The sequence below is a fragment of the Euleptes europaea genome, chromosome 2 (genome assembly GCF_029931775.1).
Source record: "Euleptes europaea isolate rEulEur1 chromosome 2, rEulEur1.hap1, whole genome shotgun sequence".
Classification (NCBI taxonomy): domain Eukaryota; kingdom Metazoa; phylum Chordata; class Lepidosauria; order Squamata; family Sphaerodactylidae; genus Euleptes; species Euleptes europaea.
In genome coordinates this window covers 115,477,423-115,621,601 of record NC_079313.1, presented here as the reverse complement: position 1 = coordinate 115,621,601, position 144,179 = coordinate 115,477,423, and the positions used below count along the sequence as shown (strand labels likewise).

At 45.6% G+C, this 144,179-nt stretch overlaps 2 protein-coding genes and 1 non-coding gene across 3 annotated transcripts; all 3 read right to left on the bottom strand.

Annotated features, from left to right (window-relative positions):
- Positions 1 to 33,238: 33,238 nt before the first annotated feature.
- On the bottom strand, positions 33,239 to 116,947 carry JPH2 (junctophilin 2). Its single transcript, XM_056844101.1, has 6 exons — positions 116,569 to 116,947; positions 95,834 to 96,614; positions 50,845 to 50,963; positions 43,843 to 44,726; positions 41,577 to 41,674; positions 33,239 to 33,345 (listed from the first exon to the last, which is right to left on the bottom strand). The coding sequence occupies exons 1-5, from the start codon at positions 116,945 to 116,947 to the stop codon at positions 41,594 to 41,596; spliced, it is 2,244 nt and encodes a 747-aa protein (XP_056700079.1). The 3' UTR covers positions 33,239 to 33,345; positions 41,577 to 41,593.
- An 8,075-nt stretch (positions 116,948 to 125,022) lies between these two features.
- On the bottom strand, positions 125,023 to 138,449 carry OSER1 (oxidative stress responsive serine rich 1). Its single transcript, XM_056844103.1, has 3 exons — positions 138,357 to 138,449; positions 127,422 to 127,532; positions 125,023 to 125,705 (listed from the first exon to the last, which is right to left on the bottom strand). Exons 1-3 carry the CDS (start codon positions 138,416 to 138,418, stop codon positions 125,027 to 125,029), a joined length of 852 nt encoding a protein of 283 aa, XP_056700081.1. The 5' UTR covers positions 138,419 to 138,449; the 3' UTR covers positions 125,023 to 125,026.
- Positions 137,009 to 137,080, bottom strand: TRNAA-GGC (transfer RNA alanine (anticodon GGC)). Its single transcript has one exon. It is a non-coding gene; the product is annotated as a tRNA-Ala (tRNA).
- Positions 138,450 to 144,179: the final 5,730 nt, after the last annotated feature.

The following is a 144,179-nucleotide window of genomic DNA, read 5'->3' as shown; positions in this document are numbered from 1 at the left end:
TTTCCCTTGCTGTCTTTGGTGGACCAGCAAGGCAGAAGGCGACCTGAAATCCTTGTCCCACTGTCTTAGGCATGTGGCTTCCCTTTGACAGGGCTCTTGCTGGATGTTCTGCTGATTTGAAAGCACATTTTAATTGCCTGTGCGACTTTAATATATGCTGAAGCAGCAGGCAAGGGGAGGGCTCAGGAAGCATCTTGCAAGGAGTGTGCTTCTTTATTTGACATGCACGTTTTCTTTTTCTGGTTTTTAATGGATGCGCTTGCTGATTAGCAAAACAGATGTCAATTTTTCCAGGCAGAAGGGCTTTGGCTTCAGTACAAAGCATGGGAAAAGCAGAGATCCTCAGAGAATAATTGCACGCAGCAAAAAAGGGTGGTTGATACCTGATTATTGACACATTTGAAATCTTGCCTCTACCATCCCACCAGTTTCTCCCAGAGTTAAACCACACAATCGGCAATGGTGTCACTGTAGATAGGACTATACCACTTCAGGCTTTCATGATTTGCATTATACAGCAATAGGCTTAGAACCCATTCTCTGACATTCTAAATTTGTATTTACAGGGAGTTTTATATGTGAGGAAACATTCACCCATCCCACATTTCCTCTACCACCAGTCATCCAAAGCGGTACAGTCCAGCAAGATATCATTAAGCACAGCTGAAGAAGTGGGATGATTTTATTTATTTATGCATTTATTTAATTCATTTATACCCCACTTTTCTCCCCACCGGCGACCCAAGATGGCTTAATTTTAATGGATAGTATCCGCTTTGAAAGGCATCCTCCCCTTTGGGTCATGGGGGTGGGGGGGTTGCTACAAAGGAACACTAAAGCATTGGCTTATTTAAGAAACAAATCCTTGAAAAGGGTCTAGGGTTGCCATATGACTGCTGGAACTCCAGTGGCCAGCGGGATAAATATTTTTTTTTAATCACCATTGACAATGGTATGATGTTACTTCCAGGAAAACCTCTGCCCTCCAACAACACAAAGGCAGGACTGCATCCACCTCTCAATGTCACCCCTAGTGACATCATACAAAATATAATATTCCACCGTCTGCTGGCACTTGTAGATCACAGAGGAATAAAGTCCACTGAGGAGGTTCTGTCCATGAATGCAGAATAGAAGTCTCCTCCTGGCAGAGCTGCCAACTCTGAGTTCAGAAATTCCTTGAGATTTCTGGGTGGAGTCTGGGGAGTGCAGAGTTTGGGGAGGGAGCTCAGCAGGGACATGATGCTATAGAGTCCACCCTCTGAAGCTGCCACTGTCTCCAGGGGAACTGATCCCTGTAAGTCTGAAGATCAGTTGTTATTCCAGGAGATCTTGATTCCCCACCTGGAGGATGGTAACACACACGAACCATCAAGGTCAGTACTGTCTACTCAGACTGGCAGCAGCTTTCCATGGTCTCAGGCAGAGGTCTTTCAAATCACATCCAATCTGGTCCTTTTAACTAATAATCTGCATGCAAAGCAGAGGGTCTTCTACTGAGCCAAGGCCACTCCTCCACACCCCTCCCTCCTGGGTCATCTGTGGGTTACTCCCAGTCTTCTGACCTTCAAGCGCTGTGTGCTCCTTCCTAGTGTGTTATGGCATGATGTGCTGGTCCCTAGGGCGTAAGCCACAGGCCAAGATCCAACGCTCTTGGACATGTTCTTGGAGGAGAGGGCTATTTATGGCTACTAGTAACAATGGCTACTAGTCATGATTCATACCTATTCTCTCCAGGATCAGAGCAGCATGCCTATTAGGTGCTTTGGAACACAGGCAGGATAATGCTGCTGCAGTCGTCTTGTTTGTGGGCTTCCTCAAGGCACCTGGTTGGCCACTGTGTGAACAGACTGCTGGACTTGATGGACCTTGGTCTGATCCAGCATGGCCTTTCTTATGTTCTTATGTTCTTAACTCTTTGGCTTTTGCCTTTCAGCTCATGCCAAAGACTCATTTGTTTTTAAAAATCTAGCAAGATTAAAAATCTAGGAGGCCCCTCCCTCTGCTGTTGGCAGCTGACGTTCAACTACAGTTGCAACAGCAGTGAAGGCAATATGATGAACTACGCTGGGGCATTTTTGCTGCTGACAGTTGATGCGTTTGGGATGCTGAACAGAATCTGGGTCCAGGAGTTGCTGAATTGCATCAATTAGGAAGATCCAAGGATACAGGCTTCAAACACAACTTCATACGCCCAAAGCAGAGTCGCTTGTCTGATGTTCATAGAAAATAAGGAAACAAAAGTTCCCCTACAGTGTGCTGCTCTTTGGGGAGCTTTTAAAAGCAACCACAGTGCAACACACAGAAAAGGAAAGGCAGAGAACGAAACCTAACACAATTTGAAGTGCCTGGAAACTTCTGATAAATAAGCAAAGCAAAGAGGTACATTCGTCACAAGCGGAGCACAGAATCTGATGAGCCTTCTCAAGGAACAATCACAGAGTGCTAAAATATTGCTCCCGGTTCTTACTGTCAAGGCTTTATTTAAACGCCTTCTGATTTGAGAGAACATTGTTGAAACCATTGCATGGGAAATGAGTCAAACTCCAGTGCTTTGAAAGCAGCCCTTTTGATTCCGATGAAAACTGTCTTCCATGTAAGGGGCCTTATGAACTGCTGCTTTAATGGGCCAGTACAGCATAAACCGATAGATTATCCCAGCACGTACATATTACAAAGGGCTTCTGCTTGAGCATGTTCTCAGAATAAATGAGAAGGTGCATCATTTGGTACATCCCCTTCTCAATATTTACTAGATTTGGGCAAACATACCTGGGGTACATTAGGGATCGGCCTCAGAATACAGAGATATTCCCCCAAAGCATTAGACGAAGAAGAAGAAGAGTTGGTTATTTATGCCAACTTTCTCTAAGGAGAAAGGAGGAGACTCTTTAAGGAGAATCAAGCCGTCTTACAATCTCCTTCCCATTCCTCTTCCTACAACAGACACCTTGGGAGATAGGTGGGGCTGAGAGAGTTCAAAGAGATCTGTGACTAGCCCAAGGTCAACCATCAGGCTTCCTGTGTACAAGTGGGGAAACCAACCCAGGTCACCAAATTAGAGTCTGCTACTCAAGTGGAGGAGTGGGGAATCATACCTGTTTCTCCAGATTAGAGTCCACCGCTCTTAACCACTACACCACTCTGGCTCCCAAGGGTTAGAGCCAACCACTTTTTCCCTTGGTGAAAAAAAGGAGAAGGGTCCCCTTTGGCCACCAAAAAGGATGTGCTGGGAACCCTGGGACCTGCAATAACACAAGCCATATGGGATGGGAGCTGTAGTGAGGAGGGGAATTGAATGAGATGGAGCAGAAAAGCTGGTTAAACCTCCTGCCCATTGAGAGGGAGGACCTGGCAACCCTAAGGACAGGCTGGGGGTGTCCATTTCCAGGATGATTCATGAGGTTGCCAGCTCTGGTTCTGGAAATATCTAGAAACTTGGGGGTGTGGAAACTGGGGAGGGCGATGTTGGGGAGGGGAGGGACCTCAGCAGGGTACAATGCTAGAGAGTCGACACTCCAAAGCAGCCATTTTCTCCAGGGGAACTGATAGAGGTCGTTTGGAGATCAGTTGTAATAGTGGGAGATCTCCAGGTACCACCTGGAGGTTGGCAACCCTAATGGTTCAGGATATGACCCAATAAGCATAAGGGACAGTTCAGAAAATGGTCCAGCCTTATAAGCCAGGCAAATACATACTCTAGATGGCAGATAAGGAAGATGGCGCCATCTTTAACAAGGTTGAGCCTTGTTCAGCCAGAACACCTGCTTCTGGGATTTTGGACTTTGGAGTTGTATCTAGACTTTGTACCCCAGTCTTTCCAGGTAACATCTGGATCAGAGAACTAAAGCCTGAATAAGTATTGTAGGTTTGATAGGGTAGCCTATTCTTGAAGGGGGGGGTAGATCCGCAGTTGCCGGGAGGTACACAGCCGCACCTCCTCCTCAGAGGCTTCCCAGCTGCCGCAAGGAAAATAAAGCAATTTAAAATGTTCCAAAAAGATAATGCCCCCATAGAAAGCAACTGGGCTATACCACCAAAAAGGTGGCATAGCAATGCTGCTACTTGAGGGGGCATTCCCAGGGCAAAAAGGGTTAAGCGGCTGAGCTGAGTAACATCAGTTCCGACCCTTGGAATGCCATCCCCACAATGGCGCGGGCTCCCACTTCCTGGATTTCTCTGCTGGTGTAAGCGCTAGCAGTGGAGCCCTGCACAGCAGCATGATGTCCCAGGCCCGGCGTAAATGCCCCCCATGCCAGTGTAAGTGTCCCTTACCCCAGGATAAGTGGGTCCTTACGCCGGTTCCTATGCCGATTCAGGGGGGCCCTTCAGGATCGCGCTCTTGGTCTTATTATTTTCTTCCCTGTTTTGCCCTGCTTCTATATTTGAATACTTTTGCACGTTTCTTTTAATAAACCTTATCAACCATTCTCCTGTGGTGTTATTTGCGTTTGGAGGCTTCAATCTAACCCAGTACCTTGGCCTATTTTGGCTACAGCTACCAAAGTAATTGTTTGTGGAACTCAATTTGCAAGTATCCTACCTTGCAGGGCTGACTTCCTGATTAACACCCGGTAGGGCTGGAGATGGTCTCTCAGCTGAGGGTTAGCTTAGAGGGGCTGGTGGTGGCATGTTACCCTGGGCAGTGACGATTCACTCCCAGTCCCCAGTATGGTGCATTTTGCTCTTAATCTGCATCCCAAAGCCTTCTTATAGGTAGGGTTACCAGCTCTGGGTTGGGAAATACCTGGTGATTTTTTGGGTGGAGCTTGAGGAGGGTGTGACTTGGGGAGGGGAGGGACTTCAGTGCGATAGAGTCCAATAGCGTGCGGGGACTGGATAAGTCTGATGACTGCAGTTGAGCAAGGTAAGTTGGACGGCCAAATGTGTAGGGTTGTCAGGTCAAGATGGGGAGATAACTGCAGATTTTGGGGGTGGAGCCTGAGGAGAGCAGGGTTTGGGGAGGGGAGGGAATTCAATGCCATAGAGCCCAATTGCCAAAGCAGCCATTGTCTCCAGGTGAACTGATCTCTATCGGCTGGAGATCAGTTGTAATAGTGGGAGATCTCCAACTACTACCTGGAGGTTTGGAAAACAGCACTGGAGAACAAGTGTACAAAATTAGCAAAATTCTTATTAAGTGCTTACACATCAATGACAACTTTAGCACCCTATCATTTCCTTCAGAATTGCGTCAATCCACTTTGTGTGTTTTAAAAAACCAGAAACATCCAATTCCTTTCTTCTCATAGATCATATTGGGCTGTTTCCTCAGTTTTTCTCCCTCTCACCTGTCTTGGTGCACTGACTTTGTTCTCTGTATTTCAACTAATAGTATCTCTGCCTCTTCAGCTCTGACAAACGGTTGTGTGTGCGCGCGCGTGTGTGTACAGTTTTTATTTCATTCTGATGTTTCATCCATGCCAGAATGGTACCTGTCTTTGCACTAATCAAGCAGCCATGCAAATCAGCTGGGTTTCTGCTATAACTGATCTGAAGACCTAATGTAGCATCCTTAACAGAAAGATTCTAGATTAGCCGAACAGGTGCTAGATGATTTATTCCCAGGATTTTTAAAAAGCTGAATTTACCAATTTGACCTATCAGGCTTGAATATGATTTCTTGATTTCAATAATAAACACCCACAAATTTAGTAACTAACAAGCCCCAAAACCAGCAATAAGCATAATGTGCAAAACTCAAAAACTCAAAAAGGTGTGCATTTAAGTTTTTGTTAAAAAATGTTTCAGTTGCAATTGGGAAACTTTACTGTGGGTGTAGCAGACAGAATCTTTTCTTAGCAAGGAACCATTTACTAACTGAAGAATCTCTCCAACGTCATTTAATATATATATGGACCCTCTTGCCGAGATTATCAGGTTTGGGGGTGGGTGCCATCACTATGCTGATGACACGCAGCTCTTCTTCCTGCTGGATACGCAGCCGGTGGCAGGGCTCTCACCACTATCCCTGTGCCTAGATGCGGTTGTCGAGTGGTTAAGGAGAAGCTGGCTAAAGCTGGGAAAGGCTGAGATGGTAGCTGGAGGGTCACTTCTGATACTCGATGGTGTCCAGCTGACAGCTGTAGATTTTGTAAAATGCCTGGGGGTGTGGTTGGAATATGCGCTGTCGTTGGACAAACAAGTGTTCATGGTAGTGTGGTCTAGGGCCTTGCCACCGGCGGGGGATGGAGGAGTAGGGTAGCCAGATCTCTCCTAGAGATTTGGGGATGGAGCCTGGGGAGGGGAGGGACTTCAGTGGGGTACAACGCCATAGAGTCCACCCTCCAAAGCATTCATTTTCTCCAGGGCAACTGATCTCTGTAGTCTGGAGATGAGCTGTAATTCTAGGAGATCCCTAAGTCCCACCTGGTGGCTGGCATCTCTAGCATGGTCACCATTTTTTCACCTATGCCAGACTCACCAACTGGCCCTCTATTTATCTGGGTCAGATCTTGCCACACTGATCCATGCAACGGTCTCCTCCAGATTGGACTACTGTAACTCACTTTACCTAGGGCGACCCTTGAAAAAGCTTCAGAAATTGCAAGTGGTTCAGAACGCAGCTGCTGACCAGAACGTCATGGTCAGTTCGTATTACCCTAATTTTATAGCAGCTGCACTGGCTACCGATTAAGTTCCAGACCTAATTCAAGGTGTTAGTGTTAACTTTTAATGCCCTTTACGGTCTGGGACCCTCATACTTACAAGTCCATCTCTCCCATTACAGCCCCCCACGCCCCCTTTGGTCATCCTCTTGGGGCCTTTTGCAGGCTCCCGGCCACAGGGTGGTTCAGTTAGCTGCTACCAGGGGAAGGGTCTCCTCTGTTATGGCCCCTACCCTGTAGAATGCATTCTCTGATGACACCCGACCCCTGCCAGACTTGCTTAGTTTCTGGAGGGCTTGCAGGGCCAATTTGTTCAGGTTGTTTGGAAGTTAACCAGATGTTTTGGGCTGGCTTGACAGTGGTATGGTGTGGAGTTATATATCTTTGTATCTTAATGTTTTATACATATACATTTTAAACATATCTGATTTTGTTGGTTTTTAACTTATCTATTATGTTGTTTAAGTGTTGTAAGTTGCCACGAGACCCTTTGGGTGAGCGACAACTTAAAAAATTGTGCAAGGCAGACTCTTTCCTGTGCAGTGTGGTCCCACAACCATGTACAATTTTGGATACAATAGATAACAAACCCAGATCTTTCAGAAATTTGAAATGTGGCCAAATTTTCAATACCAAATATGATGTTTGGGGAAAAAATTGCTTATCAAAAACTCTTAAAAACACCAATTTTCAAATCTAAAAATGGTTAAGGCAAACGTTAATTGTTAATTAACAAAAATGTTAGAATCTAAGATAGCCTTGGGCTGTCCAAATGCCCATTTCAATGTAATGACAGGGGAGCTAATTGAATTTTTTAGGAGGCAAATATGTTTCCTTCCCTACTGCTTCGGTCCCCTGGTAATACTTTGTTTCCAATCCTACCCCTGAGCGACAGGAGCAGATTTAATAACTGGGCGCTCCGAAATGCCATGGTAATGCTTATTGTCATTAAGCAAGCACAAGCAATAAATCAAACATGTGTCACTTTGAGAGACAAAGACCTTCCTTCATAAAGAGAACGGAAGGCATCCGCAAAAAAAAAGTTTGCAATTTTAATAGTCAGGCCATCTCTACCAGCTGACAGTTGCTAAGAAAGGAAGTAACATACAAGAGAGCTCCTTCTCTCCCCCCCCCATTTCTCTCTGCTCCCCCCACTGCCCCTCAACTAATTAATTCAGAGTGGCAATGGGGTGGGGGTTTATTATAGGTGAAGGGCTGTGCAGCTAATCAGAGGTGAAATCCTGCAGTGCGGACCCCCCACCCCTCCAATATCATATTAATGTAATTAGTCAATGGTTATTTGTTTATTTTGCAGTTCCTCTGGAAAGAACTTCTGGAGGGGTCCTTAATCAGCAGCCGCTTTAGCCTGAAGCTCAGCATGCTCAGAAGTGGCTCTTCAGCACTTCCCCCCCAGAAGGTCTTTCCTATGGGCTTTATAAACCGTATTTAAAACAAGGGCTTCCCAAACTTCCCTGTGGCAAACCAGTTTACATCTAAGAAAAACGTCTCTTCCTGCACACAACTTCCTCGAGTGGTGGGAAGTTTAAGGGGAAGCTTCTCTGGGGCACACTTCCTTTCAAAGAAATTGTGTGTGGGATACTTGGGGGTTGTGCAATATGCAGCTCCCAACAGGCATGCAGATGAGAAGCAAATTGGTCAACAGCATCTGTCCTAGGCTGCTTTCACGCTAGCAGTGCCATTCTAAGGACACATGCTAAGGACTACAGCTAGGGTTGCCAGGTCCCTCTTCGCCACCAGCAGAAGATTTTGGGGGGCGGAGCCTGAGGAGGGCGGGGATTAAGGAAGGGAGGGACTTCAATGCCATAGAATCCAATTACCAAAGCAGCCATTTTCTCCAGGTGAACTGATCTCGATCAGCTGGAGATCAGTTGTAACAGCAGGAGATCAGGAGATCTCCAGCTAATACCTGGAGGTTGGCAACCCTAATTACAGCCCACCTAATTGGCTTCTAGTTGTTTCTTTTCACTGCTCTGCATTGCACTTAATGGCTCTGCATTGCACTTAATATAGTGGGTGCTCTGTTCCATATACAAATCCAGCAGTGCCCATCCCTGTGAGCAAGGAAGTACTATTATTAGGGTTGCCAACCTCCAGGTATTAGCTGGAGATATCCTGCTATTACAGCTGATCTCCAGCCGATAGAGATCAGTTCACCTGGAGAAAATGGACTCTATGGCACTGAAGTCCCTCCCTTTCCAAACCCCGCCCTCCTCAGGCTCCACCCCTAAAATATCCTGCCGGTTGTGAAGAAAGATTTGGCAACCGTAACTATGATGGATACTCAGAAGTAAGTCCTACAGGGGTTTCTGCTTCTCCCTGCAATTCTCCTTTTTTTCTGGGTTTTTAAAGCCTTGTTTACTACTTCAGCTTCTCCTTGCCCCAGGCCAGCTGCCCATGGCGTTCCTGAGTCAATTTTCAGTTTTTGAACTGGGAGGAAGGAAGGAAAAGCTGGAACTTAAATACCGCTTTTCCTTTTGCAGAGAAAGCCACACTCTTTTCAACGCATTTTGTTACAAAATGACAATCATAAAAAGGGAGAGTAGAAAGGCTTCCTTTAGTCTTTCCACGGCAGACCGGAGTGGTTTCAAGTCGCCTCCAGAGCAGGTTTTTAGATAGAGATTAGTGCTGTTAGTGGCATTTGCAATTATACCAGCTGAGTTTTAGAGACAGATCCTTCCAGAGTGTTGCATGAGGGAAATAGGATGGAACTGACTTGAAAGCACGTTGGTTATATTCTAAGGCATTGTTCATTTTCAGGGCAATCGATGTGCATTAAAAATAATTTCTGCCCAGCTTAGACAGTCTGGATGCTTTCAGCCTTAAAATAGCCGAGTCCTCTAAAAACTTTTTTTTATTCTCCCTCTCCCATAATATTAGAATCAAGGGCACCCAGTGCAGTTGACATGCAGCATATTCGGGACAGACCAAAGAAAGAACATCTTCACTCCTAGAGTCACTAGCCTGCAGAATCCACTTCCACAGAATGTAGTGATGGCCTTAAAAAGGGAGTAGATGTATTTATGGAGGTTAAGGGTGTTTTATTTATGGAGGATAAGGTGTGTTTTTAATGACTGATCCTCAGTCATTAAAACACACCTCCATGTTCAGCAGCAGTAATACTGAATACTGTTGTTGGGGAGCAACAACAGGAGGTGTAGGCTTGTTGGCTTCTGGGGCAGGTGGGTCTCTGATTGGCCCTTGTGAAACTGGATGCATAGCTGGTCTTACGCTCTTTCTCTCATTTACAATTGTGACATGGTGTCAGAGTTGTAGAAGCTGAATTTGAAATCCACATTTGGAGATGAAGCTACAATAATAGCTTCATCCAGGTGCTAGGGGAACCTGGTAAATATTGTCACCCACTTAGGGGTGTGTGTGTGTTAGAGTTGCCAACCTCCAGGTACTAGCTGGAAATCTCCTGCTGTTACAACTGGTCTCCAGCCAATCGGGATCAGTTCGCCTAGAGAAAACGGCCGCTTTGGCAATTGGAATCTATGGCATAGAAGTCCCTCCCCTCCCCAAACCCCACCCTCTTCAGGTTCCACCCCAATAACCTCCAGCTGGTGGCAAAGAGGGACGTGGCAACTAGAGTTGCCAACCTCCAGGTTCTAGCTGGAGATCTCCTGCTATTACAACTGATTTCCAGCCAATAGAGATCAGTTTACCTGGAGAAAATGGCCACTTCGGCAATTGGACTATGACATTGAAGTCCCTCCCATCCCCAAACCCCACCCTCCTCAGGCTCCACCCCAAAATTCTCCAGGTATTTCCCAACCCGGAGCTGGCAACCCTAAGCCTGCATGAAGCTTTTAGCTGACATGTACGATAGCAGTTTGGGTTCTACCTAGCAGAAACGATGGCTGAAGATAAAAGTGAAAGCTGTCATCTATTTTCTTGGATGTTGGGCGGGGTGGGGGAGGCTTTAGAAGTTTGCAATAACTTCATGGTTTCTCAAGGTCAAAATACAAATCTCTGAGCAACACTGACCAAATAAGGAGGAGTCCTGCATGCCCCAAAATAACAAAATCTCTGTAAGGCATAGATTTTTTTTTGACATGCATGCTAAAGTTGACACAACTATACAGCGGTATGTCACAGAAGTGAAGAAACTCAGCAAGATCTGCCACTTTGAGGAAAGAAACCCTGATTAGAATTGTTTGCGGCATTGCAGGCTGCATATTACAAGATAATTTGTTTCCCGAAGTAGACTTCAGCCAAGACTCTCCAGCTCTGCAGGGCACCAGAAAAAGTGAAGGTACAGGCAACATCTAACCATAGGAGGAACGAACTAAACAAGAAGGAATCCTGCCAGAGAAAGTCAGTTCAAATGATGACATCCTCTGCTGCAAATTGAAGTGCAAAGACAGAAATGACTGTAGGAAGCATGAAATGTGGGTAGGTTTGCCAGGTCCCTCTTTGCCACCGGTGGGAGGTTTTTGGGGCGGAGCCTGAGGAGGGCGGGGTTTGGGGATGGGAGGGACCAGTGCCATAGAGTCCAATTGCCATAGAGTCCAATTGCCAAAGGGGAACTGATCTGTATTGCCTGGAGATCAGTTGTAATAGCAGGAGATCTGTAATAGCAGGAGATCTTTGGTCTGATTCAGCAGGGCTCTGGGGAGGGGCTGGGGCTCAGTGGTAGAGCATATGCTTGGCATGCAGAAAGTCCCAGGTTCAATCCCCAGCATCTCCAGTTAAAGGGACTAGGCAGGTAGGTGATGTGAAAGACTTCTACCTGAGACCCTGGAGAGCCGCTGCCAGTCTAAGTAGACAATACTGACTTTGGTGGACCAAGGGTCTGATTCAGTAGAAGGCAGCTTCATGTATTCATGTATCCTTACATTACATTCGTATTGCTCCTGCAGAACAACCACAAAATTCACATTTGAAAATCACAAATGTTGGATGCAGGAGCAAACGTAAAATTAAGAGTGTCTATGCACTCTTAGCGATTCAGTAGACGGTGCATGCTACACAGACAGTCACCAATAAAGCCAAACTCATACAGACTTGCCTATAAAAGTCAGTGGGGCATAGAAGAACTAGCCAGGATCCAAGCCGGGCTGAGGATGTGGAAGGCTCAGCAAGGAAACTGATGCCATCGGCTCTTTAAAAGAAGTGTTTATCTCAAGTTGACAGAGCTGGGGATTTGCTACACTTCTCCGACTCACTCAGAAATAGATCAGATTATTAGGACAGCTGCTTCCTAAACTCCCTTTCCAAAAGCCTCCTCCTCCGTTCAAGCCTGCAGGCTGCTTCAAATACTGAGCCCCTTATATAGGAATTGATTTGTCAGCTCTAGACATCTGGAAGGGCTCCACTTTATGTTTCAAGCATATATATATATATACACATACACACACATATACACAGAGAGACAGAGAGAAAGAAGGGAATGTTATATACTGGAAGGGAGTGTTTCACTTACAAATAGTGGCTAGGATTTCTTTGGAGCTGTAAAACTGTACTAGGCACAGAGGGGTCACCAAGGAGGTTTTCAATAATAATGATTTACGGCTTTAAGCCAGATAAAACACAAATAGTAAACGTTAACTTTATGTTCCGAATATAAAACAGCCAACTTGTGCATCCCAGTTATGGAGGAAAGTCTAAGATGTAGTATCTTCACTGCAGCTGCGCAGTGTTTTGCCACCTGAGATGTAATCAAAGGATTATCTCCCATCAGAAATTTATTAGACCATTCCCCCTCTCTACCAATGCTCGTTTTCTTTATCGGGTGTACAACGATGTTATTCCGAACTGTCGTGTAGAAGTTACATCTGAAAAGGACACATTCGGAAGTTTCCAGATCCCCCGACTTACAGGGGTAAAGTCTCTCTGCCCTGGGAATCTTAAATTTTCCCTCTAGCATTGCAGATGGTAAGGCTGAGCATCTAGCCAATGTGAAGGCCCTCCTATGGAGCTTTCATTTCTTGCTCGGTCTGGAGAACTAGGGGGGTTACCGCACAAGGGGGTTACCGCACTTTGTATTCCCAGCGATGTATTAAGAGTTTGAAAATGTTATAAAAAACATCGCTTTAAAAGGGTTTTGGGATACCACGGCTTATAAATGGTTGGAAGACGTCTTCACAGCTAAAGGGGCCAAACAAAGTGTGAACAGTATTTTTTATAACGTTTTCAAACTCTTAATACATTGCTGGGAATACAAGTGCGGTAACCCCCTAGGAAGCAAACCATCTGACGAATGGACCACAGTGTGCAATCATGTGGCTCAAACATCACTGTCTATGAACGTATTATTATTTATGCATTTAAAACATTAATTACCGTACAGAACTCAAGGTGGATTACAATGCAAATAAAATGAATTAAAAATACAGATAAAAGACCACATTTTAAAATCTCCATTACAACTGCCAAGAAATAAAAACTAAATTGTCAAATGCAGTCCTAAATAAAACTTCTTCTTAACAACAGTGTGTTTCTTAAAAACAATAAGTTTCTAGTCCCCAGGGTTTCTCTCTTGAAAGGTAAGCTCAGCGCTCCTCTGTTTTACACAGCTGCTGATATGGATTCTTGCTCCATTCATAGGTCTACATTCAGGTGTTGCATTTAACCCATATCAGCCCAAACATGAATGTTTTCTCCTTTCTTTTGTGGAGCACAATCAAGGAATCCTGGCTAGAAACCTACCCCAGGTATGCACAATGTACCCAGGTTGACTAGGATTCCTTCTTCTCTGTCTGCATACGTAAGGAAAGCTGAAGAGCTGAAGATATCTGAAGAAGTGAGCTATAGCTCATGAAAGCTCATACCCTGCCAGAAATTTTGTTAGTCTTTAAGGTGCTACTGGACTCTTGCTGTTTTCTAGTCCTATGAGGCAGTTCACAATTAAGCATGGTGTAGTGTTGACGGCACTTTACACACACACAGTGGTTAAGAGCGGTTGTTTGGAGTGTTGGACTCTGATCTGGAGAACAGGGTTTGATTCCCCACTCCTCCACATGAGCAGCAGACGCTAATCTGGTGAACTGGATTGGTTTCCCCACTCCTACCCATGAAGCCAGCTGGGTGACTTTGGGCTAGTCACACCTCTCTTAGAGCTCTCTCAGCCCCACCTACCTCACCGGTCTGTTGTGGGGAGGGGAAGGGAAGGTGATTGTAAAACGGTTTGATTCTTACTTAAGTGGTAGAGGAAGTTGGCATATAAAAACCAACTCTTCTTCCGCCTTCAGGTAGGAGAAGAGATAATGATGCCCAGGAATGAGCTGCAATGAACACATGAAGCTGCCTTGTTCTGAGTCAGACCACTGGTCCATCCCACTCAGTACCCTTTTATGCCCTGAATAGCAGTGGCTCTCCAGAGTCTGTCTGTCTGTCTCCCTCTCTCTCTCACACACACACACTGTTCTTTCTTTACTTCTGTGACTTGAGAATCTTTTAACTGGAGGTGCCAAGGATAGAACCTGGGACATTTACCACTAAGTCACTTTCTTCCATCCCATCTAAAACAAGTACCCCACTGCCCTTTTAAGGGTGCACCAGAGCGGAGCCAAGCATGACCATCCAAGAGTGCTTCTACTTTTAGGGCTCTTTCGCAGTTCTAAGGAATTGTTCTTCTACAGCCAATTAAAAGCTCAAAGGTGGGGCATCTGCTTTGCATGCAGAAGGTCCCAGGTTCAATCCCTGGCATTTCCAGTTAAAAGGACAAGGTGGTGTGAAAGACCTCCACTGGGGACCCTGGAGAGCTGCTGCCAGCCTGAGTAGACAACACTGACCTTGATGGACTGAGAGCATGCTTCAATAGAAGGCAGCTTCATGTGATCAAGAGCCAATCAATCACATTAGCTCCCATATACTTGTTTTACTGTTAACATCTTACTAGAGCTGCCAACTTGCCTGGAGAGAGAGAAAATGTCCTGTCCCTTTAATAAAGGCTTAATGGGCTGTTATGAATTGGGTGGTATTATTTACCTCCATGCCATGAAAAGCTTCAGCTACCCATTTCCTTATATTAAGTATGTGTTAAAGGGACAGGACATTTTTCTCCAGACCAGCTCCCTACTTTTGACCCAGATTTACTATGTGCAAATAGAAATTATAATGAACTTCTTTACAGGGTTGTTGTAAGAACAGATACTAAAACCGGGAAGCATTTGCATGCAACAGGTGGTGCGTGAATTATTAGCAATAGCAGTGTCTTGCGTTTCCCACTGGATTGTACTTTCTTTTGTAAAAGAAATAAAAATAATACCCTATGTTAAACAGGATCTAGATAAGCAATTTTTGAACAAAGTATAAATACAATTACCAACTCCCCGTAGCGGGGTTTGGGATTCTGGTCTGCAGGATTCTCAGCCCCCCTTCTGAGATGCTGAAGATGCTTCTTTTCTCATGGAACTGAATGTGCACAGCTCTCAAAAAGCCGATCCTTGTGATGAGCAGAGCTTTGTGGTCCAGCAGGATCCTGATGGTCCCTGAGAGGAGTTTAATTAAAGATGCAGAGATACTGATTACAATGGTCTAATTATGCAAAGCCAGCATTAATTAACAAAGCACTTGAGGAAGATGGAAGTTTTGATTTGTTGATTCTGGAAGGAAGAGTGGAACTGGGGCAATTCCACGTGAGCCTTTCTCCTTTGGTAGTGGCTTCAGTTGATTAGCTTATTAATGAGCAAACAGAAAATGTTTATCTCAGGGAGAAGCTAGATGAGGTACTCTCCCCCCCACCCACTGATCATTTTCCCACCCTCAGGTGGCTCCTGGCACCGCTGTTTGCATTGCTGGGGAAAATATACACGTAACATACAGACTGCCAGCGTAGTTCAGTGGTTAGAATGTCCAGCTAGGGACTAGTGAGACCTGAGTTCCGATTCCCACTCAGGTAACTTGCTGAGTGATTTTGGACCAGCATCTCTCTCTCTCCTATACTTGATCAAGATATACTTACTGCTCATTCCTGAGCCTTTCAGCAGCCAGGGAAAGGAAGACTTCTGTCAATATCCATTGCAATCTCACAGATGAATTGCCAGTACCCTATGTGGGAGGTAGGCATGGAGGGTGGCACCTCCCCTCCTGCACAGCAACCAGGCATGGGTGAAGCCGCACCCACCCTACTCTTCCCCCCCATGTGGCAGCAGTAAGGCAAGGCACAGAGGCAACACCTACTCTCCTCACCACAGCAAGGTAAGGCACTGAGGCAAGGAGAAAGAGGCCAGTGAGGCCAGCCCCTACAAGAGAGAGATGAAAGGAGCAGGATCCCCACTGGCTTTCCACTGGGGCTGGGGTTGCCTCCCAGGGCTGCCTCTTCTCACAGCAGACCCCAGTGCTCTGGGTGGGGGGAAACAGATGTTTGCCACCCCTCCAGCTCTGGTACCCTAGGCAATTTCTTATTTGCACCTAGTGGATGGGCCGGTCCTGTCTTGGTCCTAGGGCTGCCAACCTGCAGGTGGTGGCTGCAGATCTCCTGCTATTACAACTGATCACCAGCCAATAGAGATCATTTCACCTGGAGAAAATGGCTGCCTTGGCAATTGGACTCTATGGCATTGAAGTCCCTCCCTCTACAAACCCCACCCTCCTCAGGCTCCACCCCCAAAATCTCTAGGTATTTCCCAACCCGGAGCTGGCAACCCTATCTCCCGCTATTACAACGAATCTTCAGGCGACAGAGATCAGTTCACCTGGAGCAAACGGCCACTTTGGAAGGTGGACTCTGTGGCATTATATCCCATTGAAGCCCCTCACCTCCCCAGCCCTGCCCTCCTCTGGCTCCACCCCCAAAATCTCCAGGTATTTCCCAACCCAGAGCTGGCAATCCTAATTGGTCCAGTAGGTAGCCATTTGAGGTTGGGAAAATAGCAAAGCAAGACAGGCTTAATTCTTCCTTTCTCAGTACTGGGCCCACAGTCCAAATCAGGTCCCTCCCCCATGGCTGCTGTTGATCAGTACAGCTCCACAGATCTTTTCACAGCTGGTCTATTTGGCTCTCAAACAGTTGCCTTCCCATGTTTTCCCCATTTGGCTTCATTTCTGGCATTGACTGCTATACAGTACAACCCATGGAGGTATGAACTAACACAGTGCTGGGGTCACTTCTAGTGCAGAGAAGTGGTCAGCAGATACAGGGGAAACCACTTCATTCCAGTTGGGTTGCCAAGCTCCAGGTGGGGCCTGGAGATCTCCCAGGATTACAAATGATTTCCAAATTACAGTGGTTCAAGTACTTGAAGGGCTGTCATATGGAGGAGGGTGCCGAGTTGTTTTCTGTTGCTCAAGAAGGTCGGACCAGAACCAACGGGTTGAAATTAAATCAACAGAGTTTCCGTCTAGACATTAGGAAGAATTTTCTAACAGAGCAGTTCCTCAGTGGAACAGGCTTCCTCGGGAGGTGGTGAGCTCTCCTTCCCTGGAGGTTTTTAAGAAGAGGTTAGATCATGATGGCCATCTGTCAGCAATGCTGATTCTGTGACCGTAGGCAGATGATGAGAGGGAGGGCATCTTGGCCATCTTCTGGTCACTAGGGGTGTCGTGGGGGGAGGTAGTTGTGAATTTCCTGCACTGTGCAGGCGGTTGGACTTGATGGCCCTGGTGGTCCCTTCCAACTCTATGATTCTATGGTCAATTTATCTGGAGAAAATTGATTCTCTATGGCATTATACCCTGCTGAACTCCCTCCCTTCCCCAGGCTCCACCACCAAATCAGCAGGAATTTCCCAGTTTGGAGTTGGCAACTCTACCTTCCATCTGGGGTTGCCTGCTGCCTGGAGGGAAAAAATCCCGTTCCTTCAATAGATGCTTAATTGGATGTTATTTACCGCCATACCATGGAAAGCTTCACCTGTCCATTTCTACACATTATGCCTCTGTTAAAAGGGCAGAACATTTTTTTTCCACACTGTGGGCTACCCTAAACTGATGCAAGACTTTAAACCAGAAAAAAACACCCAGTTCCGGAACTTGTTAGAGTCATACAACTGTCCATGCATTCAGTAACTTTTAGTAGTAAGTACTGGGAATTCATCTGTGAGATTGTAATGGGTATTGACAGAACTCTTCCTGTAATGGGTTTGACTACTTTCCCCGCATAGAACATAAAGAAAAGTGCTTTATTTCAGTTGAAAAGATTCTTTGGTTTTTATTATGGAAAGTGTTTTGAGTGCATTGTGCTGCTGCTTTTCAAGGCTTCTTAGTCATTCTTAGGTTACCATTTTTTTTTTTTTGCAAGGGACTACTCTAGCAGTAGCTTTAACTACAGAAATAAAGGGGGTGAAACTTTTCCACTAATTTGGTGCCAAGCAAAGCTTCACTGGCTTAACAGCTGTATTCCAGGCTGCTGTTAAAAGTACTGGGGCAGGGCCGAGAGCTGGGGCTACCATTAGTAGGGTTGCCAGGTCCCTCTTCACCACCTGTGGGAGGTTTTGTGGGTGAAGCCTGAGGAGGATGGGGTTTGGGGAGGGGAGGGACTTCAATGCTATAGAGTCCAATTGCCAAAGCAGCTATTTCCTCCAGGTGAACTGATTTATGTCAGCTGGAGATCAGTTGTAATAGCAGAAGATCTACAGCTAGTACCTAGAGGTTGGCAACCCTAAACATCAGGCATTTAAAGAGGGATGGGGAAGAGATGGCAAGACTACTCTGGGTGGAGGATGAGGTTGCCAGGGTGGAAAATTCATGGAGATTTGGGGGTGGATCCTGGGGAGGCCAGGGTTTAATGCCATAGAGAGCCCCGCCTCCAAAGCAGGAAAACTGCCTCCAGGAAAACTGATCTCTGCAGTCTGAAGAACGGTTATAATTACCAGAGAACTCCATCCCCTCTTGGAAGATGGCACCCCTAGGGTAGGGTTGCCAACCTCCAGGTAGTAGCTGGAGACCTCCTGCTATTACAACTGATCTCCAGCCAATAGAGGTCAGTTCCCCTGGAGAAAATGGTCACTTTGGCAATTGGACTCTATGGCATTGAAGTCCCTCCCCTATCCAAACCCCGCCCTCCTCAGGCTCCGTCCCCAAAAATCTCCCATCGGTTGCAAAGAGGGACCTGGCAACCCTACATGTTCGGGGGAAGTTATTTCCCTGTTTACAAGGGCCCTTCCTCCCCCTGTGGCCCTCTTCTGAGCTTGTTTGGGCTCTCCTTTATTTTTTAAAAGCCATTCTCTGCAACTGCTGTGTGGCTGCAGAGAACCCTAGTTGGGTCTGCGGAACTGGGACCCAACTCTTTTACAAAAAACAAACTGTATTATTTGGCCATTTAATTGAACGCCTGGTTCTTGCTTGCAAAACCTTTGATGAATTAAGTGCCACTTCTCAAGTCCATCAAGGCACTGGATTCTTCTCATCTCCTTCTCTTGGTTCCAAAAAATTACACAACACAGTAACCAAACTGAAACCTGCAGCTTGAAATACACAAATGATAAAACGCCTGAAAATCATATTGAATCCCTCAACAACTAGCCTCTTCCTCTGCTACTAAGATTCATACACTGACTTTGCTCCTACTGGGTTAAATGTATTTAATGTATATAGAGATGCAATGTATTGAATCAGACCACTGGTCCATCAAGGTCAGTGTTGTCTACACAGACTGGCAGCAGCTCTCCAGGGTTTCAAGTAGCGGTCTTTCACATCACCTACAGCCTGATCCTTTTAGCTGGAGATGCTGAGGATTAAACTTAGGACCTTCTGCATTCCAAGCATATGCTCTACCACTGAGCCACGGCCCCTCCCCTAACCAGCCCTTCTTGAGTCTTCTACTGGCACTAGCTTTTGCCAAGCTAATTTAACTCCTGAATTGGGGGCAGAAAGCTTGATGAATACAGATTTCCTGACCAATGCTAGTTCATCAATTTCGCTCTAGAGTCTCCCTTTGAAGATGCATTGTGGAAGAATGGTGGAAAGTGAGTCTTGGTGGGAAAAAAATGGACATTATGGGCCATGGTTTGCCATAAGATTTGTACAATTGTGCAAATTTTTTAAAATAATTTTTTTATTTTCAAAACAGCTTCTAATCTAATTGGCAACAGTAACTACTCGGTTTAAAACTCTTAAATCATTGTACAACTCATGACACATAATCGTAATACAATTTACAGTTCTTTTGGAACTCTTCCATGGGTCTTTGGCTCACAAAATTCGTCAGCTCGGCCATCATTGCATATTCTGCCAGCTTATCTAACCAGTCTTACGATTGTGAGAACTTAATCCAAAAATAAAAGTCATGTAATATCTTTCATTAAGACCAACCAAAAGAATACAAAACAATATGCAAACTTTCAGGTTCTCTACAATGCTTGCACCAAAATCTGAAAGGGGATGGAGGGGAAAAAATACATCACAGGCTGTGATCTGAAGGCCTCAAAAAATTTATACATTATTCTGTTATTGGGATTGGTCCTAATTAAAAGTATGGCATGGGCTGGATTTTGTTTTTGTGGCCACCTGGGCAATCTATATTGTGAGAATGAAGTTTCTTGAGGCTTTGGGACAGGTTTATTTCTTTTATTTATTTGTTTGCTTCCTCTATCATCTGCCTTTCTCATTGCCACTCAGTGTGGATTATGGAATTATAAAAACAATGCAATAAAGACCAGGATAACACATACAATAAACAATGCAATAAAACTGGATCACACCATTGGAGAAAAACAAAATATAATGAATCCAATAAACAGGTTTTAATAATACATAAAAAACAACAACAGTGCTGTATTGGAGTAGGGTGGGGAGGAAGGGGGAGAAAAGCAAATAACCTACAGTTTTCACACACAACCCTGTTCCCAATATAAAAGTGCTTTCCAGCCAGTGAGCGAAGTTTATAGTGAAAATGATGCTCTTATGCTCACTTGGGCAGTCTTTCGAAAATAGGCTGTTCAGAGTCTGCCAGTGTAGAAAAAGAGAAGAGATTTGAATTCTTGTGGTGTAATGCATCATCAGCCTCTGACCCTCTGGAGGTCTGCACAATAAATCTGGGGTGGGGGGTTAAGAAAAATAAACCTCTGCTCTCATCCTTTTGTTGAATTGGCAAGAGAAGGGAGCATTCCTTTATGGTACCTATTTAAGGTTATTACTCAGACTTACTGCGAAACGATGGCGATTGTGTAGTTGGCAGATGCTTTCAAGATCTACGGGGAGCAGATTCTTTGCTCGGCTTTTGTCAGGACAGGTATGGCTTGAAAGGAAGATCTTGTCGGCGACCCCTACGCCTCCCCGAAAGAAAGTTCAAGCTGTTAAAGGAGCCAGAATGATTGAGAAGTAAAGCAATGTCTTTGTGCTCTCCTGCTTGGGGGAAGCAAAAGGCCATTTTCATCATAAGAAGGAAAATCTGAGCCTGCTCTCGGATGGGAAAAATGGTCTTTACTGGAAACTGCTTTTGTCTACTTCGCACAGCTCACTGTATGGCCTAAAGGATGCTAAAAGAATCCCCCAGATCCCAAGGTTACACTAACCACAATTAAATAGCAGGTTTCTTACCTTCATGGCTGGAAAAGTAAGCTGACAAATATCTTCATGGATATCCCATACTCAAATGTTGCTTAAGTCAACTTTGTAAAGGAATAGTTTCATATTTTTCTGTACTTGCTGCAGTTTCTAGCTCTATGCCAAGCATGCCAGAATGAAAGTTTGGCTTGATGTCCTAGATTTTTAGCTGCCAGGAGTTTTTACATGGGAGAACATTAAAACTGCGACCCCCCCATCCCCCGGCCACAGTCTGAAGTGAAACAGGCTATTCTACCACATCTTTCTGATGTATGTGTAGACCAAGTTTTAGATTGGGGCTAAATTAAGAGTGTTGGACTAGTAACTGGGAGACCCAGGATGGAATCCCCACCTGTGCCATGAAAACTTGCTGGGTGACCTTGGTAGGCCTGCCAACCTCCAGGTACTGAAAACAGGCAATGCTATACCAATGTAACAAAATTCATACATATAATATACAATATGCAAGTGTATAGATACATATACAGTAACATTCAATCCAAGGTAGAAGTCTTGAAAGAAGAAGGGGTGGAAAAGGGTTACGATCATTACAAGTCTCAACTCTTCCTCAGTCCTGTTCCTGTATATAAAAAATTCATTTTACATATTGACTACTAAGCCTAATGGTTATAAGGCAAGTTACACCTATATATAAAAAGTATATTCACAGTTAAGATACTAGTACAGAGGTGTTAGGTTTTGTTTGCTAACCTCCAGGTACTAGCAGGAAATCTCCTGCTATTACCACTGATCTCCAGCTGATAGAGGTCAGTTCACCTGGAGAAAATGGTGGGTACCAGTAGCAAGGAAGAAGTGGTCTTGATACAGCTATTTTCACACATGAGGCTTAAATCCATTTGGGCCAAACTCTGCTTGCAATGCAAATGTAAGGCATACCTTGCTTAGAGTGTATCTTTGATTTTTTTTTCCCCATCCACATTCTATCCAGCATTAGCCACTTTCACACGCGGTACAAAGAGTGTGGAATTCACAAATGGTCTTTCTAGTCTCAGCCTAAGTTGGATGTGCTGTTGTACATTGTAGCAGAGGCCAGATGAAGCATCTATTCCTTTGGGACCAGACTTTCAACATCTTCTTTGCACAACATATCTCAATGCAACACTACACTGGTGTGGTGTAGTGGACAGAGGCTTAGACTAGGATCCTGGGAGACTTGGGTTGGAATCCCTACTTCTACCATGGACGTTTGCTGGGTGACAAACTCTCAACCTGGCCTACCTCACAGGGTTGTTGTGAGAGAGAAGAGGAAGGGATAACGATGTTCCAAGCTGCTTTGAGTCCCAACTGGGGAGAAAAGCAGGATATAAATAAATAAATAAATAAATAAATAAATGCGTGAATCAATTGTACTAATAGTCAGGGAGGGATGGGGGATTAAAGAGGCCCAGGACACAAGCCATGCTGAGGAGCCCTTGTGGTGTAGTGAGCTAGCACTTCAGGGGCCACACAGCTCAGGCCTGGTGAGTGATGGCAATGACCGGCATGGCAATGACCGGCATGGTTCCTCCCACACTGCTGCCAGGCAATTTGGCACCAAATCATCATGGTCCCTGAAGGGTCTGAACCAAGAAGAAGAGTTGGGATTTTTATGCCCTTTCTCTACCTTTTAAGGAAAATCAAACCGGCTTACAATCTCCTTCCCTTCCCCTCCCCACAACAGACACCTTGTAAGGTAGGTGAGGCTGAGAGAATTCAAAGAGAGCTGTGACTAGCCCAAGGTCACCCATGTGGCTTCATGTGGAGGAGTGGGGAAACCAATCTGATTCTCCAGATTAGAGTCCACAGCTCTTAATCACTACACCACACTAGCTCTCAAGTGGTTCATGTGCAAAGCAGAGCTGTGTCTATGGCAGATCCAGGTCTCTTAATACACTCTCCATATTAATGCATCTCTGGCAATTGACAGATGCAACAAGAGGAGAGGGTTTTGAATGCCTGAAGTGTTCCTTTCTCTTCTGAGTTTTAAAAAACACACACATACACAGTCACCACAGGTGGAATGGTATACACTTGAGTTTGCTGGAGAAAATCTTGACAGTATATTAGTATGTAAAGTCAAAAATCCAGGAGGATAATTGCATTCTGCATACCATAAGCCTTGTTTACAGTTTCAGCCAAGGAAGCTATTTTCTGTTTCTAAAATTTTCCTAGCGACAGCTGTGCTGCAGTACAGCCGCATTGATCAATTGCTGTAACCCACTTTGGAGAAGGGGGCCCGATTGTCAGAGATGGGCAACGATCCCTGTGTGTGAATAAAGTGTGTCTGAAAAAGAAGTGCTTTCAGATGCTCAGGGAGAAAAGGATTACGACTAAGTTAGAGCCCATTTATGATCCGAGACGATGTTTTCAGCAGGTGGGATGTAGCTAGAGCATCTGATTTGCTAATCAGCCCCCGGGATGCTTTGAGATGTAAGGAGAGGAATGCAGGAGCGGTGTTTCATGCCTATGCTCACCCAGTTGATGGTTCATTCATTACCAGTGCAGAAAGGAGCCCGTCCTCTGGCAAATCAGATGCTCAGATCAATGCACAGAGTGCCTCTAGATCATCAAAAGTAAGTATTACATCTGACTTGCTTTTCCAGCTCACTTAATCCAACGAGATCAGAGAAGCCAAGCAGCAAAGACAGAAACAATAAAACATTAAAAAAATTCCCCATAAAAGCAAATGAAACACAGGGTTCTGATGAACTGAAGAAGGCAAGGTGCTCAAATATTCAGACAGAGCTTGTATTAGGCTCCCAATACCAGACTCCCTGGGGCAGCGAAGGCTAATTGGTTTGTATCAGAGAGGCCACCATTCATTCATAGATTCATGCCATTGAATGTATAGTAGTTTCGGATTCAGCTGGATTTTCCACAGCAAAGCATTTTCCCCATGGGGAATAGTATGCAGGCTGTCTTCAGTCCCAGGTGAGCTATGCAAATCCACAAAGACAGCCTTGTATCAAAGTGAAGGTCTTTTCTTGGAGAAAGCAGACTAGGGCAGTATTGGACATTGATTGAAACAGACAAGAAGAGACATGCATCAGACCCCAATACGGCAGAGCGCCTGCAAAACATTTGATCAACTTTCATCCGTATGGCTTGTGACCTGGTATTAAGTTCCAGGAGTTATTGAAAAAAGCAGGTCACGAACTTTTCTTTGCTTTCTCCCTTAGAAGTTCCTTGATTCATAAATCTTGAGCAGCACAATTCTAAATCTATTGCATAAGGGATGTAGGGACTGAGATAAATTTTGCTAATGCCATTGTAACCTTAGGATTACTGTCATAGAATCATAGAATCATAGAGTTGGAAGGGACCACCAGGTCATCTAGTCCAACCCCCTGCACAATGCAGGAAATTCACAACTGCCTCCCCCCAACACACCCTGTGACCCCTACTCCATGCCCAAAAGATGGCAAAAAAAATTGTTCATGATCCCTGGCCAATCCCTGGCCACTTAATAAATAGGGTATTAACTCTGACACAGAGGTACTAGTCCAATCTGTTAGAAGAGAAATAATATAACTTGATATTAGATCCTCATTAAAATGACATTCCAGGAACACGTGTGCTAGAGAATCAAAATAACCAGAAGAATATGGGCAGGTCCTTTCCGAATATGGTAGGTTCATGTATTGCATAACCACAGAAGTCTAGCAAGAAAGTCACCGATATTCTTCACTGGAGTCTTTAGGGAATACAAGTTAGAGAGAGGAAGATGGAGAAAGAGACCAGAAGGAGATTATTGCACACTCACTCAGCGATTGCGGTCAGGGACCCTGTTCCCAGGAAAGATGGGAAACAGGGAAACTGACCCATCCGGAGCTGTTAGCTGTCGGAGGGGCCTGGAAGTGGAACTCTCTGACCTCTCTGTGTTGGAAGGGAGGATTCTGAAGCCCCAGCCGATTCTCGGCTCTGGCACTGTACAATGTTGGGGATGTGGCCGGGATGTGTACACTGCCCCGCCTGGAGCACATTTCACCCCCACTAAAATTTTCTCGAAGAACCCAGATTAAAATTTATGACACAACAGTTTCTGTTTACAGAACGGAAGTTTGCTTTTAGGAAAACGTCTGTTTAAAAAACCAATCCCCTTTAGCTGCTTTGACCGCAAGCACGGCATCGGGTTCAAAGTGGACCTTGAAGCAGGGGTGGTCGATTGCTTCAGCCTAGAGGCTGGAACGCCCTCAAGCATTTTGTCCTGCCTCCCCTCTGTACGTTGACTGGGGGTGACCTTAACACGCCTGGAAATGTTATGGTTTGACCTAGGAATGAAGGCTGGTTATGACCCTGAGAGAATAAAGCACCTGGGTCCTGCTCCCAGTTCCTAGCTGGAAAATTACTTGCGCCTTCCAAAGCCCAAGGGAGCATAAATGGCCTCAGAGAAGTTTGCATCCCAAGGCAGGGTAGGTCTGGGGATCCATCCCTTCTGCACCCTGTGTGCTTTGGTACAAGGTGGGTGTCTCAGCTAGAGTCAAACTGGGTAGATGTGGGCAAGTTCTTGCTCTGCATTCTCCAGCAGCTGCCTCTAAACTAGGGTTGCCAGGCCCCTCTTTGCCATTGGTGGGAGGTTTTGGGGGTGGAGCCTGAGGAGGGCAGGGTTTGGGGAGGGGAGGGACTTCAATGCCATAGAGTCCAATTGGCAAAGCGGCCATTTTCTCCAGGGGGACTGATCTGTATCGGCTGGAGATCAGTTGTAATAGCAGGAGATCGCCAGGTAGTACCTGGAGTAAACTGGGATGAATACTATGGATTTCTCACAGTTCTTTTAAACTGTTAAATGCGAGTGCAGTTCTGAAGTGTTGTATCTGTTCAGAATGCGCTACAGAAAAATGCCAAGTACCACAACAGCAAAACCAGAAAGTGTGGAGCCCTTGAAGTGAAGATTAATTTAAAAAGCAGGGAAAGCTTAGTGTCAATCCTCCCTTCCAAACTAACAACCCAGGCTCCCTTCTCCTAAAGGGATCCCAAATTCTAACTCGAAGTGCACCAGCTTTGGACAAATGCGTAAAGCCCCAAAGACCAATAGCAGAATATTGACTTTCCGCTCACAGAATTGGAGGGGTGTTCGTTATTAGGAAGCACATGATCCTCTTATGCAAAGTGGTTTTTCCTTTCCTGTGGTCCTGTCATTGATGAAGATCAAAAAAATTGGGAAAAACAGTGCCACCCGAAGTCGAGCTGCACTATTAGAAGTTCAAGGAAGTCAATGGGCTTAGTAGGGCTTAGTGCGGCACGGATAGTGGATTGTTCCAAGCACCTGAAATGCTGGTGGAGACTGCAGCCAGACTTGGCCGTACGAGATGTATGCAGAGACAGCTGAACAACAACCAGAGCTGGGGCTTTTGAGCGGGATCTCTGCATTTTGTAATGGCACCTTGCTTCCAGCAGAGGGTTCTGCAGCACAAATTCATTATCGGGCTACTTTCTACCCTTGAGCTATTTTACAGCCTCTCTCTACTCCATTGCACCTGGTATTTCTGGACTGGAATCTCCCTCAAGTATTAACCATGGAATCTTATCCTTGCAGTATCATCTCACAGTGACGGGGGGTGGGGGTGGGGGCTCTCCCATGTTCCTTCACTGGCCACCTCGAATCCCCTACCTTGTTTTAGGATTAAGTCTCCTTTACAGCCAAGGAAGGCTGCAAGTTATGTGAGCTTGTTATTTGTGATCTGGATAGAGGCAGCTGCATACCCCTGCTTCGTCTTCTGTATACCACCTACTCAAAGCCCTTGACTGAAATCGCCACTTTGAATTCTATTCAAGTGCCCCCTCTTGGCAGGAAAGTGTGCTTCAAGATGCTACTGCTCATCAACTTCCAGCTGCACTGAAGTTATGGATGATTCCTATTTAATTAGGTCACCATGAGCAATTTAAACTTGCATACAGTTCAATGGACTTACACGAAGCTGCCTTATGCTGAGTCTCCACTGACGAGGAGGAGGAGGAGAAGAGTTGGGTTTTTATATGCCAACTTTCTCTATCACTTAGCCAGCGTGGTGTAGTGGTTAAGAACGGTGGTTTGGAGCAGTGGAGTCGGATCTGGAGAACCGAGTTTGATTCCCCACTCCTCCACATGAGCGGCAGAAGCTAATCTGGTGAACTGGATTTGTTTCCCCACTCCTACGCACGAAGCCAGCTGGGTGACCTTGGGCAAGTCACTCTCTCTCAGCCTCACCTCCCTCACAGGGTGTCTGTTGTGGGGAGGGGAAGGTGATTGTAAGCTGGTTTGATTCTGCCTTAAGTGGCAGAGAAAGTCGGCATATAAAAACCAACTCTTCTTCTTCTTCTTAAGGGAGACTCAAACCGCCTAACAATCACCTTCCGTTCCCCTCCCCACAACAGACACCCTGTGAGGTAGGTGGGGCTGAGAGAGCTCTAACAGAGCTGCAACTTGCCCAAGGTCACCCAGCGGGCTTTGTGTGTAGGAGTGGGGAAACAAATCCAGTTCACTAGATTAGCATCCGCCACTCACGTGGAGGAGTGGGGAATCAAACCCGGTTCTCCAGATCAGAGTCCACCGCTCTAAACCACAGCTCTTAACCACTAGACCATGCAGGCTCTCTAGCAGCCGTTCCCCACGGTATTGGGCACAAAAAAGTCTTCACAATACATGTTACCTGAGATTATTTAACTGGAGAAGCCAGGGGTTGGACGTGAGACTTTTGGCATGCAATATGTAACAAGCTCCATTCTGCTAGCGCCCCCCACCCCCAATCCAGATAACTTTGAGGATCAGATCTGCTTAGCCGGAGTAGAACTGCGTCTAGTGCCTTCAGGGAGATTTCATTTCTGCATACAAAGGAAGTTGCGGGAAACAACATTTAGTTGACTTGAACATTGGATTCTGTACAGGAACTGACATTTTCTCCCATTGTCCATGGGTGCCACAGAGCTTGCAATATTATGGATATCCATGTGAAACCCTCCCATTCTCATCTAAGTTTCCCCAAGTAACAATCGGGTGTTGAACCTGAGGCTGACCTGCCCCTGGCTAACTGTATCAGCTAGAGCTGTAACCTGGACAGCTGATAGTATAGAGGAGAGGCTGTGATTTAGTGGAAGATAATTGGTTTTGCATGCAGAAGGTCCTAGGGTTCAATCCCTGGCATCTCCAGTTAAAAGGATCAAGTAGTGGGTGATGCCAAAGGAATTGTGACCCCAAGACCCACTGCCAGTCAGAGTGGACAACAATGTCCTAGAGTGACAGACCAATGGTGTGGCTCGGTATAAGGCAGCTTTATGAGTTCATTAGGGTTGCCAGCTCCAGGTTGGCCCCCAACATTATGTTTGCATTGAGCTGTGGTAAGACCACAGGAAGGGGGGAGGAGAGGGAGTGAAGCCAAAGAGGATAAAAGTCTGTTTTCCCTCATTACAGGGATGGCAGGCATAGGTAAGCCAAGACTCTGGGACTGGAAAAAATGTCAAGCCAGCAGCCAAGGCATAGGCAGGAACCCCCATACAGAGTTGCGGTGGAGTAGGCTGGGTCCTATTGATATAACTTGAGAAGTTGACTCTGCATAAAGGACAGAGCCCCATATACTGAACTAGAGGGCATCAGTTCTCTGTCTTTAGAGGCCCCTGAGGCCAGACTCACCCCCCGCCGGGACCTATTGAGACTCCTGGCCATCTAAGATATAACAGGTGACCAGTCAGAAGTGCTTCTCTTCCTCTGGGGTCTTACTTTAGCACCCATAGTTGGTAACAGACAACTAAAGTTTGATCTTAGGGGATGCCTGGTACGTTTAGCTGCTGCTGACCCCATTTAAAACAAAAGAAATAAACCATTTGAGGGGAAAGAATGCTTAAATATAGAACTGCACATCTTCCATTACGATTGGACACTTGACAGCTGTTGAGGGGGAAAAACCCTTACAAACCATGTTTATAACAGGGTTTCAAATATCTGCAGCGTGTGTCTGTCTGTGCGTTTCTCTTGTACTGCTTGCCAGCAGAGGCACCATTAGAAATCTAAGAGGGAGGAGCTGGTCAAAAACTGGGTTTGAGGGACCTGGGACCTTTAATTCGGGACCCAGTCCATCCCCTTAAGAACAGTAGCAAGGAACAGGCTTTCTCAATCCAGAGTGAAGGACTTTGGGGACATCGGCAGCCCACGGACCAGTCCTCTCCTCCTTTCCTATTTGTATGTTTGAAAACCCTGAGCTCTAACCTGTAAACGAGGCCATTCTGCAGATGGCAGACATTCCCACTATCTCACCCCTCTTCCATAATTAGCAGTGTGCAATAGCCTGACCTACAAACATCCAAGTCTCCTGAAGTGTGATCCCAACAAAGCTAAGCACTATTAAGTCCTACAGATTTCAGTGGGAGAGATTTCAAGTATTTCTTAACGGTCCCACGGAAATCTACGGAACTTAACTGGGTTTAGCTCTGAGCAGTTTGTGCTCTGATTGGTGGCTTGTGTGACCTTCATTTTGTAAGTTTCAACAGAGTGCAGGGAGTTTAATGGAGATTAAAAATGTAGAAACACCCACGAATCACTATCTTTCCTTTCATTTAAAAATTCGCAACGGGTCATGTGAGCAAAACAATGTTTTATTATTGCACATAATCCAGCAGAACGACGGACGGAAGCTCCTGGACAATATTTCACAAATTGTCATACACCTCCCCCCCCCCTCTCGTTTTGAACGCTTGTGATTCAGGTATGTCGGTGGTGGAGATAAATGCACTTGTATTTCCGTAAGACCTAGGGGAAAAAATTAACAACAAAATGCTATTTTTAAGGCATGCAAACTTGAGGTAAACCTGTTCCTGCTCACCCTAGGAATAATAATAATAAAAAAACCCTCCAAAACTTGTACACACATTTGCATTGATCCAGCATCTCCTTGCGGACATAGGCACTATTAGGCACACCCAGCTCCCCTCCTCCCATCTGCTGCAAGAACTTTCCTGTTCATTTTAAAGAAGGAGGCAATCCGTGCATGCGCCCTTCCACACGTGTGAAGGCCCCTCCTTCATTGAAATGAATGGAAAAGTTTTTATGTTCAGAAACTCCCTGCCACAGTGCGCACGCACGGCTCTAGATTTGCAGTATAGTTGCATGCTATTCATTTTTTCTAGGGTGCTAAATTTATGTTTGGAATTATAGGCTTGGGTTCAGACTAGACTTTTTGGTGAGCGCAAGGATTTCCACTGAGGGAGCACAATTTCCATGCCTTCCCCTTCCCACGGCAGCACAAAATGCCCCCCGCCAAGCCTGTTCTTGGAAGAGAGGGGACCCCCCCCCCCGAACAAAATATACGGAGCATTTCAGACTATCGTAGAAGGGGAAGGCAGGAAAAGCGTATTCCATGAGTGAAAATTCTTGCGCCCGTGGAAACGTTAAGTCTGGATCCAACCCACGGGGGCCAGAAACTTCCTTTAAAAACAAACACGCACTGAAAGCGGAGGTCTTATGGGTTGTAGAAGGAAATGGCAGGGTACTCAAAAAATGCTTTGGAGCTGCAGGTCATTTCAGATTCACTCCTGCTCTGCTGAATAACTTAAGTGTTATTTCTTGGAGGTAGGTTAGCAAGCCACCTACATGTAAACACAGCGGGTACCACTTGCTGCGGTGACCAAGGGATAACAGTGCGTGCACAAGCCTCAAGGATCTCTCTCTCTTTCAAGAGAGAGTTACATACATATATGTATATATATATAAACGCGCGCGCACACACACAACATATATGCCCAGGATCCTAAGGACTGTCCGACCAGTTCTGCATACTAAATAGGGGATTTTGGACTCGTCTGTCTTGAACAGCAGGTCCCACAAACTGCATCTGAGAGTAAAGAGCGTCAAACACAGTTTATGAATTGGCATAGGATCAGATATTCAAAGAAAACAAAAGTCAAAAATTCCACAGACTGCACACAGTTCCTTGGACGAGCCCTCTGTATCCTGGCCGATGTATTAATATATGCCCATATTAAAAAAAAATTTATCTACCTACTTTTGTCATCACATTGCAAGGAATAAAACATAACAATTTGAGCACATTATATTTATGAGAAGCAGGACAGGTGGGATGCATGTGTGAGAACAATCTCTTTTTCAAAAAGGATCAGATTTTGTAGTTCATGATAAATAAATGCCGCATAAGCCTCTCAAAGAAACCACATACATAGTGGGGCCTAACTACGTTACCCACCCCACCCCCACCCCCAAGTCCTTGTGATTAGATTCAAGCTTGCAAAATCCCTGCTGGGAACTCAATTTTCAGATTTGTGAGGTCCAAACTGGATTAGGACCACAGTGTGAGGTGAGAAGGGACTAACATGAAACAGCCCCAGGGTGAGGGTCTATTTGCTCTGTTGGGAGCTCCATGTGTACTCATGGGATACATGAAGGTTTCCCCTTGGGCAAACAGTGCTGCCCTGGGGCCATTTTAGCTCAGGCAAAAGACATGAAGTGGGGAAACATAAGCCCCTTCCTCCTTGTGCACTCTGGTTCTGGTCTGAATCAGGCTCTCCATGCCTGGGAATCAAGTTCCTAGTGGGGATCTGGCAAGCTCACATCTGAATGACCAGCCCTCGCAGAGAACCCTGCTCAATGACTGGGAATCATCCAATTAAGCCCTGTACTGACATTCTAAAACTGCATACCTGGTGGGTGGAGCGCCAGGAAACAGGCTGTCGGCTTTCCAAAACAATGCAGCCCAGTTATTACAAATATATTTTAGGAGAAGCAGTAATATTGATAACATCCAAGAATGACTGAATTCTTATCAGCATCCTCTCATGTTTTATGGATATTCCTAAGACATGTTTTGTTTTCTGAGGACAGTTACAGCATATGGATTCTAGGCAAAGTTAATGTATCTCTCCTCGTCCTCCTCCAATTTACAATATGATTTGATTAAAATGTTTTAAAAACGAAAAGGCAAACAAACAAACAAACAAACAAAAACAATCACTCCAGCTTTCCGATTCCATTTTCAGCAGTTCATGAACTGAAACCATCTGATCCAAAAGCACAATCCTTTGTGTCTACCTGCTGAATATCTGCAGGACCACATTATAAACCTTTTGCCATTTGGCATCAGCAACTGGCATCTTCTCTTTTTTAAAAATCCCCTCATTTTCCAGTCTCTCTTTCTTACCCATAACCAGATGCTGTTGCACTAAGGAGTGTCAGCGTACATAAAAATTCACAGTCCATTTTAAATGAGGCACTTTTTTAAAGCTTGTGAAATTGGCTCAAAAGTCCATGCTTTTGTTTCAAAAGGGAGAGGGAATCCAAGCACACTTAGGGCTGCCTGATACACTGCATATCTTTCGGGGGGTTTCGTTGCCAGATGCCCAAAGGAAAGCTTAATGTATAAAGTTGCAGCATATGGCTCTCACCGCTGGTCTAGTTTCTAGAGAACAGGCAACTCCCAGTGACAAGAATACGCCAAGGCACTGCTTAGATTGTAAATGGACTTGGTTTTCATCTGCTGGTGCTTGCAGTATGCTATGCCACACTCAAGAACGCAGCCTCTGTTAGCAAGTCTGTTTCAACTCTTTTTTAAGGAAAAAAAAGATTTACTCTAACTGGCACTTAGCAATGGAGCAAAGAACTCATTTCTAGGAGGTGGCTGACGTTCAGCCATTTTAAGCACCCTTATGCTGAAATCTGTGAAAGGAGAATACATGTTTTCATTTCTTCACCGTGGATTCACTCACAGCCTAGAACAGGCGCTGTTATTTATATAAATCAGTTGGTTTTTTTTGTTTTTGCCCATTTTAGAGTCTGGACTTCTAAACAGAATGACTCAGAATTATGTAGCAGCAGGGAAATCAGCCTGACTTTTCCTAACATTGGACTCAGCGCAGCCCTGATTTGGACGGGGAAGGTAAATCCACAGCAGTAGCCCTCATTCCTGGCTGCTGCACGCCTTACACATATTTCCCTTTGGGAGATCTGTAACAATGAGTCTTCCAGTAGAGGCTGGAATTTTCATGGTGGAAATCAAGAAAGAGACTGTTTCTTTTTGCATTTCCACAGTTACAAGGGAGTACGTGTTTCTTCAAGCAGCAGCATGGGAGTCGATCAAAGTCAGGCAATTCTGGTTCACAACAAAACAAAAGAGCACAGAGAGGCTGCAGAATCCCAGGCTTCTTCTTGCTGAATGGAAGATGTTCCCCATGCTGGGGGCTGTTCATTTGGGACCATTCTCGGAAAGTTCCTGGCCTCGGAGAAACCACAAGGTTCTAAGCTCCTCCCTCTTTAGATGTTTCTGAATAGATGGGGTTATATCCCTGTTGTCTACATCAGCAGAAACTTCTGTTGTGGATAAAAATCAAAGAGGAATAATATTAACAAAGAACAACATGCTTATTATTTTTCAGATAACACCCAAACTAGGCACTGTATGAAGAGTTTAAACATTTACGTTAATGTTAAATGTGGCATGCTTCAAAAACTCTTTGCCTGGAGAAGGTATAATTGGACGGGAGGATTCCTCGTTCTTTTGTAAAGGGCTAGATGCCTGCAGCCAACATCTGGGCTGCTAATACATATAGACATAACACATAATCCCATGCACCATTAGAGAACCTCTCTCCTCAGCCATCTCTCTTGCTTCTCTCCCTCCCTTTTTTTTTCTTTCCCATCAACATCTGCTTGTCCATCTCTGCCCCAGTTCATATTCTGGCAGTAGTATCAGCTGTTGCAAAGCAGAGGAACTGGGCAGCCACCTTCTGCTCAAAGAACACTTGGGAACTTAGGCAGATTATGAGAGGGAGGGCAGGAAGGGTTGTGCCAGTGTTTGGCTCTTATGGCCCTTTCTTACATGCCCAGGATAATGCCGATTACTATTTGGGGGTCAGGAAGCACTTTTCCTCCAGGCCAGCTTGGCCAGGGATCCTGGAGGGCTTTTTGCCATCTTCTGGGCGTGGAGTAGGGGTCACTGGAAGTGTGGCGGGGGGAGGTAGTTGTGAATTTCCTGCATTGTTAAGGGGGTTGAACTAGATAACTCTGGGGGTCCCTCCCAACTCTATGATTCTAACACAGGAGTAGTCCACCTGGCTTGCCACTCTTTCCCCACACTTTGGCCTCTGGAGCCTGGCCTGTCTTTGACCAGGCTGCTTTCTTCTGACTTACCTGCTCCTTAGCTGCTGCCTCCAGAACCTGACCTTTCAACCTGCCTAGGATTATGCCACTTGCTATTGGATTCCACCTGGGTGCTGGATTGCTCCCTTCTGATCTTGCTGCTGTGTGGGTTGCTGACCCAAGCAAACCCAGACGTTTGCCCTGCTGCATGTGCCACAAGCCCCACATGGGGTTCTCCACTGCCACTCAGCAGCTGCAGGGAATGGCTTTTTAAAAACAAAGCAGAGCCCGTTTGGGCTAGGAACACCACCACAGTGGAAAGAAGGGCTCCTGCTCCCCGCCCAGCCATTTACCATGCTGAAAGAGCACTGGAGGGAAGTTCAATCAATCAATTTTATTAATGTTTTAGTCACAGACCTTAACAATGTTCAGATTAAAACCATACAAAATGTATAACCCACAACACCCAGAGTTACATGAATAAAAATTTTAAAATGTTACAGACAGCCACATATATACATATTGATTACTGAATTGAATGTTATAGTTCTCCTAAATTATTCTTTCTGTGTCAACTTTGGGGTCTAATTTTCAACAAATTTCTTCCTTAGCTTAGAAGCTAACATGATATAAAAGGCCACACTAAGCATGATGTTTGAATTAACGTCTGCCATTAAAAATCTAACTCGGCCCTCAACTGTGTCTAAAACATCTGGGATATGCTGGGTTAATTTAAAACGAATGGAGTTGTAAAATGGACAACTAAACAAAATATGTAGGAGATCCTCTATTGAACCTGAGGAGCAGGGACATAGCCTTAGGTTATGAGGAATTTTTTTATATCTACCATGGGTGAATGCTGAAGGCATTGTTTGGAATCGTGCCGTAGTAAATGCTCTCCTTAACCCTGGGTCCGAAAGTTCCATTAAATAATTTGAAAAGAACTTATTCGATTTGAATAACGGATACCATGGGGAGAACTTGGACTTTTGTATTAGGCACATAGCATTATCAGTTTCTTTGTCAGCAATCCATTTTTTGATACCTTTTGGGTCCCATGTGTTTAAGATTTCTAGCAAAGGCAAATTATACAATTGTAGGATGGGTATAAGGACCATATCCCAATGGTTTCCCTTTGAATAGAACATATTGCTGTAATACACCAATTTTGAGTTAGTCGATTTTCTCAGTTTTAGGTAGAAAAGTAAAATTCTTAAATGGGCTCTCATGGCAACTGATGGCAAGCCTGCCTCCACTCTAAGGAATGCTGCAGGCACCCCTTGGGGCAAACCCAAGATCTTCCTAATAAAACTTCCCCCCCACACACACACACCCGCGCAAGCCGCCCCCACGCGACCAGGCCCCAGCCTCCGCGCCTCCCACACACACACACACAGCCCCAGAGCTACCGAGGGCCACGGAAAATGTCCTCAGGGGCCGCATACGGCCCCCGGGCCTGAGGTTCCCCATCCCTGGCTTAGAGGCAACATCTAAGAGGCTGATAGGTCGATAATTGGCAGGGTCTGAGTTTTCCCCCTTCTTAAAGATTTGGAGGGAAGTTGTTTCCCTGTTTTTCTGCTCCACAAGGAGTATTCTGTGCATGCAAAGCAGCAAAAACAGGGAAATAACGTCCCCTCAGAGCTCTTACAGCCCAGAAAGCGGCTGGGCGGTGGGAAGCAGAAGCCCTTCTTCCCTCTCAGCGGTGCGCCAAACCCAAACGGGCTTTGATTTATTTTTTAATACCCATCCCCAGCGGTTGCTGTATGCTGCAGGGAACCTGGGCCTGACTCTTTAAAAAAGCCAGTGTCTCATTTGGCTCACATTGTAAGATGAAGTAGTGTCTGTTCACTGATGCTGACGTGTTTCAAATGCTTACTCTGTGAGCCACCTCACGTCAATTCTCTGGAGAGGTGGTATAGAAAATGTTCAAAATAAATAACTGCATTCCACCGGGCAACTTTTCAACTGTACACAATGAACACAAAATTAACCTCTGTCGAACAAGGGTGGGGGAGAGAATGCAGAGCTGTATCAACATTTGTTAAACCTGGCCACTAAACTCTGCAGTCTGAGAAGAGCATGCCAATTTCGCTCATAGCACTGAAAACATCGTTCATTCATTAGTTACATGATATAAAGCTGAATTCTGCTATGGCAAACAGACTTTCCTGAAGCCACACAGATGAATGATCCACAGCTTCAGCAAACAGTTAAAGATTATAGGTTGTATTGGGTTTTTGAATCGATGGAAGACATAATAATGGGAATAATGGAATGGGGCCACCAAGGGGATAGAGATGATTAAGGACTAAACCACATGTACAGTTTAAATCACTTTAGTCATCACTAAGGGAATTTCTCTCACTTATTACCACTATTTACAAAGTATGCTATTATTGCTTTGAAAGCCCCCTCCAGTTAATACAGGAAAACACTTACCCATTTGTGCGCTCCAAATGCTAGCTCGTGTTGTCCTGTAACCAGACTTGGAAGGAATCTCACAGGTATTCTTGTGGCCAGACCCAATGCTATTTTCTTCACTATCCTCCCCCCACCTGCTCTCTAGGGTCTTTTATGCATGGCTGTTTCACTCACCATCACCGACAACCTCAGGTCTTTGTGTTGATTATGCATGCCATTTCTGACTGTCAGAGGTCGCCTCGCTCTCCCCTTGCCTTTCCCTGTGTTTTGCCCGCGTTTTCAGACACCCTTTTTATCTCAAATTTGAAATCATGGACAAAACGCCAGGAAAGGCAGGGGAAAAGCGAGGTGACCTCTGACATTCGGAAATGGCATGCATATTCAACACAAAGACCAGAAGTCGTCGGAGGGGTGACGGCGAGTGAAACAGCCATGCGTAAAAGACCTAGATGAGAAACTGACAGGGTTAAAGGAAAGTCTTTGTCAGTTTCACCAATGCCTTGGTAATTACAAAAAAGGACCACTGTGCTACCACCCCTTCCCGTGGTGCAAGAAACGCCTTCTGAAGGAAAACAAAAGTTTCTTCTCTCCTCCTCAAGGCACTGGTATGTCCAGGAAAGACACCAGGCGCCAAGGCGCCCCCCACCAGCAAAGCTGCCTCTGCAACCCCGCTGGGGCCCAGCCTCAGGGCAGTATCAATGAGGCACCAGCGGTCACAAAGGAGGCCCGGGCGGGACCAGGAAGAGTCATCCAGCCCCAGAGACTGGGGGAGGGGTGGACCTGAGGAAAGGAGGGGGAAACCCAGAGGGTCTACAGACTCCGAGAGGGAGACATGATAGAGGTCTATAACATTGTGCATGGTATGGAGAGAGTGGACAGGGAGAAGCTTTTCTCCCTCTCTCATAGTACTAGAATGCGGGGTCACCTGCTGAAGCTGGAGGGTGAGAGATTCAAAACTGATAAAAGGAAGTGTTTCTTCACACAGCACATAGTTAAACTGTGGAACTCCCTGCCCCAGGATGTGGTGATGGCTGCCAGCTTGGAAGGCTTTAAGAGGGGAGTGGACATGTTCATGGAGAGGGCTATTCGTGGCTACTAGTCAAAATGGATACTGATGCATACCTATTTTCTCCAGGATCAGAGGAGCATGCCTATTACATTAGGTGCTTTGGAAGACAGGCAGGATAATGCTGCTGCAGTTGTCTTGTTTGTGGGCTTCCTAGACACACCCAGTTGGCCACTGTGTGAACAGACTGCTGGACTTGATGGTCTGATCCAGCATGGCCTTTCTTATGTTCTTATAGTCCATCCCATTCAGCCCCAGGGCACCACCAATGGGGGAGGTGGCTGGAGGAGCAGGAAAAGATGAGGAGAAGAGCGCAGTCCCCACTCCCCAGGAATTGGTCTGGTGTGGCTGGGAAAGTGGAGATTAGTGAGTGGTGCTAGAAAGGTGGGGCTAGAGAGGCTCTTTAAAAAGGGCCCCAATCAGCTGTGGGCTTGAGAAGAGCAACTGTCCTAGGACAAAGAAAGAATCAGGTGCAGCAACCCCCTTCCCTTCCCATGCTGAGACCTGCCAAAGGGACCCCGTGGGACAGCCGAGGGCAAGCTGGCAGAGCTGGAGAGGGGAGAGCGTCACATGGTAACAATGGTGACAGGAGAAAACGGAGTGGGTGATGCATTAAATGTACCTGGGAGCAGTGAAACTGGCAAGGCTTCCCTCACATACATGCTTCCGTATGAGAAGAAAAAATGGTGAGAATGCAAAAAAGATTCTGGAGTGTGCACAACTCTATGGAAAGAATGTCAGCGAAGGACTAAGGAAATACATTGCATAGGAGGCACAAAACGTTCAGGAAGATCGTAATCCCATTGTAAGTCCAGTTATCTACAGAGGCATCACTTAATTTAATTTATCTTTCACATAGGCACCCCAACATCAAAAGGCTCTTTAAAAGTTCTTTAGAAAGTGACATGTGTGGAAAGCTATCAAAGCCTTTGTATGGAAGCTGGCACACTCTGACTGGCAGCGGCTCCCTGGGGTAGCAGGCAATGAAAGGTCCTCCCAATCGCTGCTACCTGAGATGGCTTAACTGGAGATGCCAGGGACTAAACCCAAGACCTTCTGAATGCAAGGAATGTCATCTACCACTGAGTCATGGCTCCTCCCTATATTCAAATGACTTGCTGGCCACACGTACGGTACAACCTGAGCTGAAAAAAGAGAGCCTTCCATGGAAGTCCAGTAAAACTAGCCAGCAGTCCTATGGGTGTGTCCATCCTAGCTGAGGACACACCCCAGTAAAACCTGATGTTATTTGCACCATATCAGGTGGAATGATTGGTCTGTGCTCCATTTACGAATTGGTTATGATTTCTAAACGGAATAAACATCCTCTGAGACATTCTGGGATACTCTGTGCTGCTGTCACCATGCGGAATATCAGATCTCCTGGTTTGAGAAGGTTCCAGCCTTTTGCTTGAAACTGAGCCTTCCCTAGTTGACAAATCTATTGCAGCCCTTGCAAATCTGCAGGCGGAGGGAGGCTCAGTTTTAGCTGGTTGAATGGAGCCTCCAGCCAGCCAATCGTTTCACGAACAGACAGACTGGGCTAGGTACTTACTCATGAATATTCTACTTCTGCTCTTTGCAGATCTAAACATCACACCTGCAAAGAAAAGCAGCAGAAGGTGTTGGGGTGAGGAAGGATTCCCCAGAAATCGTGTGGTTGTATGTACAGCTTTAGACAAGACAGATGGCTGAATTTCATGAGAAATCTCTACACTCTCTTGCCTGTTTGGCCTAATACTTAAAATCCAGGAACAGCAAATGCTGACGCAGAAGCATTATCTTAGAAAACTGTCCCATCTGGTCAGCAGGCAGTAGAATATCTAGAGAAAATTAAGTAACAAACCTAACAGTACAATCCTAAGTGGGGGGAGCCGAATGGGCTTAGGAAGGGGAGCGGCGAGGCAGCACCACGCATTGGCACTGGTGCAGCCGTGGTAGGAGTGCATCTGTGACACAGGGGCTCATGCTGGCACCAAAAGGGATATTCCCAGGGGCGGGGCTGACATTAATCAGCTCCCTGAGCCCTTTCACCCTGGGAATGCCCCCTTTTGTCAGCGTGAATTTACACCAGCAAAAATGGTGGAGCGGGCCTGTGCATACAGCAGTTTTACGGGCATTTGGGGAATTTTCCTGTTCAGCTTGCTGGGAACCCGCTCCCGAGGCGGCGTGGCTGAGCCCTGGCAGTGCCATCCCCGACGGCACTGCAACTACCCCTCCCCTTAGGATTACACTGCCTCACTTAAGTGCCAGTGATTGTAACAGGACTTAAGTGTGATTCCCTGTTACCCCCAATGTGTCGAGTGTTCAACTGAAACCCCAAGTTTCACAGGAAAGCTACTGAAAGACTGTGAATCACTCAGATAATGGTGGTTAAGAGCAGAACTAAATATGACACATCACTGCATGCAAGAAAATCATAATGGCCAGATTTATTACAGAAAAGTTAATGTGGGAGAAATAATTTGGAATTGAGTAGCTATGCTGGGAAATTGGTTCTTGTGGGTTATCCGGGCTGTGTAACCGTGGTCTTGGTATTTTCTTTCCTGACGTTTCGCCAGCAGCTGTGGCAGGCATCTTCAGAGGAGTAACACTGAAGGACAGTGTCTCCTGTCCTTCAGTGTTACTGTCCTTCAGTGTTACTGTCCTTCAGTGTTACTCCTCTGAAGATGCCTGCCACAGCTGCTGGCGAAACGTCAGGAAAGAAAATACCAAGACCACGGTTACACAGCCCGGATAACCCACAAGAACCAATGAACTCTGACCGTGAAAGCCTTTGACAATATTATGCTGGGAAAGGCTAAATAAACCTTTTCCTTCTGCCATTTTTCCCTTTTACCTCCCTCTCCCCACACCGTTTCATTTTCCGGTGTGGTTCTAATGCATATATGAGCGCTGAAGCAGAAAAGTGGCTGGCCTAGAAAGGTTAAGGTCCCCCTTTCCTTACCACTTCACACCGTGACACCCTGCCTGAGGCCATCTGTGTTTTATTACATACGTTTGACTATAAGATTTAGTTCTGCCTTTACTTTGCAATCCTATAAACACAGGTCTGTGCAAGCTTGGTGGTTCCAAGCCAGCATGGTGTAGTGGTTAAGAGCGGTGGACTCTAATCTGGAGAACCGGGTTCAATTCCCTACTCCTCCACATGAAGCCTGCTGGGTGACCTTGGGCCAGTCACACATCTCTCAGAACTCTTTCTGCCCCACCTAACTCACGAGGTGCCTGTTGTGGGGAGGGAATGGGAAGGAGATTGTAAGCTGCTTTGAGACTCCTTACAGTAGAGAAAAGCAGAGTATAAAAACCAACTCTTCCTCTTCTCTCCCCATCACTCTTTTTGAAATATTACATTTTACTTCCAAGATCTGAAAGGGATCAGGCCATTAGAATAAGGGTAGGTTTGAGGGAAGCATAATGAAAATGGGAAAGCCAGAGTGGTGTAGTGCTTAAGAGCAGTGGATTCTAATCTGGAGAACTGGGTTTGATTCCCCACTCCTCCACATGAGTGGTGGGGACTCTAATCTGGTGAACCAGGTTGGTTTTCCCACTCCTCCACATGAAGCCTGCTTGGTGACCTTGGGCCAGTCACAGTTCTCTCCGAACTCTCTCAGCCCCACCTACCTCACAAAGTGTCTGTTGTGGGGGGTGGGGAGGGAAAGTGATTGTAAGCTGCTATGATCAGAGAACAATGCTGTCCGCTTATAAAAAGGTTCCACGGTGAAGTCTTAATATTTGGAAATGTCAGCATGACAGTAGGGTTGTCAATTGCCTGGAGAAAAAAAAGTCTGTCCCTTTAATAGAGGCTTAATGGGATGTTACTTACCATGTGATGTTATTTACCTCCATATTATGACAAGCTTAAGCTGCCCACATTTCTACACATTAAACCTCTATTTAAAAGACAGGACATTTTTCTCCAGGCCTGTGGCAACCCTACAAGACAGCAACCTAAAGTCATCAGATTTGTTGCCCTTACCTTATCATAGTTTCCCATCATGTCAGAAAATGCACAAATAAGATGGACAGGCCAACATTCAATAAGATGACCATGCAGATGATGATTGTGTTAGGTCCCTAGGAGGAAAAAAAAAACACCAAGAGTGTAACATTATCCACTGTGATTGAAAACAAAGACAAACATTAAAAATGTCATCAACATATTGGCTAATGAAAGCAAAAGCAGGCTATTTTAATCCCCCAAAATGCTCATGATACAGGGATAATGTTCTGAACTATCCTAGCTAACAGGTTCTAAAAGTGAATTTGTTTCAGAAAATTAGGATGCATATCCTAAAGAGAAGTGATTCTCAAGCTGTTCTAAGGAACCCTGAGCTTCCTGCCTCTGTTGATCCTTAGAAAGCCCTGGGTAAGGCAAGAAGATGAAACAAGGCTACTATGCTTGGTAACCTGACTTGGATAGCCCCAGGCTAGCCTGATCTCATCGGATCTCAGAAGCTATGCAGGGTCGGCCCTGGTTAGTGTTTGGATGGGCAACCTCCAAGAAATACCAGGGGTGTGACATGGAGGCAGGCAATGGCAAACCACCTCCGAACGTCTCTTGCCTTGAAAACCCTGTGGGTCGCCATAAGTCAGCCGTGACTTGGACAGCACGCACACACACATGCTTGGTAATCATTTCAAAAACGGAGTGCCTAATTCAAGCCTCTTAGCAAATAGTGCAAGAGCTGTTGACACAGCAACATTTCAAAGTTTATGAATGGACCAGAGTCTAAACTGAACCTAGTCGAATTTGAAACTAAACTCTTCACTTTCTTTTTTCCCTCCCATTTTAAGCTCTGAATTTGTAAAAAAAGAAAAAAAGAAAAAAAACACACAATTAAATCCCAGTTTAGCTAACATTTTATTCTGTCGACAAACCATTCCAGGAATACTTTGGCAAATGAACATATCTGCAGCACCAACACATTTGTGACTGTCATCCAATGAAACAAGCACATGACTTCTTTGTGTGTGGTTTAGCATTGTTAAGAGAAATCCTCTTAATTCCTCTTCACCCAGTTTCTCCCTGAAACCCAGTAATCTGTGTCTTTTCCTCTTTTTAGGAATTTGAGAGTCTGTTTCTGATCAATTCGGTCCATTTTGATAAAAGGGAAATTTGAAAAGAGGAGGGGCAGGATGGGAAGATGATACACACGGATAGTTCAAGCGTCAAAGTCTTGCATGTATGAATGAGCTATCACAGATCAAAACAGATATAGTACTTCTGTACCATGACAAAGAAGGCAATCAATGGATGTGTGAACTGGCCCTCAGCACCATTGTTCCAGGAAAAATATGTAAGAAATCTATACAGATTGTGATTTAAAAAAAACACAAAAAACCTTACTTATAGTAAACCTGGAAAATCAAATAAGACACACTGACCAATGGATGCACCACAGGATTCACAAAAGTACCCCAAACTTGTACTACAACCAATGAACTCTCAATCTTGTACTACCCCCCCCCCCCAAACAAATGTTAACATTTTTTTTAAAGGCTGCTTTCATTTTGACTGGTTGGTACTAGAAATATAAATATGCATAGATATGTATAACTCACACAAAGAAGTACATTCTAGTCTAGGGATGTCGAACTCATTTGTTACGAGGGCCGGATATGACATAAATGTCACTTGGTCGGGCCAGGGTATGCCTCGCCGGCTCAGATCGGGACTAGGGGGGGTGGCTGGCTCGTGGGCTGGATAAGATGTCTCAAGGGGCCGGATCCAGCCCACGGGCCGTATGTTTGACACCCCTGTCTAGACTATACAGCAGATTTTAGAGTAAGAATAAAGTTCTAATACAGTGTGCAGCCTATAAAGGGAGGGGAATCAGAGGAAGACAAAAATTATACCAATTTCTTCCACCTCTTTAAGATTTACTCAGCTATAGTTGTTGCCAAACTGTATCTGATAGGATTCACTGGCCTAAGATGAAAGTCAATTACCCGTATTCAGTACATTACGGTTTAATCTGATGAAACAAAACATAAAACCCATTCAACCCTGAAATACTGTAATACTGAAAAGATGTTTCACATCCAGACAAAAGCACCAACCCAGATCAAATGCTGCACATTCATACACATGCTTTAGTATTTGGACATGAAAATGATGTGACACTAAGTGCCACATTAAAGTTAGGTACATGGAAAATTCAGAAGGTCATTGTTAAATGATCAGTTTCTCCCCCTTCCTCAAGCCCCGTGACAAGCCCCACTCCACAACCATGCCACGTCACCTCTTCATGTTCTTCCACCACTGGTGCTGCTGCTTCAGGAGGATGACCTTTCTTCACCACGGCCTTGGGCTCAATTTTGGCCACCGTCTTAGCCTCTGTTTTCCGATCAGGCTTGGCTTCAGTTGCAGCCTGTGTTTTCGATTCTGCCTTGGACTCAGGTGGAGGATGTTGCTGGGGCTTTGGCTTAGGTTCTGCTGTCAGTGGTTTTTTCTCTTCGTGAGCCGGTTCCAGCTGAAGGACAGGAGTGCCTGCTTTCTTTGGGGGCTCCAATTTGCGTTCGACTTCCTTCATGTCTGCTTTGGGTTCTGGGGAACTTGACTGGGCAGCTGATCTGGAGTCAGGGGGTGATTCTTCCTCATTGTCCAACGGGGGTGTCACCGGGGAGGTCTTCACAGCGTAACTGTGATAGCCGTGAAATAATGCAACATCACCTCCGTGCTGCAGCCTCTGAAGGGGTTTGATCTCCATCTGGTCGGCCGAAGTCCTCACGTGGCTGTGCCGGCTGGGGCTCCGGGTTGTAGGTCTGATGTTACCTGCTGCCTTCTCCCCAGGTGCCGAAAGTGCATTTGAAGGTGTGCTGGGCCTATTTCCTGTACGCCCCTCGTCTTTGCCATGATCTCCATTCCAGCTCCCAGGGCTGACAAAATCCTCTTTTTGGGAATTCTGCTTAGAACGCTTGGCCTCAGGTGGTGTTCCAGGAGGGGACGGGGTTCGAGCAATACTCTCCTTGGGCTTGGTGGACTCTTGCTCATCAACCTGGGGACTTTCTGGAGGTGATGGCAGGGGCGGCTCTTCGACGGGCGGTGCCTCTTCTTCAGCATTCTCTATGTTTTCTTCATTCTCCATTAGTTCTTGGAGCAGCCTTCTTTTCAAGTATTCAGGGCCTAAGGAAGAAAATGAGGGATATTCAAGTCTCACCGAAACAGAGTCAGAGTGGTGTAGTAGTTACAGTGTCAGACTAGAAACCGGGAGACCCAAGTTCAGATCCCCACTCTCGCCATGGAGGCTCGCTGGGTGACCTTGAGGCAGTCATACGTTTTCACCCTAATCTACCTCACAGGGTTGTTGTGAGGATAAAATGGAAGAGAGGAGAATGATGTAAGCTGCTTTGCGCTCCACACACCCCAAATGGGGGAGAAAGGCAAATAATAGAATTACGAAATCATTGGTAAAATCATAGGGGTTTTTTTGCACAATGCTAGCACGCAATGGCGTAATGAAAATGATGTAATGACATAAGTACGCACATGCGACGCCAGGGCACGAGGCCTCGCCTCCCTATTTCCTCCCGGGGGTTGCCAGCTGTGGCCTGGCATCCCTAAATATCCTGGCAAATAATCATCTGTACAGTAGGTCTAGTGGGGATGGAAAGGAGACCTCCATGTGGCAAAGGCACGTATGTATCTGTGTGTAAGACAGAGTTTGCTTAACCGTGGGGGGGTAACTTGGCCATCCACAGTCTTGTGAGAAAGAGTGGCATGTTTGCTCTAGTAATGTCCCCTGTGTATGAATAACTGGCAGCCGTTCACTTACATGGAAGAAACAGAATGATTCAGGATGGCACTCTTACAAACAGAACAGGAATGTGGCAACAAGGAAGAGTGCAAGAGGGGACTTTTAATATTGGGTACACGCTTGTAGTTTTAACTGTTCGTGGAAATTTTAAAGCAGCTTTCTCTTCCTTCCCTTTTATTAATAAGCTTCTTTAACCAAAGGTTCTTGAGCATAAAGCCAATACAACAGAATAAAAAAAAAAACAGCTGCCTTTTCTTTTTTTCCCTCCTGCCAGCTTCGGTCATGTTTACAATATATTATACTGTTTTTACTTCTTTCTTCTCTAATGGTGGAAATTCAGTTTCATTGCTTTGTTTATAAGTGTGTGCTACACTGGTCTTTATTGCATTGTTTTTATAGGCATGTGACTAGGCTTTGAACCCCAACAAGAGAGGCGGATGAGAAATGAAGTCAATAACTAACTAAATAAACTAAGTAAAAGGCCTTCCTCCTGGCCCTGGTGTCTGTGTTAAGGGAAGGTTTCACTTGCTCAGCTGTGCCTTAAATTCACTAATAAGTGGGACAGTCTTCTAACTCCCCACCCCCCGCCATGTATTTTCTTCTAGATTTCAGATTTTTCTACAAATCTGGGGTGTTTCTAGGGTTGCCAGCTCCAGGTTGGGAAATACCTGGAGATTTGGGGGGTGGACCCTGAGGAGGGCGGGGTTTGGAGAGGGGAGGGACTTCAATGCCATAGAATCCAATTACGAAAATTGGCCGTTTTCATAAATTGTGAACTGATCTCTATCAGCTGGAGATCAGTTGTAATGGCAGGAGATCTCCAGCCACCACTTGGAGGTTGGCAACCCTATGTGTTTCTTAGGTTAACGCTAGATCTGTCTTGTCTGTCCATGGCCCCCGTCTCCAAATATGCAAGCATCCACATATAGAGCCACGCTGAGAATTAGAAATACCGGTATTACAATAAGGCTGCTTGGTCAAAGAAATTCCCTATATTAGAACCAATCAGTCTCCCAGCAGCATCCAGATAAGTGGCATCCCTGGGGTCTCAAATAATGGCTACAAGTCTTTGACTACATATCTGTGCAAGAACGGCAGTAGAAAAGGGGTAATTGAGAAAAAAAAATGTGCAGAAGCTTGGCCTTGGTGTAAGGAGAACGGTCAGGTTCTGTGCACTGCCCAGTAATCAGGTCAGCTAGGGTGCCCAGATCCCACTGAAATCACTGGAAAAGTTGACCTGTCTTCATTAAACAAGGTGACTTCTGGATTCAGGTTTCATCCTGTCCTTATCTGACTGGGTTGTGTCATCGTCTCCTAGCAGCACAGCCATGGGCTACATTATTGTTTACATAGTAGTAAATCTTGGCCCAGTGCAAAAGCTACAGAGTCATGTCGTATCCCCCCCACCTGCTCCCCGCCCCCCAAAGCTGAATATGAACTGGAAACACAGTGATCAGCCGTAATTAGCAATCATGTGGGAAACTCTAAGCTGTATTAAGGTCAGTGCGTTTTCAGCCGTCACGTGTTTTAAACAGGTTAAATCAATTTAAAATGCAAATGTAGAATCCACACAGACCGCACAGAGAATCACACTTGAAAGGTTTATGACAGAATCCCTTCTGCCTCAATGCACCCCACACTTCTGCAATTTTCCCTATTATTTAATTAATTTATACGGTGCCCTTCTTCCCAATGGAGATGCAAAGTGGCTTACATCATTCTCCTCTCCTCCATTTAATCTTCACAATAACCCTGTGAGGTAGGTCAGGCTGAAATCATGTGACTGGCCCAAGGTCATCCGGCGAGCATCCATGGCACAAATGGGGATTTGAACCTGGGTCTTCCAGACTGTAGTCTGACACTCTTATTTCCTCGTCACATATCTGAAGAAGCTCATGGTGGAATAAATGTTGTTAGTCCTGAAGGGGCCACTGCACTATTGTTTTATTTTGCGACAACATACTAACATGGCTACCCCTACCATAGAGTTGCCAGCAATTCCTAGACCAACATGACATCATTTCCATTTTTTCATGGAAGTGACATCATGTCTCATGTGATGCCGGCAATTTTTTTCCTCCTGCTGCACGAAGGAACAGTGGCAGGGAGAGTGGGTTGCCAGTGGGACGCTGTCTCTCACAAGTTCCCCTTAACATTTCCAGCTGTACTCAGACTTTTCTCCCATTTGAGTAGTGAACTGGCCCTGGCCCCTCGCAGCTGCTATTAGCCTTTAAAAATGTTGGGAAGAAAGTCTTCCGGTTATGCCTTCATTACCAATCAAGTACAAGATAGATTTATAATGCAATGGTCAGGAAAGTGGAAGTTATTACACATATTAGAACTGGTCCACAAATTCCTGAGTCACACAACTGCACAAACTGCTGTTTTGTCATACATTTGGGCATATACTTTTAAAATCCTGTGATTATCCCTACTGGAAGATTACAGCTCTGACCAATCTAGTGTTGGGTTTGAGTTCCTTTTTTTGTGAGAGCTACAGAAAACAGCTACTGACTGCAAAAGTCCATTTTGAAAGGATATTTTGGAAAACTCTCATTCTGGTAATAATGAACTCTAAACATCTTGAATTAGAAGCAGCAGGTCCAGTCTGACGTATTCAATCAGGGAATAGATAAAGTCACATTGCTTTTGCAGCCATGGGATTGGCTTGGGTTTCCTATTATGACCAAGGCAAGCTGCTTCTACTGATTAATCAGAAACAGATAATTTTAACTAGTGAATGGATTGAAGAAAACCAATAAGCTGCCTCCCCTGACCCTGTCAAGACATTCCAGGAATGAGACCGGGGGGGTGGGTTGCTTATCACGTACATTAGCGGCTGTGAATTTGGTCCTTGTGACACCTATTGCTGCTTGTAATCCTGAAAGATTTTGCTGAATCTGAGAAGCATATTTTCTGGCATACAGATATATCTGGCTTAGATGGCACTGTGCAAGTAGAGGCCACTGATGGCCAATGAATATGATCAGAAGAAGAGTTGGCCTTCATACCCCGCTTTTCTCTACCGTGAGGAGTCTTGAAGCGGTTTATAATCTCCTTCCCTTCCTCTCCCCACAACAGGCACCTTGTGAGGTAGGTGGGGCTGAGAGAGTTCTGAGAGAACTGTGAGTAGCCCAAGGTCACCCAGCAGGCTTCATGTGGAGGAGTGGGGAATTGAACCCAGTTCTCCAGATTAGAGTCCGCTGCTCATGTGGAAAAGTGGGGAATCGAGCCTGGTTCTCCAGATTAGAGTCTGCCGCTCTTAACCACTACACCACGCTGACTCTCAGCAAAACCAAATGATATATTTTTTCCAGGACTGGAACATTTTGGACTATAGATACAAATTTTGTACATTTAAAAGCTCACCCATGAAAATAAACAACCCTGCCTAAGGAAAACTATCCTATCAAGGTTCAACCGTCCTAGACTTCCTCATGATGCGTTCAGGCTACTGGAGACATTTCCTTCTGAAACACTACATTTACTTGTGATTAATTTATGTGATTTGTGACTGATTTAATGGTCTATTGAAATAAGGGAAGTTCATGTAACGACCCTTGCAAGTCCCTTGTCAGAGTTACATTTTCTTGTCTTTTTTGGGGTGGGGGGACAATGTGTGCGTCCCAAATGCTTGTGGCTGCCCAACTGTGTACCCAGCCAGGTTCTCTGGCTGTCCTCTTTATCAGTAGTCTGATCTGCGACAATTAACAAGGTGATGATATTTAACTCCTTGCCATGAGAAGAGTCACCCTGTTTCATGTCAAACTTCTGTTTAAAGGGACAGGAGCAGGTGAGCCTCTTTTTATTCAGCCGGTTGGAAGCCCTGCATGGATAAACCATAGCGACCCCAGGCCAACTGTGGCTCCTGGCAGCAGATCCCCACAGCATGTGTCACAAAAAAAGAAAAGAAAAAAAAGGAGGACAAGAATGGATTTGACCAGTTACATGCAATGCAAAATTGGCATACAATGCACAGATGCACACCTACTATTTCTGCAATGTGTAAAGCAACCATAGACTTGGGATCCTACGCACGTTAACTGGAAGTGCACTATGCTGAACTCAGTGGAAACCTAACACTTGCATAAAGATATACAGGACACAGATGCAAGCCCGCTTGCTCACTCTGATGAATGAAGGCTGTGGGTTTAGATGCTGCTGTCGGTTCTATACAATTCTATACCAAGGGAAAGGACAGCCATGGAATTTATTTTAGCCAGCCTGCCCTGCCTGTAGGCTCCTGTCAATCATAAAAAGACCCATTCAGGGCCATTTATTTCTGGCTGCAACTAGACTATTTGGAAGCTATTTTGCCAGTTGTTCAGACTCCTCAAAATAGCACTGAGCAGACGGACCACTCAGCCCTCACAACGTCTTCCTCACATAAATGTACACCCACACACATAAATCAGGATATGGTACTACTAAGGCTACATTTCCTTTTTTCAACAGACTCCCCCAATTTTTATGAGACCCTCTCATTACCCCAGAAAATAAGATCTTCTCATGAACCAGGCCCTCCAATAAAAAGATATTTCTGAGCAAGAGCTCAAGGAAGCAAAGCCTTTTGGCAGCTTATACATGCTGAGTTTCGCAGTGGCATTAGAAGGAACTAAATAGAGTTGCCAACCTCCAGGTACTAGCTGGAGATCTCCCACTATTACAATCTCCAGGCAACAGAGATCAGTTCACCTGGAGAAAATGCCCTTTGGCCATTGGAATCTGTGGCATTGTAGTCCCTCCCCTCCCCAAACCCCTCCCTCCTCAGGCTCTGCCCCAAAAATCTCCAGGTATTTCCTAACCCAGAGCTGGCAAACTTAGAACTAAACCAGAGTCTCAGCATAGATGTAGCCATTTAGCCACAGATTTTGAATGGGTCTAGGTGGAATATGGACAACTGTTTACCAAATGGTAGCTTATCACCTAGGGCTGTCATCTGCCCATCATGAGTTACTGAGTAGTTTCACACACACTGCAGTGGTAATAGGGTAATAAGGCTGCTAGCTGGCAACCACTGGGAGACTGCAGGGTTGGAAGGGCTTATCCTAATGGCATCCCACAATACTATGACATCACTTCTGGCTACATAACCAGTAGTGACTTCACCTTGTTGTGGGATGCTTTCAGAATTCTCCCGAAATTCTATGGGTTTTATGCATGGGTTCCGCCTCTCACATGCTTTTTCAAGTGCTGGAACAGCCCCCCATAGCTGTTTTGGAATTTGAAAAGACATGTGGAAGAATCACCTAGTCCTGCTGCATCACTGGCTCGATCAAGATCGAGCGCTTGTGGCATTTTTAAATGGCCAAATTCTTCTGTAAAATGGCATCGTGTCCAGAGGTCAAACCTGTGGATGCCATACCATCTAGTTTGGCTTGGAGGCTGCAGTGAGGAAGGAAACTGAGTGACACAGAGTGAAATCCACCTCATGGTGGATGAGGTTCACTAACTGAGAATCAGGCTGAAAGAGAACTTGTTTCTTACCTGGCTGGTAGAAGTCTGGAGACAGTTCTCTGGCCATCGACCTGGCCAATGTGGATTCGTTGTTAGCTGCTAGTGCTGCTTGCTCAGCACCTTCGGACTTGGCTTTGGCATGGGCAGTCCTGTGGAGAGAAAACCATCATGGGATTATTTTCCAGCTGTTACAAAGACTTGTTTAGCTTTTCTCGCCAAACCCATTCATTCCAAAACTCATAAAGATGTGTACAGACCAGCTGTGGTTTGAGGATCAGCCTCTTTCATGGTGGTCAATGGTATCTACAATACCTATTGGTCCTGTTTTGAAAGCACCTGATGGCTCTGCACTTTAAATGGCTTATGCTAGCATGTCACATGATGGGGTATACAGACAGCAGGCTTCTTGAAAAACTACCATATTCTTTGGTTGAGGAGGACACAGCCAGCCAGCGTGGTGTAGCGGTTAAGAGCGGTGGTTTGGAGTGGTAGACTCTAATCTGGAGAACCGGGTTTGATTCCCCACTCCTACACATGAAGCCTGCTGGGTGACCTTGGGCTAGTCACAGCTCTCTTAGAGCTCTCTCAGCCCCACCTACCTCACAGGATGTCTGTTTTGGGGCAGGGAACATTGGAACATAAGAAAGGCCATGCTGGATCAGAACAAGGTCCATCAAGTCCAGCAGTCTGGCCAACCAGGTGCCTCTAGGAAGCCCACAGACAAGACGACTGCAGCAGCATTATCCTGCCTGTGTTCCAAAGCACCTAATATAATAGGCATGCTCCTCTGATCCTGGAGAGAATAAGTATGCATCATGACTAGTATCCATTTTTACTAGTAGTCATAAATACCCCTCTTCTCCATGAACATGTCCACTCCCTTCTTAAAGCTGTCCAAGTTGTCAGCCATCACCACATCCTGGGCAGGGCAGGTGATTGTAAGCTGGTTTGGTTCTTCCTTAAGTGGTAGAGAAAGTCGGCATATAAAAACCAACTCTTCTTCTTCATCCATATGAATATTCATCAAGAACCGTGGTTCCCTATGTGATACCCAAGGAAACCATGGTACCTACCAAGTGGCTGGGGCCAGGTGGGGCTTTTGCCAATCAAGACTTCTTATTGCCTGTTCAGATTTTTAGAATCTTTGCTTTGGCAGTAACCGCCACCACAACACAAGGATCTTCAGTGTGTGACTGAAGGTAAACTATGGCAACCGTTGTGTGGTGGTTCCACCTCCTGCAGCAGCCATTTTGTGGCAGCTATGGCTGTGCCAGAATTCCAAAGGTGTCCACAGGCTCAAAACAGTTTGGGACCCCCGACCTACAAAGAATGCCAATTTTATCAGCAAATCATGGAGACTGGCCAAACTCAGTACTTTCCCCCGTTGGTTCTTACAACACTGTGTAAGTATGACTGTTATGCATAGGCTAGTTGTGCAAATGTCATGACACCCATTCGCCATTTATACATGGCAATTTGCTGCGCGGTCCATGCTGAAGTACCCCGCAGTTGTTGTTGTTTTAGTTTTGCATGGGAAATTGATGAATCAGACGCCACTGTGCAGCCAGTGCTCACAAACCACGCATTTTAGAAAAGAACTTCTAACGTGACTTTTTTGGACCGCCCCGCTGTGACTGCGAAGAATCCGCGCTAGGTTGCATGAATAATTAAAGCCGCGAATGATCTTGTCCCCGCCTCTCCTCCGCCCACCCAGGTCTTCCCCCGCCTTTGTACCGCCTACCTGCTCTTCCTGACCCCATCCCCTTTCCGAACCTGTCGTCGAGGGAGGAAGCCATTTCCCTGTTCATTTTTCGCACGCAGAGTGCAGTGTGAATGCAAACAACTCACCGTTATTTTTTAAAAATTATTTTATTTCCTTTATCGATATATAGCTATTTTGCTATCTCACCACTGCCATGCAGCATATTCTTCTCCTGCTTCACTCTTTCTCAGATCCCGGCAACTTTTTTCCGCGGTCTCATACCCCCCCCCCTCCTTCTATCTGTAGATGCATCTCCTCCCCCCTCCGCGAGTTCTCAAAGCAAGTAGGGGTGCTTGTTTTTGACTTCTGAACATTCTTTGGGTAAAATGTGCATCTAGAGAGCGGCAAATCCACAGCAAGACCTCCCATGCTTTTCAGTTATGAGAAATCGGGAGGTGAGGATGTGCATCCGGAGAGCGGCAAATCCAAGGCAAGACTTCCCATGAGTGAGGTACTACTTTATCGGAATATCGCTATTTTAGCAGGGAGAAAAAAACCCAAACGACATAGTCCTTAGCGAGATCTCCACCGACGGAAAACAGGTTTCTTCGAGGAAGAAACACAGCATATTCCCCTCATGCTTCACTCCTTCTCCCATCCTGGCAACTTTTTTCTGCAGTTCCATGACCACCACCCCCCATCCTATAGCGCGGGAGCCTTCTGCATTTTCGCGACCCGTCTTTCCTGTCGAATTTATGTGATTTTCTTGGGACTCAAGATACTTCTGCATGGGAGGTTTTGACTTGAATTTGTAGATGCATATTTAATATGCTCTGTAGATGCATATTTTTCTATTGCTGTGAATGCTGAGACCTCTTGTTTTTCAGTTTTGAGAATTCGGGTGGGGAAGATGTGCATCCGGAGAGCGGCAAATCCAAGGCAATACCTCCCATGAGGGAGGTACCAATTTATCGGTATATCACTATTTTATTGGGGAGAAATTTAAAAAAAAGGACGACAGTCCTTAGCGAGATCTCCACCAACAGAAAACATTTTTTTTCTGAGGGTGGCAGCCAGAAGGAGGGGGAAAGAGGTGGGTAAATGGCTGTGGGAGAAACACCATTGAGATAACCCAGCCCTATTGGAGCATAGTTCTGCGCGTTGGGATACCATTGCATAATTCGCGGCTCCAATCAACATCGGACTTTCTCATTTGATTCGGTGCCGTGAATAAGTGTTTTAAAAGGTGGAATTAAAAAAAAGAGCTTTGAGGGAGCAGCAAATTTATCCGTGCATAAATGGCCATTGAGTATGCTCTATATGCATAATCAGGGGTTGGGGTTATTTGTTTTTTTGCATGATAAATGTGCCCTTTTTACCAATCATATATTTTCCCTAAGGACTATTTTTTGCATGGATCATAAGTTTTCTTTGCCTTCAAAATATGTTTACTGGAGGAAAAACCAGCTTTTCCCAATGAAAACATATTGCCGTTTGAGTCCTGAGAAAACCAGGTATCGACAGTGTACCCACAATGGTATCATCCCCTTCCTCCAAGAAGCTCAGGGCAGTATATAAATAGCAACTGGTCCAAACTGATTTTTATGGAAGGTAAAGATGTGAACCTGGATCTCCTTGCTCAAAGTCTAGCATTCTAACCACTATACCACTCTGTACTTCCACCTCAAAAGGTTTAACTTGAGGGGAGACATCTAGCTCTTGTGTGGCAAATAAATAACAAAGATGCACTTTCTAGCATCATGATAATCTGAAAGGCTTTTTAGAAAGCAAGAGAAACTTCTACCATTCTCTACTGCAAAGAACCTGAAAGAAAATTAACAATGCCTTTTCCAATGCAACCTTTGCAAGCATTTAAGTGTTTACGTCCCAGTGAAACATTTTAAGAATCTTACATGAGTCCATTGAAGTGGATACCCAAGCAGCACTCTCTATCCTCAGCAATATTATTAGATAAAGGAGAGGGCATTATGTCTCTTAACTCACATAGCAGCTTTCTTTGTATGAAAAGCAGGTTTCATCCTCCAAAGTAACAGAGAATTATTGCTACCCTTTGAGGGCAGGCCTGGGGGGATGCTTTCAGCGGCTTCTGTCCCGTCAAAAAGGGCTTCAGTTCCTGAAACATGCAGAGACGCTCAACTGAGGAAGTATAAATCTCCACTTCTAAGCCCTGACACTTCACAGAAGGCCCCTAAGAAGACATAAACCGAGAGATCTTCTCCTTTTTTGGTAGCATATAACCAGTGTGATTAATGCCAATGCCATCTGGGGGAGGCCCAGCGGTGAATTATTGTATCCTTGTGTCTGAAGAGGTGTGTGGGATCCAAAGCATTCAGGATATGCAGCACAAGGGAGAATAACAGTCCGCACCTTGAGGCTTTTGAAAAGCCTGGTCTACTCAAGAAGCAGAATGAGGAAGAAATAAGCTGATAAAATATGGAGGTGATTTACTTCATTTATACCCTGCCTTTCTCCTCAGTGGGACCCAATGAAGCTTACATCGTTCTCCTATCCTCCATTTTACCCTCACAACCCTGCAAACAGGGTTGCCAATCTCTAGGTGGAGCCTGGAGATCTGCCAGAGTTACAATGGATCTCCAGACTACAGAGATCAATTCTCATGTATCAAATGGCTATTTTGGAAGGCAGACTCTATGGTGTTATACTCTGCTGAGGTCCCTCCCCTCCCCAAACTCCCCCCCAAAATTTCCAGGAGTTTCCCAACCTGGAGTTGGCAACCCTACCTGTGTGGTAGGTTAGGCTGAGAGTGATGGGTCAAAGGTCACCCAGCAAGCTTCCATCGCAGAGAGAGGAGTCGAGCCTGGGCCTCCCAGATCCTAGTTCGACACTCTACCATTACCCTACAATGGGGTTTACTTTAAATGGGAGATGATTCAAATCTGCCTTCCCTACCTGCAACCTGAATTGATGCGATGCACTTTCCCATCTCAGAATGTACCACCTAATATTGCTGCTGTTATAGGCTAGGCGTAAGCTTTGATTCTCCAGAAGAGCTCATTACACTGAGAACTACAAGCGTGACAAACCTGAGCTGCTACCAGACCAGGAGCAGTTAGAACAAAGAAGGATGCAGGCTCCAAATGAAGATGCCACATTTCTTGAGGGCAGCCTGCTTACTTATTGAGGCTGATGAGAATTCGAAGGTTAGGATGCCTTTCTTGATATGTGCATCCTAATGTCTTTGTTGTACAAGGACACTATCTCATAGTTCTAAGCCCTGTTTACAAGTTACAGTGAACTCATGTACAGTCTGTGTACAGTGTACACTTGATTTTTCTTTATACATGCGCTGCTGAGTAATTATGTTACATTCACTACATGTACAGCTGAACATGTGATTTAAACTTCACATTTATCCAGGTACTGGTCCCCCGTTTCATTTGTAAAGTGAACGCGCGTTGGCTCTTTCTTACAAGCGGATGTACGTGCAGGATGTATATGAATTCACTGTAATGTGAACAGGGCTTCTGCTGAGTTAGGATCCTAACAGGAAAAAAATAGGCACCCAGGTCAATGGTGCAATCCTAAGCACACAATAGGAAACAGGTCCCATTGAACTCAATGGGGTTGACCTCTCAGTGTACTTGCTTAGAACTGCACTTGGATGCACTACTTTCCAGGGGGTAAGCCTATTGAATAAAATGGGCCTTACTTCTGAGCAGACCTACTGAGAATTGCTCTCAGTGTTCTGTAATCTGGAGGTAAATACTTAACATAAGCATATATTCACCTGTTGGCAGAACTGTGTTCCTCAATTCTTCTATTACCCCAGTTACCTCTGTCAGATCACTAACACCCTTTTGAATTTCTCCACAATCAGAAATTCGGACCCAATTTTTTATATTATGTGGCAAAGAAATAGCCACCAAGCTCTAATCAGTGGAAATTTTTACACGAATATCTCTAAAGGATCAACAACTCAACACATGAGAGCTCTCAGATAATTAGCACTAGATCAAACACTGCTATTTAGCTAAGGCACTGCTCTTTAGCGTAATTAGCCTAAATTCAGCTCTACAAGGACACCAAAGTCTTGCATTCTAAACCCACAGCTACTTCCACAATTAATTGTAAACAGACTGAATGATCAGTATATATATTTTCAGCATCCCGTTTGGAGTTGTATACAATGTTGTTCTCATCAGGCATGAGATTGACGTGGAAGCAGGCGGATTAGCTGTTATCCAGGATTCACAAAGAATTCTCCAGAATTGGCTGGAGAATTCGTTGTGAATCCTGCCATAGAAACCTAGGTGTAGGTCTGCAGAAAGTATTATTGATGCTGGGCTGATGCAGCCGATTGGCGAAAGCGTTTCCGGATAGAACGTTCCCTGTGTTTGTTTCATAGCGCGGCTCACACTCGCCGCGCCGGGACCTCCCGGTCTCCCGACTTCGCCTCCCGTGGGAAGTGAAGAATACCAGTAGCCTTGGGGCACTTTCAGGACGCTGCCGGGATCTTCATTGACGCAACCGCACTTGCCTTCAGCGTCTTTTTTGAACTTGCAACTACCAACTTTCATTGGAACTGGCACTTGCGGTCTCTTTTGTCTTACGGACACTGCCATAGTTGAGAGAAATATTTGTATGTGTGTACATTCATTTGATAGTAGAATATAGTGAGTATTTATAGTGTGTTAACATTTTGTAAAAACTGAACTTATAAAAGTAGGAGTACTGTGAATAATATTGAGCTTGTGTGCTGTTTGTTTTCTAACTACTAGTATTACAGCACTTGGGTGTTTATTGTTTGGTTGTAACCTCCAGGTACTAGCTGGAGATCTCCTGCTGTTACAACTGATCTCCAGCCAATTGAGATCAATTCAGGTGGAGAAAATGGCAGCTTTGGCAATTGGACTCTAGGGCATTGAAGTCCCTCCCTTTCCCCAAACCCTGCCCTCCTCAGGCTCCACCCCAAAACCCTCCCACCGGTGGCGAAGAGGGACCTGGCAACTCTAGAAAGAGAGGAAGAAGGTACAGCCAGGGAGGAAATGGATTGCTAGGAAAGGAGAAGCCATTTGGGGAATGTGTGAATAGGGATCCTGCCAACCGCATACAGATTTTGACCAAAGGTTTGGGGAAGTGGCTTAGGATCCAAGAAGACATATTTATGAATATGAGGAATGAATAGAATCCAAAGAGCATTACGCTTTTCTTCACCTTTACACTTCATGAGGCATAACTTCATGCTTTCTGTTGCCTTCTTCAAAGCTACTAGGCTTAAACTTGACTTTGGGGATATAGCAGAGGTAGATGAATTAAGAGAAGAGCAAAAAGCGTTCCAAACTCACTTTCTCTCATTCTCTAAATGGGAAGGCAATAAGCATGGGTGCAATCCAGAAAGCTGCTGGCATATTAGCAAACACATATGTCGGGTTGCTGCTATGGAGAAGCTCTTCTCCTAGTCTCCTCCTGGAATCTCCCGAGTCAGCATGGTTATAAAATAACTCAGTGAAATCTTTGGAAATTGTAGCATTGGAAAAAACTAAAAAAAAACCTGTGCATCTTTCAGGCAGACTGCGACGTTTTCTGCACACTGGAGTTACTCCTGATTTTCTTGGGCAGGGTTCTTCCATGTGTCTGCCCCCTGTGCATTTTCAAAGTTGTAGAGTCAGTTTATTTTCTTCCACACATAGCTTAAATAATGGTTGTTTATGCATGGGTACTTTCACTCACGTTCACCCCCAGTCTGTCTCGGTTGTTCCTTGGAATTATGCATAATTCCATCCATTAGAGATGACCTCGGTGCCAGCCCTCACAAATCCCAGAACTTCCCATTCCTCTGTTAACCTGATTCTTCCCTCTCCCGAGCTCAGCCTGGGTGAAAACTCCATGCATAATGCAAAGCAAAATAAAAGGCACAAAAATGCAAGCAGAAATCAGGGAATAAACTGAAGCAGTACAGGGCCAGAGATCTTGAAAAAAAAACATGTGGAAAAGCCCTGTGACATCTCTGGTTGCATTCCAGCAGAGCTCTTATCGACATGCCACCTTGGGCTCCAGAGGCTGGCCACTCCAATCACATCAAGTTGCATAGGGGCTAGATGAGTGTTGGGATTTTCCTTGCTGGATTGAAGGGGAAGGGATGGCTGAATCCTATCCTTTCCCCCAGAGAATAGCTACACACTGGGAAAGAGTTAATAAGGCTGCTAGATTCAGGGCTGCAGCATAAGGAAGGGAGTGATGGGAAAGCACAGGGCCACGCTTGACATAGTATGGTGTATGGAGGAGATGGTCACAAGCTGGTGAAACAATGAGAATCTAGAACAGGAGCAGGAGTGGTGGTCAGCATGGGACATATATTGTGTGTCATGCACCGCATGGGATCTATAGTTTATTGTAATTTGGTCCTTGCTTACAATTAGAGCATGGACCCATGCACTCTCTTCAGGTAGGAACTAACTTTAATGATATGCTGAATTTTGGCTCCAATACCTGATCACACCTCCTGCACTAAAGCAGAATAACTCTTAGATTGCTACATAGTGGCTGGCTCTTTTGCGTAGCATATATGCAGCAGAAGGCCATTATTAATGGGCACAGTCATTTACAGAGCTCCTCCCTGGACTGGAGGGGAGTTCAGTATAGCTGCGGGCCAGGGAGACGGCAAACCAACAAACCTGTCCCTTTGGATTGCTTATGAGCTTTTCTGCGTCCAGCTTTCATTAGACTGTGAATGAGATTTGGATTAGCAGAGAATTCTGCAAATACTACTGTGACACCATCTAAGAGCCATGCACAGCAAACAGCTGCCAGACTGATTTTGCAGCCAGACCCAGCAGAAATACGGACGTTCCTGCCAAAGCAAAATTAAAAGGAGGGTGTGTGTGTCACAAACAGGTAGCCAGCCAGAATTTGTTGTTGCCACTGACTGTGATCCTCTTGTCATTTGTGAAAGGGAAAAGGATGTCGTCATTTACGTTGGGCGATTTCGGAGGCACGTGGAATTGGTAAAGCTTTGGAGCGATCCAAAGCTCAGTACAACCATAGTGACAAGCTCTACCCTTTCCTTGCACAGGGAACAACAGAGGCTCATCCCTCCATTACAGTCACATAGAAGCCTTTTTCAGTCATTAGGACTGGGCATAGTGCAGTCTTTTCAATACATGTGGTTGCCATGTTGTATGAACAGGGAAAAAGTAAAAACCACAGAGTTTTTGGGTGAATCCTAGAGTTTCCTCTGACATGGTGATGTCACTTCCAGCTACACAGCCAGAAGTGATGTTGTGGCATCGACAGACGCCATTTTGCTGCCGCATTTTTATCCCACTGCCATATGGAGCAGTGGTGGGAGACCAAGCAATTGGCTAAAGCAGGCAACCTAGCCTGCCTAGCTCACCATGGCCACATTTTTCTCTTGTTCTAGGGGCTTATTCCTGTAGTCATACTGAGCTTGTAAGAATAAAAGAGATTCTTGATGTAAGTGCATTTGTGAATGCCTGATTAAAAGGCGCTATGCAGATTCACATTCTGGGGTTCTGCACCTAACAGACTCACTACATCTGGCTGCATGACCTCCAAAGAAAAACAGCCATACCAAAAAAAAAAGAAAAGAAGACAACCTTTTTTCTCCTCAAAATGAGGATCACTTTTAAGTTTTTTTGTTAATTACAAGATAATTGATTACCAAATAAAATGCATCTGAAACACACACAAACATATACACACACCTCATTTGCATTCAGCTCAACCATGGAGAAAACACCAAAGCCTATCAAAAAATCCTTTCTCCTCGGTTGTTTTTAAAATTAAAAGAGGATTGTATTGCATTTTTATCACACTTTATCACATTTCATTTTTTATCATCCTTACTCCAAGGAGTCCAGGTTAGTGGACATGAGGTTTATTCCATTTTATGTTCACATCAATTTTATCAGAATGGGATGTTCATAGGGTTCAGAAGCATGATACCTGGGCAAAAGCAAGTTTCCAAACACACATTTGTTGAGATAGTGCAAATGGGAAGAATATTTGTAAGGGAGAATTAGTCAGGGGTGACTGATCACTCTCCTCCCATCAACAATTCTCCCTGTAAAGTTTCTCCTACCCCCTGCATTGGCATTATGAGGCAAACATAGCCTTGGAGACCTTGAATTTGCCCTGTGGCATTCATTTCAGTTCAGAGACAAAGATAGATCCTACAAACTTAACAGGAATCTGAACCCATGCCTCCCAATTCCAGTTGCTACACCTATCCACAAGAACACACTCTATGGTTGAAACATAATGCCACCCATCAGTGAGATACGGTGACTTTCCAGCATTATAATTTTGGAATATGACATCAGAGTTTCATTGTGCAATTGTGGCACTGATTAGATCATAGTGGGATATTTCTCCTACAGTTTCAGTCTATGAGCCAGTGTGCAAGTCACTGGATTAGTTGCATGAGTCTCCTTGATCTGGTTCTGGAACCCAATCAAGGTTTGTAACGCAGTTGCAGCAGCTTTGTGAGCTGATATGCCAATGGCAGTCCCCCTTCCTTGCATTTCACACCAGGGCTGCCCAAAAGTTTGGAAGCAACTGGAAGAAGCAGGGAAAAGGATGGGGCACACCTGCTATTCAGGATCTACGGATTGTTTGTTAGCTTGAGAACCGTGAAATCGGTGGCACAGCCTTGTACCTCTGATAGAAGACAAAGGGGCCTTATCATGAGTCAGAACATGTATTCACCTAGTCCAGGGCTATCTTCCCTAGGTTACATCCAGCGTCCTTTGTCACTCAGTCTTGCCTAGTTCTCCTTACTACAACTCCTGTCCGATATGGCATAAATTCATACAGGCGCCATGACCTCCAATCATAGCCTCTTGAATGGTCAGATGGGGTCCCATCTTTCCTTTTCCGCCATTTGAAAACCTGGTTGGATCCCACCCATGGACTGGCAGTCATTCTCCCAGCAAAGGTCTCTCTCAACGCTGCTACCTGCTGTAACAGTAATACACTGAGCACACCCTATTACATCCACTGATTCTATCACACAAGCTTGAGCTTCATTCACTGCAGGTGCTGCCCAAACAGTCTGCTGCATGTTCCATCTATTGTCAGGGTAGCAGCAGGGTTCTTCGCAAAATGTACAGTAAATTCTGATGGGGAGATTATTCTGCATCTGCAGGGCTGCATTCATTAGGAGGTACACTTGTCAGTGCACAAATTAGTTCAATGCTAAGGACTTTTTAAAACGCTGGGTTGGCGACAGTGTTTTGCTATTAATTTATATCTGAGAAGAGCCCCGTGGCGCAGAGTGGTGAGCTGCAGTACTGCAGTCAAAAGCTCTGCTCACAACCTGAGTTCGATCCCTCCCTGACGGAAGTCGGTTTCAGGTAGCCGGCTCACGGCTGACTCAGTCTTCCATCCTTCCAAGGTCGGGGAAATGAGTACCCAGCTTACTAGGGGTAAAGTGTAGACAACTGGGGAAGGCAATGGAAAACCACCCCATAAACATAGTCTGCCTAGTAAACGTTGGGATGTGACATCACCCCATGGGTCAGTAATGACCCGGTGCTTGCACAGAGGATTACCTTTACCTTTAGAGTCCACTGATGTTAGCAATTGTTTTGCTTTTACAAAGGCAATAATTTTTAAAACAGTGATGAAGGATCCATTCATTCACACAGTGGCCCTTTCAGATGCTATGATTGCATATATCAGGAGCCTACCAACAACACAGAGATTCTTCCAATAAATGCAGTTGCATTTGGCAGGGAAGGGGCAACACACATAAAATAACCACTGAGCGCCCTAAAAAACTGTCTGGCTCTTCCTTGCCCGCGGTGGAGTCCAGGGCCTCAGCACCCTCCAGGTCCTCCTTTCTGTAAGCTGTGCCTCAAGAAGGGTCTCACAATTCAGGGTTGGCAGTACCCTTGGACCCTCCCTCTCTGGCCAGCGACCTTTCCCTGACTGATGTGGGAGGGCCCCCGCCCTTCCTCCTTGGCCTTCCCTGGGCTGGCCTAATAATGGCTTGTCTGGGCTATGGCGGGCAACCTCCCACCCCGCCCACGTTTGGGCGACTGAGCAGTGGGGAAAAACACAGGAACACATGAAGCTGCCTTATACTGAATCCTTGGTCCATCAGACCCTGGGTCCATCAAAGTCAGCATTGTCTACTCAGACCACCAGCGGCTCTCCAGGGTCTCAGGCTGAGGTCTTTCATCTCACCTACTTGCCTAGTCCCTTTAACTGGAGATGCCGGGGATTGAACCTGGGACCTTCTGCATGCCAAGAAGATGCTCTACCACTGAGCGGGGTCCCTCAGTGGGGTGATGATGTCATTTCTGGTTGCTATGTCTATGATGCTCTAGGTGATCACTCAGATGTGATGTTGGTGTGTCAGTGACGCTTCCCCTCCCGCTGGGGTCATCTGCACAGGGCTGGCAACCTTACTGGTACCTAAAAGTCAGCAGAGCAGGCACCAGGTGAGCCTCAAACCATCCCAAAGGTGAGGTGCCACCACTGAAAATGCCCTGTTCCTCGTTTCCACCCACCTTATCTCTGTAGGCAGGGGCACAGAAAGCAAGGGTTGGAAGGCAGATCTTAACTGGCAAGCTAGACACTCCTTGGCAACACATACTCGGGAGGGGGGGAAGTCATAAGTCAAATGGACGATCTTGAATACAGCTAGCGGTGATTGCTATGATGGCAACAACAATTTTCCAGCCGGTTCACATTCTGCTTTCCCCTGTGGGATCGTGAGCACACATCTGGCAAGTGACAGAATGGGATTATTTGCATGCTCACATCCAGTCTTTTGCGAACCATCTCTAACTATTTATAACATTGAACTTAAAACACCGCTATCAGAGTCAAACGCTGAGTTGGCTGATGAAATAAATCAGCCTTCATGATTGGTATTTAAATTTTAGCACAGAAATTTGACCTTGCATATGTAGATTTTAATAAGCTGACAATTCGTTTCAGCGTCATGGGCTCTAGAGGAATAGTTTGAATATTATATTCATTTCCACAGTGCACGGAGCTCATCAGCTTAGACGCCACTCTCGGATTCACGGCTAACATAACATAAAACCATCAACTACTGACTATGCATCACTCAGTTTAGTCAGGATAGTTTGGGCATTATCCAATTAGGTTGTAAATTCCTGACATCATCACCACTGTTTATTCTCCTATGGAGCTACACACACCTGAGCAATGATGTTACAGCCTAGGGCATTTTCAGATATCATTTTTACCACCACAGCAAATTGGCAGTAAAGCAGCCCATCGCGCCCTTATGATGTCAGCCATTTATTTCTGGCACTTGCTTGGACATTCTTTTGACCTGGTGCTAACATGGTTACACAGCTTTAGTCCAAGGACATTTCTGCATAATGAATTCCTGAATAATATCCCAGAAGGGAATGGACACTGGAGAGAGCCACACAGTAAAGGCTAGATTTTTTGGGGGAAGATCTGCTTATTTCCCATGTGGGGCTGCTTTACATGTTATTCTAGATCATATTTTGGGAGAGGGCAAAAATGTACCAAGTCAGACAACTGGCCCATCCATCTCAGCGTTGTCTACTCTGATTGGCTCCAAGGAAGACCTTCTCTGTGCTACTTGAGATCCTTTAACCGGAGAAACCAAGGACTGAAAATGGCAAAACTTGTACTCTACCACTGAGCCACAGCCTCTTCCATAGATGCCACTCACACACTACCATCTTGCCCTGCACAGGTGGTTTTCAGAGGAATACTGGAGGTCCTTTGCAACCTGATGAAAGCTTCTCATTGAAAAGATCACTAACAGAATACAAGCTTCCACACAAAAAGAAGCACATCTATCTCTATGAACATTCCCCGGCAATGCATAGTTCAAAGAGAGCACTGGGCTCACTCTAGAATAGGATTGCCAACTCCCAGGTGGTAGCTGGAGGTCTCCTGCTATTACAACTAACCTCTAGGCAACAGAGATCAGTTAATTTGGAGAACATGGGTCGCTTTGGAAGGTGGTGTCTATGGCATTATACTCCACTGAAGTCCCTCCCCTCCCCAAATCCTGCCCTCATCAGGCTCCACCCCTAAAATATCCAGGTATTTCTCAACCTGGAGCTGGCAACCCTACTCTGAGATACAGTGTTGTGTAGTGGTTAAGAGCGGTGGCTAGGAGCGGTGGACTCTAATCTGGAGAACTGGGTTTGATTCCCCACTCTTCCACATGAGCAGCAGACTAATCTGGAGAACTGGGTTTGATTCTCCACTCTTCCACATGAGCGGCCAACTCTAATCTGGTAAACCGGGTTGGTTTCCTCGCTCCTACACATGAAGCCTGCTGGATGACCTTGGGCTAGTCACAGTTCTCTTAGAGTTCTCTTAGCCTCTCCTACCTCACAGGGTGTCTGTTGTGGGGGGGGAAGGGAAGGTGGTTGTAAGCCGGTTTGATTCTTCCTTAAGTGGAAGAGAAAGTTGGCATATAAAAACCAACTCTTCTTCTTCTTCTTCAAGAACATCCTCTTCATGTGGGGGGGGGAGGGCAATAGCAAGATCCATCAGGTCTGGCTGGTATTCCCCATTAACTAAAATTACAACTTAGAAACATCCATTGCAACATTCAATGGTTTCACATCAGTCCAATCAATACTGAAACAATCCCTCAGAGGAAGAGGTCTGAAAACTATTAACCAGGAGGAAACTCACTTTTTCTTTTGTCAAGTGAATGCTTAAGGAGTTAGGATGGGCGTCAAGGTTCACTTAGCTCTAACGAGGTCAGCAGGCCTTTTTGCCTTCATGATTACTTGGTGAATTTTTAAGATGCTGAAACGTTATCCACAGCCTTAAATAGCTCAAGGCTACTTGCATCCCTCCCTGAAGGATACTTCCCCATGGAACAATCATAGGATAGTGACTGTCTGCAGCTGTCTTCCACAAGGCATCTCTACCTATGGGCAGGATAGCTAATTGAGCCAGTGTGGTGTAGTGGTTAGGAGCGGTGGACTCTAATCTGGAGAACCGGGTTTGATTCCCCACTCCTCCACATGAGTGATGGACTAATCTGGTGATTGGGTTGGTTTCCCCACTTCTACAAATGAAGCCTGCTGGATGACCTTGGGCTAGTCACAGTTCTCTCTGAACATTCTCAGCCCCACCTACCTCACAAGGTGTCTGTTGTGGAAAAAGGAAGGGAAGGTAATTGTAAGCCGGTTTGAAACACATTTCGGTAGAGAAAATCAGGGTATAAAAACCAACTCTTTTTCTTCTAAGTAAAAACCGGGTAAGATGGTGGCAAAGATGGCCAGGTGTAAGCTGCTTAGGACGATGTTCCTAGGCAGCTTGCAACCAACCAGTGTGACTTTACGGTTACTAATCACGCAAGTACCTTATTGTGTGTTTACACCAATATTCAGTTTTTAAACAATGTCACCCAAAGTAGATCCAGAGACTGGCTGGGACCAGTGGAAGAACTGTGAGATGACCACACAAGAACTACACATCTTCCCAGATAAATTATTAGGGTTGTAAGACCCATGTAGAATAGCAGCCATGGGGGTCAAGAAGCTGAGGTAGGGAGGAGTAAGGAAGAGAAATCATTGCCTCCTATTTCTACCGTCAGTAGAGCTGGGCCCTAGGCGTTGCAGGTTCAACTCATTCAAAAAATGAGGTGAACTAAATTCACCTTTAAAAACTTTTGTCTAAAGGGATTGAAGAAGAAACACTGGAAAAACAGGGGCCAGAAAAAGACAAAACACTTTTTGCATTTTATGTAGACATTTTCACAAAGGCAAAACTGTCCTTTTCCCTCTACAGTTGTGCATGATACACTTTTCCTCTAGGTTTTCATAGGAAACACCTGCTAAAATCCATATCCTCCTATTAGTAAGAAACTAGTGCTCTGGTTATAGAAATATGTACATTTTTGTATGGCTGTCCTGGGTACCTGCTGGTAATTGCCTATGACATCAATGATGAGCAGCTGATATTAAACTAATCCACCAACCATGCAGTTATATTTATTAAAAAATCCTTTAAAATTGAAAAAAGCTGAGTAAATAATGACTAGAATGTGGTAGGGTCTTTTATGTTGCCTTCATTCTATCTTCCAAAGACAGAATGGTCAGGCAGCCCTTAATTCACCAGATTAATAAAGTGTCAATCCTCTGTTATTGCCACATAATCCCCCTCCCCCTATTCATACCAAGCTGTAGCTGCAAAGACAGCATTAACATGGATAGGATGGGATTATGGGTTGTGAGCAAATTATTCCCTATTTAACTCAAGGGAAACATTATCAGATTTGCTAATGAGCTCTAACTAAACCCTTTCCACGTACTAATCTGATTGTGCAAACTCCCTTTGTTTAAGTGCAGTGATTCTAAGGTCAGCCACAGAATCCATAAACTGCTTTGTGGATTCACTTTCTTCCCCTTTGTTACACTCAAGAGCCAGTGGGTGCTAACATACAGCTCTCTGTATTTCACAAGCTGCCATCCTTAGACAGCCATGCCCATTCTTAGAATGGGAAAAGAAAGGGACTTTGGTGGCCTGGCAAACAATCCAGTTGTCACAAGTCATCACTGATGAGTAGCTACTGCTTATAGAGTTGCCATAGCAAAGGAGCAGAGTCAGTTGCCAAAGCTTAGGTTCTGACAAGGAACGGCCAAATGGTGTTTTTTAAGGCTCAGGCTGAAGGAAAGGGAAAGGAGGAGAAATCGCTAAGAAATTGAGCTGTCCAGAGAAACACAGCAAGATGGAAGAGAATTTGGTCCAGTTTAGCCATATACTGGGACTTTGGACTTCCCTTTGCATGCTGGGGCAAGGGAGAATTTGTATCCCAATACCCACACACAATGAAAATAAGGTTGCATCTGAGATAAAATGATGGCACAGCCCTCTACTTTTGCCAAGTCAGATGACCAAAGAATGAAACAGACAACAGAAGCTTCCTCCCCTGGAAATCCTGCTGCTCTCTGCTAGGTTTGGTGATTATACCAGACATTGCCCACACACTTTCCAGCCTGCCTTTGCATCCAGAAACCTTAAACACCAGAAACCTGTTTTTAAAAACAATGACAGGAGATTGCTGGGATGCTAAGTTCTGGATCCAATCACTTCCTTCACTTGCCCAGTTGGTGCAACTGGGGAAGGTACATACACAGCCCTGCCTGTAGAAAGTACAAGGATTTGGCTTTTTCTCCCGGCCAAACACTGAAATGAGCAGCAGGAGGCAGAAACAGGCACACTGATGAGAACTTTGCCTAGAACATATTCACCAGGAGAACATGCCTTCTTCAATGGCCATATCTTACCTCCTACGGTTTCATCTGGGCTCCACTGTCCGCTGCCCAATTCAAGCACTGAGGAGGGCAGTTTTGCAGATGCACAGGAGCTGCGGTTGACAGGTTTTATTTATTTAAATTTTGCAGTCATTTTTGCACCTGTGCGGGAGGAGAAATCAATTCCCTCCCTTCTAGGATCACTGTTGGGTCAGGTCATTACAGGATACAGATCATTCCACTTTCCTCCCTCTTTGCTTCTGCACCTGCAAGTATTGTTTACACCATCTGTTTATTGCTTGCTATTTGCTGGTGTGCAGTTACCGGAATCTACTGCAAGATTTGTGACATGGCCAGGTTATGGACATGGCCAGGTTACGAGCCTTTGTATAAAGAAACTACTATCACAACTAAGCAGCCCATTACTGTTTCAGACAGACTCAGGTGAATACTGACGGGTAGGAGTTTGTTTCGCAGAACAGACAAAGCTGCCTTACACTGAATGAGACTGCTTGTGCATCCAAGGCAGGATTGTCTACCCTGACTGGCAGTGGCTTTCCAGGGCCTCAAAGAGAGATCTTTCACATCACCTACTATCAGATTCTTCTGGAGGTGTTGGGGATTGGATCTGGGACTGTCTGCATGCCAAGCAGATGCTCGACCACTCAGCCTAGAGTTGCCAACCTCCCGATGGGGCCTGGAGAGCTCCTGGAATTACAACTGATCTCCACATTACAGAGATCAGTTGCCCTGGAGAAAATGACTGCTTCGGAGAGCGGACTCTATGGCATTACACTCCACTGAGGTTCTCCCCTCTCCCAACCTCCCCTTCCACAGGCAACCCCCCCCCAAAAAAAATCTCCACGAATTTCCCAAGCCAGAGTTGGCAACCCCACCGCATCCCCTGCCCCTCAAAATGTATTTCTTTAGGACTGCAGTTCTTCATTTAAGCAACTGTGGTGGTGCATAACATGGAAGCAGGGAAGGATTTACTTCACAAATAGAAGCTGCATGCACAGAAAGCATCCTGGCAAAAGAATTGAACTGGTATGTGCTTGAACATGCCTGGACAGAAGCCATCTTAACAAGGATCAACCTGAGATGAAGGCTGTCTTAGCTTCATCCACACATTGCTGGACACTGTGCTATTGCTGGCCTGTGTGTGTGTGTAAAGTGCCGTCAAGTTGCAGCCGACTTACGGCGACCCCTTATGGGGTTTCCAAGGCAAGAGACATAGGGAGAAAACACATGGTCGCTTTATCCTCCTTTAATCCCTGTTTCAGCCAGGATTCAGCCTGGATCGAACGCATGCGTTTCGCCTTATGTGCGTTCGATCCTGGCTAAAACAGGGATTAAAGGAGGATAAAGCGACCATGCGTTTTTGCCCTAACAGAGGTGGTTTGCCAGTGCCTTCCTCTGCACAGCAACCCTGGACTTCCTTGGTGGTCTCCCATCCAAATACTAACCAGGGTTGACCCTGCTTAGCTTTCTGAGATCTGACGAGATCAGGCTAGCCTGGGCCATCCAGGTCAGGGCATTGCTGGCCTATAGCACTCATATGCCATTCGATTATTTTGTGTGAACAAGCCAATCCACTTGTAAACAATTGCTTTAGCATAACGACAGCGCAGTCACTGATGGCATGGGGAAGCAGCTTGTAACACAATAGCCACAATAAAGAAATCTCCATTAAAAAGGAACCGAAGTGGGTTAGGGTCAAATATGGGGGTCGCGGATGTTTGGAAATAAAGTTCAATGTCCAACAATTTTGCACCCCCTTTGCATAATTTAAGATGGGGAATGAGTGGAGAGCAGGTCTCAGTGTTGGGAGCTTCAGATTCCTCAAGGTCACAATCTTAACTGCCGCATTCAGAGAGCCAGTGTGGTGTAGTGGTTAAGAGTGGTGGTTTGGAGCAGTGGAATCAGATCTGGAGAACCGGGTTTGATTCCCCATTCCTCCTACATGAGCAGCGGACACTAATCTGGTGAACCGGGATGGTTTTCCCACTCCTACACATGAAGCCAGCTGGGTGACCTTGGGCTAGTCACAGCTCTCTTAGAGCTCTCTCAGCCCCACCTACCTCACAGGGTGTCTGTTGTGAGGAGGGGAAGGGAAGGTGATTGTAAGGCGGTTTGATTCTTCCTTAAGTGGTGGAGAAAGTCGGCATATAAAAACCAACTCTTCTTGTTCTTCTATAGCAAAAGTGCCCAACTCAGACCTCTGTGAGAGCCATTTAACGTTATTCAATAAGGACTGTGTCTATTTTTGTTGTTGTTTAACTTGTCCGTATAATAGCACAAGATCCAATGGTTTTAAAGTTTTCACTCAGCATTAGCAGGCCAGGACTACTGACCTGCAGGGATCTGAACAGCCAGTACCAAGAATGGCTCAGTGCAGAAGACTAAACTCTAAACTGCAGTGGGTAAAATAGCTTGCACAGAACATTTTCAATACCCCTTTGGCAGAATGCCTTGATGATATATCCCACAGACATCCAATCTTGCTTTGAGTATCTACATAAGGCTTCTACTCAGTCGCATATGAATGCAATATGGGGCTTCCTCACTCCTCGTCCCCCCCCCATGTTTTTAATCATTTCCTGAAACAAGCCATTACTGATTGCCAATAGTAAAAAAGAAAGAACAAGTATTTACAGTGCAATTCTAAGGAGAGTTACTCCAGTCTAAGGCCATTCATTTCAGTGGGCTTAGACTGGAGTAACTCTGCATAGAATTGCACTGTTCATCGGTTTACATAGCTGAACTTGTTGTGTATAAAAGTAGGTTTGTTCTATAAACACCTTTGCCCTCTTCCCCATTTGATGTGCATCCCGCTGTCAAAATTGCGACTGTAATCTCTTTGGGACAGGGATGAGCACAAAGGCTTCTTCTACAGTCTATTCCATCTGGTGCACCTGAACAGGAAAAGCAACTGAGCAAAGACTCTTTTTCCTGGAAACATCATGAATGTAGCAGTTTCCAGTACAAGATAGAATCAGCAGCATAAATTCTATGCTATTCTTGCCTATGACACAGCTATATTGCAAATGTAAACCAGCTTCTAACCTTTTTAAAAATTCTAATGAGACCAAACCAAGATGCCCTAATCATTTTGCCAAGGGCTTGAGGAATTCTCATCACCTCCCCAAAAGTACAGTTTCCAGGATACTTTGGTAGGAAAGGCTGCAGGATCCAAATAGTTGGTTTCAATGTGCAGTGGGGGAGTGTCCTCTTACTGCGCAATCCTAAGGGGGGAGGTAGTTGAGAAGTGCAGCAAGCCAAAGATGCCTTTTTTCAAGAAAACCCTGTGAAACTCTCCACTGAGCTCCATGGGGCTACGCCTGCCTTTTTGCAGGCGTAACTCGGCACCTGCAGAAAGGGGCATTCCCGGGCCAAAAGAGCTTAGGAAAGTGGCTAAACGCCCCCCTTTGCGCTGGCACAAGCCCTTGCGCCGAGAAAACGCTGCCGGTGAGGCTGTGCCAGCACCCGCAGCTTGCGCTGCCACGTGGCTCCCAATAGCCAGTATAAGTGGTCCTGTGGCAGCGTTAGTACCAGTTTAGCAAGTGCAAGTAGCATTAATGCTGCCGCTGGGGTCACACCGGCTCCTATCCCCTTTCACCACCAACCCCCGTTAGCATTGGGCTGTTTGAGTTGTCTAAAGTTAAGCCGCAGAAGCCTGGAGGAGTCAGGGGAATAAGCAATTCAGAGACAGAGTTTTAGCTGCACAGGTGGTGAAACATCATCCAGCCAGCAGCTGTAAGGAAACAAAATCCTCCTCGTCTAAATCCATGTATGCAGTGTTCACCCGCCGTGACCAAAAGCCAACTTCTCTGGTATAACAAGCTAGAGAAACAGTGCTATAACATGTGTATCTCCTTCCGGTTCAGGGATACTGCTACCTTCTCTGATGAGGTAGGTTTAAAAGGAACAGCTGGATGCTTCTTATGGGGCCACCCATATTTTATTAACCACACTCTAAAAATGGGTTCACATCATGCTTCATCCGTGTTGCACTGAAACCTGGCAAACACCTCACACATCATGATATTTAAGTGAACTGTGAGGGTATAATTTTTGATCTATACCACTGTGGCTTCAGAATTTTGCACTATCCGGACACAAAATTTTATTTTGCAATCATTGGGTAGACGGTGGGCCTGCAAAGTAGAGATGCTAAAGGCTGCTAGGAGATTCACTAATCAGATCTCTTGTGGCCTTTTAATTTTAGTTTAAAGCAGCTGTTGGGGGCACAGAAGATTTGATTGGGGAAGCTGCTCTAGAGAATTGGGTAACTCTTTGCCCTTAGGGCCATTTCCTTGATCTAAATTCCTCCACACTGCTTTCTGCTTGTGGGCTTTTCCCAGAGTAGCAAAAAGTAGCATTAGGAAGGCACAATTTACATATGGAAAAGGGAACAGTGAAGAGCTTTAAACACCTCCTTCCTTACGGCCACTTCTTCAACATGGCCCAGTAGGCTCCTAACGGAAGGAAGGAAGGAAGGAAGGAAGGAAGGAAGGAAGGAAGGAAGGAAGGAAGGAAGGAAGGAAGGAAGGAAGGAAGGAAGGAAGAAAGAAAGAAAGAAAGAAAGAAAGAAAGAAAGAAAGAAAGAAAGAAAGAAAGAAAGAAAGAAAGAAAGAAAGCCACTGAACTGGTTGTGGAAGTCCATTGTCTTGTGTAGTTTGGCCCAAGAGCCTCGAGGGAACATGACTAATAAGGCCAGAACCACAGTGGGTGGCATTTAGCCAAAATGAAATATTCTGCAGCAATTGGTTATCACTGCCAAGAGCTAGTGCAATGCAAATGAACCACAGGGGTTTAATCTCATTTCAACTAGGAACTTGCCTTAGGTAGGAAATATACAGGTATGTGACTATTGTACACCTCCACTCCCTGTATGGTCTCCAGTTTTTTGAGACACCCCCCCCTGCCCCCGCGATCTGTGAGGCTGCAGATTTAAAACTAATCTCTGCCACCAACTTACTAGACAGCTCTAGGCTAAGGTTGCCAGCTCCAGGTTGGGAAATATCTGGAGATTTTTGGGGCGGAGCCTGAGGAGGGTGGGGTTTGGGAAGGGACTTCGATGCCATAGAGTCCAACTGCCAAAGCGGCCATTTTCTCCAGGTGAACTGACTTCTATCGGCTGGAGATCAGTTGTAATAGCAGATCTCCAGCTAGTACCTGGAGGTTGGCAACCCTACCCTAGGCAAGCCACACAAACACTCTCTCTCTCTCACCCTTAAGCTCCCAGGTGCAATAATATTGGCTGGTTTAACAGGGCTATTGTGTGATAGTGTATGTAAAAACCCCTTTGACCTCTGAGAGCACAAGGTCCCCCTTTTGCCATTTGTTCTTATTTGATTCAAAATGGTTCTTTGGTGTTAGGAAGCTCAGGCAAACCAAGGACTCGGCTGCAGTTTAATGACATCACTGTAGAGCAGTGGTTCCCAAACTTTTCAGGGGCCCGTCCCCTTGGTTCCACAAACTCAACCCCTGCCCTAGCCTATAAAAAGGCATTATTCAAAATAGGGGTTTGCATGACTCAATAAAGAAGATAATAATAAAATTTCAAAACAGTAACAATTAGTTGCACATCTATTCAAAATCAAATTAAAGCTTTTTAATTGAAATTTATTCAACAAAACTGATGAACTTGATCCAGTAGTACCAGCTCTTCAAAGTCTGGGAAAAATTCTATAGTTTCCACCAAATTTACCAGCATGGTCTATTGTAAATTAGTGAACAACACAGTTGAAGGGGCCCACCTTTAGAGCTGCCTCCTTGCCTCTTAGTGCCCCCCTGGGTAATCCCACCGCCCCCTGGGGGTGGGATTGCCCACTTTGGGAACTACTGCTGTAGAGGAACAGTAGAGAAATGCAGCCCACTTTTCTCATACTGGCCAAAGGCACTGCTTATATTGTGCTACGCAAGCAACATATGAGCTTAAAAAAGAGACAATTCATTCAAAAATGCCTGGAAAAATCAGATAAAGAGTTAGGGAACTTCCTTCCAGCAAAGCCCTTTCCAGGTTAGGGAAATCGGGAAAACTGCTCTAAACTCCATTCTTTGGGATTCCCTGAGCTTCCCTGCTCACCTGGGAAGCAGAGTCTATGAGATGTGATTGTGGTGGTGGCTTTCAGCCCTCAAGACACTGCCAATCAAGTGAGTCATCATAAGATCTACCACCCAGGTGATTCGTGGTGAACATCTTGTAAGTCAGGGAGAGGAGGAAGGAACTTGTCCCCTGCTCCCTTCCCAAGAAAGCCCTGCCTGCCAGGAGATGTCACAAGGGAAGAAAGAATACAATCATTCCAGGGTAAAATCCAAGGTCTTTTATGCATGGCTGTTTCACTCATTGTCAACCCCCCCCCTTTGTGTCTTTGTGTTGATTATGAATGCCATTTCTGACTGTCAGAAGTCGCCAGGGGAGAAAGAAAAAAAAGGGAAGCCAGATTTCCCTCTGGGAAGGAGAGACTCCCACCTGCACGCCTGCTAGGTGCTGCTATAAGTTGCTTCACTCTATCTGCCTTAGGTTGGGGACCAGATACTCCAAAATACGGAAAGATCCAAAATACGGACCGCTTCTGGTCCCAAGAAGTCCGGATAAGGGATACTCAACCTGTATTGTTTTGCTTGCTGAGTTTATTTCTTAATTTCAAATTTGTTTCATGATTCAAGTCTTCAAGAAATAACTAAGCTGAACCAATCCAACACCTGGAGATCAGTAATACAACTTGAACATGCTATAGAACTAATTATCAAAGAATACTTCAGGGGTAAAATAGTACCCCTGAACAGATTGTGCATTGCAATGACTGGCCGCTTTCGCAAGGCAAGGATTCTTCGCATGGCTTTCATTGCTGCTGCAAATGCAGACATGCACATCTGCTTCCTAGGGCTGCCAGATCCTCCTGCTATACTGGGAAACCTCCTGCTGGCAGCCCGATTTGAGGGATTCCTAGACCATTGTGATGTCTAGGTACAACCCCAAGTGGCATTGTGTCCTGCCCCCTATTATTTCTCCTGCTGGAGCAAAGAGCCCTGGCATGGCTTGGAACCCAAGGGCAGGAGATTGCCTGCCACCCCTGGGCAAATTGCATCCTTATGTGCCTCCCAACTCTTCCTTGGACTAGTGGCAATGGAAGCTGCAGAAGCACCGCCTGGCATTCCCAGAGAAGCTCCAATATATATTAGAAAGAGCCTGGGGGTTATATGCAGAGCATGCACACAGCCCTTCAGGCGGAATTTTAAGTACAAAAGAATGAATGGCACAGGGCTGGCCCAGCTATTAGATAGCTGGGATATTTGTTCAGGGCAGGGCTGCTAGACTTACAGAGACAGGAGGCAGGGAGCAGTCAGCTGCTAGGAGAGGGGACTGATTCATTGTGAGGAGAGGAAGTGACCATGGAGGGAAAGGAAGCATATACATATATTGCAGAGCTTGAGAAGGTGCAGAAAAGAGCAACCAAAAAGATCAGGGGGCTAGAGCAACTGCCTATGAGGAGGGGTTAAAACTTAGGGCTGTTTAGTTTGGAAAGAAGGCGGTTTAGGGGAGACATGATAGAAGTCTATAAAATTATGCATGGTATGGAGAGAGTGGACAGGGAGAAGTTTTTCTCATAATACTAAAACGTGGGGTCATCTGCTGAAGCTGGAGGGTGAGAGATTCAAAACAGATGAAAGGAAGCATTTCTTCACACAACACATAGTTAAATTGTGGAACTCCCTGCCCCAGGATGTGGTGATGGCTGCCAACTTGGAAGGCTTTAAGAGGGGAGTGGGCATGTTCATGGAGGAGAGGGCTATTCATGGCTACTAGTAAAAATCGGTTTGATGCGCAACCTGTACTCTGGTCAAGAGGCCACAGTTAGAACAGAATATGGAGAAACGGAATGGTTTCCAATTGGCAAAGGTGTCAGACAAGGACGTATTTTATCTCCTGATCGCTTCAATCTATATGCAGAACATATAGTTAGGAAAGCTGGATTAGATTTAGATGAAGGTGGAGTGAAAATTGGAGGGAGGAACATTAATAATTTGAGATATGCTGATGACACTACATTATTGGCAGAAAATAGTGAAGATTTGAAACGACTATTGCTGAAAATTAAAAGAGAAAGTGCCAAAGCAGGACTACAGCTGAACATCAAGAAAACAAAAGTAATGACTACAGGAGGATTACACAACTTTAAGGTTGACAATGAGGAAATTGAAATTGTTGAAGACTTTCTATTCCTTGGCTCCACCATCAACCAAAAGGGAGACTGCAGCCAAGAAATCAGAAGGAGATTGAGACTGGGAAGGGCAGCCATGACGGAGCTAGAAAATAATTTGAAGTATAAGGATGTGTCATTGGCCACCAAGACTAGATTAATTCATGCCATCGTATTCCCTATTACTATGTATGGGTGTGAAAGCTGGACAGTGAAGAAAGCTGATAGGAAGAAAATAGATTCCTTTGAAATGTGGTGTTGGAGGAGAGTGTTACGGATTCCGTGGACTGCCAAAAAAACAAACCAGTGGGTTATAGATCAAATCAAGCCTGAACTGACCCTAGAAGCTAAAATGACTAAACTGAGGCTATCGTATTTTGGTCACGTCATGAGACGACAAGAGTCACTGGAAAAGACAGTCATGCTAGGAAAAGTTGAGGGCAGCAGGAAAAGAGGAAGACCCAACAAGAGATGGATGGACTCAATAAAGGAAGCCACAGCCTTCAATTTGCAAGATCTGAGCAAGGCTGTCAAAGATAGGACATTTTGGAGGATAGGTCGCCATGAGTCGGAAGTGACTTGGCGGCACTTAAAACACACACACAGTAAAAATGGATACTAGTCATGATGCAGACCTATTCTCTCCAGGATCAGAGGAGCATGCCTATTATATTAGGTGCTTTGGAACACAGGCAGGATGGTGCTGCTGCAGTTGTCTTGTTTGTGGGCTTCCTAGAGGCTCCTGGTTGGCCACTGTGTGAACAGACTGCTGGACTTGATGGACCTTGGTCTGATCCAGCATGGCATGTTCTTATGTTATCTGAGGAGGTATAACCAGAAGAACTGTTACGAATGGTAGCCATGTCAGGCTGTCTGAAGCAGCAGAAAAGAGCAAGGGTCCAGTAGCACCTTAAAGACTAACATTTCTGGCAGGGTATGAGCTTTTGTGAGTCACAGCTCACTTCTTCAGAATTGTGGCTCCTATAATATAAGGGAAGGATAAGTTTATTTTATTTACAAAAGTTGTACTCTGCCTTTCTGCCCTCTCAGGGCCACCAACAGATTAAAAACATATGTAATTTGATCTGAGCAAGGAGAGATTAAATCTCAACACAAGGCACAAAAATGACTTGCAAGAGCTCCAAGCTTGCTGGTCTTCAAGTATGAAATGCATGAAGATTGGAGCAAAAGCCTTGTGCCATACGAACTTTTTGCGGTTTCTATAGCTGTAGCATTGAGGCCCTGTAAGAACTGACCTCCAAGCTCTCTTTAGAGGCAGGGTTTTATTTTAGTAAACTCACCTTCTCTCCCACCAACCCCCGCACCAAACTTTGGATCACGTTACTGACAAAATGCTGTCCCCAGCCCTGTCTGCAAGGGCTATTACAGCCCGTGCTCCATACACTGAGCTCCCAAAATGGTTTTCTGGGCTATTATAACTCGTATGGCCTGCCTGTCTCATGGATGAGACCATTTTCCTTTCCCAATTGCAACCCTAGCAGTTGATAAATGCTAAGATGGATTTCGCACAATTTAAGTAAGCTATAGTTTAGGGCATTGGGATGTGGAATGGTACAGCAGCCCGATCTCGTCAGATCGCAAAAGCTAAGCTGGGTCAGTACTTGGAAGGAAGACCTCCAAGGGAGACTCTGCAGAGGAAAGCAATGGCAAACCACCTCTGCTTAATCACTTGCCTTGAAAAACCCACAAGGGGTTGCTATAAGTCAGCTACGACTTGACGGCATTTTACACATAAAGGCAAAGGTCCCCTGTGCAAGCACCGGGTCATTCCTGACCCATGGGGTGACGTCACATCCCGATGTTTTCTAGGCAGACTTTGTTTACAGGGTAGTTTGCCAGTGCCTTCCCTAGTCATCTACACTTTACCCCCAGCAATCTGGGTACTCATTTTACCAACCTCGGAAGGATGGCTGAGTCAATCTTGAGCCGGCTACCTGAAACCGACTTCCGTCGGGATCGAACTCAGGTCGCGAGCAGAGCTTGGACTGTAGTACTGCAGCATACCACGCTGCGCCACGGGGCTCTTACATTTTACACATACACACACAAATAGTTTAAGGCAAGGGGTCCCCAACCTTTCTGAGCCTGTGGATACCTTCGGGATTCTGACACAGGGTGGTGGGCACAACCTCAAAATGCCTGCTTCAGGAGGTGGAGCCACAGAAGGCAGAGCCACACACACACACACCCCAGAGAAAGTGCAGGAAAGAAGAGGGGGCAATTAAAACAATACACACTGGGAACGAGGAGTAAGAGACAGACTAAAAACTGTAGTGGCAGCTGCCACCAAAGCAACACTATTTTAATCTGCCCAGCCAATCAGATTTTCAGTGCCCAATCTAAAGCTGTGCTGGTGCAACAGCCCCATCTGACCGCACCCACTTTCTGAAAACACTTGGTGGGCACCTTGGCAACCACTAGGGTTGCCAACTCCGGGTTGGGAAATACCTGGAGATTTGGGGGGGGTGGAGCCTGAAAAGGGCGGGGTTTGGAGAGGGGGGGACTTCAATGCCATAGAGTCCAACTGCCAAAGCAGTCATTTTCTCCAGGGGAATTGATTTCTATCCGCTGGAGATCAGTTGTAACAGTGGGAGATCTCCAGCCAACACCTGGAGGTTGGCAAACATAGCGACCACGGGCACCATGCTGGAGATCCCTAGTTAAGGGCCAAAGTTTACAAGGGGCCTCAATATTAAAAACAAAAACAAAGGACTAAAGTCCATGTTTTACTCTTTTGGGGGGCGGTAATGTTATGAGACCTCTTAAATGTGACATAGAGTTTAGGGCCTATGGATTTCTTTATCCCATGAACTATGGTTGCCAGTACCACTCCCAATTCCTATCCAGTCTGAAACTAGACCTTTTTGACACCTGTGCAGAGTTTATGGCAGTCACATCCTTGCCCGTGAACGCACCAGCAACTTACCTCGCTATTTATACGTGTCGAGTACAAAAGGATCCAAAGCGAAATAATATTTCTGTTCCCACCGCGCCACATTTCTCCATTTTTTTTATAAAATCCGCAAGATTTCTGTCCCCACTGCGCCGCCTTTCTCCGCTGTACTGAGGTCGAAGGAAGGGGAAGGCGGTTTAAACAATGGCGGCAAAAAAGGGAAAAAAGGGGGGAAAAACCCGAGAATTGTACTGCGTGGCGGGAGTTCGAGGGGAAAGCCAAAGTGACTTGCCGCCATCCCACCCTCTCGCATCGAAGCACTGCAAAGCCGAAAAGGGGGGGGAAGACGAGTGTGGGCGGTTAGGAAGGATAGCGGTGGACTTTCAGCGGGGTTGCATGATCGCACTTCACAGCTCCGCGTGAGGAACACGTTTCATTTTAATACTTCGCCGTATAAGCGGATCCTCTTACCGCGGAGAAACTGTGTACTGAAGCCATGTCCGGCATCCTTCGGGTGAGTTGAAGTGCGCACATGCAAGGAAAGCCAGCGGAAGTTGGCACCGCAAATGGCAAGTGCGGACATGACCCTTGTCTAAACAGACTGACACGTTGACTGTGCTCTTATCCAGTCGGTGGCTTCCTGTGTGTCATTACTGTTAACACACAAATAAAGTGAAGGAAGGTAGACTGCTTTTCTTCTGGAGCAGTCCCATGGTGAAACTGAGGAACGGGCCCCCACAGACTGGCCTGCCCACCCTGGTTGTCACACAGATTGTTCCTGCACCTGTCCCTGCCATCTGCACAGACCCCATGTGGGCCGAAACATTCTGTGCATCTGCCCCAAACCAAGAGCTCAAAGGAGGGGCCAACATCAAAAGCCAAATGCACATTCCATGTCTCTTACGCCACTCCTGGCCCAGAATAAAAAACATGATACAGACATAACATAAAAGACATTCTTTTTTGCTGCCCAATTTCTTTCCTTAGCTAGAATAATCCGATCAAAAGCTATGTGTCAGAGATGAAAAGACCGGCAGGAATGTGTATCTGGTGTGTAAGGGGCCTGGATGATTAAAAAGAAATGGCCCCACTCCGGTTGCATCCAGATGGAAGAGGGCCTGGACAGTGATGGTTACTCTCATCTCAGTCAAAATACATTCTGTTGGATTTGACGAGAAGCATAATGCAGATAACTGAAGTTCATGAACATCAGCAGCGCGCACAGAAGCAGGCTTTGGGGCGCAGAACTTCCATGATGGGACTGGATGGCTCTTCAAAGCAAGCCCTACTCTGCCCCAAAACGAAATAAATTCCATCCTCCAAAAGCTCCAAATTCTGCATTCAGTATACAGATTTATACAAAAATACAAAAGGTTTCCATAATTTGGCTGCGACTTAATGGCACTTTAAGAGCCCCGTGGCGCAGAGCGGTAAGCTGCAGTACTGCAGTCCAAAGCTCGGCTCACGACCTGAGTTCGATCCCAACGGGAGTCAGTTTCAGGTAGCCAGCTCAAGGTTGACTCAGCCTTCCATCCTTCCGAGGTCGGTAAAATGAGTACCCAGCTTGCTGGGGGTAAAGCTTGCTGGCTAGGGTTGCCAGGTCCCTCTTCACCTCCGGCAGGAGGTTTTGGGGGCAGAGTCTGAGGAGGGCAGGGTTTGGGGAGGGGAGGAACTTCAATGCCATAGAGTCCAATTACCAAAGCGGCCATTTTCTCCAGGTGAACTGATCTCTATCAGCTGGAGATCAGTTGTAGTAGCAGGAGATCTCCAGCTAGTATCTGGAGGTTGGCAACCCTACCCTGAGCTAATTGGAGGCAGGGCAGAATAAACATATGCTGAACAAATAATGACATTCTTAGCAGCAGTAATGCTGACAAACTGCCTATTTGTTCTGCACAAGGAAGGCATTAAATTTACTTTTTAAGAGAGTCAGATTTCTCAGGAACCCAGGAATTGCACCACATTATTCTACAAGTCTACCTCAGACCCCTATAAATGAGTCTCCACTTTACTGCTGCAAGCACAGAGTTAAGATCCAGCTGAAAAGGTTCCTGTTTTACTGAATAAGAGCTCTGGCTGTCCCCGTTGCATTCTCCCAGTTGCTCTGATAAACCATTGCTACGCATTCCCTTATTTAGTCAGGGACTTCTCTGCTGACTCCAGGGCTTTCAATACGTCATTTACACCATACTCCACCAGCGTCTCCCAAGGAGACGCTCATTCCTGCCTGTGTAATGTAGATTTGAAATGCTGAGCACACTGGAAGATATAAGTTAACATTGCTCAAGAGCATGATTGGCCAGAAGAGGCCCAGGAAAGTGATACGAGGGCCGCGGTTCCAGCCTCAGCAGACGAGGGCCTCTGTTATTTTAAGGATGCAGCTCAGATGTGCTCCACAAACACCGTGAGGATATGAATCGTTAAGAGTACAAAACCTGTTCCTTTGGAAGTCAGTGATTTACGCAGACAAGAAGAAGCAAGCATAGAAACAAACCGTGCAGGCACCACTTCTTATATGTTAGTATACTTGTTTCCTCTGCAGGGCAGAAAGTGGGAGGCAGATAGGCTGCAAGATGATTTATATATACAATATATTACCTTTACCTTTATTGGCATATGATGTAATACAACAGATCGTCCATACAGATAATAAACCGTCAGAGGAAACAAAAACATATTAAAAAGCCATCAATCGTTAGACCTTATCCAGTCTGTTTTTGATTATTAAGCTTAATTAAACAGCTACTTTTCCAGTTATTTCAGGTGATAAATCCTTAAGGAGGTGATAGATTTTCAGGGCTTCCAAGTGGCCTGATATATTAGCTAAGATAGAATCGAGAAAATTGGAGCGGATGACATTATACTGAGGACAGCGGATATGGGAAACCGACTCAATTGAATTTGAGTTACAAGGACAAGGCCTTGCTGAGTATCTGGTTTGTTTCTATCTGCCAAAAGTAATAGCTGAAGGAAGAGCATTGCACCTAGCTAGTGCAAATGCTCTGCGTAGACGAGTTTTGGCAAGACGAGTTTGTAGTTCAATGTCCAGAATTCTGCGTTTAACTATTTGATATGCACTTGAGAAAGGAAGCATAAACAGTGAGTCAATGGATAGGCCCATTAAAATTATTTTACCCATTATACCAGTGGACCATTTGGAGATGTTAGATTCAAACACCTAGGGTCAGATTGACAGTGTATACGCAGCCAGTACTTGATTGACATAAGCCAGGCTCTTGTTTCAATCCTAACAAGGCCAGTTTCTAAGCAGAGGGCTGCATAAGGGACGCAACATGGAAAGCCCATGATCATTGCATCACCTTAGCGCACCAGGCCGAAAAGTACATTAATTCTGGGAGATCTAAACTTTATGCAGCCTTTCTCGATCTCAAGGGTGCATTTGACTCAATTGACAGAGAACTACTATGGACCAAACTGCATCAGTTAGGTATGGACAAGAGACTCCTTAAACTAATTATCTCACTGTATTCTTCCACCACCAGTCCAATCAAATGTCCTACTTCAGGAGAAATAACCCCTAAAATCCCCTTTATCAAAGGAGTCAAGCAGGGATGTATTCTTGCCCCTTTTTTATTTAATCTTTTTCTTAACGATTTAACTCCTTTCTTAGCATTGGAAGACTGTCATTCCCCCAAACTAGGAACTACCCATGTGTCTATTTTACTCTAGGCGGACGATGCAGTATTACTCTCCCGCACAAAGGTGGGTTTCAGACATTTGCTGAATAGATGTCTAAATTTTATCTCTATCAACAAATTACAACTGAACTATGAGAAATCTAAAATACTAGTATTTGCTAAATCCTGCAAAATCAAAAAATGGATTTTTGCGGGAAAAGAAACAGAACAAGTAAAGCAGTTTAAGATGGTTTATACTCAAACTGTGCTGAACGGGAAGGCTCTGTTCAGATCTTTGCACAATTTTCATCAGCAATTGCGTCAGACCACCACCTGGAAAGTCAATGAGCAAGTGACCGGTGACAAACAGCAGTCCTCACACTTTCCCCATAAACTGCTGTCTTACACAGTGAGGAGGGCAATCATGCTTGCCAAGCTTAATCTCCATGCCATTCAGCTGCTAAAGCGCAGCCCACCTTTTCAGGCCAGGACTTGGCAACCCTGGTCCCAAATGTGAACTGAAAAAGGTATTTTCCAAGATAATCATAGAAGAACAGGAACAGCTTTGCCATGACAGAGTATGAGATTCAAAGCCTGGCTTTGCACAGTCTGATGCCCAATGACCCCTCCTGTGAATAAGCCATAAATTAGTCTCATAGGCAGGTGTGAGCAGGATTAACTTTTGGAAGTGGAAAGGACAATGTAGATTTTTGTTGCGTGTACCATGCAAAAAGCTTATTAAAGCAGTTTTTCCTGGCTTTTTATGGAAGGCATCACATTGGCTCCGTCTTTCTGTTGCCCTCACGTCAGTGTCCTGGATGAGAGCCCAGGCAGCTCAACCATAGGGCTGCACCCTGTCGACCTGTTCAGCTAGCAGTGGCGCTTACCTCTCTGGCAACTCTCAATCTCTCCCTCTTATCAAATTCAAAAGTGGCAGCCGCAGTTCATTCTGCAGAGTCTCCCAAGCACTCGTCTCAGACTCCATCCATGCTGCGATAGTTATTTTTCTTAAAGCAATGGCAATATCACTCCTGCAGGTGACTGCCCACTCAGGAAGCATCCATGGCCATTAAAGGAACACTAAAGGAATACTTTCATCAGATTCCTAACTCCCCTCCAGATTTGTTTTAGGCAAACCCATCATCATACACAGACATACCTCATTTTATTGCGCTTCGCTTTATTGCTCCACTGATATTGCATTTTTGAGCAAGTCTAGTTAGTGGCTTCATTTTCCCAACAGCATGTGCTCACTTCGTGCCTCTGTGTCACATTTTGATAATTCTCACAATATTTCAAACTTTTTCATTATTATTACAGGACAATTTTATAGTTGTGATGCTGTCGCACACTTAATAGACTACAGAGTACTGTAAACATAACTTTTATATGCACTGAGAAACCAGAAAATTAATGTGATTCCCTTAACTGTGATACTCGCTTTATTGGAACCAAACCCGCAATTTCTCCGAGGTATACTTGTAGACCCAGTCACGTGGTTGGATCCAACCAGTTTTGCTGCTGTTGAAAAAGGACGGAGGGTTTCCTTCTGAGCACTCAAAAAAAGCTATACTGGAGACCACAGGACCTACATGGACAAAAGCCATGTTGGACAGGGGTTGTAGTAAGGTGGGGGAATTGGGTGAAATTGAGAACACACACAAAAATTGGCTGGACCCAACCCAGAGTCATCAGGACAAATCCCCACCAGTACTTTCCCAAGCATCCAAGCATCAGCAGCAAGAACAGAAAGCAATTGTGTGCTCATGGCTTTCAATCACATTCATCACGATAGATAGCCATGTTAGTCTGTCTGTAACAGTAGAAAAGAGCAAGAGTCCAGTTAAAGACTAACAAAATTTCTGGCAGGATATGAGCTTTTGCTGACAAAAGCTCATACCCTGCCAGAAATTTTGTTAGTCTTTAAGGTGCTACTGGACTCTTGCTCTTTTCCACTACAATCACATTCATTAACTGAATAGATTTCAATGGGATCTTCTTTCTAAGCACATACACATGTCAAATACAATCTTCAGAGGACGAATCTTTAGGCTGGATCCCATGGATCTGTTGCTTAGGGCAGTACTCCCCACCCCCCCCACCCCCGGCACAAAGCAGCCTTCCCCTGATGCAAGAGGTTCTCATCAGCATTTTGCATCAGGGGACGGCTTCTTGTGGCAAACTACAGCCTCACCATTAGAACAGGAGATCTCTTGGATCCCACTCCTTGGGTACACATGAACACATGAAGCCACCTTATACCCTTGGCCCATCAAAGTCAGTATTGTCTACTCAGACCGGCAGCAGCTCTCCAGGGTCTCAGGCAGGGGTCTTTCACATCACCTACCTGCCTAGTCCCTTTAACTGGAGATGCCAAGGATTGAACCTGGGACCTTCTGCATGCCAAGCAGATGCTCTACCACTGAGCCACGGCCCCTCCATTAAGGTTGCCATCGTATTGCACATATAACAAATGCCAGAGATACACATAACATATGTTGAGCTTTCGACAAAAAGCAGTACATTCAACAGCAGAAGCCAGATGTAGGTTAAAGAGAAAGAAATAAGGATTCCCAAATCAATTCAGCAACAGAACCAACTGCCAAGGGAAATGGTACCAGTGTTATCCTCTGAGGTTTCCATGGGAGGAAAAAGCGTGCAGGCCTCTTATCTGAAATACCACGGTGCTATCACTCCCAAGAAGATTAAGGATGAAATAACATCCGAACGTGCTGATTCAATGTTGTTTCAAGGATTGTTACGGGTTGAATAGGAATATTAATTTCTCTCTCTCATATCAGCAGTGGAGGCTTGGCTAGATGACCCATTTTTTCAGGATGTTAAGTTAACGTTGATGAGGATGTTAGCTAGAGCCTTATCCATTGTAGAGCCCCCTGTCTGGAATTTCATTAAAACTGGCCTGAGTCAGTCTCTATCTGATTTTAGGAAACTGGGGGGGGGGGAGCTGAGAGCTGCTCAATATCCTCTGTTCATAAACCCTTCAACTAAAGATTGGGGGGGGGTTTACAATGCCACTTAATTGTATGGACTCTTAACTGCTTTATCATACAATCTACTGGGCAGTCTGTTCCTTCGTTTCATTTGTTTTTGAAATATAGTTGATAAACCCTTAAACTAAACTGAGTATATGGGTACATTACCGGGGGAAGATGCCTTAGGTCACACTGATTCCAGACCTAATCAACATAACATATATGAGCAAGGGCCCATTTAACTAGCACAGAGGTTTTAAGACTCTCCTTCCAATATCTCCAACCAGCTGTGCAATATCCAAGAAGGAGAAAAGAGCTCCAGAGGCTATTTTCCTTTGTTCCAAAGTTTCCTTAATAGGAAATTATCACCAAGCAGCACTAGGGGAGGGATGCCCTCCCCGGAGAGAGCATTCCAATCCCTGATGTAAACCACCACAAAATTTCCTCCTTTGGTTTGGTGTAAATGGTGTATAATAAAAAGAAGCCTTTTATAAACGGGCCAGTATTCTCGGAGCAGTTCAACAGCTCAGATGCCTTTATTTATACTCTAGCTATGCTTCGCATGTGGGTTTTTGAACATGCTGTGAAGGAAAGGGCGAAAGACAGCCAGCATCCTTTGTTATTCTCGACGTGGCTCAGAACATCCCAGTGGCAGGCTCTGGCTAAAACTGGGAGACCTAGGTTCAAATCTTCACTCCACCATGAAGGTCAGTGGGCAACCTTGGACCCCTCCCTTACTCTCAGCTGAATCTATCTTCCAGGGTTGTTGTGAGATATAGATGGACACAGCTTCTTGGAAGAAGGGCAGGATAAAAACACAAGACCGTCTGGGCTTAAAATACTATTGTGTCAGAATTGCCCTACCCTGAATAATCAGTGAGCACTGAGTCTTATTTTCTTTAAATTGCAGCGGCCAAACTGCACTTGTGGTCTTTAGAAGAAAGACATAACGGATGGAAAGATGCTCAGCTTTGCCTTACAGCAAGCCAAAAAGGCCTTCCCCCCAGCCATTTCAGCTCAGGAAAACAGCAAGGAAGGGGAATCTGATGTCACTCCTCCTCCTGGGCCATGCTCTTGAGCTGAATTGGGCCCTGGAGTGCTTGGGAACTTTAGTTCTCCGGTGTTACATATGATGTGTCATACGTATTGTCTAGCTGAACTGGGTTCAGCTATTTGTACACGTCAAAAGTTTTTCTTTCTAAAACTAGATCAAAGCTACAGGCTTTATGGGTGACTGGGACCACTCCAGGCGTGTCTGTTTAGTTATTTATTTATGCCATTTATACCCCAATGGGGAACCAAAGTGACTTGCATCGTTCTCCAGCCCGCGTGGTGTAGGGTTAAGAGCTGTGGACTCTGAACTTCTGGTAGGGCTGCTGAGTGAAGCACTGTGTCTCCCCGGGGGCTCCCGGTGGGGGAACCAAGAAACGTCTTAAATAGGGGTATCAACGCCCCCCCCCCCGATTCCTAAATAGTGGAATGGATGTCAGGGAATCTCCTGCTGCCAATGAAGCGCGGTTTGACTCCTGAACTCTCTGAATTTTAAAACTCCGGAGATTCAGAAGCAGTCCCGCCGGCTTGAGGGGTTTTACTTCGCCGCAGACGTCTCTTTGGAATTAGGCTTCGCTCTCCCCTATCTACTACCATCTAAGCAACTATACAGAAGTAAGAATACCTACTCTTTTAAAATCTGAGTAAGTTTAAAAGAACTCTTTTGTTTTACCTGGATTTGGAAGTCCCGGGAGATTGCTAAACACATCTGTTGAATCCATATCTCCCCACCCAATGTTTAAATGACTCTTTAAAAATAAGAAAAGATCAGATAAACCGGCAGGAATCTTATCAATTTGATCAGTGGGAATGAATAACAACTAAGATTTTTGAAAGACGCTTCAGTTACCAATCAGGAACTACTATATATAAAGGGGAGGGTGGAGGAGTAATCCCCCCCCCCGAAGAGTCGTCTTTCTAACTAAATAAAGCTTCCCTGCCACGTCCTTCCCGGAAACAATCTATCATTGAGAGAGAGCCAGAGAACTTGGAATCGGAAGTGTGGCATTAGTGTGTAACTGGCAAATATCTCCCAAGTTCCTGAACATAAGGAAGACGAAACGTTTACGACCCTGATTCCTGCAGCACGTCTTTGTTATTTACTACACTGGTGTATTTGCCTGGATTTTACCAACTGAGTTTTAACAGAATTTTCAGAAGTAGCAACCGTGGAATATCTGACTAAACAGCTGGAACAATTCTCTGCTTCGACGAACATTCAATATCAACTTATTAATCAAAAACTGGACATTATCTTAGACGATCTCAAAGACATAAAAACCCAAATTATCACAATGAGGTCAGAGGTGATACTAGAGGGCCCTCAAGTTGACAAGAGAGACGAAGAACAGAAGAATCTTGCAAAGGAAACGGAGAACTACAATAAACAAACTGCAATAGCCCAGCTGACAACAAAGGATCTGAATGTGAGTGACTTTGACTTCTGTCTCTTCAATCTGCCTCATGAACTTTTTAACACCTGCTTGGAGGACTTAATGAGTAGAAAAACTGGAGGTGTCGGGATCTTTTTCTTTGAATGTGGGATGGAAGAGATTGCAACGTGGATTTACTATGAAGATCATCTATCTGCAGAAGAAACCCTACCAACAACTTCCAAGGATGCTCTTCGACGCTTACTGTTAATGAGGAAAAGAAGGAAATGCTGGAAATTCCGGACAAAGGGACTTAAAAGGATTGGCTTTAATGGAAATAGAATCATATATGATATTAATTTACTAGAAATATAATATGTATTAAATGAGTGTTTGGGAGAAATGAAGTACTTACAAAATAATTAATTTTTAATGGAAGTAATTAAATGTTTTCTACTATTCTAATCCATTTATTATTAGTGAGATTCACTATCTTTCTTCTTTTTTCTTTTTCTCTTTCTTTTATATGATAGTATTAACTATTAATTTTTTCTCTCTGAAAAATATAAATGTCAAAGAGATTAATAAATATTAATAATAATATCAGGATTAGAATTTTATGCAAAAGAGATTACTAATTTATCACAAGATGGAGGGAGGTATAGGGGAAGTCAATATTTCTTTGATTATATACAAATATTTTTAACAATGTTTCCTATCTGTTTTTACTTTTTACTGTTTATGTCAATTGTTAAGCTATGTGCTTAATATTTTTGGGAAAATAATAAAAAAATTTTTTTTAAAAAGCTGTGGACTCTAATCTGGAGAACTGGGTTTGATTCCCCACTCCTCCACATGAGCAGTGGACTCTAATGTAGTGAACTGTGTTAGTTTCCTACTCCTACACATGAAGCCAGCTGGGTGACCTTGGGCTAGTCACAGTTCTCTTCGAGCTCTCTTAGCCTCACCTACTTCACAAGGTGTCTGTTGTGAGGAGAGGAAGGGATTGTAAGCCGGTTTGATTCTCCTTAAAAATGTAGAGAAAATCGCACAGACAAACCAACTCTTCTTTTTTCGTCCATTTTATCCTCACAACACTGTGAGGTAGGTTAGGCTGACTGTATGACTGGCCCAAGATCACCCAGCAAACCTCCATGGCAGAATGGGGATTCGAACCTGGGTTTCCCAGATTCTAGTCTAACACTCTAACCATTATAACGCATTTGCTCTCAAAGTTTGAGACCTAGTCTCCTTATGTATTGTTGATTACATTCTGATAAACTGGGCGCTAACAAGAACCTCAAGGAACTTTGCTGCAAACTGGGAGTTGATCAAGTTAGTGAGTGAAAGCACTGTGTGGCTTCAAAAATGGGTTTTGATTAGACATCCTGGGAACTCTGTTGTCAATATTATTGCCAGGCCCTGTAAGTCACCACAACACTTATTACCTACAGCAACTTATTACAATACTTCCTATATCTGGACGAAAATATCCAAGTACTAAATACTCATATCACATTTGTTGTGAATAACACATGCAGATTAAACAAATCAATGTTTTCTTCTCCCAAAACATATAGAAATAGAAGCCAATTTCCCTCTTTTGTGTACTTTATTAAGCAAAGTAGCAATTTAAATGCATGTTTACTATTGGCAACAATGCAATGCATCTTTATTTTATACTTGGGAAGCTACAGCCATTAGCCAAGAACAAACACTGCCATAAAAACAGGCCATCCATCAACAAACTAATTCCTTATTTATGCCTCCACATGAATATTAGTTAGTTCTGTTGATTCAAAAGCATGACTGTAAAATTATCCCAGGCCTTTTATGGCAAAGTCTATTACCTCAAGCATCTGCTAGTCTCCAATTAAAATTTTTGCTGAGAAAAATGAATCACTACTAGAAGACTGAGCAGTCTATCTGTTTAATAAAGCTTACAGCCCATCAGAAAGCTTTCTTGAACAAGCCCCATCAAAATGAATGGGAAAAGCGCATGAACCTGAGAGGGGGCTTGCACGGCGCCCATTCATTTTCATGTTTGTCATTGATTTTTGTCCTCCAGGTTCTGTAAACCTTGGATGCCTATTCACGGAATGATTTACGGTAGGTTATACCCTCCTAGAAACAACACCATTGGGGATGGGCTATGGCTCAGTGGGAAAGTGAATGCCATGCATGCAGGAGGTCCCTGGTTCAATCCTCAGCATCTCCACTTAAAGAATATCAAGGGGGCAGGCACGTACTGGGAAGGCCTTTCTCTGCCTGAAACCCTGGAGAGCTATGCCTGTCGAACCAGACATTATTGAACCATATGAACCAACGGTCTGACTCAGTATAAAGCAGTTTTATTGGGACAAAGTAGTCCTTTTCAGTCACTACTAATTTGGTTCTCCTACCTCACATGTGGGGACAGCGCACTGTGTGCAATCCTCTCAACAGCTACATTGCTATTTTGTTTGAATAGGGCAACATGGTACATGTATAGCGCACTCTCCCACTATGTGAGGCAGAAACACCAAAACTGTAACAGGAAAAAGGACCACTGTTGCTGTTGGCAAGTGAGGAGTTCAGAAAATAGAGATTTCCTGGCTATATATTTTTTAAAAATACACTACAGTTTCTTAGCAAAAGCCAGGAATGGATAATTAGGAAGAAACGTCCTGAAGGTAATCCTAGAGACTGTGACCAAGCTGGGCAAAAATGATTAAAACAGCTATATATTTTTAAAAAATAATAAAGATGTTCAAATATGTTTGTAATAAAACCATTTTTAAATGAATTGTAGAATATAATCGTAGCTGGAACGTTCCACACAAACAAAATTAATCCAGACACTTCTATGCCATTGGCAGTTTCAGGAATGATGGGAAGATCAAGAGTGGACCAGGCAGCCTTAAGTATTGTAAATATGTCTTCATGAAGAAAATCAGTCTGTGTGTGTAACTGAGGCTGTCGGTCCGAAAGCACAGCCAAATTCTGCCTCCGAGCCCAAATGAGTGTGATTTCATTGCAGTAAATTGTTCAAGACAAGTAAGCACCAATTGAAGGGGGGGGGGAGTTCATTCAAAAGCATGTAATTCAAAAGAATGTAAATCCACATATCAGAAAAGCTTATGAACACAACGCTTACATTTGCGAGCAACCAAAAGGACTGCAAGTCCTTTTAAGCAACACTTTAAAAAAAACCATTTGTAGTAGTTCAAAAAAGCCTTGTCAAAACAGTTTCAGATCTGGAGACCTTTCCCCCACTTCAAACATACTTTAGTGTTTGTATCAAACAGGGCCCTGGAAATTGTTTTTGCTTAAAAAAAAAAGAAAAAAAGATCCAAAGTGAAAATACTGGATTTGTAAGGAAACATGGTCCAAAATCAGAACAGCTGGAGCTGCCTTTGAATGGCAAACAAGGAGACAAAGCTGGCACAAGTAAGTGGCATACCCATAAAGTTGCCAGGTCCCTCTTTGCCACCGGTGGGAGGTTTTTGGGGTGGAGCCTGAGGAGGGCGGGGTTTGGGGAGGGGAGGGACTTCAATGCCATAGAGTCCAATGGCCAAAGCGGCCATTTTCTCCAAGTGAACTGATCTCTATCGGCTGGAGATCAGCTGTAATATCAGGAGATCTCCAGCTAGTACCTGGGGATTGGCAACCCTACATCCCCATGTTCTAGTGATCATGCGTAGGTGGAGGATGGGGCCAGTAAGATTGCTCCTGCTCTCCCTCTCTGTGTTTTGGCTTCTACCTAAGTGCACCACCTGTACAGGCAGAGGTCTTTCCTAGCCCTTCTACCTGCTATCTTTTTTTTAACTGAAGATGGCAGGGATTGGACATGGGGCCTTCTATATGTAAAACAGGGTGCGCAACTACTGGGCAACAGCCCCTCCCTTTTATTATCCACAAGCTCTGGTAACCTAATCCTAGTAATGGTGAAACTTGCACTCACATGGTGAGGAGGGTGGTTTGTGTGAGTTGTAGGGTTGCCAACCTCCAGGTGGTGGTTGGAGATCTCCCGCTATTACAACTGATCTCCAGCCGATTGAGATCAGTTCACCTGAAGAAAATGGCCACTTTGGCCACTGGACTCTATGGCATTGAAGCCTTCCCCTCCCCAAACCCTGCCCTCCTCAGGCTCCGCCCCCAAAATCTCCAGGTATTTCCCAACCCGTACCTGGAAACCCTATTGAGTTGGCATAGCACAATGGCTAAGAGAATGAGCGGTGATCCAAGATGCCCCCCCTCCCCAATTAAGAAAAGTCACTGGTTTAGATGGTTATCTCCTTATCTTGTTGCAGTGATATTTCATAAGTTAATTAGATGCTCCATTAAGTAGTATTTTCTTTTGGCTGCCTGCCTTTGAAACTACCGATTAATTCCGGAGTGGTAGCTGTAATAAGTCTCTTGCAACAGAAACCGAAAACCAGAGTCTTGCTGCACCTTAAAGACCAACAAATTTATTGCAAGAAGTTGGAATGAGATGTCTACCGAAAGATGATGGGGCAATCTATTTTAAAGAACATCCGTAACATAAATTATATCAAGGCAAAAGCTGCTGCATTTGTGTCAGACAAGTAATTGAGCAAGTGCAACATTAATTATCTTGGTATATGGTATACAGATCAGGGCACCTGGTCTGCTTGGCTGCTTCTTTGATGAAGGTTTTAAGATCACCGCAAGCAGTTCTGAGCTTCACTAGAACTAAACGGGGTGATAATTATATCCCTGTCCTGAAAGAATGCATAAGAAAACTGCTTCCACAGTTGGCATACAGGGCAGAAATGTAAGGGCTTGCATTAAACAACCTCCCTGGGATTCCTCCCATATATATATTTAAAAGATTCATTGGCTTACAGCCCCCTACTCCAACACATAGTATTAGGACAGCGGTCAGGACAATGATTACACATTTTCATATTTTCAAGGCTGTTTTCCCATAATATTTCAAACTTTTTAATGAGAGCAAGATCCTCAAGATACGTTCCTTTGGAACAGCTGAAATCTTGTAATCAGAGCTCCAGGGTATTGGATCGTCAGTGAACAGCACGTGTCAGTATTAATACTTCAAGGAGGAGGAGGAGGAGAGTTGGTTTTTATATGCTGATTTTCTCTACCTTTAAGAAGAATCAAACCGGCTTGGAATCTCCTTCTTTTCCACTCCCCACAACAGAGACCTTGTGAGGGCTGAGAGAGTTCGGAGAGAACTGTGACTAGCCTAAGGTCCCCCAGCTGGCTTCATGTGGAGGAGCAGGGAAACAAACCCAGTTCACCAGATCAGAGTACACCGCTCATGTGGAGGAGTGGGGAATCAAACCCGGTTCTCCAGATCAGAGTCCACCGCTCTTAACCACTACACCACACTGTAGTATAGGCCATAAAATATCTTAATAATAAGCTATGAATTGCTACTTCTCAACAAGGTCAATTACACACACATTTTTGCCCAGCCTGGATCACACTGGGAAGAAGATTATCCCCCCCCACTTCCCCATAGCATCATGCTGCTTCTATGGACCTCCAATCTTTTCTGTGATCTTTCCCAAAACTGCTTTCTTGACATGTTTTGGGAAAGATTACAGCAAAGTTGGAGGGGGGCGCTCCCACTTGGACAGTAAAATCCAGATCACCCCAGTCTTGTCCATATTGGCTTCTCAGGTGATATTTCAGCTTAAGACCTCACAAAGCTTTCATTAACCAGAGGTCACAAAACAGGGAGAATGGTTTGACGTGGTACAAGTCAGTGACATACGTCGTCCAATATTAACCTTCCCAAAGCCATGGCCGCACAATAACCACTTCTTGAAACTGTGCTCCATCACATTAATAATAAAGCATAGCATATCAATCATAAGAATTCTTCATTATCCTCCAGCAGTTCTCCACGTATCTATCACTCAGTCTCAAGGGCATGTTCAAACAGAGAAGGATATAAGTGCATTTGCCTACAGGAATTATCCCGTGGGTGAATAATTTCATCCTTAGCACCAAATACTGCATTATTCCGTTTCCAGGAATTTGTTTGCATATCCTAAATTGTGATCTAACACAGATTTTGAAATGTATCAAAGATTTATATATGTGTGTATGTACGCTTCTAGAAATTGATCATCAGTTGCAAATACCGATTTATAATTTTAAATAGTTTAAATTAGGGCTGTTGATTCGGTTCGGCCCGAACTGAAAAACAGCCGAATTTCCCCTGATTCGGTGGTTTTTAGTTCGGGACGAACCGAACTCAAAAATGGCGGGCAACCGGGGGGACCGAATTCAGCGAGTTCGGGAGTTCACGAATAAATCCGGCCAATTCGGCCGTCAGTAAGCAGCATAACCATCAGTAAGCAGCATTCTCCTCCCCCGGCCAATTGGTGGCCAAGCTGGGTCTTCTTCTGGCCAATCAGTCAGGATTGAGTACTGGAGGAATCAGCTGATGTGCGGCCCGGCCGGGGAGAGAGAGAGAGGGAAATCTTCGTGTGTGTGTGGGGGGGTGCTTGTGCACATTTGCTCCTTTCTGTGGCTGCAGGGAGCGTATTTTTTGGGGTACAGACACAAAACTTTCAGCAGATATTCAGACAAGCCTTCTTAAGAGACCACCCAAGTTTTGTAAACATTGGGTCAGGGGGTCCCGAGATATGGGCTCTCCCCCTTTTTCTTTCCATGGCTGCAGGGGGCGCATTTTTGGGGGTACAGACCCCAAACTGTCAATGGAGCTTCAGATGAGCCTTCTTAAGATACCCCCCAAGTTTTGTAAACATTGGGTCAGGGGGTCTCGAGATATGGGCTCCATCCCTTTTACCTCCCCCCTTTTCCATTTCCATGGCTGCAGGGGATGCTTTTTTGGGGATACAGCCCCCAAACTTTCAGCATAGCTTCAGACAATCCTTCTTAAGATACCACCCAAGCTTTGTAAAGATGGGTTCAGTGGGGGCAGAAATATTGGCTCCCCCCTTTTCTCTTTCCGTGGCTGCAGGGGGCGCATTTTTGGGGGTGCAGATCCCAAACTTTGAGCGGAGCTTCAGGCAAGCCTTCTTAAGAGACCACCCAAGTTTTGTAAACATTGGGTCAGGGGGTCCCGAGATATGGGCTTTCCCCTTTCCCCTTTTCCCTATTGGGATGAATGGGATCCTGTATGCATCTCCTCCAGAGCAAAACGTCCCGTGCCTAAATGGAAACGTCTTGGATTACCCAGTTCTCCCCAGCCCCTCCTGATGGAACAGAAGACAGCCACAGTAAGACCCCTTTGGGGGCTTTAATTTATAATTTTTCTCCTGTGTGTGTGTGTGGGGGAAGCAGAGTCTGTGTGTGTATGGGGAGGGAGCAGTTTCTGTGGGGGGGGAGCCAAAGGGGGCTTTTGCCGGTTCTGCCTGGGGTGTGTGTTCCCCCTCGAGTCTCTCTCTCCCAGGTTTGAGGGGGGGTTTCAGTTGTGTGTCTTCAGGTTTTCCCTCATTCATAAAAAACTTCTCAGCTGATTGTCGGGGCTGGGAGCTTTGTGCGTGGGCAAGCTCTGCTCAGAGATGCACATTAAGGGTGGGGGGGACCCCTTTCGGGGCCCATATCTCAGCCCCCCCTGACCCAATCTTTACAAAACTTGGGGGGTCTTTCAAGAAACGTCCTTTGAAGCTCTGCTGAAAGTTTGGGACCTCTACCCCCAAAAATGCCCCCCCAGAGCCGCGGAAAGGCACTGTTGTGTTTTTAATGGCTTTATTCGGCTGAATTTTTTTTCCAAACTTTGAATTCCCGCCGAATTGCACGGACCCGAAGTGGGGGAGTTCGGACTTCGGCATATGCCGAATTTAAACGGGCCGAATTCAGCCGAATCCGAACTATACCGATTTTTTTTTTTAATTCAACAGCCCTAGTTTCAATACTGCCTCAATTCAGGCAGCTGCGGGTTCTGAGCTCTTACCTGGAAGCTGCAATCTCAGATTTCTGTTTGGCAATGGTCGCTGCCTTCTGAGCTCCTTCTATGTTCCGGTCCACTTTCTGCCTTATCTTGGCGCTTTTCAGAGGTATCACCCGCTTCTTCATGCCTTTGATCAGAACGTTCATCCGGTACTTCCCTTCTTCCTTCTTCCCGTCAGGCAACGTGGTGCAGCCATATCCATGCCGAACATTATCCAGCCATTCGCCCTCGTACTTCAGGCCGCTCGACCTCTCGCTCACGCCGAACCCAGAGCGCTTGTCATTCTTCCACTCGCCCATGTAGGACTCCGTAGTGGTGGCGTCAATGTCAGCATCAAAAGGCGGGAAGTCCTCTCCCTCTGCTCCTTCCCCCAAGCTAGCTGTGGAGGCGACATCGCTACCAGAACTTATCCCGCTCTCGCTCTTCAGGAAACTGAGCCGACTCCTTTGGCTGGACAAGGAAGTCTTTGAGTCGGATTTCTTTAACTTCCCGAAGAGGGAGCTCCGTCTGAAGAGCCCTCCCTTCTTCAGCTTTCCAGCATCTGCATCTGCATACAAGCTGAGAGCAAAACCGCCCCGTGTGATTGTAGGTGTCATGGGAACGTTCTCCAGGTTAGCCGAGGGGGAATCGTGTTGCAGCAGGGTGCCATTGCTGTGCTCACTACGTAAGGAAGTAAGGGAGGTCCTTAGAGGGTTGCGGACCACAGCTGCCATGCCATAAGGGACGCTCTGCCTGACACCATAACCATGGCGCATACCATTGGTGAACTGGCCTTGGTAAGTGCCTAGAAACAAGAACGAGGACTAAGTTAAGCCACAACTTTTATCTTATAATGTATAGGTAAGCACAGTTATTCAGGCAGCAAATAGATTCACAATCGTAGGCTTTCCACTAATAATCTTTATTCCACCTACTTTCCAGTTTCAGCTGTCCATGACGGAACACTGTATTTAGGAAAAACTGCTCCAAGAATCTTCTAGCCCAGGGATCTCCAACCTGGTGCCCATGGGTGCTATAGTGCTCACCTACACCTTTCCTGGTGCCCACCAAGTGTTTTTAGAAAGTGGGAGGGGCCAGTAGGGCTTCTGCTTAGCAGGACATCTGATTGGCCACTGGACATCTGACTGGCTGAGCTTATTTTTTTAAAATTGCTTTGGCAGCAGCTGCCACCATAGTACAAGGATCTTCACTGTGTGAATGAAGGCAAACTGTGTATATGCAAACAAAGAAAAAACAACAACCCACCCTTTAAAACCATACGTTTGTTCTAAAAGGCATTCTGTCTGAATGCTTCTTTATGAAATCTTACAGATTTACTACCAGAATGATGTAGAACCTTGTTCCCTGGTATTTTGTAGTTAGCTCAGCTTCCTGCAGCAACCATTTTGTAGTTTACTCCACCTTCCCGTGAATGTTTATTATGGTGGACCTGAACAGTTCAAAGAAGAACCTATCAAGGTTGAACCAGAATCTTTTTCCCATCCAATTTCACTGCCATGTTTATGACTTCCCTTTTTACTCACTGGGGGCAAGAACTACAAAAAAAAAATTGTAAGACTCACCTCACTTACTGATAGCTAATCCCACTTACTGAAAACGGGACCATTTTCTTCCTGCTTTCTTTAACCAAAAAGAAAAAGGCCAAACTGAGGGGAGGAAGCATTGGTCCTATTCTATTTTAGACACATTGTGATGCCACGTATGGCTTTTTAGATACAGGACGATATCAGAAGGAAAATACGAGCAAGGGCAATACTTCCTGCATGAAATCTTGCTTTTCTTACTAAAGGAAAAAGGAGAAGAACTAGTGCCCAGCCATGTTGGAAAGCATGATCGAAGGGACAAGCAATGAAATATGTGTGTGCGTGTGTGGGGGGGGGCTTTCATGAAACCTTTCTCCACCCCCCTTTAGGGTTGCCAGGTTCCTCTTTGCCACCAGTGGGAGGTTTTTGGGAAAGAGCCTGAGGAGGGTGGGGTTTGGGGAGGGATTTCAATGCCATAGAGTCCAATTGCCAAAGCGGCCATTTTCTCCCGGTGAACTGATCTCTATCTGCTGAAGATCAGTTGTAATAGCAAATCCCCAGCTAGTACCTGGAGGTTGGCAACCCTACCCCCCTTCCAAATGGCCTGATTTCATGCTAGAAAAATTCAGCTATGAACTTTCAACCCAGCCCTAAAATTTGTTTCATATACTTCTCATAATTGGTTGCTTTACAACAGTGAAAAGGCCTTCATGAGGCATTTACCATGGTTTGTAATAAAGGCACTTTTTGTGTAAATTAGACTATCAGTGGGCAAAACTATCTCAAGTTATCTTAATACAGGGAGATTGAGCTCAAAATACAACTCATTTTATTTTTAGATTTATAGCCAATTGTTTCGGCTTCCACAAAAGGAGAGAGGCTAAAGAGCAAAGACATCAGCGGTCAGCATAATCAGGAACTTGGTGAAGCACATACATACAAAGAGACATTATTCTTCCCATTGCCACCTGATCCTCGTAACAACCCTGTGAGGTAGGTTAGGCTAAGAGTGTGTGACTGGCCCAAGGCCACCTCCCTAGCTTCCATGGTAGAGTGGGGATTTGAACCTGGGTCTCCCAGACTCTAGTTTAACCACTATCCCATGCTGGCTTTTAAAACAGAATAGAAACGTTTGTAAATAAAGATACTTTCTACACAAACTTTTTCCATGTTTATGAGTAACAAATGTACAGTTGTTTCACAGAGCACAAGCCATACATCTTCACTGAGTGTTACACTTCTTTTACAAGCATCTCTCATTTTTCTAGCACTCAAATTCTGTGGCTGGAAAAATCCAGTTCTCCCCCACCCACACCCACCCCAGTGTATTGGGTTATTTGGCAGATTGCAATGAATGTGCTTCCATGGAGTATCACGATTCCTTGATGGATACTGCATAAGGTGACTAAGGATAGGCGCCCTGTTCTTCTTCCTAGGGTTGCCAACCTCCAGGTGGGGCCTGGAGATCTCCTGGGAGTATAATTGATCTCCAGGCTACAGAGATCACCTCCCCTGGAGAAAATGGTTGCTTTGGAGGGTGGACTCTATGGCGTTATACCCTGCTAAGGTCCCTCCCTCTCCAAGCTCCACTCTCCCTAGGCTCCATGCCCAAAATCTCCAGGAATTTCTCAATCCAGAATTGGCAATGGCAACCCTACCTCTTTCCCTTCAGTGTTTGCCACATTGTGTCAGCAATGCTGATTCTGTGACCTTAGGTAGATGATGAGAGGGAAGGCATCTTGGCCATCTTCTGGTCACTGGGGGTGTGGGGGGGGGAGGGAGTTGTGAATGTCCTGCATTGTGCAGGGGGTTGGACTAGATGACCCTGGTGGTCTCTTCCAACTCTATGATTCTATGATCTTTTTCTTATACTCTCTCGTGTAATTAAAATTATTTGATAGCTGTGCAGTGCAAGGAGCTTCTCTGGACTTTTGCACAAAGGCTTTCTTACTTTCATCTTGACAGTAAAATCTGCAATGACGGTGAATTTGACAGGGCTTTAAAAAATAAAAAAAAAACCACTCCTCCTATAGGCACTCTGGAAAGTCTCCTTGCCTGTTTCATCTTAACAGCCAGCTCAGCTCAGAGACTGCTTCAGATTTATGGAGAGATTCGTTGTAAAGATAAATACAAAAAAGCATCTTGCAATTTTGCTTCGCTGTTTTCTGAGACAGAAGAAGGGAAACCAACCAAGTCTTTATAAGGCAGGAACTGAACTACCTCTTCCTGCTCTGGAATGCAAACAGAGCTCCTTCCCCACCCCATACTCTAGTTCTTCAGTTCTTATTGGGAATGGATATAGCATAAGGAAGAATTTGCCGGGCCTGCAAATCATTTCATTTCTTCCCTCTCATCTGTTTCCACACCTGTAAAAAAGGGAACCGTATCCCTGGATCTCCAACAGAAATGCTGAGAGACCAGACTTCCCTGAGATCATTCCTACTTGGATCACGAGAAGAAGAGTGATGTATTTCCTGTGAAGGGGGGCAGCTGGAAAGAAAGGCCATTGTGTTTCCCCAACACTGAAAGATGTGAAGTTTCACAAAAGCCTCCTTGGCGTGGCCAGTCCTCCCCAGGAGGAACCTGGTTCCTTTCCATCCATTACCTCAGGGCATTAATTTCCCTCACCAGTGTGTCCACCCTGCTTCGCTGCCTTCCTTCTGTTGATATGGTTTCCTCAGTAACTGGCAAACCACCAATGCAGCAAAACTCGCTTCTATCCATCACTCAGTACCATGAAGCCCTGTCCTCAAATTAGCAAACCACCAACTCCACCCCCTCCCTGCAATCTCCATTCAGCAAGGGTATCCTGGGATAAACTATGCTAGAGAAATACAAATATTTATTACCAGCATAAAAGCATTCACTCCCCTAAGGAGTTGCTTTCTCATAGGCAAACTGCCAGTTGTACATGGGGTATTTTTATAGCCTTCCTCCTCAGTAGACGGCCAATGACTTCTTTCATGTTAGTGAAGCACAATAATCCTTAGGGACGTTCAAGGGCCAGAGGACGCACGAAGCCTATCTGGAGAACAGAGTGGTCATCTTGGGTGAAATAGCTCTGGACGGAGTTTGTGTGTACTGGGAAGGGCAGCAGACAGGCTTTGTACCTAGTAGGCCCCAGGCTTTAATCCCAGGTTTTGACAGATGGAGGCTCTCAGGCTGCACATCTGAGTAAGACCTCTGCCTGTGATCCTGGAGAGCAGTTGGTAGGCCGGGCGGAACCAAATGGAAAACTGGACTAAACCAGTTCCTTATATTTTAATTCCCAGTAGCTTTTAATGGTGCTTTAACTGTTAAAACAAGCCCCAGAAGGAGCAGGCAGGGAAGAAAAAATACCTCCCTCATAAATAGCTGCAGAGGATACCCTCAAGGGTAGCCCGTTTTATGGCTTGTTTACCTCTGATAACTTTTATACAGTTTTTAATGGCTTTATTGTTTCTGATTTCACAAGCTGCCCGAAGCAGGTTTCTAGACGGGTGACATCTGCATTTTCTAAAATAAAATATAGCATTAAGGGGGTAGGGTTGCCACCCTCCAGGTGGCACCTGGAGATCTCCAGTTATTACAATTGATCTCCAGATGACCAATATCAGTTCCCTAGAGAAAATGGCTGTTTTGGAAGGTGGACTCTTTGGCATTATACTCTGCTGAGGTCCCTCCCCTCTTCCCTCTCCAAACCCTGCCTTCCCTAGATTCCACCCCCAAAATCTCCAGGTATTTCCCAGCTCAGAGCTGGCAACCCTAGACTTAAAGGTTCATGTGCCACTCAGACAGTTTTACTGGTCCAAGATAAACACAATCCCTCTGGCCCTGGGACATGCTAAAGGGGCCTGTGAAGTGCCCGTTTGAAACATTTTAAACATTACACTGTGCTTGTCTGTGGTATTTGGGGGGGGATCACAGAAGAACGGAACCTTGGCTTACCTGTGAAGGTTCCTTCTACACTGAGGGAGGAGGACATCTTCATCAGCAGGTTTTGTCGTTCCTATGCTCAGGGAGGCAGGATCCAAAAAACCTTTGCTTCCTGTCACATGTGCTAGGACCACCCTCTGATAGCCAGTTCGAGGACTTCCATAGCAGAATTTTTAAAAACAGAAAGATGTGCACGCAAAAGAACAAGGAACAGCCACAGCAAGAAACACAGCTTAAAACCGAGAATTAGTAACAAGTAGAACATGAAAATACTTTATTCTAATTCTCCTTATTTATTATTCCTATATATAACGTATTGTTTTCCCATTTTAATTTTTTTTTTAATTCAGCTTTATCTGGATACTTGACATTCTTCACCCTGGGTGGGCAAGATGTACTCCTCCCTCAGTGTAGAAGGAACCTTCACAGGTAAGCCAAGGTTCTGTTCTCCCACAGAGGTCGGAGTACATCTTCATCAGCGGGATCTTCAAAAGTTGACATTCACTGGGAGGGAGTCTTCATTGATCATTTGATACAACATTCTGGAGGACTCTCCTGTCGGATGAAGAATAGCCATTTATCTTGTAGTGTCTTATGAACGTAGAAGGGCTCGACCAGGTCGCAGCCTTACAGATTTCTTCCACGGATGCATGGCCATCAAATGCTGCTGAAGTAGTGGAGCTGCGGACTGAGTGAGCGGTAATTCCTAACGGCACTGGTATGTTGCTAAGTTGATAGCACAGCTGGATACACTGTTTGATGCGCTTGCTGATAGCTGCCTTTGACATTTTGCAACCTTTATTGGGTGATGAAATAGAAACGAATAAAGACTCCGAGCGCCAGAAAGGTTCCGTCCTTCTCAAGAAGATGTGTAAAGCTCTTTTCACGTCCAGAGTGTGCCAGTTCTTCTCCTTTGGATGAGAAGGGTGGAAGATGGAGTTCCTGTTGTCTATGGAACTTAGAACTTACCTTCGGGATAAAGGCTGGATCTGGACGTAGTACTACTTTATCCACGTGGAAGATGCAGAGGCTTTTTCTAGATGACAAAGCCGCCAGTTCCAACACCCTTCTAGCTGATGTAACAGCCATGAGGAAGAGCACTTTCATCCTAAGGTTACCCAGAGAAGCCTCCCATAATGGTTCAAATGGGCATCGAGTCAGAGCCTGGAGTACCACGTGAAGTCTCCAAGTCGGAAATCTATTAATTGTCAGAGGAGAGATGGCCGAGGCTCCTTTCAAGAAAGTGACTATGTGGGGATGCCTTGACGTTGGGTAGCCATCAGTTGGGTAGCCATCCAGTTGGGGAACAACTGTCGCGATCGCCGTCACCTGTCGTTTGAGAGTAGATGCCTTCAGCCCTTGAGCTAATCCCTCCTGGAGAAAGTCAAGCAAGTTGCCAGTGGAAATGGTCACTGGATCAGTATGCTTTCTCCCGCACCATCTAGCGAAGGCCTTCCAGGAAAAATCATATATGCGCCTGGTGGATTGTTTCCTGGCTTCCAACATGGTGTCGAAGACCTCTGAGGTATAGCCCGTCTCTAGCAACCTTGACCTTTCAAGAGCCAGGCGGTCAGCTTTAACCAGGCTAGATCTGGGTGTACTAAGGGACCCTGTTGGAGAAGGTCCTGGACTGGAGATAAGGACCATGGCTCCTGGATCGATAGCTCTCGTCGCGAACTAAGGTTGTCGGGGCCATCGAGGGGCTATGAAGATGACCAGGGCCCTCTCTTGTCTGATTTTTCGTAGAGCTTTGGAGATCACTGGTAGAGGTGGAAATGCATAAAGGAGACCCCGGGGCCACAGGGACAACAGTGCGTCTATTCCCTCTGCCCTTGGATGCATAAATCTTGACAGGAACCTTGGGAGCTGGTGATTTTCACCTGTTGTGAAGAGGTCCATGATGGGTCTTCTGAATTTCTCCATTATTTGAAGGAAGGTCTCTCTCTTCAAAGACCACTCCCCCTCATCCACCTGCTGTTGGCTGAGCCAATCTGCCTGCTCGTTTAGTACTCCTTTTATGTGCTCTGCCCTGATGGATGCCAAGTGAGCCTCTGGCCAATTCAGAATTGTTATGGCTTCTGCGTGAAGGGAGGAGGAATGAGATCCGCCTTGCTTGTTTATGTAAGATTTTGCTGAGACATTGTCCGTTCTCAGCAGGATGTGACGGTTCTCGATTCTTGGCTGAAACTCTATCAAGGCTTTCCGGATAGCCCATAACTCCAGCCTATTTATGTGGAGGTGACTCTCTTCCGGTGTCCAACGACCCTGTGCTGTTGCTGCAGAATCTCCCCCCAGCTTTCCAAGCTGGCATCGGTGAAAATCTGGATCGTGGAGATCGGGAGATAGTTCTGGCCCTTGGCTAGGTTGTGGGACCTGGTCCACCACCTTAAGCTGTCCTTCACTTGTCTCGGGATGGTGAGGCGTGAGTTCTTCTTTTGAGTTATCTGCAGTTGAAATGGCTTGAGAAATCATTGCAGGTCCCTCATGTGGAGGCGAGCCCATGGCACAATCTCTATGCATGCCACCATTTTCCCCTGCAGTATGACTAAGGACGACAGGCCGGAGGATTTGGAAAGAATCACTGTCCTTGTCAACTTGACAATGGAGGAAATCTTGTCTGGTGGAAGGAAGACTGCATTCTGGTTCGTGTCTATGAACACCCCCAGGTGATGGATGAACTGGGATGGAGAGAGGGTGCTCTTGATCCGGTTTACTAGGAAACCATGGAGTTCTAGAGCCCAGAGGACGGTCTCCGTGTGCTGTAAGGACAATTGTTCTGAAGGAGCGCTTACCAGGCTATCGTCTAAATATGGGAAGACGTGGATCCCTACCTCTCTCAGGTGAGCCACCAACGTCACCAGGGCCTTGGTAAAGACCCTAGGGGCCGATGAAAGACCAAACGGGAGGGCCCGAAACTGATAGTGATGGAGGTTGTACGCAAAGCGGACAAACATTCGGTGCTCAGGGTAGATGGGGATGTGTAAATACACTTCCATCAGGTCTATCGACGTCAGAAACACTTGGGGACAGAGTGCCTCTATGATGGACCTGAGTGTCTCCATCCTGAAATGTTTGAGCCGGATAAATTTGTTGACGTGCTTTAGATTTAGGATTGCGTGCCAATCTCCGTTTCTCTTCAGAATGGTAAAGAAAACGGAGTATACCCCGGTGCACCGTTCTGTCTGGGGGACTGGTTCGATTGCCCTGATTTGAAGCAGGTGGTCTATGGCTGCTTGATTGCGGGCTATCTTGTCCGGTTTGGAAGAGGAGGGGGACAGAAAGAAGCGGTTTGGGGAGATTTGTGTAGTTCTAGGCTGTATCCCTCATGAATAATCTTCTGCACCCAAGTGTCTGGGTGAAGGGAGTCCCAGGTATTGGCAAAAAGCTGGAGTCTTCCCCCCACCGGACTGTCCCAGCAGTCATTGTTTCCCGGGTTTCTCACTAAATCTGTTGGACTTGTCCAAGTGTTGTTGTGGCTGGAATCCCTTGTTAAATCTGGGGCTCTTGCGAAAGGATCCCCTTCCAGAATGCCAGTTGTTCCTTCTGTTGTCCGCTCTGCCCCTTGCCAGGGTGTGAGAGGTTCGGAAGGGACGAAAGGAAGAAGAGTAAGAGGTCTTACCTTCTTTCCTTATGTATTTTGGCAAGGCCTTTTTCTTGTCTTTCGTCTCGACTAGTATGTCCTCTAGTTTAGAGCTGAAGAGCCGATCACCCTTGAATGGGTATCCCAACAGGATGGATTTGGAACCGAAGTCAGCTGACCAGGACCGGAGCCAAAGTGCCCTCCTAGAAACAGAGGAAACTGCCAGTGCCCTGGCTGACATAGTCATAGAATCAAGAGTGGAGTCCGCCATGAAATTTACTGCTTTCAGAATTCTGTTAAAACCACTCAGAACCCTTTTATTGTCTTGTGGAATCAGGTCAATTATTTTTCTGATCCACATGATGGATGCCCGAGCCACCAATGCTGCCATAGCCGATGCTTGTATGGATATGGCCAAAGCCTCATGGGCCTTTTTGATAGCATAATCAGCTTTTCTATCTAGAGGGTCCCTGATGTTGCCAGCCCCATCCTCAGAAAGTAAGCCGGTGGATTGCAGAGCGGCGACTGGTGCTTCAACTAAGGGAACTTGAAGGAGGTTAGAAGCTCGGGCCTCTAGATTTTACATTCTTCTAACAGCAGTGGGGAGCTGTCTGTTAGAGAGAGGCTTCTCCCATTTATTTTTGAGAAGGTCCTCAAAGTATTCAGGAAAAGGCACAACCCGGGTGTGGGTCCTCAGTCTGGTGAAGAATTCCTTCATGCCCCTAAACTTAGCCTTACTTTTGGAAGCCTCTGAGTCCTCATCCTCATGAAGATCTAAGGCTGCCAATACCTTGCTCAAGGAACGCCTGATAATCTTCCCCGGCAAATAACCGGGATTGTTGTTCCTGATTTTGAGTCTCCTCCCCCTCCTTGTCTTCTCCTGAGGAGAACTTGCCCTCTTCTCTATCGCTAGAAGAGGGAGAAGGGGACCAGTTCCTGCTGGAAGAGGACAATGGTGCCTTCCTTGCTGCCTTAGTTGGCCAGGCATGGCGTGTCGCTGGAGCATTCCCCGCGTTCTGACTCAGAGTGGATGGAAGCCCTGGAACCCGGGGATGAGGCTCTGGATCTTGTGACGTCCCCACAAGAATGGTCACTAATTTGGGCAAACTCCTCTCTCAATGCCTGCCGCATTAAATTTATCAGACTTTAGTTGCCCTCCCCACCTTCCGCTATTAAAAAATGAACATTTTCAACAGTCGCATGAACTCCAGAGGAGCCGGCATCACTGGGATCAAGTTCACCCTCGTAACCTCTAGAGGCTGAACGGGGAGTTGCGGCGGCCATCTTGTCCGTGCGCGTCTTTTTCGCGCCGTTTTGAACGTCTCCCGGCTGGAGGCTCTGTTTTTGTGCCGCTGCCTGCAAATCGGGCCGATTCGCCCATTTTTCCCCTTCGCGGCTCTTGGACGCTGGTAGGGAAAGCTGTCGGGGGGGGGGGGGGAAGGAGTCCTTTAACTTGCTCCTCGTCTCCTGACATTAATTCCTCTGAAGCCCTATCTCCACTCTCAGACATATTGTAAACGGAGGAGGGGAGAGGGAGACAGAGTCAAAGACGAGGGAAAACCGTAGATACAAGAGGAAAAGGCTGCTGGGTGCACACAGACCAAGATTAGGACTAAGAAAAAACACAGAAATAAAGTTAAGACAGGAATAATTATTGAAGTGCAAAGGCTAGGAAAGAAGGTTTGCTACAGAGCTAACCACAAATGCTGCTTCTCCCTCTAAGGCAGGAAGAGAACTGGATATCAGAGGGCGGTCCTAGCACATGTGACAGGAAGCAAAGGTTTTTCGGATCCTGCCTCCCTGAGCATAGGAATGACAGAACCCACTGATGAAGATGTACTCCGAACTCATATGTAGTTCTTTGCTCATACCTGCTAATGGTCAAATTTCTATAACCTACCCTGAACTTAGTTAATTTCTATAACCTACTCTGCCAGGACACTAAGTAAAGGGTTGTATTAATACCCACACACATTCATGCCACCCAGGATTACTCAGCACATTCTGGCATAAGTGTCGAATCTCCAGATGTTCTCATTACCTTGCAAAATCAAGAACAGGTGGGATGAAACAACTCTCCATATAGTATCCATGTGATTAGCCATCAGAAATATCCACAGATATCCATGCTTCAGACTACACAGGTGGGGGAAATAAGTACTCACAGCAGGCACCTTATTTTCCCCTTGTACTCCTCCCCACTTGCTCTCAGTATGTGTGGTGCACCAAAAGTGAACACCTGAAAAGGGCCCTAGAGGTAGAGTTGCCAACCCCTGGGTGGGAAATTCCTGAGATGGGGAGGTGAAGCCTGGGGAGGGTGGAGTTTGGGGAGCAGAAGGAATTTAGCAGGGTATGATGCCATACAGTCGACTCTCCAAACCAAAAAAAATTCTGTAGGAGAACTGATCTCTGTAGTCTGGGGATCAGTTGCAATTCCGGGACACCTCCAGGCCCCACCTGGAGGTTGGCAACCCTACCTAGATCTCTTGGGACAATGAGCTGACTTCCCCAGAGTCATCCCATTCAGCAGCACCCAGTCCTGGCAGAAGGGAAGTAAGTCAATTTTTAAAATTAGTCCCTAGTTCTGTGCCCTTGATATGCAGACATTGGCAGATGATAATAATGCTTTATCACCACGCTGTGAAAATCTTTGCAGGCTGATTTCTGTCGATCAAGTCTTAAAGGCACAGGAGTAAACCAGCCACCCTGTCACCCACCCCAATCATTTGATGACTCTACCACTGCCCGTGGCTAGGGCAGGACAGACATTCAAAGAAGCTAAATGAAAACGAACCAGCAGCAAAAGACAACTCGTTTCTATCCCACCCTTAAACCCAGCATGGCCAGAGCATTAAAATCCTCTACAATGGCTGCATCCCCATTCATATTTACCTGGGAGTAAGCCCCACTGAAGAAAGCAGGGCTCACTTCTGATTACTCACGCACAATACTGCACTGCACAGTGGAGATTATTTACATGGGGTATCTGGGAAGGATTTCTAACCTATAAAAGCAGATGAGAAGCAGAAATTCTGCAGCTGAAACTTTCCCCAGGACTTCATTCTCATTGGGAGGGGCTGTGGTTCAATTGTAGAGCCTCTGCTTGGCATGCAGAAGGTCCCAGGTTCAATCCCTGGCATCTCGATTTAAAGGGACTAGGCAAGTAGGTGATGTGAAAGACCTCTACCTGGAGAGCTGCTGCCGGTCTGAATAGACAATACTGACTTTACTTTGATGGACCAAGGGACTGATTCAGTATAAGGCAGCTTCATGTGTTCATTTGTACCGTTTCCTGCTGGATTGTCTCTTTGTGCAAAGCTGTTAATATTTCTCAACACCTTAAACTTAACATTTAAACAGTAATTTTGAGTGTTCAAAGCACTTCACATACATTATCTCCGTGATCATTGAAACAGCCCTATAAAAACACGGAGCACTTCTTGAGGGGGGACTTGCGACCTTACATCCAGGGCAACAACAAGAAGCCATTTAAAAGTGACCTAATACTCTCTAAATGAGAGTAAGGACAAGATGGAATGTTTTCATCAAATCAACTTTGATTGATAGAAAAAGTGTGCAGTCTTTCAGGCTACACAGAACTCTCCCCCTCCCCAAGACAAAGCCTAAATGCAATCCTAAAACCACTTTCCTGGGAGTAAGCCCCAATGATTCCAGCGTAGGATTATGAGTAGATCTGCTTAAGATTGCTCTAACTATCTCTATCATATTTGGACTGGCTTTAAGTGACCAGTTACACATAAAAACCGTACAGATGCATGAGGGGTTTTTTTAACCTGGGGAAGGTTCTTTAGGATTTTTAATTTAGCTCTTTGGGCTAGGTTTCAAGTATAATTCTATTTAAAATACTGGTGTATGGCATGGTTAGGGAAGGACAGAAAATTCCAACACTGTAAGAAAATAAAATCTATGGGACTTTTGAGTGTGCCTGTGGACGTGTGCTTGTTATTCACTGAGCACAAATGCTAACTTTGTTACTATTAAACTCTGGTCTGGTTTAGATAAAAAGTTTTTAAAAGTTTAAAAACTAGGGTTGCCAACCTCCAGATGTCCTGGAGTACTGAAATTACAGCTGGTCTCCAGAATACAGGCATCAGTTTCCCTGGAGCAAATGACAGTTTCAGAAGGTGGATTCTAGGGCATCACCAACCTGCTGAGCTCCCTCTACAAATTCCACCCTCCCCAGACACTGCTACCAAATCTCCAGGAATTTCCCAAGCCACCTGTTAAAAACATATTCATGCACTGTCAGTGTGATCCTAAACAGAGTTACATTCTTCTAAACCCACAGACTTCAGTGGATTTAGAAGGGTATAACTCTGTTTATGGTTGTACTATAGGTCGGAGATGTAGCATATTGGAATTTCTACTAGATGGGGAAGCTATTTCAACCACAATATGTAGCAGTATCTACTTCTTGCTAATCAGTAAGAAATATACTGCTGAAATATACTTCTCAAATACAGGTATCATCAGAGACTGATAGTTTTTTACTATGTACTAGGATTGCTTTCCTCTAAATAAAAAAAAATCAATTTCCCATGAGAAGCAAGTCAAAATAGCAACAGAGATTTCTGAGGTTGAAACATTTAACTGTCAACTTAATGAATCACTTCATCATTAGGAAATTCCCAAGAGTATCAATTATTCTAGAGAAGCATCCCAGAGACCAGCACAGAACACAGCACTCGAAGGAGTTGAGGGAAGAAAGAAAAATGAGAAGATTCTCTAATTGGAAGACAGATGCAAAAAAGAGGGAGGGTTTCCCTCCTTGCAGACGCATCTCGTAAGAAAATAAAAGTGGGGATGGGGAAGTCAAACAACCCTACACTGTATATAATAAAATAATCCCTAATACACTATTAGTATTAAGTCCCTATCAACTGCAGATTTCACAGAGCAGGACTTTCCAACTTTGTCCTCCTGCTGCAGCCCATTAAGCCCCTAAAGTTTTGTTTGTGGGGTCATCAGACCCCCTCCCCTAGGGACAATATGGGAGCAAAGAGGGAACTGCAGCGGAGAGGCAGGATTAGCGTAAACCACAGCCTCTTCTTCCCCAAAACGGGAACACTGTTCAGAGGAACTGAGTGGTTGGCTACATGTCAATATACATAACATCTGAATCAACAAGATTAAGCAAATTGAAAACGTTGTAGGGAAGTTTCCCTATTACAGAATGATTTCTGTGCCGCTCCACTGATCGACAAAAGGCCAAGCTGCCAATCTGGTTCAAGAGTTCCTCATCACGAGCAAAGCCAACATAGGCCACTTATGCATGGGAGGTTTTGCCTTGGATTTGCGGCTCTCTAGATGCACATTTTTCTCATCTGAATTCTCAAAACTCTGCACTAGGGCTTATTTTTGAGTTTTGAGAATTCTGATGGGAAAATTGTGCACCTAGAGAGTGGAAAATCCAAGGCAAAAACTCCCATGCATAAATGGCCATAAACCCCACCACAGATTTCAATTCTGGTTTCAAAGGCAATGCAGCTAAGAACAACTCAGTTTGCCACAAATTTCCCTCTACAGTGATTTCCATAAAATGTTCCTCTATTACTGTATGTCATATTGTCTTCTTGCATACAGATTTACAATTCCAACGATGAATGGAGATGAAAAAGACCTACCCAGTCCTTCAAAAGCCAAATTCAAACTGACTGTCGGGTCACACAACAGCTCGTTCACTGGCACTATGGAACTGGGAAACGGGAGTAGAGTTAGGATGGTTTCATTCAACAGATTCGATTATTGCAAGCAGTATGGAACAAGGATTCATTCCGTGATGCTTGCATCGTGATAGGGAGTTCCATAATTTAACTATGCGTTGTGTGAAGAAATACTGTATGAAACAAGATGCTGGACTAAATGGGCCACTGGACTGATCCAGCACAGCTATTCCATTGATCTAAAGCAGAAGGGCGGTGATGGGCTATCCACGTGTCTCGCACAATTAGCTGCTCAATACTTTTCTCAACAAACCATCCAACCATTTAATGGATCAAGAATTTAATTAGGCAGTTATATAGATATGTTGGAAAACTTCAGTATATGTACCATACTGAGATATCTCGAGACTAGGTGAAATGTAATCCAAGCTGCCATTTGCCACAAAGAAAACCTTAACCCTCTAAAAATCAAATTTGCCATGGCTCCCAATACTTTGTAACAGCACACCAGAGTCAAAACGGCTTCCAACAATAGACAAGTTCAAATCCCATCAGCATTGGAAGATCAAAGTTAGAAGACAATATTGGCACAGGGAAGAGTACATCTGCTAGAACATTTCTGCAACCTGAATGACAAGCGGTCCTCCTACGGCCAAAGCTTTTGCTTGTTGTAGGCCCATTCATCAGTTGGGTGGCAATAAAAGCTGCAGACCTGAGTGTACTTACTAGGAGAAAGTAAGCCATGGAACTCAATGGGCTGCCAAGTTTATGATCAAAATTGGGTCTACATTATACCTTCTGTTTTCCAGTGCAACAAACTTCCTGTACAATTTCAAAGTGGGGCCCTTTTAATCTAGCATTTTACATAGTTCTTTTGGAGATTCAAAGCACTTGCTATACGTTATATCAGCAACCAGTTACCACAACACATATGGTTGGTCAGTTTTATAATCTGCATATTGAACAGAGGGCCACATTTAACATTATGTTGGGGATTCCCCCAATGTGCAATCTAGCATTAAAAAGCAACTGCGGGGAGTGGGGTGGGGAAGGGTGTTCACGCCTTCCTCGCTGCATCATTTTCCAGATCACAACTGTCCTCCCTGGATTGCTCGTAACCCTTTAGCAAAACATAGGGTGCCTGTCCTTTCCCCTACCAGAGATAAAAGCAAACAACTTCCATTCCCCAATGCCACAGCCTTAATCCATGATTAACACCAGCAAAAGCTGCCCTAATGTGAGATTTGATCTGAATCAGGAATCACCAGCTCAGCCTCACAATAACTAGCCCAGCAATCTGACCATTACACCACACTGTCTCTTTGCTTCTACAGAGAGCATTAGAAAGTGTATGGGGAAAAAAACATGCCTGCAGAAAGCTCTCCTGGGGAACTAACCAGATGATATATTGAGAAGCCCTGACCTGGATGGCCCAGGCTAGCCTGGTCTCATCAGATCTCAGAAGCTAAGCAGGGTCAGCCCTGGGTAGTATTTGGATGGGAGACCACCAAGGAAGTCCAGGGTTGCTACGCAGAGGAAGGCAATGGCAAAACCACCTCTGTTAGTCTCTTGCCATGAAAACCCCAAAAAGGGGTCGCCATAAGTCAGCTGTGACTTGACGGCACTTTACACACACACACACACACACACACACACACACACACACACACACACACACATTGAGAGGACCGTATCAGATGCACACTGTTTTGTTTTGTAAAGTCTCTTACCAGGTATATGCAGTCCTGATTCAGATTGGGACCACGGCATGAGGAGGGAAGGGCTTTAAACCTCCCCTGGCACCCCATTTTCCCAATCTAAAACAACCTGTTAGGGCATTATTTGCCCCACTGTGAAACCTTACATGTACTGAAACAGTCCTGAACTCCCAATGTATTGTTTACTGCTCCCTCCCTGGCTTCTGGAACTGACAAGAAAAATGGTACCTTTATAATGTCATTGCTGTGTCTACTCTCCTTTCTTTTTTAAAAAATGCTGTTTTAGCCACTAATCATAGGATAAACAGGCTTTTTTAAAGCAGTTCACAGACCTTTGCAATAAATGGCCCCATATAAATGAAAGATACTCTGCTGTGCCAAAGTTACGAGAATGTAAAAAGTGGTAAACATTTCAAAACCCCTATAAACAGTCAGAAGATACTTATGTCAAACAAGACAGAAAGAAAGGGGGATGCGCTCACAGCCTTCTTGCAAAGAAACTTATATGAGGTTATTTTATGCAAGTTTTGTGACTGAGAGTTTTAAGCAATTTAGGCAGAAAAAATTGCCATTTCTGCTCCCGGACAAAAAAAAAAAATGGAATTATTGTTATTGGAGAGTAAAAAAATATACCTCTATACCTCAAGAGGTAAGTAAAGCATTAGCATGTAACAATGAACATCCTAATAAATGGATTCAAGCAGTAAAATATCATCATATGTGTGCAACACCTGGTGCTTCCCAAGTAATTTCAGTGGCAATCAAATATACTCCATGGGTCAAAACCACTTTCGCAGATGGGAATTGCCTTCTCTCCCGCCCCCCTCCGGTTGCACAGCAAGGCTGCTCTTTATGAATGCAGTCATAAGGATACACATTTCTGCCTTGAATGGTTTAAAGAGAGCCATCTCACACATCTAGGAAAAGGACCAAAGGTGTGACCCTTTGACCTAGGCATGATTTCTAAGCATCCTTGACCACAGTCCGTTTCATAGAAGGTAGTTCAGGACAGTTCTCTTAACATGCTGATTGGCGTTTATTACTCAGTCTATGGGATGTGATGCTGGAACTGTGTGATTCTGTTACTGGAATCCCAGATGTGTAATTTGCACAGGGCTGGTTCAAAGTATTCTGTCATCCCAAGCAACGTACACCTCTCCCTTCCTGGTCCTGTACAGCCACTGGCCAGATCCAGCCAAAGGTTTGTCTGGGACCTAGAAGACAGCGGCGCAAACCCAGGAGGGGATACCAGTCAGCTTTTATGCCTCTGAGCAAGTTAGGGTTGCCAACTCTGGTTTGGGAAATTCCCAGAAATTTGGGGGCAATGCCTGGAGAACACAGAGTTTGGGGAGGGGAGGGAGCTTAGCAAGGATTTGATGTCACTCTAATATTGCCACGTCTAGAATCTGTGGTATATCATAGAATGTTCCTTCCAGAGCTGTCCTCTAAATTTTTTTAGCATGTAGCTTCTTCCAACAATGGCCTATGGAGGCAGAGTTATACAAATCAATTGTTCATATTTTGCAGAACTGTGAATTTTATAGGGATCTCAGAAACCCCCTATCTCGCCTCTTCTGTCCAGGTTTCCTGGATACACTAGCCACTGCAGTCAAGGTAGTGTTTTAATGGTGAATTTTCTGATTGAAGACAAGAATCCTACCATCTCACATACAGTGGCAAAGTTTTGCTATATTGCTACCAGAATACGGAGAGCGTTGTTGCAATGTGAAACAGCTCACTAACTATACTATTGTACAATTGTGTACTACTGTGATTGCTTTTTTATTGTTATGCTGGTCAATGACTGTATTTTAATAAATCTACAAAATTTAGCTTCATGCGCAGCTCCAAAACTGGGCAAATTACCCTTGGGCCTTTTTGATTTAGGAAAATGGCATTGGAGGGGGGGCAGGAGCCCCTTCTTCCCCACACTATGGTCCCAAGCCAAACTGGGCTTCCATGGGCTTTAAAAACAATGTTCCTTTCAACTGCTAATAAAAAAAAAATTGTGCAGAAACACAGAGCTGGAAGGGACCCCTAGGGACATCTAGTCACAGTGGCCTCCCCCAGTGTCCTCTGCTCTATGCCCAGAGTACTTTAGTCCTTATTTTTTCTCATACAAGTGAATGGATTGCCATTCAATTCTGAAAGAAAATAAAGGGCTGTGCTCGGAAACAACCCTTTTGCAAGAGGAAAACCCTCCCTACCCCACTGAACCAGACCTTACTAACAGGGGTCCCAACTGAGGTGCAACATGTAGGCCTAAAGAAGCATGTTTCATTCCTCAGGGCCAGGGGTGTTGGAAATGTTATATATGACATAGCCTCCCTTTACATATAAACACGCACACCATGATAGTACCATGATAGTGACATGAGAGTACCATGATAGTGACAGGTGTTGTATAGGGCAGGGGTCACCAATCTTTTTTTAAAATGAAATCTCCCCTCCCAACATGTTACCAGGTTTTGTTCTGCCCTAGAAACAGAACAAGGACTAGAAAAAGCACCAGAAATGAAGCTATTGGCTAAGTAGCCTTGAGGGAAAATCATACAAAATAAAAGCTTTATAAAACGAACAAAAACCTGAAATCTTTTCATTCTCTCTTCCTGGCTACTCTGCTGCCGCCAGTAAGCTACTAGTTGGAGACAGGAGATCTACACAGGACTACTGCATCAAAAGGCCTATCTAGTAGAATGCACCAGATAACTCTGGGAGCCCCACGTGCATGATATCAAATAGGTCCTACAATCTCAAATGAAACTGCAAAGAAAAATAATTATTTATAAGAACACCTTGTCAGTTTTCGCTGAAGGTTAACCATTTGTCCCAACAGGGCTCCTTCCCCTCTCTCTGATCTCTCCATCCTTCCCTAAAACATGTCCATTCAACATTTCGCAAAGCTGTCCCTATCAATTAAAACAGGCTGGACAGAAATCTTGGGTTGACACGGTAGCCCACAGAGCTTATTGCGTTAAGCGTTTTGACGTGCTAATACTTGTGTGATTAAGTCATGGGCTACTTTAGAGCGACTAAAAATACTTCCATTGCTAACCCACCCTGTCCATTACCAGTTTTGTATCAATATCCTTGCACCAGGTTAGAAAAAAAAAAACGAAGCACTAGAGAAGTTTTCTTTGGGCTCACCAGAAAGGAAACTGCACGTCAGTGAATGCTGTGATTTCTGAGCTATATGTTTGAAGCAGGGATGTCCATCAACCAGAGCAAAATCACATGAACACATGAAGCTGCCTCAAACTGAATCAGACCCTTGGTCCATCAAAGTCAGTATTGTCTACTCAAACCAGCAGCGGCTCTCCAGGGTCTCAAGCAGAGGTCTTTCACATCACCAACTTGCCTGGTCCCTTTAACTGGAGATGCCGGGGATTGAACCTGGGACCTGCTCTGCCACTGAGCCATGGCTCCTCCCCAAATCCTGGTTTCCCCAAATCCCCAAATCCTGGTTTCATCCTCAACAAGCAACTTTGGGGACCAAGAATGTTTTCCTTTTTTTTATTTGGGTTTTGGGTGCACGCGTGTGGAAGGCTGCCCATCAGTTCCAATTGAACAGCGCCATCTGTCAGTTCTGCCCTAGGCAGAAACTGTATGCTCACCTCTGGTTAGATTACTCACTGTGAGTTGGATATTCAGCAAACCATCAAGGTTTGCAGCGTACTACGGCATGACTGCCCTGACCTGTATGGCCCAGACAAGCCTGACTTCATTAGATCTTGGAAGCTAAGCCGGATCAGTCCCGGTTAGTGTTTGGATGGGAGACCACCAAGAAACACCAGGGTCACGACACGGAGGCAGGCAATGGCAAACCACTACAGGATAGCCCTAAATCGGCAGTGACTCGATGGCATTTTCCACAACCACCATGGCATGACTGCACCTCCGCAACCTACGCTGCAATGGTACTGTCAGCATTTACATGTCAGGAGCATCCCTGGTGTTAGATTGTCCAGCAACATATTCTTAAACATGCTCATCTGTGTCCTAGGATGGTTCATTCTTTGACATCTCAGCACAACCACACATGCACATGAAGCCAAGCATCACCTATGGACCTGTGCACGGCTAAAGACAGTGCACATCCGTGCATGCGCTGGCCTGCAACTTCATATAAAGTGCGCTTGTCTGAAAAGGCTAGAACTTTCTACCGAATGGTGCTTCATTTCACCTGTCCACCATCAACTTCTCAGGGATCAGGACTGAGTCCTTTCCCATTGGCTTCTAGCTCACATGACACATTCCTCAATGCCCCTGTCCCCCACCCGAAGAGAACCGGGCAGCCAATGTTTTCCTGGAACCTTACCTCCGTCCGCATAGGTCTCGGTGCCATAGCCGTCCTGAAGCCCGTTGTTCCAGGTACCTTCATACTTGGCTCCGCTGCTGACGTTCTGCCGTATCCCGTACCTCCCCTTAAAGCCGTGGGTCCACTCGCCTTTGTAAAGCCAGCGTCCTTTGGTCTCGATCCCCAAGCCGTGCCGCTTGCCCTGAGACCAGTAGCCTTCGTAGGTGTTGCCGCTGGGCCAGGTATAGACCCCCACCACTTCGAACCCATAGTTCCAGGAGCCAGAGTACTCGCCCTGGCCCTTGGGGCCGGTGCAGATGCCATGCCCGTGGGCCTTGCCCCCTTCCCAGCCCCCACAGTACGCCCCTCCGTCGTCAAAGTCAAACCTTCCGCCACTCATGGTGCCGGGGAGCCACAAATGTCCACGCGTCTCTCTCTTCCCCCTGCCCTCTTCCTTCCTACTTTAGCCAGATGGCTTCTCCATTAGGCAAAAGTCGAACGTGCTGCTGCCGCATAGCCAAGGGGCTCTCCCGGCTGGCTCCAGAGCCAGGTGTCGCGTCCTCACAAGAGGATGGAAACGTGGAGGTCAGGAAGGACGAAGGCGCCGGCTTCTCAGGGATGCAGAGGGAGGGCAACCTGCCTCTAACTAACCTGTTGGATAAGGAGACATGGGCAAGGCTCTGGACCGGCCTTTGGGGGCAGGCTGGAGATGCTGGCCAACTTCCCCCTCACCTGCGAGCCGCTCCTGTCCACATCCCTTCCCCCAAATCATGCCCTGGGCAAAGTGCTGGGATGCTCAGCTGCAAGAAACCGTTTTGCACATCCTCGCAGCGCCCCAGCCCACTCCAGACGGGGGGAGCAGCCGGCCCCCTTTAAGAGCCTATGCAGAAGGAAGCAAAGAAGAGCTGGGAGCCTTTAACCGCCCCCCCTCCCCACCAAGTCTCCCCCTCCTGGCCTCTCCCGTGGGCCTCCCCCCACCCCCCAGGGCTGTGCCACCTTCCTTCAGCGTCCCATAAGCTCCGCACGTCTTCGGCTCTCCTCTGCAAGCCCCCCTTCCCTCCTCCTCTACCACCTCCGGCAGAAAGGTCAACTCTGCCCGAACAAGGCCATCGGATGCCCAGCGCTGCTCCCAAAATAAACTGCAGCCAGAGCCCGGCCCCTTTTCCAGGGCCCTTTTATGGAGGACTGAGGCACCCGCCCCATACACACATACACTTTTGGACTGGGACCAAAAAAGGGGGGGGGAGAGAGAGAGAGAGAGACGCGAAAGCAAGAGCTGGTTTTAAAAATAGCACGCTGGGGAGCGTCCGGCGCGATCTTGGCCGGTTGCAGTTTTGAAAAGTTTTGAAAAGTTTTGCAGCTTTGATCTGGGTTCCGCACCGAAGTTTGCTGCGGCTGGAAAGAAGTTCTGTGAATGACGACATAAAGGCGGCGCGCGGGGGGGGGGGGAAACCCCGAGCACGTGCGTGATAGAAAAGAGCGCGCGCGTGGAAATCAGTGGCGGACTGGCCAGGGAGTCGCTTGCCCGATGGCAAGTGGCCCCCTTTCAACATTAGGCATAGGGTTGCCAGGGTCCCTCTTCGCCACCGGCGGGAGGTTTCGGGGGCGTGGCCTGAGGAGGGCGGGGTTTGGGGAGGGGAGGGACTTCAATGCCATAGAGTCCGATGGCCAAAGCGGCTGTTTCCTCCAGGGGAACTGATTTCTGTGGGCTGGAGGTCAGTTGTAATAGCAGGAGATCTCCAGCTAGTACCTGGAGGTTAGGGAATCAGTACAGGAGCGAGATCACATTTAAAGTGCGAAAATGTCTTTATGTGCTACTATGTCTAACCTTATACATCAATATTGTAAGTCACCGATAAAATGTATACAACACACAAATGCAACAGTAAAACAAACATCCAATCAGCGGCTAGTTATTTAGAAAAGATTGCTTTCCATTGCATACATGGCTACACTTTTGAATCTTACCCCTTGTGGGAAGCAACATGTATCCAGCACTTTGAAATGTTATTAAGATGTACAATAGAAGAGGAACTTTATTGAAGGACTGATGAAGAATTCATATTCAAAGAATTTGAAACAGCCGTATCCTCCATGAATTTTTTCCTAATTGAATATTGATATTCTCCTACCTACCTGCATTGAGAAGAGTGCAGAAGAATGATGTTTGTACTCTCTGAGACACGTCATATATGAACTGTTTCCTTTCTTCCTTCACCTTTGAGGTGGTTGATTGTATGTTTGTTTTACTGTTGTATTTGTGTGTTGTATACATTTTATAGGTGATTGACAATATTGATGTATAAGGTTAGACACAGTAGCATATAAAGACATTTTTTGCACTTTAAATTTGATCTCGCTCCTGTACTGATTTCCTAATCTTCCCGATACTAGTAGAGTGGTGTCTATTTCTCCCCCACTACCTGGAGGTTGGCAACCCTAATTAGACAATATGTTTAAAATGTTAATGACTTTTTGGTAGCTTGAAAATATAATAGAAGTTCCAACACTATTACTGTATGCAACTAAAATTTTAACTGTACCTTTTTTCCACTTATGTATTTTTTTGAAAATTTTATTTATTTCTTATAAAAATTAAATAATAGCCTTATAGTTGTGGGAGCGTGCCTATTATATCAGGTGCTGTGGAACCCAGGCAGGAGAAAGCTGCTGCACCTGATATAATAGGCACGCTCCTCTGATCCTGGAGAGAATAGGTGTGCATCATGACTAGTATCCATTTTGACTAGTAGCCACGAATAGCCCTCTCCTCCATAAACATGTCTACTCTCCTCTTAAAGCCTTCCAAGCTGGCAGCCACCACCACATCCTGAGGCAGGGAGTTCCACAATTTAACTGTGTTGTGTGAAGAAATACTTCCTTTTAACCACTGAGAAAATTGTATGGGGGGGGGGGGAGACTAGATACCTGCTGCACTCACTATAGCTGAGATGGTTAAAACAAGTTTAGTTTTCCTTTCCGGCAGTCTGGTACTTAACAACTATGTCTATAGTTGCCCTGTTATAAACAGCATTAGGCCTACTCTGTGCTTGCTCACAGCTTGGCAGAACGTCCTGACAGTGGAATAGGCTTCCTCAGGAGGTGGTGGGCTCTCCTTTGGAGATTTCTAAGCAGAGGCTAGATGGCCATCTGACAGCAATGCTGATTCTGTGAACTTAGGCAGTTCATGAGAGGGAGGACAGGAAGGGTTGCTTCAGTGCTTGGCTCTTGTGACTCTTTCTTTAGGGTTGCCAGCTCCAGGTTGGGAAATACCTCGAGATTTTGGGGGTGGAGTCTGGGGAGGGGGGGTTGGAGAGGGGAAAGACTTCAATGCCATAGAGTCCAATTGCCAAAGTGGCCATTTTCTCCAGGGGAACGGATTTCTATTGCCTGGAGATCAGTTGTAATAGCAGGAAATCTCCAGCCACCACCTGGAGGTTGGCAACCCTACCTTTCTTACATGCCCAGTGAAATACTGATGGCCATTTTGGGGTCAGAAAGCAATTTTCCTCCAGGCCACTTTGGCCAGGGATTCTGCAAGTTTTTTTTTTGCCATCTTCTGAGCATGGAGCAGGGGTCTCTGGGGATGTGGGGGGGATGTAGTTGTGAATTTCCTGCATTGCGCAGGGGGGTTGGACTAGATGACCCTGGGGGTCCTTTCCAACTTTATGATTCTATGATTAAGGGTGGGATCAGGTGGTGGCAGAAAATGGCATTGGCAACATCAGTATGAGTATACAAGAGCTGTGCCATGTAACTGACCTACTAGCTCTTAAGAAGTCCCTTCATGCCCTACTTCTGTTTCCCATGCAGAACTAGAGCTCCTTCCAGAACTTGAAACATCTTCCAAGAAGGGAGGGGAGAGACATATTAGAAGAGCAGGGACTAGCCAAGCTTCCTCATTTAATCTTTCATCTACTTTGGTCACACCTGTCTCTTGTTATGCAGAAAGAGAAGGCAGGAAAGCAAAAGATGTGATATTTCCTGAGCAGGGCATTAAAAGGAACAGGTGCACATTATGCAGGAACAAAGACAAACACGGAGCTAATCTGTGTGACTTCTGACACATTATGCAGCCGTTTCAAATCATTAAAGTGCCAGGAATTTTCCAAGTTAACTCTGACCCCCCATAACCGTCCATGAATGAAAAAATCGTTGCCACTTTTGGAGCGCAAGGCCACAGAAAAATGCACTTGCAGACAAGTAAAATAGTAACTGTTCCAAACACTATGTAATTACAGGGTTTAGACCTATCAATCAGTCACCACAATCCCTTTCACAATTACCCTCAAGTCATATAATGTTTCCTCTTGCAGGCTCGCTGTTGAAAAGGCATCCTCTAGATTGTCAGGAGGAAGCTAGGTCTTCTCACAGATTTGTACTGGAGAGCCTCCACCATGCCGCAATAAAGGGTTTGGACCACCCTTCTAACAGAGGGGCTATGAACGTTCCTCTCTCCTATGTGCACAGAGTGCCAACTCCTTATGTATAGGTTCCAGGGTACACAGGAAAATAAAAACATGTCCCACAGCAATGGTTTTCCAGCACGGTTGGTTCTCCTCTTAACTCACACAGTGGGCAATTTCTATATGGGGGGGGTTTGCACTTGCAGGAGGAGGAGGAAGAGGAGAAGAGTTGGTTTTTATATGCCGATCTTCTGTACCACTTAAGGCAGAATCAAACCGACTTACAGTCACCTTCCCTTCCCCTCCCACAACAGACACCCTGTGAGATAGGTGGGGCTGAGAGAGCTCTTAATAGAACGGTGACTAGCCCAAGGTCACCCAGCTGGCTTCATGTGGAGAAGTGGGAAAGCCAAACTGGTTCACCAGATTAGTGTCCGCCGTTCATGTGAAGTGGAGAATCAAACCTGGTTCTCCAAGTCAGAGTCCACCACTCCAAACCACCATGCTGACAAGAAATCAAAGCAGTGTACGATGAGAATCTAAGAACATAAGAAGAGCCTCCTGGATCAGACCATTGGTCCTAGTCCAGCGGCCTGTTTCACCCAGCAGCCAACCAGTTACCCTGGAGGACTAAACAGCACAGAGGCCAAGGCCTTTCCCTGTGCATTACTTGGCTACCAGTCCAAGTGGGGCTGATTAGGTATGTTATTTACACAGGGTGAATCTTCTGAAGTGGGGCTCCATATTGGTTCAGCTGTTCCAGGCACTGACTTAGTAAACAGGAAAAAGCAACAAAAAGATGCTGCCTTGAAGCAAGATTTTTGTCTATGGGCTGCTGGACAGATGTGTTACTTGCCTTTTAAAACCTCTCATTTTTACATTGCAAACACCAGGTAAGTCCAATATGCGTGCCGAGGCTGCCTTTTCAGGTCAAACTCAGGACTTCACGGCCACCCCAGCACTGTCTCAGTTGTAATGGGCCCATCATATTGAAAAAGGACATACACCGTACTAAGTAGCTTGATGGTGATCTGAATAGGAAGCTGGAAGCTTGGCTCGTCTTGGTCAGATCACTGTCTTAAGAAGGCACAGCTGAGTTTGCTGCCTCCTCCCTGGAAGGGTGGTGGACTGATTTGGAGCGTCCACCGTCAGAGATGAATGGATCCCGTTGGTTTCTGAGTGGCTTGGTGATTTTGAGAGCCTCTTTAGGGACTCTGTGCAGGGACTGATTGGCCAGCTGGGGCCCTAAACAGGCTTGCTCTCCCGTGCTCAGGGGTAGGCCTCAGCTCAGTGATTTGCCAGGGAGTTGTGGGATAGGAAGCAGACTAGATGACTCGAGCAGAAGGCTCAGGCTGAATCAGAGCACTCCACAGAGCCCATTTGCAGGCCTATGAAGTGGCAGTTGAAGGCCGAGGGTTTTTTCTGCCTCCATTGTGTCAGTAGAATGTCACCCAACTCAATTGTTTGAAGTGGGTCGTGACTTGATAACACTCAAGACCAGCCTTGTCAGTGATATTAATTTGGCCGCAGATGTAATGTTTTTTGCAAAGCTGTTTGCGGCTAATATCTCTCTTACTCATTTTAACTTGGAGGCCAAATAGAGAGGAGATCCGGTACCTGAGGAGTCAGAAGTCCCTGTGGGTCCTTTTGTTATTGATTCAGATTGATCTTTGCCAAATGGATGCTGACAGGGTCCTTGGGACAGGTCAAGAGCCACCTCTTGAGCTCTTGACCTGTTGTGCCTATCCTGGTTTTTTAAAACGTTGCCAGGAAAAGGTTTTGGAACCAGTCATTGAAATTATTGATGCCTCTCTGACTGGGGAGGGGGGCACACTTTGAAGGAAGAAATTATTAGACCTGTTAAAAAAAAAACCTCCAATAGCTAAGAATGAGGTGGCCAATTATAGGCCAGTCTCCAATTTCTCTTTGCTGGGATTCCACAGGGGCCCATTTTCCCATCTATGCTCTTCATATTTATTTGAGGCCACTGAATAAGACCTGGCTTTTTGGAGTTGGATGGCATCAATACGCAGATGACACCCAAATGTATATTTCATTATCCAAGCTGTCATTTCAGATGTGTCCATCCTGGCTCCGAACCTGTGCTTTAAGGCTATGATTAAGTAGCGAAAGCAGAACAGACTGACTCCCGACAAGACAGAAATGATGCTGGTCAGGAAGGCTGATTTTTTTTTTAAATAGGGACAGTAGTGGCTGGAGGGGAGCTGGCATTTGCGGAGCAGGTTAATAGCTTTGTGGGTGACCATGGGCCCTTTCTTGCTGTTAGAAAAGCAGGCTGGAATAGTGGTCAAGAATGCCTTCTGTCTTTTGCATCTGGCTTCACAGCTCACCCTTCTTAGACTCCTCTGATCTGGCCACGCTGATCCCATGCTTTTTTGTAACACGATGGTAATGTGCTCTAGTTTAAGCTAACCTTGAAGGTAACCTGGAATCTTAAGGTGGTCCAGAATGCAGCCTGATCGCTGTCAAAGGATTAACCAGCAGGAATATATCTTCCCTATCTTAAAACAGCTGCACTAGCCGCCAGTTTGCTTTCAAGTCGAGGTGTTGATTATGACTCTTTTGTGGGTTCCAGGCTGTGAAAGGCTTTAAAGAAGAAGAGTTGGTTTTTATATGCCGACTTTCTCTTCACTTAAGGGAGACTCAAACCGGCTTACAATCGCCTTCCCTTCCCCTCCCCACAACAGACACCCTGTGAGGTAGGTGGGGCTGAGAGAGTGTGACTAGCCCAAGATCACCCAGCTGGCTTCGTGTGGAGGAGTGGAGAAACCAACCTGGTTCACCAGATTAGCCTCTGCCGCTCATGTGGAGGAGTGGGGAATCAAACCAGGCTCTCCAGATCAGAGTCTACCGCTCCAAACCACTGCACCACGCTGGCTCTCATAAAGGACTGTTTGCTCTCACAAATCCCTGTATGCCAAGTACAGTCTTCAGCCTACCGCTTACTAATTGTTCCCCCACTTAAGGCTTCTGCTGTCTGACATCAACCAGATCACAATTGATGCTTCCACTCTTTGAGGCAGGCTTTTTGAGGCGGTGAGTGCCACAGCTACACCTTTTAAACTGCAGGTCTTTCTTGGGTGGAAGGGTTTATTTTGCTGCTTTTAATTATGATTTGTAAGCTGCTTTGAGCAATAAGGAAAAGTGGGATATAAATATTTTAGTAAGTGAATAAATGTGAACCGAAGGGGACACTTCCAAAATTACTGAAAAAACCAGCTAAATGAGTTCTGAGAGGAAACTGTATGAAGAAGAGTCACACAACCCAACACTGTTTATGCAGAGGCTGAAGGGCCATTTTTCCTTATACCTATATGGTACAAGGCTGACACCTAATGGCAATATTAATTACTTAAGCTTCTGGTACCTGTCTGCGTTCTCATTAGTGAACCCAAAATTTACATTTCCTATTTGTTGTTAACTCATTCCGCAGGATTCATTGCCCTGTAAAAATCTGGTTTGATCATATTTTACAATGCATTTAAAGCAATGCCAAGAAGAGAAAGAAAGAGAGAAAAGCAACCTGTATTTGCCTGTAAAGAATAGAGGATTATACTCCAAAGCAACACCTTATTTGATGGACACTAGACAAAGCAAGCAAGATCAGGTCAGAAGATATTCGATTTTATCAGTTATAATGCATTTCCATACTTTAATAGCCAATGGAGACTTGTACAGAAGCTATGAACAATCTGTTGAAAGTTAGCAAAGGCAAGATACGTCCTTCAGCTCATACAGAGAGAGGGCTTTGGTTTCTCCCTGGACTGCTGGGCCAGTTCCATAAATGCATGTTCTGAACATTTTAGTCATTTATCCAAGCTACGCATTCATTAAACATACACTCTACATGGCAGTCTCATGCCCTGATCTTGCTTCTAGCTTTTGTAGTCATCTGGTTTTGGCTTTGTGGCCATTAACGAGCGTGGAAAACCAACAGGCTGAATGCGATGCAGAGGAGTCTTTATTAGGAGCAGAGAGAGCCAATGCGACTCAGATGGAACATGACCAAGGGCAGATACCAAAGCCCTTTCTGCATTATTAGCCCACAGTTGTTAGGTGTACATCATTTCTGCCATGTGAGACATTTTCTTAGGGATGTACAAGAAATACTCCATGTACCCTGAAAGGTCTTCAATAGTCACGTCATCCACATTAGCCCTGGCTTGCTCAGAACAAGACCTAAGAGAGCTGGAGGGAGTTCTTGAAAGGAGAACCTGGGAGCTGTCCTGTGCATGCATTGTTCTTTCAGGTGCTGATGGAAGAGAGTTCTGGAGGTCAGAAAACGTGTAGACTTTCATGTCCTGCCATCGCTGACACTGGCAGGCCTCGTCTGCGCATGCACAGAGATTGCCTTTACTTCGCTCAGAGAGAGACTGGAAATCAGCAAGATCTGTGGCTTTCAGAATGGCCGTGGGAAGAGATACAGCGCCACCTTCAGGTTTGTTTTTCAGCATTTCTACAGCAGATGCTTCAGATTGCTCAGCGCCGTTCTGCCCGGGATCAGTGTCACTGAGAACATGACTGGCTTGTTCATTCGTTGAGAACTCCTTCGGAGCTGGCATGTCGGGGCCGGGGCTACTTTCGGAGGGGCTGGTGGAATTCTTGGACGCTGGCTGGCTGCAGGAAGGCGGCTGGGTACTGCAGTGAATGAACTTGGGAGGATGGAGTATTGGGGACTTGGACCGCCGCCGCCGTGTTCTCGCAGTTCCTCTCAAGGGCTTCCTCAAACAACTACAAAGTGAAGCAAAATTAGTTGTTCAGTCTGCACAGATGACCCATTAAGTCACTCTGTGCTGTGCCCCGGCAACTTTCTGATAGCTCAGAAAACATCATTCCTTTAACGTGCACTGAATGGAAAAAGGCTGCCCCTCCCACAGTATGAAGGTCTTATACTAGAGTACGTACAGTAGCTTTCTGGCACAGATTGGTAAGCTGCAGTACTGCAGTCCAAGCTTTGCTCACGACCGGAGTTTGATTCTGACAGGTCAGTCTCAGGTAGCTGGCTCAAGGTTGACTCAGCCTTCCATCCTTCCTAGGCTGATAAAATGAATGCCCAGCTTGCTGGGGGTAAAATGTAAACGACTGGGGAAGACTATGGCATACCACCCCGTAAACACAGTCTGGCTAGTAAATGTCGTGATGTAACATCACCCCATGGGTCAGTAATGACCCAGTGCTTGCACAGGGCACTACCTTTACCTTTTACCTTTACTAGACTGTATGTGGTATCTGAAGAAGTGAGCTGTGGCTCACAAAAGCTCATACCCTGCCAGAAATTTTGTTAGCCTTTAGAGAGCATGTGTGCACCCACACAAAGATTAGAAATGTGTTCATTATCTAGAGTCTTATTGAGATGCTTTAAAGTTCTCTGCATTATATTGTGTATTTCTGAACTAATGCATGCAACACATTTTATACTTCCTTGGACGGTTTGAGGTACTGTACTGAGAACCTGCTTCCCCTCGCCTTCTTATTTCAAAAGGAAAATGATAGACTGGATCATGAGGAACTTAAAGTAGAAAATACATCACAGCATGGCAGAGGAACTGGAATTGGAAGGTCAGCCTACCAACGGCGCACCTGCTTCTGTCCATGCAGCTTGGACACTGCAAGATTATGCTATAGCGGAAGTGTCCTACAGACATTAGGCTCTACACACAAAGGCCTCTATGCAAGCATTAAACTGTACTTTTCAATGGCACATGAACACATGAAGTTGCCTTATACTGAATCAGACCTTTGGTCCATCAAAGTCAGTATTGTCTACTCAGACCGGCAGCGGCTCTCCAGGGTCTCAGGCAGAGGTCTTTCACATCATCCACCCGCCTAGTCCCTTTAACTGGAGATGCTGGGGATTGAACCTGGGACCTTCTGCATGCCAAGTAGATGCTCTTCAAACTGAGCCACAGCCCCTCCCATGAACGGGGGTGGACTGGCATGACCCTAATTCTCCTCCTGGTCCCTCAGTGGTGTGGACAGCAAGAAAACCTCCACAGGAACTGATCATCTCTCCCACTTCTAAATATACAGTACTGATTGTAATGTGCCAAAGGGTGGGATAGTTACATTACCTGCATTAGCATTAAGTAGACAGGTGTACCCCCACCAACACCAGTGGGACCTATTCACAAAGCAGCATAGGCCTGTTGCTTCCACCTTTACTGAGGCACTAAGGAGCAGTGACATGCTGTGGCGCAGCCAAGATCTGCCACCACTCCAGCACCTTTTTGCCAATAGAAGCACGAGGGGCAGCTCTTTACAAAAAGGGGAGGGGCTAAAATCACTTGGAATGCAAGATAGCAATAGCTTGCCTCTCAGGCACAAGATCATGCATCAGCTGCATTGGTACCAGTCACTATTTAAGCCGCTCCAGAGGACCAAAGGCCTTTGGCAGAACACTCCACATCTGGTGCAGTTCCATTAGCCTGGCTCAGGCTCCCATCTTACCAGTGCCAGCTCTCTTTAGATGCACTCGTGTTCTTCTGTTTGGTTTCATCTGTAGTTCTTCCAAGCGGTCTCAGAGATGTTGACTCGTTCACAGACAGAGTAGCAGTGGATCTAAAAGGAGGGGGAAAATAGTCATCTTCTGGGGGGGGGAACACCACCAAGAATACCTGAAATAGGGTTAGAGAGCCCTTGTTTTCCAAAAACATTTATTATATTTTGGCTCCTTCATCAACCAAAAGGGAGACTGCAGCCAAGAAATCAGAAGGAGATTGAGACTGAGAAGGGCAGCCATGTAGGAGCTAGAAAAGATTCTGAAGTGTAAGGATGTGTCACTGGCCACCAAGAGTAAGTTAATTCATGCCATCATATTCCCTATTACTATGTATGGGTGTGAAAGCTAGACAATGAAGAAAGCTGATAGGAAGAAAGTGGAGTCCTTTGAAATGTGGTGTTGGAGGAGAGTGTTACGGATACCGCGGATTGCCAAAAAAATCCCACTAAATCAGTGGGCTATAGATCAAATCAAGCCTGAACTGACCTAGAAGCTAAAATGACTAAATTGAGGCGATCATACTTTGGCCACATTATGAGAAGACAAGAGTCAATGGAAAAGACAATCATGCTAGGAAAAGTGGAAGGCAGCAGGAAAAGAGGAAGACCCAACAAGGGATGGATGGACTTAATAAAGGAAGCCACAGCCCTCAGTTTGCAAGATCTGAGCAAGGCTGTCAAAGATAAGACATTTTGGAGGACTTTGATTCATAGGGTCACCATGAGTCGGAAGAGACTTGATGGTAACACACACAAAATAGTTAAACTCCGCCTTGGCTTATTTAAGTGTCCTACAAAGCGGAACTACCTTTGCAAGCTTAGTACAGATTTTTCCTGAAGCAAGTCGGCTAACTGCTGTGCCACACTTAAACAGCTATGAATTCAAAGTAAATGGATTCTTCTAGAGCCCTGTGTATTTCCAGTTCCTGCACAGAACATTCATTCACAAGGATTTTTCACACTAATGTAGAAGAAGAATAAAAATTGGTTTTTATACCCCACTTTTCTCTACCTTTAAGGAGTCTCAAACTGGCTTCCTCTCCCTACAACAGACACCTTGTGAGGTAGGTGGGGCTGAGAGAGTTCAGAGTGAACTATCACTAGCCCAAGGTCTCCCAGAAGGTTTCATGTATAGGAGTGGGGAATTAGACATGGTTCTCCAGATTAAAGTCCGCCGCTCTTAACTACTACACCATATAGACCTGTAATGGAAGCTTAACCCCCCAAATTTGCACCATTTTCAAAAACACACTAATCCAGGAATACACCGAAACATTAGACACAACAATTCCCTTTGTGCTGCTCTAGAAATGGTCACTCCAAATTCCACAATATCCCAGAATCTTGGATTACAGAATGTGGTGAATTTAAATACTTCTGGGCAAATGTTCAGAGTTTTAATATAGTGACTTCAAAAATATAGTTTTGCTATCCTTCCATTCCATCAATTAAGGGTAGCAACTGAGGAGATGATGAAGAAGAACGGAGCCTTGTGTACTCACCGTGACGGCTCCTTCTGTTCTGGGTTGAAGGGCATCTTGATTCGCGGGTATTACCATCACGTGCCCAGGGAGGCAGGACCAAATACTTTTTCTTCAGCTTCCTGTCTCCCTGGGCGGGAAACCCAGTTTACGGACTCGCCGAGCTAAGGAGACAGGTAAGTGCACAGAAGACAAACAGCAGTACTGCACTTAAACGAAAAGTTGAGCTCCTTTAAACAAGAAAGATAAGGTTAACACAATAGGAACAACAAGTAAAGGCCATAACTGATGGCGGACATAGGGAGTACCTTAATGTAAAAAACAGAACTATTATGAGTCCCCAGTATCAGCATACTATGCTAAGGAATAAGAGAGTCTTGGAACTGAGAAGGGTGGGCAAGATGCCCTGCAACCCAGAACAGAAGGAGCCGTCACGGTGAGTACACAAGGCTCCGTTCTCGGTTCTGGGTGGAAGGGCATCTTGATTCGCGGGATATCCAAGAGCTATGCCCCGGGTGGGACTCAGGATTATTCCAAGACTTGCTGCAAAACCCTCCTACCAAAGGCAGCCTCAGCAGAGGCCCTGGAATCGATTTTGTAATGTTTGATAAATGTAGAGGCTGAAGACCAGGTGGCCGCCCTACATATTTCTTCCAGAGAGGCTTGCCTGTTAAAGGCTGCCGAGGCGGCCGCACTGCGGACCGAGTGCGCGGTAATTCCCATGGGAGGGGGTATTTTGGAGGCCCTATAGGCTTCCACGATGCACTGCTTGACCGCCGCACTGATGGCGGAATTGGACATTTTCCCTCCCTTGTTGGGGTTGGTAAGGGAGATGAATAGAGCTTCAGATTTCCTAATGTCTGCAGTGCGGCTCAGGTAAACCTTCAGCAGTCTGCGTAAGTCTAGCTTGTGCCATTCCTTTTCCTTGGGGTGTACAGGATGAGGGCAAAAGGAAGGTAAGTGTATTTCTTGTGACCTATGGAATAAGGAATTTACTTTGGGAATAAAGGTGGGATCCGTTCTCAACACCACCTTATCCCTGTGAAATACGCAGAACCCTTCCCTAGAGGAGAGGGCCCTGAGCTTGGATACTCGTCGAGCCGAGGTCAAGGCTGTGAGAAAGATAGTTTTCATCCTCAAAATTCTAAGAGACACTTCCTTGATTGGTTCGAAGGGTGGTTTAGTAAGCGCCGAAAGGACCACATTGAGGCGCCAGGTGGGGAAACGATGTACTACAGGCGGCCTGGTTTGAGTCACGCCTTTCAAGAACGTTATGATGTGAGGGTGCCGGGACAGAGGAAACCCGTCAATTTCGGTTAGAACAGTGGACAAGGCCGCCACTTGTCTACGCAAAGTGGATGCCGAGAGGTCTAGCACCAGGCCCTCCTGGAGGAATTCCAGTATTTTGGGAATCCCTGGGGAAAGAGGGTCTATGGATTTTCTTTTGCACCAAAGTACAAAAGCCTTCCAGGAGGTATTATATATCCTCCTGGTAGAAGGCTTTCTGGCTTCCAGCATTGTGTCTACCACTGCAGGAGAATAGCCCATCCCTAGGAGCAATCCCCGCTCAATTTCCACGCGGTTAAGCGCAGCCATTGAGGATCTTGGTGGATCAGGGGACCTTGATGGAGTAGCTCTGGGATGGCTGGAAGCTCCCATGGGGGCTGAATAGACATTCTTTGGAGGCAAGGAAACCATGGTCTCCTCGGCCTCAGAGGAGCTATGAGGATGACCGTGGCCTTCTCCTTCCTGATTTTCCGAACTACTCTCGGGAGGATGGGAATGGGAGGGAACGCGAACAGTAACTCCTGTGGCCAGGGAGCCATCAGAGCATCCATGTCCTCTGCTTCCCGATGAAAGTATCGGGTAAAAAACCTGGGAAGGAGGTGATTGCTCGCCGAGGCAAACAGATCCACTGTGGGCCAGCCAAACCTCTCTTGGATCAGACTGAAGATGGACTTGTCGAGGGACCATTCCCCCTCGTCCAGGACTTGACGACTCAGCCAGTCGGCCTGCGAATTGAGAGCCCCGCTGATGTGTTCTGCGGAGAGAGATAACAGATTTGACTCTGCCCAAAGAAGTATCATCTTTACTTCCTTGTGGAGGCTGGGAGACCTCGACCCCCCTTGTTTGTTGACATAAGCCTTGGCCGATATGTTGTCCGTTCGGACCAAGACATGTTTGTGTCGAATTGTGTGTTGGAAGTGGATCAGTGCTAACCGTATCGCCCTCAGCTCTAACCTGTTTATGTGGAACTTTCTTTCCTTTGGGGACCAGGTCCCCTGGTCTACCAGGGACTGTCAGGTGGCCCCCCATCCCTCCAGGCTGGCGTCTGTGAAGACCTGGATCTGATCTTCTACTACAAACTGCAAACCCCTGCTGAGGTTGTTGTTTTTGAGCCACCAGGTTAATGACTGCCGGAAGGGCAGCGGCAGGAGGATTGTTCTGTCTCTGTTCTGCGTAATGAGGTCCTGGAATGGACGAAGCAGCAGTTGGAGATCCCTCGAATGAAATCTGGCCCATGGCACCGAGGTTAAACAGGCTATCATCTTCCCTAACAATTTGGCTAGGTTCATGATCCTTCCCCGAGTGGAGCCGATGGTGGCTTTCACCATAGTCTGGATTTTGGTTATCTTGTCCTGGGGTAGGATCACTAAGTTGTGTGTGTCAATGATAACACCCAGATGCTCTAACCTTTGTGAGGGAATTAGATGGCTTTTCTCTAAGTTCACCAGAAAGCCGTGTGAAGTCAGGACATGGATTACCCTGGAGGTGTGAACTATCGCCTGTTCCCTGGACTCCGAACAGATTAGAAGGTCATCGAGGTACGGGAACACCGTAATCCCCTCCTGACGAAGCAGCGCCACCAGCGTCACCAAAATTTTGGAAAAGACGCGGGGGGGGGGGGAGGTCAGCCCGAAGGGGAGGGCCCTGAACTGATAGTGTTGGCCACTGTAACAGAACTGGAGAAATCTACGGTGTGAATGATGGATCGGGATGTGGAGGTATGCCTCCTTCAGATCCAGGGAAGTGAGTACTAGTCCAATTGAAGAGCTTCTAGAATGGAGCGGAGAGTCTCCATGCGGAATTTTCTGTAGCGAACGTTCCTGTTTAGATGTTTCAAGTCCAAGATAGCTCTCCAGTCCCCATTTTTCTTGGGGACTGTAAAGAAAATTGAATATACCCCACTTCCCTGTTCGTCTGGAGGAACAGGTTCTATCGCCCGGATTTGTAGAAGGTGACAAATCGCCTCCACTGTTCTCTGGTGTTTTTCCGCTCGTATGGATCTTGGGGAATTTATAAATTTGTCCCGAGGGATACTTGTGAAGTCTATGAGGTAGCCCGCTTGAATGACTTGGGTCACCCATACGTCTGTGCAAGATCTTTCCCACACTTGGTGGAATAGTAAGAGCCTGCCCCCTATCTCCATGGAGTTGGTGTCACTGTTTTGGGGTCTTGGGGAACTTGTCTCCCTTGGGGTTGGAGAACTGCTGATGTCCCTGGGGGGGACGAAAAAATTTTCCGCCCCCCCTGCGAGATGAACCCCTGTAATTGCTGTTGTTGCCCCAAGTCCCTCTCCTTTGGTCTGTGCGAAAGGGAGTCAGTGTGTGAGAAGATCTAAAATTGGGGAAGGAAGAAGAGGACCGCCCATCTCTTTTGTAAGACTTGGGGAGTACCTTTTTCTTATCCTTATTCTCGACTAGAATTTTTTCTAGTCTTTCCCCGAAGAGTTCCCCCCTCCCCCGTATAGGGGTAAGACATAGTTAATGTCTTGTTCTTTATCGCGTTCTGCCAGGGGCGAATCCAAAGTGCCCTACTGATGGCAACGTTGGAAGAAGTGGCCCTGGCAGCAAAAGACATGGCATCCAAAGATGCGTCCGCCATAAAGGCCGATGCCTTGAGAAGCCTATTGAGCCCCTCAGTAAGCTTACGATTGTCCCCGGTGTATAATTGAATGATCTTTCTAAGCCAGACGATAGAAGCCCTTGCCATGATTGAAGTTGCCGCCGAGGCCTGAATAGCCAGGGTGGAAGCCTCATGTACCTTTTTGGATAGGATTTCAGCTTTCCTATCAATGGGGTCTCTAATGCTTCCCATCCCGTCCTCAGCGGGTAAATCTGGGGAATGGACTGCTGCCACTGGGGCATCTATGAGTGGAAGCTGGAACAGAGTCATGGCCTGTGGCACCATGGTGTACAGCTTTTTAATGTGCGCAGGAAACTGCCTGTTTGCAAGCGGCTTATCAAATTCTGTCTGGACCTGAGTCTCAAAGAATTCAGGGAAAGGGATCTCCCATACTCGAGGTTTGGTACTGGGGAAGAACTCCCTAGTGCCCTTCTTTTTTGTCTTTGGTTTGGGGTCTGAAGCAGGGTCTGGGTCCTCATTTAGGTCCAGAGCGACTAAGGCTTTATTTAGCAGGGCCTGGAAATCCTCTGCTGAGAATAGACGGGGGTGCTGTTCCTCTAGGAGGACTGGTGAGTCCTCATCAGATTCGAATTCTCCTTCCTCTCTAGATTCAGGATCGGAGACTACAGACTGGAAGTCTTCGGAAGCCTGGTAGTGGGCAATAGGCTGTGATTTTAGGGCTGCTTTAGTGCGCCATTGGGAGCTTGGTTGACTCTCCTGTACCCCTCCCCCTTGAATACTGGTAGACCGAGGCTGGGGAAGGCCAGCACCCTGAAGCAATGGGGCCATGGAATCCCTAAATGCTGTCATCATTTGGGCTTGCCTATCTAGGACCCCATTAAAAAAATTCAACATTTCCCTTCTAGAAACCGGAGCCTCAGGCTCTTCGCTGCATACATTACCCCCCTTTTGAGGAACGAAGTCGGTAGAAGTGCCTTCCATAGCCGGGTTCCCCGGGGCCAGGCCCGCGGTTTGCGCCCGATCGCGCGCCTCGCCGGTTTTGGCGCCATTTTGGAGCGGCTCCTCTGAGCGCGCCCTTTTCGCAGCGGCCGCCCCTTCGGAGTTGGGCGCAGCGCGGCCCCGGCCCGGCCGCCGGAGAGATCTTTACGCCTCCGCCCTGTTGATACAACGAGGGCCGGGTCCTGATCTCCCTCGGATAAAAGATCCGAGTCCGAGTCCCTCCTGCCGTCCGCCATCTTGCCCGACGGGCGAAGAAGAAACAGGAGGAGAAGCGAGGGAGGGGTAAAGGTCTGAGGGAAAAGAGTAGACGCGACCGCGTCCAAGTTCGGCAGGAGGGGGGGGAAAAGGCAAAAGGTAGGCTTTGTAAGAAGGGAGAAGGAAAAAACACACAGAGTAGGAAAAATTTCCTCTCGATACGGAGCTCAAGGGAAACGCTGCCACCCTACACAAGGCAGGACGGAAACTGGGTTTCCCACCCAGGGAGACAGGAAGCTGAAGAAAAAGTATTTGGTCCTGCCTCCCTGGGCACGTGATGGTAATACCCGCGAATCAAGATGCCCTTCCACCCAGAACCGAGAAGAGCTGGTTTTTATATGCCAGCTTTCTCTACCACTTAAGGAAGAATCAAACCGGTTTAGTCACCTTCCCTTCCCCTCTCCACAACAGTCACCCTGTGAGGTAGGTGGGGCCGAGAGAGCTGTGGCTAGCCCAAGGTCACCCAGCTGGCTTCATGTGTAGGAGTGGGGAAACAAATGCAGTTCACCAGATTAGCTTCCGCTGCTCATGTGAAGAGTGGGGAATTGTAGCGTGCAATTTGGCTAACAGAATCAAACCCGGTTCTCCAGATCAGAGTCCACCACTCCAAACCACCGCTCTTAACCACTACACCACGCTGTCTGAGGAAGTAATACAGTTAAGATTTGCAAGTGAGCTGGTGAAACTGGACAGTAAAAACGTATAAATACAGGAACTATTAAGAGACAAAAGCTAAAGAATGTACCAATAATTAAAGGATGTTAGGCAGAGGAGGAAGATTTCCTGTCAATACTGGACTTATTTGTATGGGCAAAGTCTGTCATCATAACATCTAATGAGGAAGCTGGCCCCGTTATTATTAAAGCAGCAAAACCTGAACCCTTACAGGCAAGGCAGAGGTTTCTACATTTTGAGGAGCTTCTTAAGTACACAGAAAGATGACTTTGTAAACAGAAGAAAAAAGAAAAAGAAAAATGTCTTAATAAAATCTGAGCAAGCTCCAGGAGACACAGAACACTGAGAACAGTTGAGCATTTTAAAAGGGGGGGACCAAAGAAGATGGGGAAATTGGAAGTCCTGAGAACTTATGGAATTATGGAAAGGGAGATTTAGGTACAGTGATACTACAAAATCATTTATTTCCCTCCCCTCCACCCCAATTCCTTGTGGGCTTTCAGATTGTTTCTCAAGAATAGCAATCTTACACTTTTCCTAAACAGAAAACTGACAGGGAATTGTATCTAATGTAAGATCACTGCTTCAAGATTCTAAGGGCAGCCTCAAGGGATATCGATTAGAGATGCAAAACAAATTTAAATAAAGCAATGTATGTGCTTCACCTGTTCTAATGTTGTTGAACAGACTATTTGTAGAATTACTGTAAAAACATGATGCGTTTTATATCTTAAAAAAAAAACAAGCTTCACATTCATCCCTGTTGATGTTTTGGTTTTCTCTGCTATTTTCTATTCATCTTTGTTGATTTTTTTTGTTTTCTCTCCCATGTTCTTCATAGCACTGTGTTTTATGTGCTGTCAAGTCACGTCTGACTTATGGCGACCCTATGAATTAATGACCTCCAAAACATCATATCATTAACAACCTTGCTCAGGTCTTGCAAAATGAGGGCCGTGGCTTCCTTTATTGAGTCAACTCATCTCACGTTAGGGTCGTCCTCTTTGCCTACTGCCTTCAACTGTTCCTAGCATTATTGTCTTTTTTATAGCAATAGGAGGGCTATAAGGAATAAAACATGAAGGGTAACAGCTACAGAAACTTCATAGGAAGCATGACACAGCATAATGGAGTGGGAGGGCTGAGTCATTATTGTGAACAAGGGAATGAGACTTGTAATGAATTTATGACACAGCCTCGAGTTGCTGTTTGTCCAACAGCTGGAATGTTTTTTTGGCCCTGCTGTGGGTTTGCAAGGTTTAAATCTGTGATTGCAGAAACCTCGGAGCTCCACGGAAGGAGGGATCCTCAATGAGCAAGTAGTGGACATGCTTCTTTGCCATGTTAGCCACTCTGAGCCCGGCTTCGGCCGGGATAAAGGTAAAGGTAGCCCCCTGTCCAAGCACCGGGTCATCACTGACCCATGGGGTGATGTCACATCCCGAAATTTACTAGGCAGACTTTGTTTGTGAGGTGGTTTGCCAGTGCCTTCCCCAGTCATCTACACTTTACCCCCAGCAAGTTGGGTGCTCATTTTACCGGCCTCGGAAGGCTGAGTCATCCTCAAGCCGGCTACCTGAAACTGACTTCCGTTGGGATTGAACTCAGGTCAAGAGCAGAGTTTTTGACTGCAGTACTACAGCTTATCGCTCTGTGCCACGGGGCTCGGCCGGGATACAAGTTTCAATAACTAAATAAATGTAGCTTGCCCAGTCGCTCCTACTGCCTCCAGGAAGCACAACTGTGGAGTCTACTCTAGTGTATATCCTCAGTTAATGGAGGGCAATGGTGAAGTTGAATAGGCCTGCTTAGCACTGTGTGTGGCCTAACACACTCATTAGACTATGGAAGAGTAGTTTCTGGACAGACAAGTTTATTTTGAAAGGTTTATCTGAACCTTATAAAATCACGGTAGGACAGCATGGGGGGGAACTATTCAACAAGTCAATAACGCTTCCTATTTTATGCTGTTCTGTCGGCACATATCACATTAATGTGGGCTGTTTTACTAGTAATCACCAATGCCTTGCCCAAAACTAGGCCCCCCGTCTCCCAGGAAATTTGCTAACCCTTAATGAATAGTCAGTTCTCTAGCGGTTAAAGAATGACTATAATTAATACATGAACACACATGAAGCTGCCTTACAGACCGTCGGCCCATCAACGTCAATATCATCTACTCAGACTGGAAGCGGCTCTCCAGAGTCTCAGGTAGTGGTCTTCCGCATCACCTACCACCTGGTCCTTTTTTTGTTAAGCTGGAGATGCCGGGGATTGAACCTGGGACCTTCTGCATGCCAAGCAGACGCTCTACCACTGAGCCACATCCCCATCCCAACAGTAGTAAAAGCACCTCCAGCAAGTGACTGAAAATCATAATCAACACCATCCTGTGCTAGTGCTTGCTCTCAGGCACCTGAAAAGACCACGGACAGACAGGATACAAAAGAAACCCCTGGCTTGATCCAGTCAGGACCAAAATCAAGACCAAACCAACTGACTGCTGTCAATAACGAGCCAGGGCCAATCTAGGATGGCATGAGCCAACGAAGCAGAAGTGTTCCATTCTAAGACAAATGAGACAGTTTATGGTTAAGGGGAAAACAGCATGAGCTAAACTTAGTTATGCAAGATCCAACTGGAATGCTACGTAGCAGTTTGGAAGGCCTAAGCAAGGCCGTTAATGATAGGATGTCTTGAAGGTCATTAATTCATTTGTGTGTGTGTGTGTGTGTGTGTGTGTGTGTGTGTGTGTGTGTGTGTGTGTGTAAAGTGCCGTCAAGTCGCAGCCGACTTATGGCGACCCCTTTTGGGGTTTCATGGCAAGGGACTAACAGAGGTGGTTTGCCAGTGCCTTCCTCTGCACAGCAACCCTAGTATTCCTTGCTGGTCTCCCATCCAAATACTAACCAGGGCTGACCCTGCTTAGCTTCTGAGATCTGACGAGATCAGGCCAGCCTGGGCCATCCAAGTCAGGGCCATTAATTCATAAGGTTGCCATAAATCAGAAGTAACTTGATTACATGTAACTCACTCATTTAGCAGTTTAGTGCCAGAGGGCAACCTCTGACGGACACCTGAAGAATAAAAGTGACTAACTTGGAGGTGCATGAAATACAACGGCTGAAAATTTAGACTTCACTAGTCTCTCAGAAGCATGCATATTTCTAGATGGAAGAACTCATACATCTGCAGTTATTTCCTCAACCTTCAATTCAGCCATCATGCCAAATCACATTTACATTTTTACATTCAAAATGCTTTAGAGTTGATTGCCTTATCTGACTTAATGGCAACCCCATAGGGTGTTCAAGGTAAGAGACGGTGGGAGGTGGTTTGCCATTGCCTGCCTCCGCGTCACGCCCCTGGTATTCCTTGAAGGTCTCCCATCCAGATACTAGCCAGGGTCAGGGCTGAAAGTGTGCGACTGGCCCAAGGTCACCCAGTGAGCTTCCATGGCGCGAGTGGAGATTTGAACCTGGGTTTCCCAGGTCCTAGTCTGACATCTTAACCACTATACCACGCGGGCTCTCTCCAGGTTCAAAACTGCGCAGTTAAAAAAAAAAAAATACACAAAAGTGCAAAATTTCACTGCATTGTTGCTTACCCTTCTGCATCAACTCTTAGCTTTTTGAAAGCTGCTTGCAGGTTCTCCTCAATCTCCAACATGGCTGGAGCAGAATCCACTGCTCTTTTTCTCTGCAGGCTGAAGAGAGAAAATAAGCACATGAGCATAAAATGGAGCAAATGATTAGGTATGAATTCATTCTACATTTCACTAGTGAAAGCGACCTAAAGTGAAACATTACCTGGATATGTAATGAAAAGGAGTAAATAGCAATTCTGTGTGGAACCTTCAAACTACATAATAAGCAGTTCTGCTTCTTTTGGAGAGAATGAAGCTATACGAAGGATTACAAGACGAGACATTTTTTTGAACCCAAAATTAAGAAATCAATATTGATTTCTTAATTTTTGGTTTATAAAAAAGGGGGGTCGTCTTATACATGGGGGTGTTGCCCTGGCTGGCCAGTGTCTGGCGTTCAAACCAGTCGCCGCCCACCCCACCTGACAGCTGACAGGCAGGGCCAGCGGCGACCGGTTTGAATGCCGGATAGCCAGGGCCACCGGCCTCTTTTGCCGCTCACTCTCTTCTTCGCCCATCAGCTGTCGGGCGGGGGAGAGAGCGAGCGGCAAAAGAATTCTTTCACCCATGCCAGCCGGCATTCAAACCGGTCACTGCCAGCCCCGCCCGTCAGCTATTTTGACCTTCCTAAGCTGAATTGTACTCCAAAAAGGAAATCAGAGATTTTAGGAGCCTTTAGGGCTCAAATTGACAAGGAAAAGAGAAAGCAGAAAAACTGCTAGAAAAGCGCTCACTTGGACGCAACTCCCTCTCTGCTCCTCTTCAGGTGATGTTCGCTGGCTCTGGCATGATTTAATCAGGTAGGTTTCTTCCTTGCCTTGCTTGTTGGATGTCATTATGACACATCTAGAAGGATCGATGTGTCACAATGTGCTTGATATACACACCAGGTGTTGAATCAGGCAACGAGGAAAACCCAAAAAGAAGCAGCGCCTACAACGGCTTCCTGTGCTACTCACCTATCAAGCAAATGGATGACAGCAGGTACATGAGAACGGCCCTGCCTTCATAGAAAATTAATATTGAATTCACAATCCAAAAACTTGGGAGGCAGGCTACTTTAATTAATCTTACCTTTCATGACGCAAATATAGAGCACCTCTTCACAGAGGATTTGTTTATAACATCACACAAGAACTACGAAGGACTGTGATGTTCTATGATAGTAGCGGTGGTTTGGAGCGATGGACTCTAAGCAGGAGAACGGGGTTTGATTCCCCACTCCTCCACATGAGTGGCGGAGGCTAATCGGGTGAACTGGATTTGTTTCCCCACTCCTACACACGAAGCCAGCTGGGTGACCTTGGGCTAAACACATTCTCTCAGCCTCACCCACCTCACAGGGTGTCTGTTGTGGGAAGGGGAAGGGGACTGTAAACCGGTTTGATTCTCCCTTAAGTGGAAGAGTAAGTCGGCATATAAAAACCAACTCTTCTTTTTTAGAAGAGGTGGCAGGTCTAAAGCTTATGTTAACCAAATTACATCCTTGCAGCTATTGTATTCAACTCCTTTTAACACCAGAATTTAATCCAAGCAGTACAGTCATATATGTTTCCTTCAAAGTTATTTTGAGGCCTCTTGGGCAAATCTGGTGAGATTTTAGGATTCAGGTTCCTCACCACTACTAAGCATTATACAGCCATAGCAAATAGTAACAAAGTTGCATCATGACCAGCTATATTTACATTTTACTTTCCACCAAGAGTTATTCTGCTGAAGCCAACAGGTGAGGAAATTTAAGTCAGATTTCTCCCCATGCCAGCTTTATGCTTTTGAAGATTTTTTACACTATCCTTTTACAAATGCCCCGCACTATCTATTCAAAATGAATGTCTTCCCTAGCTGCTGAAGGGTCAGTATTTCAAAGGAACAACTTTTCACAAACAAATAAATGCCAACAAGTGTCACTTAAGCCAATCACCAATGCTTTGATACTTACCTAAGCCCACCTTGAACAGGTCTCTGGAGAGGTGGTATATACATTTTCCAAATACATAAACCCAATACTGCCCTCGCAAAGTCTCTTTGTTGTTGTAAACTGTTACTATCTATAACCCCAATTCTATAACCCCAAAAGTGCAAATTAAAAACAAAAACAGTGGGGCTAGGGACAAACCCGGGGAAGTCCCAAGTTTGAAGTAGAAACTTAAATCAATACCCTCTATGTCACAGAAATCTTGTGTGTAAGTTAAGAAGAAGAAGAGTTGGTTTTTATATGCCGGCTTTCTCTACCACTGAAGGAAGAATCAAACCGGCTTACAATCACCTTACCTTCCCCTCCCCACAACAGACACTCTGTGAGGTAGGTGGGGCTGAGAGAGAGCTGTGACTAGCCCAAGGTCACCCAGCAGGCTTCATGTGTAGGAGTGGGGAAACACATCCAGTTCACCAGATTAGCCTCCGCCGCTCATGTGGAGGAGTGGGGAATCAAACCCGGTTCTCCAGATCAGAATCCACAGCTCCAAGAAAAGAACGCCAATAAAGATTTCACAAAATTACATTGGGAGATCTTGTAGACCATTTTGGGGGTTGCTAGGCAACCAGTTTCCTTGACTTAGTGTGTGTGTGTGATAGACTGAAAACAGCAGAAAGTAAGAGGGGAAGGAGAGAGAAAGGACAGAAGGGGGAAAAAGAAGTTGCTGCAGGGAATGCCAAGGAGAGGACAAAACAAAAAGCAGAGATAGTGCAGAGAAAGATGTACGAAATGAATAAGATCCCCTCCCATCCTTACCGGTCTTCCATTTATAACAGCTCCTAATTTATAGTTTTGGGTGGCTTGTTCCCTGTGTGGCCTGTTCTCTGTCCACAGTAAATTTTAAGATGTGGACTTTGTCTTTTTATCTTATGAGGTATTCTACAGTGTACATCTGCAGAACCCTGCTAGGTGGATCAGGGACCTATTGGGTTCAAGCATACAGGAGGAAGACTGCCCTGTGGACCACTGCAGTTATTTTGCTAAGCCCGTTCCAAATAAAATCTCTTACATCCTCTCTGAACCTGGACTCTACATTAACATTGACAGGATGAGACAGTCCCAGAGTGCCAGTTTGTCCAGTTGTGTGGGATACCTTTCAGCTTGTACAGTATGAAAATGTGGGCAGAATTTTGGGAAATATGAGATGCACCACCTGCTTGCTTAAATCTGCTAGGGGGCTGGCGGACTGGGTCCAGGAGACAATAAATGTCTCCCTGAGAGAGGTGGTCGACCTGCCTTAAAGCAGGTGGGGTGCATTCACTCTGATAGAAACCTAGAGCCAGTGTGGTGTAGTGGTTAAGAGCGGTGGTTTGGAGCAGTGGACTTTAATCTGGAGAACCTGGTTTGATCCCCACTCCTCCACATGAAGCCAGCTGGGTGGCCTAGGACTAGTCACAGCTCTGTTAGAGCTCTCTCAGCTCCACCTACCTCATAGGGTGTCTGTTGTGGGGAAGGGAAGGTGATTGTAAGCCAGTTTGATTCTCCCTTAGGAGGTAGAGAAAGTCAGCATATAAAAACCAACTCTTCTTCTACTGCTCTAAACCCACAAGAGCTGAATAACTGCCATCCAATCTCAAACGTACCATTCTTGAGCAAGGGGCTGGAACAAGTGCTGACTGGTCAACGTCAGCTGTTCTTGAATGAAGCCGATTTTGGATTTGTTCGAATCTGGTTACAGGCCTGATTATGGGACTGGAATGGCCTTTGTCACCCTGGTGGATGATCTGCACCTGGAGAAGGACAGGGGAAATATAACCCTGTTAACTCTCCTGGACCTCTCTGCAGCTTTTGATACCATCAAATCATGGTATCTTTCTAGACCACCTTTTTGGGTTTGGACTGGGAGGCACTTTCTGTGGTAGTCTTGGACCTACCATGAAGGTGGTGCTGGAAGACTGCTGCTCTGCACCTTGGCCTCTGGCTACGGGGTCCTGCATAATTTTATCTTGTCCATCAGGTTTTTCAACTTCTATGTAAAGCTGCTGGGAGAGGTCATCTAGATATCTGGACTGAGTTGCCACAAATATATGAAAGACGCACAGCTCTTTCTGCACTTTTCGCTGATCACACGGAGGCTGAGGAAACTATGAATAGGTGCCGGCAAGCAGTTTTGGAGTGGACGAGGGCTAACAAACTGAAACTTAATCCCAACAAAATGGAAACGCTTCTAGTGGGGGAAGGTTTGACCCAGGATATGAGATATCTTTTGTTCTAGATGAGGTTGCACTCCCCCGAAAAAAGAAAAAGAAAACACAGGTTCATAGCTTAGGGGTGCTCCTGAACCTTGGCCTCCTGTTTGATAAATAGGTGGCAGCGGCAGCCAGGGGTGCCTTTCAACAGCTTTGGCCCTTCTTGGGCAGGAAAGATGTTGCCACTGTGCTGCTTGTCCTGGTACATCTAAAGTAGATTACCACAATATGCTCTATGTGGGGCTGCCTTTGAAGATTGTCTGGAAGCTACATTTAATACAGAATTATGCAGCTAGAATGCTGACTGGAATGGGTCATAGGGAACATTATCACTCTAACCTCGCTTCATCTACACTGGCTACCAATTTGCTTATGGGCCCAATTCAAGGTGCTTACATTGAGGTTTAAAGCCCTACATGGCTTGGGACCAGCATACCTTAAGGACTATCTTCTCCCATATGGACCTACCTGTCCACTCTGGTCATCATTGGAGGCCCTTCTTCGGGTGCCTCCGCCATTTGAGGCTAGATGGAAGACAACCTCAGAAACAGCCTTCTCGGTCATGGCACCAAAACTTTGGAACTCCCTCCCCAGGGAGATTAGTTTGCCTTCCCCTATCGTTGTCTTCTGCCAACAGGTAAAGACTTTTTTTGTTTCGTTTGGCATACCCCAATATCTGTTATTTGCCCTTTTCCCTGGTTATGGTGCTATATGTTTCTATTGGATTATTTTATATACTTAATTTTTTTCTGTGGTGGGGATACAGCGATGAGTAACACTTTATGTCCCATATTTTTACTGCAATACACAAGGCAGCTTACAACACAAGAGATAAAAGCACAAATAGATCTAAAAGCAGCAATCTGAGCAGCCAGCAGCAACCCAGAACACAACTAAAATAGCCAGAATAATGGAAACTAGTGGAAATAAAAGCCAGCAAAAGAAATAATAAGCAAGCAACAAAATAAAACCAGCATTACAAATTAAAACATTAAACTACACTTCTGTGACATATTTTAATAAATCTACAGGAGATCAGGCATGAGGTAGTCTGACGAGCTTCTTGAGGCAGGGAATTCTAGACTGGGAGCCAGATGAGGAAGGCCTCTCTCATAACTTCCAAATTCACACTTGATACAAGTGAGTCACCACTGGGCAAGCAAAATGCACCCTTGTGATGCAGCACATGCCCAGTGCCTAGTTTAAGCTGAGTATTCATCTGCCATGTGAAGCAGCACATTTTAAGCCATCTGCCAACACAGCATGAAGTGACAGAGCGCTGAGATGGTGCAATGTAATACACCACACTACACGAGGGAGTCACATTTTTTGAACACGCCCCAGCCACTAAACAAGCCACTACGAGCGGAAGCCAGGGAGCAGACAGAACTAAAACCTTTACCTCAAGTGGGCTAAATTTGTTTCTAGTTTTTAACTGGCAGAGAATCTTTCCTTTTTTGATGCAGGGAAGCCTTCAAAATAGACATGCAACCTGAATAAGTATCGTCGACTAATTCGACCTCTCATTCTGTTGAATGGGTAGGTCAGACCTAAGGTGCCTACGAGGTCTTTGCTTAAATCTGGCCTGAATCTCAGCCCCCCCCCCCATAACCGCGCACC

What these genes read in the sequence shown, in the direction of transcription:
- JPH2 (XM_056844101.1), bottom strand. Translation starts at nt 116,947, where the DNA reads ATGAGTGGCGGAAGGTTTGACTTTGACGACGGAGGGGCGTACTGTGGG. An exon ending in CGAGACCTATGCGGACGGAG is followed by an intron (nt 96,615 to 116,568) that starts GTAAGGTTCCAG and finishes TCTTGTTTCTAG; the next exon opens with GCACTTACCAAGGCCAGTTC. An exon ending in TCCAGACTTCTACCAGCCAG is followed by an intron (nt 44,727 to 50,844) that starts GTAAGAAACAAG and finishes TTTCTTCCTTAG; the next exon opens with GCCCTGAATACTTGAAAAGA.
- OSER1 (XM_056844103.1), bottom strand. Translation starts at nt 138,418, where the DNA reads ATGTTGGAGATTGAGGAGAACCTGCAAGCAGCTTTCAAAAAGCTAAGA. An exon ending in CTAAGAGTTGATGCAGAAGG is followed by an intron (nt 127,533 to 138,356) that starts GTAAGCAACAAT and finishes CCCTCCTTTTAG; the next exon opens with ATCCACTGCTACTCTGTCTG. An exon ending in TCTAAAGAGAGCTGGCACTG is followed by an intron (nt 125,706 to 127,421) that starts GTAAGATGGGAG and finishes TTCACTTTGTAG; the next exon opens with TTGTTTGAGGAAGCCCTTGA.